We start from the raw sequence: 144179 nt of genomic DNA on the forward strand, positions 1-144179 counted from the left end.
TGGGGAACGAGACACAGGTGGACACAATGAGGGCGGGGCTAGCAATCACACAGAAGGAAACAATCAGGAACAGGTGAGACAATCACAGGGACAGGAAATGCAGGTAAACAGATGACACGAGAGACAGGGACTTCAAAATAAGACACCAAACAAGACACAGAAACTCCGGAGCCGACAGATGATAGGCTAAGGATTGTAATTTGAAGAGGGAGAAAATATACAAACCAGAAAGCACACACATATGTAGCATGTTAGAGTTATAAATAACACGTCCATGTGAGAAACAATAGTTTTATTTAATGACATCACACAGGAGATTGTTGAAGCCCCCCTAGAATAGGCCTAACGACGCCCATGCCTCAACGTCACACACTCAAAAGAAACATAATCGGCTTTATTGTGTGTTGGCACAGATGAATAAAGATGGCTGTGGTGATTAATGTGCACACGGATGCTGACTGGCATGACGGGCATGACTGGCATGGCATATTGTTTGAGTTACAGTTGAGCAAAAGAAAAGGCCTGGAATAATAATTATAACTAGATAACTCCATCAAGGCCAATCAAATCCATTCCAAAATATAACTTAGAGCCTTTTCTTTCCATTTACAGGGGAACATGTGATGCCTATAAATCTGTAGATTTTTCTGTAATCGCACAATTGTAGCCAAGAAAAGAACAAAAATCCTCCTATTTTGTGTGTAATTGTTCTCCAACTGTCTTCATCACTCTGAAACCATACCACACATGTTGAGGATGATTCACTTGAACTTCTGCCACCTAACAAGAGGAACAATATGTAACCTATATGTTGTTATAACTTGAGTAGAGTTCACAAAATTATTTTTGAACCCATGCCGTAATAATATGGGCTGCTCTGACCAAATCAGGCAAAACCAACAATTATTTAAAAAATGATGTCTTCAATACTCTGGGTGTAATGTTAGACCATATCCTGGATGTAAGGTTAGACCATATCCTGGATGTAAGGTTAGACCAGGGGTGGGCAAACTTTTTGACTTGCGGGCCACAATCGGTTCTAAAATTTGACAGAGGGGCTGGGCCAGGAGCATTTGGACACGCAATGTAATTTATTAAACCTGGAGATTGCGTCTGATTTTTATACATTTCAATTGAAGGTGCAAAGTTAAAGAAATCGACATTTACTGGAAAAAGATCAATGGAATCACTTTCAACATTCAAAACATATTACTCAACGAATTAATCAAGCTCAATAATTTCTAATTGTTTTAAACCCCGCAAAATAATGGACAGATTGTCTCAGCTCTCTATATAATGAGGCACAATTGTCCTCAGGTACAAGTGGAAAGAGAAAATATGGCCCTAAAGCTGAAAATTGAAGTTCGATTTTTAAAAATTCTTCATATCTCTTCTGAAAACACACCTTTAATCATGTGGACGAACTGTTTTGGTGTTTGAAATTGGTTTCCCAAAGGTCATAGGTTCACAAAAGCAGTGAAATATCTGAATACAATGCTAGATACATGTAAATAAATGTGGAAAACTAAATTTGTTATTATCGTTTTTTGAGTACAAATTATGTGGTCGGTCACACATTCACCAAAATGATAAAGATGGGACTGAGAAATGACTTCATATTGCAGATAAAGCTTCATGGGGTGTGTGCAAATAAAAAATGACCATTAGATTTATTTTTTTCAAATACATATTTATTGTACATAAATAAATAAAACTACATTATATACATGTTGAGAAATAGAAAACAGAAAACAACTATTGGCACAGACTATTTACAATATGGCTTCACTATAATAACATCATATCATCGTGTCATGGTCCTCCGGGGCACGAGACCTCTTTGCTGGCCAGGCAGGTTGAGCTGCAGGCGCTGGTGAATCCTCTCTGTAAAATACAATACTAGTCAGCACCGCGCACATGTAACGGATACCGTGACGGGACACTTAATGGACACGTAACATTTAGTAAAGACCCTTACCCGGGTCCAAGTGGACCTCTTGTGGCTGCGTGTTCCTCCTCGTGGCTCTGCAGCTTCTCCGAGGCTCCGCGCTGCTCTCCAAAATCACTGCGGCTGTTTCTAAATGAGCCCCATCTGTGTGGTGGGCGGGTCCTTTGTGATTTACTGAGTGTTCATTGGTTGTTTTTTCCGCAAAATGTTGACAGACAAACGGATTGACAAATCATGGTGAAGGGTTTCGTGTGACGAGTACTTTCCGCGCCAACGCACACCGGAAGTAAACAAAGTTGTGATTTGGACAAGTTCGGCGGGCCGGATTAAAAAGCCTAACGGGCCGGATATGGCCCGCGGGCCGTAGTTTGCCCATGTCTGGGTTAGACCATATCCTGGGTGTAAGGTTAGACCTTGTCCTGGTGTAAGGTTAGACCATGTCCTGGTGTAAGGTTAGACCATGTCCTGGGTGTAAGGTTAGACCATGTCCTGGTGTAAGGTTAGACCATGTCCTGGTGTAAGGTTCATCTCACCTCCAAAACTCACTGAAACCACCAAAACAATAGTTTGGACTGATTGCATGTTAGCAATAGAAAGAAAACTGTAAATCGTATATTTAAATAAATAAGAATAACGAATGTCATAATTATCTAGTGATATTCAAAAATGACAATTGAAAAATAAAGATGCATTTGTTTTATTATTTTTCAATACCTTCAAGCTTCAGTGCTTCCTGTTCTTTCTGTTTTACTCTACCATCATCAGTTTCTTTCTATGACTTTTATTTTGACATATTTTGGCATACTATACTATGACCTTTACTTTGACCTATTTTGACATACTATACTATGACTTTAATTTTGACATATTTTGGCATACTATACTATGACTTTAATTTTGACATATTTTGGCATACTATACAATGACTTTAATTTTGACATATTTTGGCATACTATACTATGACTTTAATTTTAACATATTTTGGCATACTATACAATGACTTTAATTTTGATATATTTTGGCATACTATACTATGACCTTTATTTTGGCATACTATCAGTGGCGGGCCGTCAGGGCCAGCAAGGCCTTCTCTGCTGGCCTAAACATCATCAGTATATATATTTTTTTCTAAATATATTTGCCCACAAATATGTATTCAATTATTTCCCAGAGTAAGAGTTATTCTCTTAATTTCATAGCGTTCCTCTTGGTTGCGCTGCTGCCAGCGTCAGGTTGAGATTTGGAGGGCTGGTCTTTATGTTAGATCTTTTATCCAATCATATTCAGCCATTGTGTGTTGCCAGGGGGCTAACATCTGCCCTTAGGCCTTCAGAATCAACATTGCGGGCGCTGGTAGCTTCAAGTGAATGGGAATGACGATGTTGTGTCAACCAATCAGCTTTAGAGTTGGCTCCTGTAGACCTTCTCGAAGGCCCCGGAACCGGCACAGGAGCAGCTAGCAGGCGTAGTGCTGCACGTCTTTTGATTGGATTACCAATATTGAGAGGCGGGTCCTATGGGCAGGTATATGCAGAACCTCAGAACTAGGAAACTGAATTTGATAAACGAAATAATTCGCGTACTACTAAGCTGTTTGTTCAACCCACAATGGCGGAAGGAGGAGAAGACATCGATTTGGTCGAGGTTATAATTATAACGCCATTCTGAACGAACTTTAAGACCGACGCCGACGCTACAAAGCCCGTCACAGGCGGGACAGGGGTTCGTTCGCCACTTTCAAAGTTCCAACTACGAGCGCTACCAATGGCTCAGACTCCGAGAAGCTCTGCATACCGGACTGCTGGGGATGCCTGTTGCAAGTGATCGATTTGGTGTTGGGAGCCACACTGGCTTTGCAAACTTGAGTTGTCTAACCGAGGCAGCAACGAGACACCAAAGTACGGCTCGGCACCTACAAGCATCGGTGCTTTGACAACTTTTGGGGACACGGAGCGGATCTACAGATCAACGAACAAGCGGCAACGGAGCTGCACAATGAACAGGTGAAGAACAACAGGGACATATTGAAAAGACTCATTAATTGTGTCATGTGTTTGGATAAACAGGAACTTTCATCTTCATCATATTTATATCGATGTATTTGTATTTAATACACACACATACATCGATATAAATATACATATACGTGTACGATACGATTATCTGAATTCTCAGTGTAACTGAGGGTTTTACGTTACTTAATAACACAAGAAACACGACAACTTTATCTTTTTCCGTCTGCTCCTTAACAATAAAAGCCCCGCACCGGAACACTGGTGAACTAATATCTTACATTAGGTTGTTCAGCTGTAGTAAGACGGCATTGAAGGCCTAGATAGAAAATGCACGACCCGCCACTGCATACTATACTATGACCTTTACTTTGACATATTTTGGCATACTATACAATGACTTTAATTTTGACATATTTTGGCATACTATACTATGACCTTTATTTTGACATATTTTGGCATACTATACTATGACCTTTATTTTGACATATTTTGGCATACTATGACTTTTATTTTGACATTTAGTAAAGCAACGTAAGGTTTCGCCTCTCCTCTGGCGTGAACGCAGCATGAAGGAGAGCGAACAGACCGCAGTCCGCTGCAAAAAAAAGGACCTTCAAAATAAAAGCACAAGATTTTTTCTCTCTTTTTTAAGAAAAGGCATCATATTTATTTCATGCCGTTGCGGGCCACATAAAATGACGTGGCCATGAGTTTGACACGTATGCTTTAGATATTCAACTGTTTTCAAAAATATATATTTCTCCCTGCTGCACATGGTTTTTAGTCGAAAACTAACTGAACCTGCTTGTGTTGATGAATGCCTCAGCAAGAAAACAAGGGTCAGCAATCATTTGGACCTAAACAATATTTTGCGCCTTAGATTTTTAAATACCCTTAGAAGAACACCCTAATAACTGATGTTGCTCATAGCATAAGAACATTGTTTGAAAACAAAATCCTCAAATATGGATTTCAACTAGTAATATCAAGCAATAATTTGGTTAAAGAAAACTCAGCAGACACTGCCATCTTGTGTTCTTCTCTTTCACTGGGTAGAGTGTTATAATAAACATGTTATTTATATATTTATTTTATGTTATGTTTGACCTTGCATCTAAAAATAAATCCCAAAAAAGTAGGACAATACAAATTCCAGAATAGCCCTTTAAAGCCTTGGTAGGCGGGGAGTGAGGTATTAAATCAACTATGTATTCTAAAGACTTGCACCACTTTCTAACTGCGCTACAGCGCTGCAGTAGAAGGGGGCGGGGCCTCCTGGGCTCCCTGGACCACGTGCTGCAAGGACGACCACCTGAGCCGGTGTGAACATAACTGACCACTTCATAGACTGTTGGTACAACACATTGCATTCTGATCATCACGCAATGCGAGTTCATCACTCGGGACAATACAGAGCAGAATCTACACACCGGAATAATGATCTCATGTAAAGCCACTTAACTGGTACATATGTTGTTTACAAGTCATTTCATGTTCTACCGCTGGGGGGCGCCAACGCCTTTGAGTTAATTTAATGTTCACCGCAGTCGTAATCACAAATTAAATACATCAATCATGAAAATATACGCTGCAGTGTTTGTATATTGTTGGAATAGTATATCATTAGTATTTTGTGTCCGTTTAGAGAAGTTGCTCTGATGTTAGAAGACAATGTATTTGAGAAAAATGTCCCCTTCCTAAAACTGCTACGTAAGCAAATACCACGACACAACCATTCATTATAAAAGAGTATTTAGGAACATTTTAACGTCCTCGCATATTTCCAACTTTAATCATTGAAGTCCATAAATAAAATGTTCTGTTTGTTAGACACACGGCACATAAACCACCGCTATATTAGTTTTTTTTAATGATGCGGATTACCGTTAACAAGAAATAAACTATTTTAAATGCAATTTACATTTAATGGCATAATCGGTGACATGGATCAAGTCCAAGCCACAGTGAGGCCACGAGTTAACATAACATTGTGTTGCCAAATGTTCATTTATTCAGCATCAAGGGTACAACAAAGCAAATATTTATAAAATAATAACAGTGAGTACTAGAAATTATTCTAATTTTGCTTGTCTTATGTTCTAAGGAGTGAAAATGATCACACTAAAAAAGGGAGAAGAAAAAAAAGCACAAAATGTTCAAGACATGAAGGTGAACCCAGCTCAACTTCAGTCGGCATCATTCGGCTCATCAGCGGAACTAATTTATTAAAATACAGTGGTTGAGAATTCCTTCTGACCCCTCTGCATCTCTTAGTTTTGGGCTGGCCGGTGTACATTCAGAAAAACAATACCTTTGGTATTGTGGCATTGGCTAGCACATCTAAATAACCGTGTGCTTGTCCAGTTTCATACTGAAGGTTTGTGTTTCCACATTGTTCCCGGCACCAAGTGCTTTCATTTATTCTTGGCCGGATCGCCGATAACATTAGCATGCAGAATAGTTTCTTCAGTGGTTGAACATATGTCACTGCTCTGGTCTGGAAGCTTCCTGGAGCTGATCACAAAAATCTCTTGACATTTTAAGCACACCAAAATGCAAGTTCACTCCATGGAAACAACATTTCGCTGCAGAACCGTCGAAATACGAGTCATGTGATATCGGCAGTAAAAAAATAATAATGCTGTGCTCTTTCCGTTACACAGATACAAATCGTATTTGTGACTTCGTATTCAAATGTTTCTCCCGAGGAAAGAATGACACATTATTTGTGTATGAAATACAGCATTGTAGAACATTTGAATTTTCCATCCGTCAGTTGAAAAAAGTTGCTTCTGTAGACTATCAAATACAGGGTTCTTACACATGTTGACCAATGGATTTCCATGACTTTTCCATGACTTGAAACCAAATGTCCATGACCAAACTGAAATCTCGGGATAAACATGAAAAATTAAAAAAATGTTGCGTATCGAGAGCGTACGCCGGCTTATATTTTGAGCGTCTTTCTTTAAAAAAAATATTCATTATTTCAAACTCGGCGTAAATGAACTTGTGATTATAACATTTCCATGACTTTTCCAAAACTTTTATGATTTAAGTTTTTTCCATGACTTTTCCTGGCCTGGAAATGACCATTTTAAAATTCCATGACTTTTCCAGGTTTTCCATGACCGTACGAACCCTGCAAATATGATAAACAACACGCTCTGCACTTCATTACAGACACGGCCCATGAAACGCTGCAGAGGGCGTCAGTCAAAGACGTCTCCTTCCGGCGAGGCCAGAAGGCGAGACTCTCCGTGGTGCAAAGTGAAAAAGGATTCTGGCTTCAGTCCTCTCTGTTCCACGGCCTCTCGGAGATGAGCCGGGGGCTCCAGGTAGAACTGGACGGAGGAGAGACGGGAAGAGAGAAGAGTTAACATTGTTGGACGGCGATTTAATGGATTGGGGTTCTGATCATATGGGGCTCTGGAGGTTTACTTTTCTGTGCCTTCATTTCAAAAGAGAGTAAGATAATCCTTTTATTAGTAACGAGTGGGTACGTCGGCTCAAAAGAGTTGTGCTCTGTCTCGTAGAGGCTCTTCACCTCGTCACTTTTTTAAAATCCCCACGGTCACTGAACATATGAAGCATACTGGTTTTGAACTGGCGTGGGAAGAATGAACATTTAAGAGTCAGTCCATTCTTGGTTAACAGCTCTGGTCTCACATTCCTCTTTTTGGAGAACGCCATGTGAAACCACTTCTCACAGATTCCTTCATCACCTCTGACCACCTTTGTGTTGGGAGGCAGATGTTGTGACCGTCTGTGCTCAGCAGCTGTCCACACTGGGCTTCCTTAGAAAATCCTCACCCAACGCGTGTTACATTTTCTATGTCTTCATTGCATAGCTACGAGTGGCGTCACAACTATTTGACTGCATATCGTACCTCATAGGCAAGAGCAAAGGTTCCCCAGTGAATGGCCACAGACTGTTTGGCCTGAAGGTCTTGGTGGATCCGAACCGCCTCTTCTGGATTGACATGCTGCCCCTGCATCATATCCCTGAAACAAATTAGACATTTTTGCCTTTTTAAATGTCTAGTCTACCTTTACAAATGGGCTTAGGCCTTCTATGTTGTATACATTGTCACAAATATGTAACTTAAATAATACTGAGGTCATATTTAGGTGGATATCATGTGGATATGATGTTACCTGGGCAGGTAAGCGCCGATGGGGATTGCTGCGAGGTCGAATGGTCCGAAGCGCTGTCCAATCTCCTGGAAGGAAGTGCAGTAGCCCGTATCGCCAGCAAAGAAAAACCTATGATCGGGACCCAAAATGGACCAGCTGCCCCATAACGACTGAGAGAAGGAGCATACAAGAGAAAGAGTTACGCTGATGGACTTTAAATGCTTTCCATTAAAATAAAACCCTGTGTCTGTTTAGGCGTCATTCGCCTGGACCATCATGGGGATTGATGCAAAACATCACGATAGTGTCGTCCTACCTTGTTATCGTCCAGCGCTGTGCGTTTGCTCCAGTGTTGGGAGGGTGTGCAGACGAAGGTGACATCATCATGACCCGGGACACAGTTCTCCTCCCACCAATCCAGCTCCATCACATTCTCACAGCCCATCTTCACCAGCCAGTCCATCAAACCCAGGGGCACAAACCTGTGGAACGTGGACATTTTATTCAATGTAAAATATCGCTGTTCTCGGGGCGACTGCAGCTCAGTGGTAAGAAAGGTCGTCCTTCAATCAGGGGATCGGTGGTTCGATCCCCGGCTCCGCTAGCTTATGTCGATGTGTCCTTGGGCAAGACACTTAACCCCAAAATTGCTCCCGTAGCGGTGCATACGATGAATGCGAGCGACTGCTGAGGCCTTGGCTCCTCCCATCAGTGTGTGAATGATGTCATGTTGTGTTAAAGCGCTTTGAGTGGTCGGAAGACTAGAAACGCCCAAATGCAGGTCAATTTACCATTTATATTTCTGGCCTACTATACTATAACAACACTTTTAACAGCGTAAGCTTATTAAATTAATATAATTAAGACTGGTTGACAATAGCTCCACCACACTTACCAGCGTAGCTCCCCTCCAAAGCGTGCGTTGAGGCTGGCCACGGAGCCGGCGTCCAGATGGTCATAATGAGAATGACTGATGACGACAGCGTCGATCCTGGGCAGCTGTCGGCGAGAGGATAAACAATGAAACCATGGCAACGATTGCAGCAGCCAAAGAAACAAGAAATACAATTTTAATACCATTATTGAGGACAGATTGTTTTTTAAAAGATTAATTATCATAATGTGAAGGGGGGAAAAAATGAAGTACTACACCTGTTCCACGGTGCAGGGGGGTCCTCTGTACCTTTTGGGCCCCATGAACTGGACCGGTGAGGCTCTCTGACTGAATATTGGGTCAGTCAGAATATTCAGCCCGTCCATTTCAACCAGAACTGTGGCGTGACCCAGCCAGGTGACTCGCAGACCTGGACCAGAGTCAGAGAGGTCTGGGCTCTGGACGAAGTAGGGTTCCATCACTGGGAGCTCAATGTCCAGGGCCTCCACAGGAGGAAGAGGTGGAAGGAAAAAGAAAAGAAGAAAAACAATCACATGTTGATGATGAGGAATACGATGTTTCAGTCTTATGACTTCATCTGATAATCCTCAGTCACCCTCATAACGGACTCACTGTGCATTTGTTTTCAACTTATGTTGGTTTTTTTACCTGTGGTTTTTGATTTGTACTCCCAGTCACAGGGTGAACAACATTACGATTAAAGGGTTAAACACGTTTCTGTTGCTGCGTGAGAGCAGTCTGCAGCCCGTTAAGCTCTTACTGAGCTCAGCGAGGTTTCAACTCGGAGCTATAAATACTGTGTCGGTTTTAAGAGTTGACAAAGGGCAATAATCCTGCTAAGAGGTGGGAAACCCCGAATGTGAACTCCAATACGGATCACTGGAGGGATCATTCAGGTAAAGCCACATGTTGACACAAACTTATTTGACATGGCTTAAAGTAACATTTTAAAAAGTGTGAATGTGTAAGTTTATCACCATATCACACACTATATACACTGCATCAAATTGGGCCAGTTGATATTAAATCATGATCTATCACTGATCCGACACCCTTCTTGGATTACTGGTGATATTACGGAACGCAGACATATTTGTGTCTTTAAAGGTTGACTCGTATAATAACACACCTCTTTACTAGTTGGTACATTGCTGTGATTTTTATCGAACAAAAGGAATCGGAGCAGGGTGGTGTAGGAAGGGAACCGCCATGTGGGCCAGGGGTTGGTCCAGCGGCCATGTTTGTCCCGGCAGGACTTTGTTACTTCCTCCTGGAATCAAAGTAAAGCGGGACATTTTAGCCATTTAGGCTTAAAGAACGTCAGATTAAAACACAAGACACAACAGTTAGAGAACCGGAGAGATGGCAAGTTGAGGTTAAGGGATTGTGGAAATAAAAGCAGACGAGTTGATGTGTGGGTTTCAAGTAGAAGAGGTTTTTCGGGATCAGGGGGGATTGTGGGAAGTGAAGTTTTACCTCCAGTCGGTAGTCCAAGCGGAAGCTCTTGCGGGAGGAGCGAGAGGAGCTGCTCTTCCTCGGGGTCTGAACACCTACTTCTCCTCCCTCGGCAACCCTCAGCATTCCGACATCCTTGAGTAAAACAAACCCATAATAGTTTGTATTCAAGTGAGTTTAGAAACATGCATTTCCTTTCACTAGAAAATCTTATCGCACAAGTTAGAATTGACCACATATTGTTGTGAGTTGATGTGTTGGCCGCTTACCTCCCCCAGGGCATTGCTCTCCTCCAGAGCTGCTCTGCCTGAAGATGATGGCTTCTCCATGGGCTCACCAACACACCTAGCACACACACACACACACACACACACACTTAACATCACAGCTTCTGACTGTTGGCTCACATGTCGTTTCCCATGCCTTCCACCACAAGCAGTCGACGAGGGCATCTTTACATTCATACAGAGCACATTTACCAGCCGAGAGTGAAATCATAGTGGTTTGCAAATGAGAGAAAAACATTGATAATCAGACACACAGTAATATCGATTTCACTGCATTCAAAGGACACTTCTATCAGGGGTGATCTAGTGCTGCCACACAGCACCAAATACGAACACTGTGTCTCAGCATCAACATTGATCTCATATTTTAATATCTTGTTGGCGGGAGGAACTATGAGAGAAGTCGCCTAGAGAGGAAGACGGATACAAACGCACAAAGAGCTGCGTTTACACTTGTGAACTATTGATATGAAGTGATTGTGCCGTGTGACTGTCCTCCTGAGAACATATTGATACGTCATTGCAGGCCCAGTGCAACAAGAACAACTGCTCCGATTAACTTCCTCTTGGGAAATCTCAAACATGGTGGTGCAACATCACACGTTGTCGTTTTCAGTTACATCTCGGGACTGACTGTGTGACTCAAAGAAATGACCACTGTTGTCGGAAAAGTTGCAAAATACGAGCGACTTTTAATTTGATATCTTGGGAGAAGGAACACCGACATTAGCCGAGCACAGACATCGATGACAGACTGCGAAGCCAACAAGTATAATCACAGCCGGTCCTTATCCTGCTATTATCCACAGCAATCACCTTGCAGCACACGCCCTCACTAACTACTATCCACTTGTGAATGATTCCTGCGTGCACTTTTAGAGAACGCACTTATGAGAAGAGGCACTCGAGGGTGGCCTTCTCTGCCATCCCGTACTGATGGAAGATAATTGCAAGATACGGTTCCTCCGTTGCACGATATTGTCGAGAGGCAAACGGATGCTGTGCTAGGAGATGTGAGCCCCACAATGCGCCGGAGGGGGGACTCCACACATTAAAAGCTTCGGCATGCTGATGATGCACTCAGCCTCGTGAATAGACTTTAAATGCACAGAAACAGACTCTCTGGGACAACAATGGCGCTCTGACAACCAAACGCAGATCTATGGAGCCAGCCAGCGTGGCTGATGGGGTCATATGAGCAACACAACGAGCATGCAGTCAGGTTGATATCCGTTAAGTCATCAGACGTGGTTACATCTGAGATATTTGAAGAAAAAACACAGGATGTCGCCAACACCGTTTGTGCAGGACCACAACTTGCTGACTTGCTGATAACCAGTTAGTTTAGGGGTCACTGACACATTCGTATTATTGATATTATCATGATCAAGCACACGTGTGAACATGAATGAGTCTAGCCGTGAACACGTCAGATGAGCAGCCTCAACACACTCAGATATCTTCTGTTCAATAATAATAATAATAATTTTATTTATAGAGCACCTTTAAAAACAATGTTTACAAAGTGCTCCACAGAGTCAAAGCAAAACAAGTGGAATAGCAAGAAACCAATTTTAAATTAAAAAGTATATATTAAAATTAAAATTAAATGAAAATAAATTAATTAATTAAAAACCAAATAAATTAAAAATAAATTAAAAACAAACCATAATGTGTCAAGAGACATCGACACAGACAGGAAACACAGCAGCAGCAACACCTCTACTGTGTTATAACCTCTGCAAAATACGAGAAGGAAGTGGAGTGATGCTCGCTAGAGCAGATCTTAAAGAGAAAACCAGCCCAGCAATATATATCCCTTTGGGGGGACGATGGTGACAGTATGAAACGGATTAAAATGCGGGCCACCATACACTCACGTCGAGCCACACGACCATCGTTAAGGGCGACACACACATGTCATCTGTTACTATTTTCAGCAAACTTACCTGGGAACTTGAACGCAGCAGAATACCACCAGTTGTTTCCTTTAGCGGGGGCACATGCTTTGTTTGCGTTCGCCACATTAACGCCGTTAATGCAAGCCGGGCGACATTATGTAGAGCTGCACGGTTCCCTGCGCGTTAATGTTTCAGTTTGCATTTAGTATAAATGTGTCTTTACGGTCACCAGCGACAGGAAGCTCAAAGACAACAGGAAATGCAGTGGGCGAGGATGTCTTTCAGAGGTGAGTCGGAGAGCTGAAATGCAGGAGGACCGAGAGGATCATTAGTCCGCACCAGCTCGGCTTCTCTGACGTAGGTGCAAAACCCTCTGATCACGTGACCGCCCGAAACTCTCTGCCTCTGACTGCAGACTGTGTTATAAATAACTAAAAATGTCCTTAAAATAAAAACGAAGGGGGCATTACTATATTTAAGACTAAATAAATGTCTTACTTACTAAATAGATCAAAGAAACTAGTGCATGGAAGCTTACTATTACGTCCGTTATATTATAGTATGCTTAATCATTCAGTATAAATAATTACCTGAATAATACATATATTTTTATTATACTCATAATAACACAATTTCCATATCAATTTCGGCAATAATATTTATTTTCCTATAGATTGATGATTTAATGCATGAACATTAAAATGTTTTAAACTAGATTAAACTTCGAACTCTTTTAATAAAATGGAGGCAGTTCAATACTTTTTGACCACCAATCATCATCTTCATTGATCTACCTCAAAAAGAACGGTGCTCACGGTAATAATATTCATATGAAAAACCCATATGTCACATAAATGTGCTTTTTGTTGTTGTTATTGCTACTCTGGCACACATTTCTACTTGTAACACGTGAACGTGTAGACGTCAGTTTACCTTGACTTGCTCCTCCAGATAATGAAGGACACCTGGAGCCAGTTGGACACTCGCGCGCGCACAGACACGGCTTTCAGTAGCTTGTTGTATTTACTAAACTTACACCCACACGCCAGAAACAAATGTAACTGCCTGCACAACACGGAATGCATGTTAGCCGCTTGCATTGGAACATATTTGCTTTGTAGTTTTAGCCAAGACCAGTCGGAGAACACAAAGGAGCCTTTGTGTGCAGCCGAGGAAAAGTTCAGCGTCCGGATAACTGAAGCTTGAACTTCCTGCCAGATGCATTCGAGGACTCTCGGAAATCTCATACTTCACGTCGAGGCTTTAATGAAACTCTTTCCTTAACTCCTTTTACAAGCTAACACATTTCGATGGGTTCCTTTTTATCAGAAAGAAATGCATAAAAGCATCTTTTTACATCTGAAAACGTTTTAAACTGTTTTTGTACATTTATTCTGTAGGTAGTCAATATAATAGGCACCCACATAATGTGTATTTGAGCCTAGGTATATGGTGATGTTTATTTGAGTGTTTGCAGAAACATTTTAAATAAATGTCAACAACTCTTGCGTCGTACTGGCCATACAGCGAGTCTCACACCGTATGGATTATAGTAGTTAGTTAAATCTTCATTACAGCAGATGCAAACGGCATGCCTATAAAACAACTGGTTGCTTTTCTACACCTGTATTCCATTATTTTTTATGACTTAACCCTCATCAAACCCAAATGGTCACAACAGAAGAGACATTTACAGACAACCCTGAAAACATTTAAACTTTATATGGAAAACTGAAAGATCAGTAAATACAAATAAAAACACAAGAAATGAGCTTTTCTTATTCAGAACGTTGATATCTCATCAGGCGTGTTGTGGACACTTTAGGGATACTCAGTGGCATTGGCTGATTGACTTCAGAGTGATGCATGAAAAAGCCTTCAAAACAGGATCACTGTCATCAAGATGACTGGATAGGGTTAATGTTGAAAAACATTTCAGAAAATTACATATATTTTGACATTCTTGACTTACAGCCAGGTGATCCAGCAATGTGTGGGTAGAAAAAACACACCATGAAAGGTGAATAACGTCATTTTCTCAGCCACAAGCAACGCTGACAATACAACACAGTTCTAACATATATTTTTTTCAGTTCAACGGTAAATTGTGGGGGATACTTATGTCTTCTGAGTTTGTGATATTGAGTGACAGTGTAAACGTTTTTTTTTAAAGAACAATATTATAAAATGTCACTTTTTCATTTTTTATCACTGTGTGCATTTTTCCATGTCTCAGTGGTCCTTGTGGTCGACATCCTCCTCCAGTTTCCTGATATCTGCCTTGAGGTGGTTGATGTTTTCTCTGCTGGCTTTTAGTTTGTCTTTCAGCTCTGTAATCTCCTGGCTGGTTCTCTTCTTTGCTGCCTCCATCTTCTCCTTGGTCCTCTGTTCCAGCTCATTGACTGCAAACACACGATCACAGTAACTCAAGCCATGTCAATGCTGCTCCTCTGTACAGATGCATGAACTTTTTTTTTCCCCACCGTATGCAGGGAATGAGGTTAACGTAAAAATAAATTGGGGTATATGTGTCTTGTGTGTGTGTTCGTTGTGTGTGTACATACATTCGGTCTCATGCTTGTATGCACCCAGGGTGAGTTGTCTTGAAGTCGTCAGCAGCTGCTGCATCATGGCCGTAGGATCCTGGAAGATCTGAATCATAACGAAAACCGAGTCAGATCCATCACTCACAGTTCCACACAGCTCTACATTTCATCAAAATACTGATGCGATGTGACCATATCAGAATGAAAATCAAAGCTCTTTGTGTGGAATCTTTGGACATTTAGTAGTAGGTAATAATATTGAACAGTATCTCCGTAAAAGACCATGAATTGATGCAGTATATACAATGTGCTCACAAGCTACAGCAAGCTAACAGACGTACCATTTCATCATAGAATTCAGAGACAACCGTCTTCTTCGGCATTGCACTGGAGTCTGACTGGAACAGCTTCAACAGATGGTACAGAGTCACCTAAGAGACACACGCATTCAAAATAAGCATACTTACAAGGAGGTTCAGTTCCTACTAAATACTTATTATTATGTGTTGAGTATTTAACACAAATAAAATATCAGTTTGGCTCTCACAGGTCTCTCATTGGGGTCAATGAAGAAGATCTTGATGATGATCTCAAACTCTCCCCAACCCGTCTCTGTGATCTCATATGGAGGCTTGGTCACCACTGGAGGGAAGAAAAACGCAGTGATCCACTAAATGATTATATGAAGTACCACTGTATCAATCCCCAACATATTTTCTCTTATTAAATGTCACATTTCCATTTGAATTTAAATAAATAGAATCCACAGGAGGCAACAAAACGGATCCATTCGGATTCCTCGTCCCATACACCTGTTAAGGTGTACTCACCTCTCAGAGGGTTACCATAGCTCTCATGAAGCTTGAACTGGATCTTCTTTACGAAAGCAGACATATCCTGGGAGAACAATATTATGTATTTATGTAAACAATTAAGAAGAAGAACTTTGGTTGGCAGTTGGCAGTATTTTCATATGCTTTGCAGAAGCCTGGATGTGATTTGAAAAGTTCACCTCATTTTTGTAAGGCTTCACATAAACAGACCACTGGTGTGTGTGTCCATCCTCCTCTCTCTTCTTCCCAAAGTAACGGGCAACGTTCCCAAACACAATGGGCTTCACGATGGTTATTCCCTGCAGATTAGAGAGGCAACACATTTAATCATATGAGCGTGTTCCTGTTCAAACGCCCCCAATTATAAAATGATATAAAAACAGGACAGAGAAGCGGTGTGGGCAACTTAACATTAATTATAGCTACCGAGATTATTCACTGATAAGAACATTTCCGTTGCTTAATTATAAAACTATCGCAATAATACAATGAGTATATATTTCCAATAACACAAAACGGCTCCAGTGTCACGTTACCTTAACTCGCCCCCCGGAATCTGGACCAAATTCAGTCATCTTTTTAAACATAGTACGGTCGAAAGAGTGACGTTTATCCCGTAGCACACTCTATATGACTCTTCTTGTTCCACAGCGTGTATCCTCATGGAATAAACCTGCCATTCAAGCATTAAAAGTAGGCTTTATACAGCCAGACTTCTCATTTCAAACAACCAGCCAAACAACAGCCGGAAGTGACGAGTGTAACGTCTTAAAATGCCCGGTAGGATTGAAACATCGACACATTATGGTTCCGGCTGATGGAGGAAGCATCGGAGAAGAGTAGAAAGATGTATTACGTGTTTGTGATAATTTGTATTATAATTTACTCGACGGCTCACACACTCTGCAACCGCCTTATTAGCTCTACCTAAGTATCTTAACGTTGCAAAACAAATGACTATACTGACACCGCGTATACAATGTATATATATACTATATCTTCTCACTTGTTCATGTATACACAGAGTTTTCACAAAATGTTTAATCGTGGAAATTTGGTTTAAAGTCCTGGAAAGGTCCTGGAGATCCATTGGTCAGCATGTGTGTGTGAACCCGTCACAAACAGAACTGACAGCGCTTCCTCGCGTGAGTTTACTAGCCCGACTGTTTGTGGTTTAGCCCCGTCATACGCGTCGTTGTGGGGGCGTGGCTTATCTCCGTTACTTTGCTCAGTGGAAACATATTTTCCGCCATCCGCCACGGAATAATTAACCAATTTTTCTACATTATACTTCTTGTGGAAATGCCACACACGTCGTAACATCTAGCGCCCCGGTTTGAATGACTTCCGCATCCAGCGTCACGAGACCAGCAGCAGCCAATTAGATCCAACAGCGGAGCAGCTCAGCGCTGATTGGCTCTCACAACGCAGCGTTCTGGTTGTGCTGTGACGTCGACAATGACCCGTACATAGGTAAGACTGGTATTTTTATATTTAGTACAAATACATATCAGCATCTACATTATTTATGTTTGCTAGTTTGTTTATGCACCTTCATCAAAAACCTGCAAATACAAAAATTAGGGCGAATGCATTTAAAAAAATGTCATCCTACTCAAAAGATAATTTGCAGACCAAATTGTATTGACATTAGTTGGTTTGAGTACTTTATATAGTTTACCTTTACCTGATGCCCACTGCAGACTAATGAAATGCATTATGTACAAAGGAAAACCACAAAACAAAAACAAATGTATAAATGTTTTATTTATTGTTGTAGGTGCAATGACCACTTAATGGCTTTTGGCTACCATAGGCTTTCCCCAAACAGGGAATGCGTCGTTAGAACAAAACATTGCCGGCGGTCGTACAGGATGATAGCAGCCCCCATTGTAAATAATTTAGAGGGGTCTTTTAATCTGCATTAATAATACAAACTACACTTTTCATGTAGCCCTGCTCTTCACTGGGCAAGTCTGCAAAACTACTCTGCTCAATTACATTATCTCTTACAATGAAAAGGTAGCTGACACTCAGGTAGTCACACCTAGTGAAAATATATTCCACTTTTCCAAGTCAAATCCTGAAAACACAAGAAAATATACTTTCCGGCCTCTTGTGTGAGGTAAAGTCTGTCATGATGCGGCAGAGTCCGCCAGCCCTCAACTGGACCGGACCGTTTGGTCTTCTGTAGCGATGCAGACCTGGAAACACTTACCCCCTGCGCTGTGGAGAGAGGTCAGCACAAGGCAGGACACAGAGACGCCCGGGCATCACGACCGTAAGCCCGATTACACCCGAGACGAGGAAGACAATGAGTGGCACTGTGCCGGGAGTGTGTTGATATCACAAAAGTCCATGTACCTAAAAGACTTAGTGCTACGGCATGAAGAAGCCTTCGGTAGAGAGGTGTCACTCACACATTTAACACAGTTTAAGAAATCCCCTCCATAAAGTGCAAAATGTCATACTTTTTCACGTCGTTTTTGTACAAAAAAACATTTTACAATGCTTTATTACTCTTTTACAGAGTTTACAAAGTTACGTCAGCAAATGGATTAATACTCCTTAATATGTAACACTATATAAATATATATATGGTTAATAAAACAGACAACAGAAGCATCTTTAGGGTTTTCAAAAGTGTTTGGGTGCCTTCACAGTCTGACATATTTTCACCAAAGTTCACAGGGATTCCTGGAGCCATTAGGGCAACTAGATGTCAAACATCTTTACAATCAAACACTTTTGAACAGGTCGTATTTTAGGGGATAGTTATGGATTTGGAATGAGGCGACAGGGGAATAATAAACAAAAAACAATCCACTTGCATGTAAACAAATAACCTCCAATAAAAATCACACGAGAAACTTCGACAATAAAGAGTCGACATAAACGCGTCGTGTTTGCTGACCTGTTAATATCAGTGTTGATCGACAGTATGAATTTGAAATTTCATTTGCTCCATATTCAGCAGCAATATCAAAGCGCCTCAGAAAGCACCGTTGCAGCCACACAAATCCCCCTCCCCCATTTTATCTACGGAAAATGAATCACTGGTCTGTCCGGCCGTAAATATTAAGACATTTAAGCCTAATATATTTTGTAATTAAAAATAACAGCAAAGAAAAAGAAACAGACATGTAAAGTGCTTATTTATCATCATATGAAATACTCCAAACTAAAAGTTCTGTATCCCAGAGTTGCAAATGAGTCCGTTAAAAAAATGAACATGACAGTCGGCCTTGCATATGATGACAAAGTTAATGTTATGGTGCACATCACATATAAACAAATTGCATATGAAAAACCAGTTTCCCTGAATTTGTTTCCGTATGTTGTATTAAATTATTGCATCTATGGTGTGACAGAGTAAAAGTGTTTCACACGGACATACAGAAACAGGTTAGCTGTGGCACAGAAGAGCAACAAAAAAGTCAAAACTCGTCTTTAAATGGCAAATTAGCAAACGGGATGAATTCAAAATATGAATGACCAATTCCATGCAAGATTAAGGCTGCTTGAATTAACATGGATTACCAAATATAAGAATGAATAGATTTCACATTAACAAAACAAAGACAAACAATTTGGATTAGAAGGGTTCTTGGTAAAAGCTATTCAGTGCGTTACAGTATTGTGGATTCTTTTGGCTTAATAGTAAATAAAACTGCCCAAAATTGCTGCATGTACACATTGACCGTAAACTGGTTCAAGGTTGACATCCTTTCATCAATGCACATTGCAAAAGAGTACATTCAATTAAATCTTCTTACCGTATAAAAGTTCGATCCATTTGAATAAAATAACAACCACAAAAAGGCTATTATTTTTTAAACCATAAAGCTTCTCGCTAAAAATAAACAAAAATCTTAACCCACACAAATTCATGATGAAAAACATTGAAATACACATTTAATATAAATGAGTCAAACGTAGAGGAATTCACCAAATGCATCGAGTACCTCAGTAAACATTTTTTATTACAACACCATCTAGTTTTTAATCAAAAGCAGAGAGACATTTACAAACATTCTAACAAAAGAAAGAAATGAGAATGAGGGGTGGGGAGAACACATCAAACATGTACCCTATAAAAACTGATCTCTAAACTGAATGTACACAGTACAATGAGCCAAGGAAAAATAAAAAACAAATAGGATGTAATGTTTGTGTCTTCTAATTAGGGAGTGTGTGGGCCATTTTATTGTTTCTTTGCACCAAAAAAAAAAAAAAAAAAAAAAAAAAAAAAAAACTCATCACACATGTCAAATAAAACATCATAAAAATAAAAGAACTGCTTGGAAAGTTTCTTCTCTTTCATCTTTAGTTACCATGAGTATATATGTTGGGATAACATAGCCTTACACAGGGCGGGCGCCTCCATCCGCTGCTCTTATTCAGGCAGACAAGATGAACACACACACACACACACAGAGAAGAATAGGTGGAGACCAAGAAAGGAGAGGAGACATGAGGAAGAGGTGGTGGTGGTAATCCTGTCCGGTCATGCAGGGTGGGGAGGTGGTGGCGCACTGAAAGTCTTCCCCCTTTTTCTTCCATCCATCCTTGATCCTCGTTAGCTGAAAAGGTGTCAAAACGAAGGGTGGAGTTTGGTTTGGAGGCAGCCCAACAGTGAACACTCCCCCCCCCCCCCCCTCCTCATTACACCTCTAGACTACAGACACAGTGCACACCCGGGCTGGGCTCAACTCACCATCACTTTGAGTCAAAGGGACGGCGTTCTTCCAAATCCACTGACTGGACATGTTACTGTGGCCGGGAGGGGAGGGCGGGCGGCTGTGGTCAGGAAAACTTAAACTGTGGCATCTAAATGCCAAACCAATATCCTGGGAGGACTTCTGTTTCGCTAAATGCTCAGTTGACTGTGGATTGCACCCAGCCCGGGCCCAGACACAAACATTGTCATGCAAACTTGAACAGGAAATATCCAAGTGTATCACACACCCACCCACAGAAATATATTACAATATGCAGTTGAAAATGTGCCTGAATGCACTAAACTGTTATTAAAACCGATTTGAAATAGTTTAAATGAGTGTGAAAAAATGTGTGTACAGATTCTTGAAGCTTTTGACAAACAGGAATTGACATCCATGTAAAAAAAAGAAGTAGTTCATCTTAAGACTTGGGATGGTAAATTTGGAAATTTGTTTGAGGTTATGCTAAATTTCAAATGAGGCATTGACATGAGAAACTGTATTAAAATCATATGGGTGAAGATATTCTGGGTAATCTTCTAAATGGCTAGAGCCATAAAGTGTGCATTTGGCTTTGGATCAGTTCGGCACGATGTAATGTATTTTCTGTTTTGTGTGGTGGGAAAAAAGTTAGAAATGTTTTCCCCCAATAACCAGTTTTTTTCTTTCCTTCTTAAAATATTTGTTTCCTCCACTTTGAAAAGAAATCTACAATCCACTAGATGTTTATAGTTCATTGGTAGTTTTATTTTAATAAATTTACTACAAATTATAAATGCAATCGCTACTTTTACATTGTCCTTACAAACAACTAGTAATGGTCAGCTTTAGGTACAGACTTAAAAACTAAACCACTGTGACATGTTACATAGAAATTCAGCAATATCGGAGGTAAAGACACAAAGGACCAAAAAAGCCAGATAAAAACATTAAACTACGAGGAAGGCACGCATCTGATTCAGATTGCTACAACTGCCCAGTTACACGTTTAAATATATATATATTGTAATCTATTCAACAGGGAAGAGCTGTCATTGTAATGTAGTATTTATGGAATAGTAAACATTGCCAGCAATTAAGCTGCAATATTTGTATTTAGAATTGAGAAAGACAAAGTCCAGCAAACAAGGGGCAGGAATCTGGAGGCAGCTTGTTTATCTTAAACTATGAAAGACAGCAGCAATGAATAATTAGTCAACAATGGGTCCACTAACCCGATGACATTTGTACCCACATTGAAGCACCCCGGAACAGAAGTATTACATTTATCAGATGAAATGACAACAGCTCTGATACAGAAAGTCATTTCAAATGTGTTAAGTATTCTAATTATTGAAATGTGATTAATTAAGCCTTGCTGATGCAAGGTTTTGATTCACAGGCCTCACTTACAGGCATGTCAAATGAGTACAGATGATGTCACACGACTCAGATTCAAATGCATATTGAAACTTGATGTTTTTGCTGTAGAACTGATTTGACATGGTGCATGGCTACAGACAAAAACAGTTAAACCGACAACAATATTGTATACAACACAGTAGTCAAACTCAACGGTACTCCTCGTTACACCATCATTTATAAGGGACTTTAACATCCAGTACAAGTGGGAAGGGGCATAGCTGAACTTTTGTCACTCAAATTACAGATTAGATCAAATATCAGACCAACAAATCATGTCATAATAAAAATATGCTTTGAACCTATGTTCATTATAGAATATTATAGTTTATAGAATATATTAACGTGTGTAGCAGGACCGAGTCAAACCAGGGTCAACCAGTCCACGAACTCAGAACTTCAACTTGTTTATCCGTTAAAAACACAAAACAGCCCAAGATGTGATACTTACTATTTAAATATTCAGATTTTACAGATGACATTTTGACAAGCAAGCTGGTTGATGTGGGCATCACCTGTGCGTCAACTCGATCATAAATTATTCAGAAAGATGTATAGATGGCTTCTGGTCTGAAGAAAAGAAGACTTGCACAACTAAAGCATTCCAATGGCCAAATTAAAGAGGACATTGTAATCGTCTAATTGTATACACATGTAGCCCATCTGTATATTCAGGTATAACTTATAAAACCTCCCTTTCATTTACATGGGCATGAATGCTTATTGACATGTACATACAACTGTTTGACCCTGGTTCAACATGAGCAAACGGTATGCCTGTGTGAAAGGACATCAGGCGTGTGACCCTGGGCACGCATGTACAGACCGAAGAGATCGCAGAAAAAGTCATTTCAGCCCGTTGCAAACAGTGTACATTTCCCCCAATATGAACAGATTAAAGAGCTTTAACGTCTGTGGACACAACAAGTAGCCAGTCTACCATCAGGGTTAAAAGCAGCAATTCGATGTTCCCCTAATGACCGTGCAATAAGATATCAGACAGACCGAGAACCATTTAGTTGAAAATACTAAATTTTCACTCATTTACAAATTACCGATATTTATAAGGCCCTGTGCCCACTGGGGATCTCTTACACAACAGGTAACAACATTATGTGATCATTGTAGTGATTGCTGCTGCAATGCTATTGAAATGCAGCACGCTAAAGGATTTTAGCTGTTGCTACTGAAAATATACGTATGCTAAGATTTAAGTGGAAACAATTTGGGAAAAATACTCTTTACAAGAGTAATGTTTTGTTAAGAGTTTCCCAGTGGACATAAAGTCTTACTTCAGTAAATATTGGTTGGTATATGGACCATTAGGTGTTACATATAAGATCAATCCAGCTTGGGCTGACATAAGGGAGACAGTTGTATTCCCTGCTTTTCAGAATTCAGTAACCCCACAGGCAAAACCACCCCAGTTCATATGTATCAGTGTGAGAGAAATATATGAAATAGTGCATGTTTAAAACATCTGTATGTAGTGTTTGTATTTAAACAGGTCTCAAAAATAGATGTAGTTAAGATCTGAAAATTATTGTAAAATTATACGAAATATTATTTTGGGTGATGCCCAACAGGACAAGGATGCTTCAGGTCCATGTGACCACCTAGACTGCCCTAGAAGGACCGGTTCATAGAAACGCCACAAACATCTGACGTGCTGTGGCAGTGAAGGACATGAGAACGACACAAAAATCGATCAAACCAGATATTTCAACTGCAGTTCCAAGACTTTACACAAGTTATCATGTTTGACACGCGAGTGGCGCACGGAAGCCGAACCCCAAGCTGGACAATTAGCCTCAAAAGACATTTACCACAAACCATTTGAAATATGGTATTGATATTTGTTGTGCACAAGCTGGTGTTATGTATCGTCTACTACAACGCACCCATAACATGACTCAACATCCAAAAAGCCAGCATAAAACATAACGCTATGAGCCAAAAATACTTTCATGATCTCCTGCCAGCCTATGACGAGTTATGGTAAAAATCAACTAAGTGGGAGTCATCTGTACATACAAGTCACATAAAACATATATAAATGTATCCTATGTATCAGTCAATGTCAAATAACAATTAGCAGTCATGAATTTGCTAAATTGACGAAATAAATTATTGTATACCTTCAATATTATTGACATTTTCTTGCAAATAAGATTCAGATTTTCTTTAGTTTAACTGCATAAGGTAACCCGACTAGAGAAAATGTAATAATGGCGACAGCCAAAAAACGTGGGATCTGAAAACGTCTTTCTGGTTCGAGCTTTTAATTTTATATTCAATGTGTACATGTAAATTACTCTTGCCAATCATATCTGTAAGATACTGCAACTAATCATGCATTGATCCTGTATGTAAACCAATTCTGACAATCAGCATATTACAAATAATTTAAATGCAGTCATTGATCAAGCATAATGTTACACAATATGTGTATTAAGGCCATTACGATCTTTGTTTTCAGAACAAAAAGGTATGAATGTTTTTCTCTCGATTCACCCGAACCTCTTAAATTGAGGTACAATGGTTCCAAAGTGAGTAATAATCAGCTACAAAACATTCAATCTGACTAAAATGTCAGGCAATATTACTGACATGCAAATATGGCAAAATGACAGTCAAAATATTCTGTGTCCAAAAATCAGCAGTTATTAACACTGTTTGATAAATGAATGTTCTTCTCATGACAATTATTTATATAAATATATATACTCAACTGAAATGGTCATATGTATACAACATGACTGAATGAAACATTTACAAAGTGTAGATTGATGAAATATCGACAAGTTGAACACTGTCATTTAGTTTGTCTAAAATACAATCCAATTTGAACAGACCACACAAAATGATATCTGTTATTTAGTACTGTAAAAAAATTATTGGGGAATACTTTGACTACTATTACAAGCACACTGACAAACCAAGCCACAATACACTTCAATTCACATATAATGAAATGGCAATTAAGTATTGAATCTTCATATTCAAGGCAGAAAAATCTATATTTATTTTTTGTCTACTGGCCATAGCTGCTGGTAAAAAACAAAATGTTGATACATGAGCCAAACCAATGTTATATTTGCAAAAGCTTATCTCAGGAGAGTCTCTGAACAGTAAAAAGGCAGAACTACTACTAAAAGTACAGAAAAACATGTACAAGCAACAGGGATTTCTAGCAAATGCCCTATCACTGAATTCATTACGATTTTTTCAATTTAAATTTGGCACAGAATATAAAAAGTGACCATTACATTTTGCCAGCCTCAAGGGCAAGAAGACCAAAAGTAACAATACATCCACATAGTCAATTGCCAGTAATTATCAGTGTATTTTCTGATTTGATGCACAGCATTGATACAACTCTTACAAACCCTTTTGTGCAATGTAGCATGGTAAATACAACAAGTGTGTTACACATATTGTCTGAAAGACCAGATACAACTGTGACTTACCGTATACCTACCTGAAACCAACGGATCGCTTACCTCGTCTCTCCTGATCTACCTCTTATATTCATAGAGGGATATTCAAGTGTCATTCTTTACTGTAGATTATTATTTCAAGTTTTTTAAATGTTAAAAAGCCTGTTATGGCCTAGGACTGACTATTTGAGGACAATGGCAACTTTTCCTTCGAAAAACTAAAGGGAAGCCTTTAATCCAATGACGAGGAGGTGCGCACTCAACGCAAACGCATCTTCTGGCTCGATCCAGGTCTAAAAAGTGTTGTGACGAAGAAGACAGAAGAGAGCTTATGACAGAGGTAAATAAAACGGGAAATGTGGTACCCACCTTCCTTCTAGCGGTGTCGGTACTCCCTTTCCCTCTCTCTCTCACGGTCACGGTCGCGGTCCCTCTCGCGATGGCGGTCCCGCTCCCGGCTGCGTTCTCGGTAATAGTCTTCATGCCTGTCACGACTGCGGGACTTGTGTCGTCGGCTCTTTTCTCTGGAGCGACTGTGGTCCCGTTCCCTGGAACGTTCTCGCCTGGCATGGACAAGCATCATTGGACTGTGTACAAGGGGTTCAAAGTTTCAAACACCAAATGCTCCAGGGCCAAATCCCAATTGGAAGAAATTGTTTAGGTACAGTCAGAATTGATACGGCTCAAAATGTAATCTTACCTGGAGGCGGAACCGTAGCTTTTGGACTCAATGCCGTGGAGACAGTCCTGCAGGGAACTGATGAGGACCTTACAGCGGTCATCTGCTGACACTTTGGACTGCTTAATCAGACTGATAGCTGTCACCAAGGTTTCTATAGCACTGCCATAGTCAGCTAAAGAGAACACAGGGTTGCCTTACGTTTTAATAGGCTCTCAGTGGGAGCCTTGTTGGCATTACATGTGTGCACACCGACATTCTGATGCGTGTTACCTGCACTGGCATCAGACACTGCTCTAGATATGGCGCTGGAGGAGATGGCTCTGTTCCTGTTCATGATCTCCTCAAACTCTGCCTCACTGAGAGGGGTCCGTGACGCCTCCATCTCACTATAAATACACACAGAGGTCAATGCATGCGTTAGGTTACAAGACACACTTTCATCTTTGCAAACAATGTAAACAAAAATGTAAGTGTAAATCAGCTACTAAGTTACTATGCAAGTCCAGAATGTTTGCACTTAATAAAACGAGCGACCCTTTGTACAAATTCCATTATATGAATTACTATGTTCAATATTTGTTCCACCGCGCATTCTTACCGGCCTCCAGGACCGAAGTCCCCTCTTTCAAAATGTGGTGGGCGTCCGTATGGGTCGTTTGGTCCAGGGGGGCCTCGGTTGTCATTCGGGGGCATATTGTTGTTGCCAGGTGGGGGGAAGAATGCAGGGTTGACATGGGGTGCTGGTGGCGGTCCACCCGGTGGGGGACCTGGCATGTGTGGAGGTGGAGCCAAAGCCATGGGGGGCCCAATGGGGCCTGGGGGACGTAATGGGAAGGGGCCCGGGGGCGGTGGGCCCTGCTGAGGGGGTGGGGGACCAGGAGGCGGGCCATAACCTGGAGGAGGTGGACCTGGGGGCAGGGGGCCCATCGGAGGCTGGCCAAACTGACCAGGGAATAGAACAGGGGGAGGAAGCCTATCGCCTCGATTTGGAGGACCAGATAGGGGAGGTGGAAGGCCCTGACCAGGAAGTGGAGGTCCTGGTGGACCAGGAGGACCAGGTGGGCCAAGTGGGGGACGTGGAGGACCCTGCATTCCACCTAAGAGAGAACACAAGGGACCAAACCGGAGAGCATGAGACAAAGTAAGAGTTAGTGAACACTTTATGTTGTTTGTCATAGCAGGTAGAGTTCTCCACAACATTGGTACCAAGTGAAAATAAACGTGGTTAAAAAAACAACAGTCTTTTCTGCTTGGAAATATATTCGGCTGGTTTAAAACTCTCATATAAAAAGAAAAAGTGTGTGACAGATAAATCGGCCAAGTTCTAATTTTAATATCCTGTAGGAGCTAGTATTTTACATGATCTTCTTCAAAAACAGGACAATAACACACAAAAACTGCATGCCATAGCTACAGGGAACACCAAATGTCAAAAGGGCATGTAAAAAATAATAATAATACTGCAAAATAAACCAGAGGGCAACAAAAAAGATTATTCACTCAAAGCAAATCGTTTCAAGCAGGCTTTTTAAAACAAACACTCTGCATTCAATGCTCTCCCCTCAACACTTAATTGAGAGGGAGCGTTCCTTTAGTTTGCACTGTTATCCTGGCCTCATGTACAACTATTAGTATTTTGTGGAAACTGTATATTAAGGGAATAAGAGAGTAAGAAATGCAGGTGTTATAATGATATAACTCCCACCAATAAACAGCCGAGGGTTAGGATAAAAAAAGTGATTGATAAATTCAATCAGATCAAGAGGTGCGTCACCTCTGCCACGCCAGTTCCCGTTCCTGCCCCCCGGCGGGAAGGGATTGAAACTCATATCCATCAGAGGGCCATCTTGGTGTCTAATCAGATCTGGTCTCATGCCCGGGCCTAATGGGGAAGAAAGCAAACCAATCACAACTCTACCCTTCATAAACATCCCCATACTAACTGAAGGCCTGTCACAGCTCAGCAGCACGGGGCATCAGCCACTCAGCGGGAAAAAAGAGATGTGGAAAAAAAAAGTGGGATGAGAAGAAAAGACACAGAAATGGGAAAGAGAGAAGAGCCGGCAGCTCTGCCTACTATCTGTGTGAGGCGGCCAAGCCAAGATTAGCAAGGAATTTAAAGTTGGTAGCTTGCCAAGCAAAGCTTTGAGCAAACTGCTTCTTAAGCAACGGTGTTCTAAATTGCCAGAAAGCCAGGAAAGGATTCTTTGTTCAGCTGCAGGTGAAGAGACAACGAAAGAACAAACCAAATGGGGAGGGAAACATGCAAAGACAAAACCCTGTCAAGGGAGATTTAATGGTTAAAAAGATTGCGCACAAGAAACACATACAATAGACTAGTCTGGGTTCTGGTGAACGTCGTAGCAAAGTCTGGACGGTGCTTACAGAGCAGCACTGCCAGACAGAAAGCTGAATTTTACTAAATCTTATGTTGTTTTAATTTCTCACACTATGGTGATTAATTCAATTTTTTTTACAATGCTTTATTGTAAAAAACAATGAAAAACAACTATATATATACAGACAAAAGCCTACAAAAATATGAATTATCTTTTAACAGCACCATGTCTAAATTAGAAATCAATGTACTGATCCATAAATCTCAACAGGTGAGAGCGCACGACCAGGACTAGCAGTCGGTTCAATGAGCTAACTGACTCATGATGCGCAGATACTTTCAATACATCTTTCCATTAATTTGCTTCAAATGGAAATTAGTAGTATTCGTTTCAACGAGAGAATTCAGCTGGTTCTCCCAGAGGATTGATCACAACACGATAATCTTTTCTACCACAAACTTACCGTGTTTGGCATCGCAAGACCAAAGTAACGCGTAACAATACCTTCAGTTTGCCCCTCATTCCTCTTAGTTGTTAATTACTTACAATCACTAACCATCTTATTTTATTTCAGCAGTATTTAAATATAATTTTTCAACTGAGTGAACTGAAACCGACTTTGTCCCAGCCATACCGGCACAAACACTTGTTCCCAAACTAACCCGGGAAATGTGGTGGCGGTCCACCCGGCCCAAGAGGACCAGGAAAGCGGTCTCCACCGGGGCCGGGTGGTCCAGGGAACCTGCCTCTGCCTCGACCCATGGGAAAACCTCCACGAAGACCAGCACCAGGAGGACCAGCTTTACCCTCCCCAGACATTTGCCCTGACTGGGTACCTGAGGAATATAAAGAGACTAAATATTATGTAACTCAGTTTTCTATTTCATATACAGGAGAAAATAATTGTGCACATATAAACACGCTGGGATCAAAAGTCAATGGGCATGATAAGCATACTCCGAACATGAGGTTCATGTATTTTTACAAATATATATATGTTACGTGACATCTTAAAAACAGCAAGGTAACAAGCATGCAAGTAAAATTAATTTTAGGTTTTAAACTAGCTAAGATCCCAAACGTGCATTAATCCTACTTACTCTTACGTGACTGCATCTCGAACTGGCTGAGCGACTGCTTGTTGCACGCGGTGACGATGGGATTCTGACCATGGAGCTCCCTCTTCGACAGCATCTCCATTAATTTTCTCGACGATGCCTCCGATCCCACACACACTAGCGCAAACCTGCAAAATGGGTGCAGAGAATAAAAACAATTAGATTCATGCAAAAAAATAAAACGATGATTTCTATTTTTTCAACTCACTATTTTCAAAATATACCAAGAAGCCTTGGTATATATAATAGGCTACGATTTAGTTTAATCATGATAAAAACAGATGACCTTACCCTTTGGACTGGCCATTGGCTCTGTTTTCAAAGAACTTGATCTCCAGCACATCCGAGATGCCAACCGAACGAATAGCTTCCGTCAGGTCCTCGTCTGTTGTCCACTGCGTACCAGAAGAAGGCATCATCAGTATATTCCTACCGACTTGCTTACTTTGATAATCATTATGTAACGCTTTACAACGTGCAGAAGGATGTTTGGTCAACATTTAGCGTGGCACCAGAATACCTTGTTTACAGGACTGTCATTGTCTTTACTTTAAAGAAAATGGTGCTACTGTTTAATCATGCACTTAAACATTGTCCATTATTTGCCTAAATAGTCTGAACATAATTCTCAGATACCCACCCATGTGAGGTTTCCTATGTACAGGGCAATCCTTTTGCCTGTGTAGGTGTAGACTACGTTGGGTGGGGCACCCTTCCCTCCATCTGAGCCACCCGGTGTTGTCAGCGTGTCCAGGTAGTCGCGGTCTTCTGGAGCATCCCCATTGTTGGCCGATGGGGATATTACATCATCATACAGGTCGATCTGTTCGTGGACCGGGTAGTCAGATTCCTGTTGAGCGTGACGGCAACAGTTCAGTAAATCACAAGTGATACTTTCAGAACACTGAATATAATATAATCCACACGTATAAAATGTAATCCATTTGTTCTTTATGCTGCTAAATACACTCAAAGCCATACATTTGTCTACCTGCTTCCATAGAGAGTTCATTGAATTGTAAAAGTCTGCCGTCTTAGCTAATGTGTTCTGAGCTGTGGCAGCTTCGTGCTCTGCAGAATTGAGGGACGGCGGTTGCCATTCATCTGCATGTACTAGTTACCCTTGCTGCAGTGTCAAAAAAAGTCTATCGGTTTTGTGTGTGTACTGTAAAAACATATATTTGCTGATTTCTTCAGTACGCCCATAACGCATAATAGGGGTATATTTTGTCGTATTGTTTTCTGTGCAATAACTGCCCAATTTGAGAAACGTTTCCCCCCCCTCCAGCTTTATTTCACAAGGCCACTTGCCTTTATCAGTTCAACAAGGCTAGTGGTGTGCGCCTAATAGCGACTATGTACAGCTTTTAGATATAAAAGGAAATATTTTTTCTTACTAATAGCTGGTATTCGTGCATGTGAAGTTTACTGCTCATACAAACACATCTTAAATGATCGGCTTTGTCAAAAGTACTTGTTTATATGTGTACAGAGGAAATCCCTATGGAGCTGGTAGGACCCTCTTATGGCCAAATAGGACCATAAACCTATTTTTAAAAGACATTTTTCTGATTAACTTAACTCACGATAAGCTGAACCTTAGTCAGTAACTCTTTAAAAAGGCACCACATGCTCGTAAGTGCGTCAACAAGTCAAAACCTCCGTAATATTGTCTGTGCATGTTACCAGATATGCAAACAATAATGCACAGTCGACGTCATTGGAGAAGCTGCTGATAGTTTGCTGATGAATGATGCGGTCATGTCATAAGCCGTTTATAGGAAGGCGTAGGTTTAAAATAGCATTTTCTGTGTATAAACAGACGTCCCCACACTATGGGGGAACGATGTTGGTGCAGATAACGTAGCCTATACACCTTTACTATAATTATCAAATTATTTGCGTCACAGATCTGTATATTAGGGGAAATGAGCGTGTGAAAAAAGACAACACCCGACTCTCGACGTTACACGCTAACCTCACATAAGCTAACAGAAGCTAACAATCCATAACGTTACATTTATTAAAACACGTTTCCAATTAATACAAAAAACGTTTCATACACACCCATAATTAGATTATTTAAATGAACTGAAAACACAAAAAGGACTTACAAAATAAACGGAGTAAACATAATTGTCTTGGTAAAACAGCTAACGCGAGCTAGCTCACGAAACTACGTTTGTTGTGCTCGATAACCCGCCACAGGCCTCAGACGGCGAGCGCAGAACAATACACGCGGCTGCGTTTCGCTTTCACACACACACACACACGTTTCAATGTGCACCGTGCAGGGCCATTGCTGCGTGCATCGCGCGCCGTCTAAAACGCCGTAAACAGCCGCAAATGCAACATTTCGAGCAGAATAATATCCTCGAGGATGCGGATTTGCAGCATGGTGAACGGGGGCCTGTGCGCGAGGGAAACTCGTCGGCCCGAGTGAAGCGCACCGTTCTCCGAAAAATACGACAAACAACGGGAAACGTAACTAAACAGTCACATACAACCTTTAGTCGAAGTGTGGTGCATTAATAATTCATTCAATACCTGGTTGAATTCCTCCTCGACGTCGGCGTAGATATCGATGTGATCCACACCGTCCGCCATTTTCCTCTGACCCGTCGCTGTCTCCGCCCGGCGGTGCAGAGCGACGCGGAGCCGCAAAACAATGAGCCAGAGAGGGAACTCTAGCGCCCCTGCTGGTCGTCTTCACTCATTACATCCTGTAGGCCATATACAGTCGAACACGCGCTGGTGTTTATTGTAGAGACACTTTTATCAGGAAAAAAGAAAGAAAAGAGAGGATGAAATATAATTTAATTTCTCGTGTTTTTTAATATGAATAACCACCACACATCATCCTACAAAGCATGTCTTTACGTTGAACTCATTATGACAACATTGCCCGTTTATGTCATGGACTCTGATACATATGAATAACCGCCACACAGCTTTTCTGTATCACGATGATATTTAACAGTTGCAGATACTGTATGATTTTAAACCTTTGCATTATTCCTGGTATTGGTGCAATACGCATATACATTCAACCACTTTATGTTCCACTTTTATATTTCCAGGGAGCACAGAAGTTCAGTTATAAATAATTGGATTACATTATTGAACAAGTAAGGGTGTTTATTGTTAATTGACAGATGTTGTTTTTAATTTATATACTTTTTAAAAAAAATTCTTCAATTTCTTACATTTAATATGTCCTGCTCTGCAATTTAATTGTATTGTATATGTTGTATGCTTGCGACTAACAAATGTCCCCCAGAGGACGCATAAAGTATTTTTCTATCTATCTATCTTTCTATCTTATTGGGATTTAATCCACTTCTTCAATAAATTCAACATCAAAGATTCAATGAGGTCAGACATTAGATCACCTTTATATGACACATGAATGATATACATCTCTTTGTGAGTATAAGTAATCCCTTGACTATCTGTTTCGCCTATATTGTTGTTTCTTTGTGTGCAATTAAATAAATTACTGACAAACAAAACAGAACAGTCAGTGAAAACAAATACGGTACAAAAACCATATGGATCATTTAATTTAGTTGCTCAAATCATGATTTCAGTCAGTCAACATACAACTTGGTCACATGTCAACCATACAATATCCAGAATATTGTCCAGGGAAAATACAAACAAAAATGAGACAAATGAATATAATTACTCAGATAATATCAGGAAGACACAACATTGTAATGATGCACACTCACACACAATATGTATGAGTCTATGACATAAACAGGCAAATGCTCAGGCAATGTTGTCATCATAGTAAGCTCAATGTAAAGACATGCTTTGTAGGATGATTTAGAAATATTATTTAAAAAAGCTACAGGGAAACTCACAGCCCAAAAATACAATGAAATGCTGAAATTCAAAATATGAAACACAAGCAAATACAAAAATACCCTATTCAATTAGATTGACACTGTAAATTTACATGGAAATTATGGAACATTTGTATTCTTATATCTCCAAATGACAATCTTGTTTGTCAGAGTGAGCGCTTCCTTTTTTGTATCTTTCATCATGAATTTATAAAATAATTGTTTAGGCCAAGTAATAAATAGCAGTTAGATAACACTGACGCCCAAGTAGGCATGTTGTGGGATATTATTTTGTACAAGATTTTTTTTAACCATGTAATTCCTTTTTTTAAATCAACAAAAAAAATAACTTATCAAAACAGTTCAAATCCATCATTGTGTAATCCAATTGGATTGTATATCTAAATCCTGTGAGAGTCCTAGTTTCCACAGTGATGTCCAGCCACGCATAAATACATACAGTATGTACAAACACACAGAAAAACACAGCTGATAAAGAAAGAAAGGCAGACTTAAAAAAACAAGGAAAGATATGCCACGAAACAAATATTTTAATGATGCAATCCAAGTAAAAACTTAAGTATAAGATTTATTCTCATTTCATGATTATCTTTATTACATTTTTATCAACTCCACTGCCAGTGCTTTCTTGCCACTGACATCACCCTTTAAGAGAAGATTCATAGAAACAAATATTGCAAACAGCCTTGGAAAACACAACTTTCAGCAGCAACACTGATGTTACACAACAATGTTAACCATATATTACTGCAGCCCTTCTCTCATTCAATGTTTAATAAACATGTATGAGACAGTAATGAAGTACTCAGGCACTCAATACAACGTATTGCATGCTTGCAGCTGCATATATAATAGGCATGTGTGTTTTAAATTCTGTGGTATTTAGGATATACACATTTTCCCCCCTTGACATTGTAGCGTAATTCAGAATTGAACCGCCTGGAAGAGCTTATACAATAATACGAGTCCGCTATAGTTCTCTCCTTTAGGGAGACGTTTATTCACTGATCAAAAGCAAAGTACAAACCACGGGGAGCTCTCCTCAACATGCAAGTTGAAGCCCGAAAACCACACCTCCTTTAGCACATCAAGATTCCATCTTTTATACCCAGATCTCGTCACAGGTGCATATCCCATCCCTCGTACCCCCGGGTGGGGGCTGTCTGTTGGCCGTGCGCCCCTCTTGGTATGTGTAAATACTGATAACAAGTGTGAATGTTGAATACTGTCAGGCGTGTAGCTGCCCTTGAGCTGCAGACACAATATCTCTCTCTCCTCACAGGCAAAGTGCCGTCTCTTCTGATGCTTTGCCGGAACCTAGACATTACGGTCCCTTCAATAAATCAGATTAATATTAACAACATGTTTATGCATCTTGTGACTCATAAGCCGGTTTTATCAATGCACGTCATAGCCACCACCTGCATCGCTTTAGTCCCTTTTCATTTTGAGAAAGCAACTCATGGAAAAGTATCCATGGCAACAACAGCCCATTCACTTGCCAAATGTAATAATTGCCAGGAGTACAAAAACAACATCATAGGTCCATCCTTGGAGAATGAGCAAATGAGCAAAATGTGCAACATGAGTGACAAAAAATCCACTTGAGGTGTCCAAACGCATCTCTTGATTCATTTCAACCTCCTGGGTAAAATAGCAAAGTTGTCCATCATCAGGAGACAAGTGTCGAGAAGGAGAGGCAGGTGAGGAAGAGGGTGGCAGAGAGAGATATAACAGAAGCTCCTCCACAGTCATTGGCGTTCTCCTGTATAGGGAAAAAACAGAAAGTGCAATCGAGCCAAGTATCACAGCAGATACAGAAGCTAGGATTGTATGACCGGGATTGTACATTATTTGGTGCACAGAACCAGTGAAAACGTTGACCATTAGAAGCTGACCTGGGCGTGGTAGGCGTGGCAGGACTCGGGGCGCCGGCGAATCTTCTGGGACCTCATCCTGTCACACTGCACTGAAGCATTATGTGCCGCGGCGTCAAGGAGCAACAACACAAACGGGCTTCTCTTTAATTCTCATCCAATTATCAACACACTGGAAATGACATATTTCGCCAATCAGAATCTGAGTGAGTGGGGCGAGCGTTGGAAATCCAAACACAATTCTAGAGTCCTGTGGTGGGAAGCTGGGAGAGATCCTGGATTCACTGCAACATGAGCAACTCCTGCTGGTCGGTGTGTGTCCCTCCTCTCCAGAGCCACTGGGACTGCGGTACAAAGGGAACTCATTTGGGAGAAAGTTGAAAAGGGTCAGCAAACCGATCATGTCGACCAAACAATAACAACATCCAATTTGGTATGTGAGTGAAGGAGAGATACTTATAACTGATTCATACGAATTAATAACTCAATTGACACACAAAATATCAAAGGATATATTTGACTTCCTCGGGCGCCATGGTGATGGGTGCGTACTGTCTGGAGCAGTCACAGTCCGCCTGCACCACCAACATCAGCAGGTTGCTCTCCGGTATTTGTTGCACCACAAACATCCTGACACACGCAAACACACACAATAGTAAACGTGTCAACATGTGCACACAAAGCGCAGACAAAGAAAACCACCCACATATTGTATTTAGCACTTTGTCAAATGAGAATTTAATGCAAAACTCCAAATATTAATAACACATCATTTGAAGGCTTATTTTAATGTAAAAATACTTGCATTTTTTAAAACTTAGTTGCACCCACTGCGAGGTTTGACCGATCTAGGTAATAAACATTTTGAAATCCAATAATCTCTCTAGCAGTGTTGCTGTTGGCAGTCTCTATACCTCCTTTGGCCTCATGAGGGCGATCACATTCAATTCATAATCACAAACCTGCTGAAATATTACAGTAACCCTAGTGTCTCTCCCCCCTTTCTTTGTGTTCTCTCTATCTCCCTCTCTCTTTATAACACACACACACACACACACACTCTTTCTCTCTCTCTTGCTCTAAGGATGCTTCTCGGTTTTTCTATAACCACATGCACTCAGATCAAATTCGGTTTCTTTCTACTTATTTGCCCCTGCCTGATACTCTTGTATGAACACACACTGCTCTCAGTGTGCAGAGAGGAGCAACACCATAGAAAATGGATTCGTGGAGGACACTTTAATATGGCTGGTCCAGGGGTAAGAGGGGACTGCACTGCAGATGTGTGTGTGTGTGTGTGTGTGTGCATACGTGTGCATGAGAGTGTGCTTACTTCTGGCAGCGTCCACACTTAATAATGCCGTTGGTCTCTTTGACCGACGGCTCATAGACGAAGCTGGGGTACTCGGTGTCACATGGCTGCAGGTTGTCCCCTCTCTTCTTATGCGCTGAGGCTAACGGAGAAATAGATACGGGTCATGTTTCCAGGCCGGATATTAGAATAAGCGTATGTGTGACGTTTTGTTGATGACTGACAGGCTCAGAGGGTGTGACAGGGAAATGCTGGTTGCTGTTGAAATGCTTCACACTTAAGCCATTTATTGCAGGTGAAATGTGGGTTTGAAAACCAGAAAGAACGAAGCCACAACGGCTGGTTCTCATTTTCACGTCTGGTCGTAAACTACGTTTTCTGTCAGTTTTTCTCAGAATCACATTGTTTCAGTGGCACAGTATGCTTCGGCCTTGTTTTGTTGAACTTGCCAGTTGTGCTTGTTCCTACTAAAAGCTACTTACACAATCAGAGACACCACATTAGTATTTAGTTTGAAGTATTCTACAAAAACACTTCACAAAATGCCACGATGGATCTTCCTAAAAATCACTTGAAGACAGATACTCACACATACTGAAAGATGGCTTGGCTGAATGAAGAGATGACGATGATGATGATGATGATGTGGAGTGGGCGGTAGAGTGGATGATTGGCAGGTGGAGTAATGAAAAAGGGAACGTGTGATTGATGGAAAGACAAGAGGAAGATGAGAGGTGAGGGGATCTGAGGATGCCATGTTCCGGAATGACTTTGTTATTAATGGTGCACATCCTTTACAGGAAACACAACAGGTTGGACTGACACAACAAACGTGTGTCATTAGTCTAATGTTTAAAATGATCCCGCAAGAATTTACTTGCAATCGATGTAGAAGTACACAATATATTATATCTAAAGAATCGACTCCATGGTACACATTGCATCTCTGCTCTGAAGGATGTGACCATTTGCAGAATAAACATGATTTATAATCGTGGAGGTACATTTCTTAGCTCAAGTAAAGGGACATTTGTGACATAGATGGAAAGAGTTTAAGTTTCGGAAGCAAACATCTTTTGCTTGTCGAGCTCACCATCAGCGAGATGCTCCGTGTGCCAGAAGCCACAGATATTAAATTCCAGGAGAAACCTTGTGAAGAAGAGAGGAGACAGAGTGGACAGAGGAAGTCAATTAGCTGGCCATCATTATCAACCAAAGAAGATTGCAGTGTTCAAAAACTGGGCCAGGGCCCAAAGTTGTCTCATGGGAATATGAAAATGGGTCCTCAAATTATTCAGCAGTATTTGGAAGCAGTTTTTTGGATAACTTGATGAGCATTACCAAGTCACTACGGTAAAAAACTGAAATGTTTTCAGTCCAGCACATGACCAAATTATTTTGTAATGTTAGCCAAGGAAGAAAAGCGTTTACACGGAAATGAAGATAATGATAATTTACTGAAGTGATACACAATAGCACACTTGAACATTCTGGTTACCCCTAGCAACACTTACATTAGGAAGTTGGAGAGGAACCACTTGAGGACCGAAGCCAAACCATAGAACGGCTGAAGAGAAAAACAGATTATAGTTACTGCAGAATTGACTGGACCCTGATGGTCTTAATTGTGTCCAGAGTGAGTACATTGTGCATACGCTGAGAAGAGGACGGGCGCTGCTGGCAGAGTGCAGGTTCATCTTGCACATGGCCTGGTAGTCGTACAAGGACACCCTGAGAAAACACACACACAGAGGGACACACACACACAGAGGGACACACACACACACACACAGAGACACAAAAGCATGTGGTGTTGGTCTTCATGCATTATTTAATTTACTTACATTGATTCCTTGACGTCCTGCACTATTGCACACGTGTTGTGTCGCTGAGTTTAACCTTTACACAAACCCTGATCCCTAACTTACCTGAGAAATAAAAGAAACTTGAGGCAGAAAAATCATCCTTGGACTATAATGTCTTCCCTTTTGTGTTTGCAGATGCATGCGGTTGTACAAGTATGAGTGCACAGCCACTGAAGTACATGCATGCTCTAAACCAGTTATGTAATATCTTGTGTCAAATTAAACATGACAAAATAATAAAGCTGTATACAAAATAGCACATCGCTCATGAGATTTCAAACGCAAAAGACGGGCAAAAAGTAAGAGGAAAAAAAGACGCTTAAATGGGAGCAACACATTAAAGCAGGAAATCACAGCATGTACAACGATGGGTGAATTAGCTACCCTCTGAGACTATACCATTATATAGCAACACAAACAAAGCTTTTGAGTCTCTATACTGACAGTAAAGATTGCCCTCCAGGCTTTGGGTTGTATATGCAAACTAATGCATGGCTTAGATGCATAAGAACAACAATGCAAACAGGAAAACGTTTACATGCCACTAGACACACCTCCACAGCAACCCCTTCTGTTTGTGATGCAGCATGAGGAGGACATGTAATCCAATGCATGAGCCACATTCAAATGGTGTTACACGGGGGTGCATAACACAGCACTTTGCCTCTTCTTGCCTTATTGATTTGGAGGAGTTTACATTACGTTTAACATGCCGCCGTTCTTGCAGGCCACGTCAGTAACCACCCGACGCTTTGCTAACAGACAGACGGACCAGACAGAGGAGCTGACAGCCGCACAACAATCTCATCAAACAGTCAGGCTGTGACAACCAGCCACTTACCTTTTGAACATGCCCATTCTGAGAAGTGTTGTCATCACTGATCCGTCAACCTCACCAAAAAATCTGCCCGCCTATTAGAAAGGAAAAAGCACTGTCTGACAGAGGGAATTTCAACTCCCTTTGTTGGTATTCATATTCTTCATTTTCACCTCAATGTGAACTGTTAGATCAACTATTCATGTGATATTGTGTGTTGGTTAAAAAGCAGTGTATCTCATCACCCATGATTTAATTGTCACTTCTCCTTCACATCCTTAAGAATAGTTTTATATTTTTTTGAATAACATGGATTTTTTTTATTTATGCAGAAACTTCGATAAGATGATTTCATGTACGTAAGGTAAATGGGATGCTAGAGCCAACAGACGCTTAGCTTAGCATAAAGACTGGAAACAGACAAAATCATCACATTTGAATATCTCCACTGCTGGTTCAGGTATTCAGGCACCATGAATGTGTTCCACTAAAGGTGCTCGTTTTAGCCACTGACCGGCTCACATTGTTACTTGAAGTGTTTCACAATTCACAAAACGAACGACCGTCCAGAGAAATAAAACGGTTTTATTGACCTTTCACTGGGTCTGGTCTTTTCAAGTCGCACTCAGAGAAGTCTTGTGAAATCCCGCTTGTCGAAATCAGCTAAATATTCAGCCATGATGTTGCAAATCTTTTTGATAACACTAAGCGAAAGGTGATAATAAGTTCTGAGCAAAATCCAAGCCTGTCAGGGCCAAAAACAATCACCTTTATTGGATGTATATTGGCGGTGGGCGATTGCCTCGAATGATTACATCACAGCCCATTTAATGGCTGCTGGCTGCAGCGCTCTCGCTCAATACTGGACCAATTTAAAAAACATAAAAATGGGAAAATAGGGTCCTGGATGAAAAAAAACCTTACCCTTTACCAAAAGGTTCAGAGAATGAGAAGTGGGACTCTTAACTGAATCACAAGGAACATTTAAGTGATTGCATTTCTAGGCAACAGGCACAGAATGTTTTGTACATTCTGAGTGTTTCTTTTCTTGTTAGGTAATGACAATTTACAGGCGTAAGAGCACTCTATAATCAAGTCAAGAGAAAGTCTATGAAGCACATTTTCTGTGTGTGTGCGTGCGTGTGTGTGAACTCACATCTTGACGCTGTTTGGAAATTAGGACGAAGCCATTATTATCAATGACGTAGCATGCAATATCCTGAGATGAGAGACAGAGACAGAGAGAGCACTTAGAACTTATGTAGGGAGAGATATGAGACAAACACCAATAACAAAGATAACTAGAATGGGCACTCGGTAGAGCGCATACCTTCGCATATCACAAGATTGGGCATTGAATTATGAACATGTTGGCATTAGTTGCATGCCAATTGGATATAAATTGACCGTGCTATGGTAAAAAGAAGATGTTGACCTTTTCATGACGTTGACCATGACCTTTGACCCGATCGATCCCAAAATCTAATCAAATGTTCCCCGGATAATAACCAATCATCCCACCAAATTTCATGCGATTCGGTTTAATACTGTTTCACTTATGCGAATAACACACTTATGTAATAAATAAATAAATAAATACGGCGATCAAAAAAAAAACTTTACCTTTTTTTTTTGCGCGTAACAAAGTGCAACATAATCAAAGAATTAAAGTTATGTTGGGACTTAAAATGAAAACTATACTTTGAATTTCTTTTGTGGCTCTATACAATAGCGCAATATACAACATATGTTTAACTCACTTGAGAATTCACATTCACTATTCAATTAAATTCAGTTCATTTACACATCGGACCGACAGTATTATTTACTCACAAAGCGGTCACACTGAAGAGGACACACCCCGTCCGTATCAGAGCACTGCAGGACAGACAGAGAGAGAATATATTATATTCACACAATTGTATAATATTATATCATATGTATTATAAAGATAAAAGAATAAAGGTGAAAGCGGCGGGAAGTGTAATATGCATTATTATCGAATGAGTAAAGTCGATAAAAGAGGACATGTTTGTGTGTGCGAGTCAATGATTCACATTTGCTGTCTGTCTTCTCTGCGGAGGTGTGATGCTTGAACATGTGTCGGTGACGCCTGTGTGCGAAGCAACGTGTCGCTGCTGGTGAGAAAGCGTTAATTCATGTGTGACATCTACCTGCGATCGGCTTCTGAGTGTCTGTGTGTGTCATTTGGTTTCACTGGAGTGTGAAGCTGACTGCACAGAGCTCAGCAGGGGCTGAAGATGTTAAGTCTGGCTCAGTGCAAAAAGTACAAAAAAATAGGTCGAGTGGTGTTTTGAAAAATGAGGCGAGGGGGACTTATGCATACTTACATCCGTGTCATTTGGCTGAGAAGACACGAAAAGAGGAACCAAGAGAGAGAGAACATGAAGAAGAGAGAAACATTACTTCAGTTAATGATGTGTAGGCCGATGCACTGACTAGAGACTGTCTCACTCTGATGCGGTTACACCGCTGTTGACAAAGCCAATCATCATCTCAGTGCACCAAAGACTGCACATTTATTTCCAAGAATGCCATTTTTTGTAGATTTAATTACAGTGTTAACAGATTTTTAAGCAGATATGAAATAACTCAATTAACATTTGAATCAACGTTTCAATTAAGGTGGTAAGTGCTTCTTCCATCATCATAAAGAGAGGATTTTGGTATCGGCTATTGCACGTGGAGGTTCTCTATCAGCACCGTATGAAACACTTAGCCTCATCAGTGGAAGGGTCATGAGTCAGAAGGTCAATAGTCGTCCTCGTGACTTCATGGTCACATCTTGTCTCCAGTGTCTGTGTGGATTAGTGTCTGTGGACAATATGTCTTTAGAATCATGGCCCGGCTATATGGAGCGTGTCACAGTGCGAATGAGACAATCTATCATCCTTTTCAATCCTATTACAGAAAAGTGTCAGTCTTTCTCTCTGCTTCCCAGCACTCCTGAAATAAACTGCACTTCATTGAGCCGACTGACAGAAATGATGCTCCTTCCACACGTGAGAGACGTATAGAACACTATTGATTTCAGAGTTTGCCGTTTAGATAACTCGGACCCCATCTTTGTGTAAATGTATCTCCTCTATTAGCAACACTTCTGTGTCTCATCCAGCCTCTTTACCTCCAACATCAGAGCCAGCGTATTGAATGGAGGGCAGCATGTAAGAGGCTGTTCCCGTGTTTGTAAATGTGTCTCATGTGGGAGCTCCAGGAGGAGCGTCGTTTATCACTCTCATTGCCTCAACCTCAATCGATCAGTTTCTAGCCGCGACTGGTGATCCTGCTGTCATCTCACGTACACACACATACACACACACTGAGCGTTGATGTGCCATAAAAGCCTGATTTTTAAAACACTGAATTACATTTTTTTTTAGAAATACACTTTTAGAAGAGCTGCTCCATTTCTGACAATTCTATTCAGATAAAACCATCACATATTAATGATTGCCAAAGTACATTTGCTCTTGCAATTGCATTAATTACAGTACTTACTGTTGTACTTTAATTTCACAGTTAAAAGTTGTAGTGCAGTGATATCGCGCACACTGAATGAGAGTAACGACTCTGGGGTTATAGAGAAGAGAAGACAAGCTGAGTCCCGTTCACGAGATACAGAGCTTGCCAAGATGTGGATGTAAAAAAAAAAAACTCTACATCTTTTCATTCTCATTACCATCACCCCATCGTCTCTCACTGCATCTACACTCCATCTTTACACTTCGGGATTCACCCGCAATATTTTAATGTGATGTAGTTTTGCAAATTTAACCAACGTGAGAAAGGGTTCTCTTTTTGTTCTGTCGTATTTCTACTACTTGTTAATGTCAGAACATTTTCCTCCTAATATTCTAACTCATTCCTAGATGGAAGCTCATGCTACACCACTAATTCATAATTCATCAAATAATACCAAAATATTTCTCTTATTAACACCTAATGATGCAATAGTGTGAAAATCAGAGTTAATCAATATTTTTTTATAGATGCAATTATTATTCGCAATACGTAAACACGATAAATACAATAAAATGAAATGCTTGTAACACCTTTACTGTAACGTAATGCATAGGAAAAATGGACGAATATTCAAAGATTTAATATAATTCAAGAAATGTTTTTATCAAATGTAGAAATATATTTATTTAATGGTGTCCTGTTGATTTATAACTTATATTTATTCATTCCTGTATTTATTTATTTATACATTTATTTCAGCATTTATTTATTTATACATTTATTTAAGCATTTATTTATTTATTCCTATATTTATTCATGCATTTAATTATTTATACTTAAGTCATTTTGAGTCCTCCATAAAAATATACAACGTTTTCTTTTAATTGAACACTGAAATGTGTATTTTGAATGTTTATTTAGAGCACTGACCGTGTCTTAACCCAGTGGGCTAATATGACTCGCTCTTTGGCAGAAGTCTGTTCATGTGGATGGTTGGTAGCCATGTGACCGGTTATTGCACTTCCTCCTAAAAATATGTCATACAGGATGTACTGTGTGTATCTTCACCCCCGAGGGAGCTCAACACGTAAAATAGATAACCTTCAGAAATTCACAGACACAAATAGACACAAACTGCACACACGTGCATGGATGGACTACACGGACAAACACAGTTTGACACACACAAACCCTTATTAAATACAGATGCTTGAGAGGGAATACATGACAGGACGATGATTATGTAACCTATCTGAGAAGAGGGCGGGTTAAGGAGAGCAGCTGAGGCAAGAAGGAGGGAGTATCGGAGATGAAAAGGGAAGGACTGAGAAGAAGCAGAGGACATGAGAATAGAGAATATTGAGAATTTTGGAAGTAGAAGAGAAAGTCAAAGGTGCACACGAGAATGGGTGTTACCTTCAGCATGAAGCACAACTCAAGTGGATAACAAGGCCACTGCAAATAATGATTATACGCTCCTAGTTGATGTCTATGGACATAACAACACACTTGTGCACAGATGGTCACGCACAAGTGTCAACAGGACACGCATTAACATCAACTGACGCACACATGTATGGTAATCTCTTCTTCACACCTCCACAAACACACACGGAAACACGCACTTGGGAGTTGCTGAGCCTAGCCGCGGTAGCTATCCATCATTTAATGGAGCAGTCCTAATGTTCTTTTAACTGCTGTCATTTCCAGCCATGGGAGCAGAGGAAAGGAACGGCCAAGCTATCAAACACCTGCTACAGCAAAGATGATTACGCCAAATTAAGTATATTGTCCCGTTTAAAATGTTTTCAGGAAGGTATGAAAGAACTCAAAGGATACCGAGCTCCTCCACTGAAAGTAGTGCTGATGGAATTCTCCGAGCAGCACAGTTAATCAGCTGAAAGCAATTCTAATAATGACTTTTAAGCTTTCTAAATTATATTTCTGGCAGGGTAAGGCCTCTTTAAATGGTGGTTGTAGTGATATGGAAAACAATCCATGAAGTTATGAATCAAACAAAGCTTGAAAGCTTTAATTACCGACTAATGGAGCAGAAAAACAACCTTTAATCATCACTGACTGCTTGTCATACGGTAATTAATGTTGCCAGAACGGCCAGGTGGGCCAAAGAGATATTCCTGAGCACAGGATGGAGGCCACGGGTTAAACTTTATTTCGGGGGGTGGTGTAATCCCTCAGTAAGTAAAAACAAAAGCATGATTGTTTTGTTTTTATTCCACAAGCACTGTTCAATATAACAGATATAACCATACATAAATAAAAGACTTTTCTCTCTGAGTGCCAGTGTAGTGCTAAAATTAACTTGTTTTATGGTGGGCATTAAACAATAACTATGAATCTCACATGTAAGAAAACTAAACAATGCTCAGTGGTACCTGACATCAATGATTCATGATTTTGTTTTTCAGATGCTGGCATCTATTAAATGCAACTGATTTGAAATGCAAGAAGTTGTGAAAAGCTGACAACGAAGCTAAACGTCAACGTGTTGTTATCGAGGGTTTGATCTCAATAATGTGAAGGAATTGAGGGACATGAGCGGCCTCTGTGCTACCGTGGAGTCACACAAAATAATATACCGTAAGAAAAGAGAATATGTGCATCTTATTGAGCCTGTGTATACTTACCTGTGATGCAATAGCCCAGAATATAGACTCAATCAGATCCAGAGTCATCTGGACACCAATGGCTGCACAGAGAGAGAGAGAGAGAGAGAGAGAAAGGTGAATTAAGTGAGATAAAATATGCCTGTACATAAAATTAAGTTAAATGGATGAGTTGGGAGAGAGAAGGTGCAGGGGGACGAGAAAGGAAAAGTTCAACGACGAAGAGGCAGATTTGGGAGGATAGGAAGAAGGAGAAGGTGGAGAAGTGGCCGTCTCTCAGAAAGGCAACCTGTGCTGATAGTGTCATGGTTACGACTCAGAGGCATGAAGAAAACAATCTACACCACCTGTGGCTACACATCATGATCTTTTGAGTATTATTATCTCAAAGTTGTGTTGGATACCTTTGTACCCATTCTCTGTTCTCAGGTTTTTAGGTCTGTAGGTTTTCAAGATGAACAGCTGAAGTAAAGGTTGACACATTGAGATCTCCAGATTGTTTGTGAGTGAACATTTCACGTTATTTCTCTTCTTCCTTATTGGAAAAAGTTCTAATTTGACAAAATCTCTCAGTAGTTTTTCTCTTGTTTTATTTTGTGGTCAAACTTCCATTTCCATACTTTGAGATACTGTGGAAAAATATGGAAAAAGTCATATTCCTAACACTACAATCCTTTCTCTCTGATATGCATCAGTGATTATAGGTGGTACATTGTGTGATACCAGTTTTAATATTGCAGTATTGCTGCTAGTAGGACGAGTATAAATATATAAATAGTATTATCAACAGCATAGCTGGTCATAGAGACCACTGCCGCGATAACATTTTCAGTTTAAGTAGTAATTTATTTAGAAGTAATACAGCCATTACTTATAGGCTATAGGAGGAAACTTTAATTCCAGCAGTTTTGAAAAGAGAACACTTAATGAGCCGGTTAATGTCCCAGAGTGAGGGACCATATCTTCTCTCTGGGCTCTCGGGCTGGAGGAGTAGAGGAGGACCTGCTGTAGAGATCAGCTCTGCCTTCAGAACTCAACTTATGAAAATCATTTTACAGTCACTGGCCTTCTGAGCCTCAGTGAACTGACTATTCTGAGCGTATGTGTGTGTGTGTGTGTGTGTGTGCACGCATAACACAGCACTCTCAGTCCCAAAACATGAAGCCAAGAGTTAGTGTGCGTTTGTACATGTATCCCACACACACTTATACACACACGCCAGAGGAGTGATTGCTTGTGTCAGCTTTGGGCTGTACGTCCATCAGCATTTTGGTCAGCGTGGCAATGCGGAAATAAACTGTAATTGCATAAGTTCTCAGTGCACACACACACACACACACACACACACTGCAAGGGATGATATGACACTTCATATTAGCATCAAATAATCACCGTCCCCCCCCCCCCCCCCAGCGTGCCTTTTACAGCTACACGGGGGAAAGCCTCCGCGGTGCACACACACACACATGCACACACACCTCGTACATAAACAACCTGTATCTAGCATGCACTAATACCCAACTACACGCATGCACATCATGTACTGTCATCATTCTGTCATCAGAATAATTATTGTCATTGAGTTAGTGGCAAAAAGGCTATATTAAGAGGGATATTAGTCTATTATGGGCTTGTCCTTTTTTGGACTGGTTGCAGAGAGGAAGAGAAGTACTAAGGAACAGACTAAGTTGGAGGAGAAAAAAGAGAGTGGAGAGAGAGAGAGAAAGAAAAAAGAGGGATCATAGTCCTTTTTTGTTTGTTTTGAAGATAGATACATTTGAATACATTAAAGGACCATACCAGTAGGTTACTCATCCCATTGACATGATGCGACATGTTTATTTTATTTAAAATGTATTTTTTTTTAATTAACCTAATCTATCACAAGACTGCAATAGATTTTGCAATTTGTTAGGTTAACAAAATGAAAGAAAACCAACGGCTGCCGTAGAAAAACCACATCATAAATTTAATAATAAGACATTTTATTTGTACAGCGCTCTAAAAGGCACTCAACGGTAAAAACATAAACATTTAATACACTGTGTCGCATTACTTTGAAAACGGCCAGCAAAAATGTAAGATATACAGGACTGTCTCAGAAAATTAGAATATTGTGATAAAGTTCTTTTTTTTCTGTAATGCAAATAAAAAAACAAAAAAGTCATTCTTTTTTCATTATTAATCATCAACTGAAATATTGCAAGCCTTTTTTTAATATTGCTGATTATGGCTTACAGCTTGAAACCCTTGCAGGTGTTTCGAGTTAATTAGACAATTCAGTGTGATTTTTTTAATACTACTAGTATTTTTTTTTTTTTCATATTATATTATTTAGGAGAGGATAATCAGCAATAAATCAGAATAAAGGCTTGCAATATTTCAGTTGATTGTAATGAATCCAGAGAATGCATGTGACATTTTTATTTAATTAAACTCATCACAATATTAAGAACTTCATTAATTATTATAATAATCTGAGAAGCGAACATCATATTCTATAATTTATATTACATTCTGTGGCCTTTCATCTCAGCATATCGGCTGAAAAGTTCAACACAGCTCACTCAATTTTGCTTGTAAAAGGCTATTAGGCAATGAATTATGGATCGCTGAGGGTAAGAATAAACCACGAGCTGTATGTCCTCATGTGGATCAGTCTGGATAATATAAGGAAAAGGCTCTGACTGTGTGTTTCGGTTTGTGACCGTCTGGATGCTCGTTTGGTTTGTGCTTGTGAGACATGGATTCTGTCCAATCTCTTGAAAATCAGCCGTGACGCTGTAATCATTCATGTACAGAGACAGGTGTGTTAGCTGATTGACGAGTTTTTTTATCTGTTCATATCGCTCATGTGACTCCAGGACGGCTGAGCAGTCATTTTACAATAATGATCATTTATTTTATATTTCGGAACAATGTGAAAATTCCAGCAACACATTTTCATATGTGACCGGCCATTTACAGGATGCAAAACCAATGCTCTTTCATTTGTACCAAATCACGACTGACTTTCTAGGTGGTGTTCTCCATAGTGTTCGTGAATGTCTTGGACACATCTCTTCTCCTTAATAGTGATATTGACCGTGACGTTGTGCCCCTGCACCATAATCTCAGATAAAGTGTTGGAAGGCTAAAGGCAGCAGTAATCTGGCTGAGAGGCAAAATCTAATTAAAATCATCCTCTGAGGTTAGTGAGCTTCAGAACAGAAGTGTGTATGTGTGTTTACATTGTAATATATGTTTCTCCCATTATGTGTAAGCAAACATTTCCCAATGTGTGATAAGTTTACATACACATGTGTACACAAGAATATGACCTTGAATGCATGCAATTGAGTGTTTGTGCTCATTAGATAGATAGATATATACTTTATTAATCCCCAAGGGGAAATTTGTCATCACAGTAGCAGCACCAATAAACTAAACACACGAGAATAAAATATAAAATATAAAAAACAGGGATGAGAGATATAGATGTATACAAGTAAAATATAAAATACAAAATGAAGTATATATGTATATAAAATGAAACATATATGTATATATATACACACACACAGACAAATATAATACAATGACTGTGCAAAGTATACAAAGTAAAATATAAAATACAAAATAAAATGTATATATATATACAACATATATGCATACACAATACAATACTAATGACTGCAGTGTAAAAATTAAATGAAATATAAAAATATTAAATATAGACAGAGTGTGCAAAATGCAAAGTGTGTGTATGTGTGTAGTGTAAATGAAAATGAAATGTGTGTGTGTGTGTGTGTGTGTGAAAGCCTCACAGTCTGAGTTTGCAATGAGTGTGAGATGTCAATCACAGTGGAATGTGCCTTCCACAGGAAATAATTTAATGAAAAAAAAAAAAAAAAAAAAAAGTAAGCCACCAAGAGCCAGAGTTAATTGTTTATTACGCTAACGAGATAGCGGGATGAGAGACATAAGAATGGCAACTGTGAACGAAATGTCTGACAAAGAACCGGGGGAACACGGGTAAACAGCCTCCACGCTGTGTTTCTTTTATTGGGTTTCCCGTTGGTCCCCCGTTTGTCCTGTGTGTGTGTGCGTGTGTGTGTATACCTGGGCGTGGCCTTCCCTTCCCCGTTGCCAATTAACCTGCGCCCACGCAACCCATCCACTCATCAAACCCCACAGTGCATCTCGCCCAGTTCTCCCTCCACTCCCCACCATCTCCTCAGTCTTCTCACACTGAACTACGTCTATGGCCAAACTTGTTTGTTTCGACCTTCTCTTTAACCCGTGCTTCCCTCAGCTTCAGTCCCCCTCAGAACCCCTCAGAACCCCCTGTTCTCAGCCTCGCCGACCCAGTCGACCACCAGCCCTCAGGAATTGTTCCTGTCCAGCCCGCATAGGAAGCAGGTCCCCGATCCCCTTTTCCAACTCTGCTTCCCCCTTGTGTCGCCTTCAGGTCAATATGACCCGATTCAATGTTTAACCCTCCTGTTACCTTTATATTTACTAACATATTTTACCCTTGAGGTCAATATGACCCCAGCTATTAAAATCTCCAGAAAATTATTAGAATTAATATTGTTTTCCAAGTTTAAGTGTGAGGTACTTTATGTTTGTTTGTTGACTCCCGAAAGAACACCGACATAAACATTGAATCGGGTCAAATTGACCCGAAGGCGACAGGAGGGTTAAATATTGAATCGGGTCAAAATGACCCGAAGGCAACACAAGGGTTAATAACGATGACTGTGAACTACTCCGCTGTTCTTGCTCTCTCGCACAACCATGACACCTTATTGTTGCCCCATACAATAAATACATGTAGCATTTGATACATTTAAAAAAAAATTTGCATTGGGAAATTAGTGTTACCAAAATGCATTTACAAAAGTCAAATACCTCTTGCAGCTATAACACATCATGTTTAGGAACTAGGGCAGCAAAACTCTTCCACCAATAAACAGAAAGAGGCAGCGAACGGTGACCAGCTTAGTGGCCTTTTGCTAAATGAGGAAGGGAGTGTCAAGTGTCTGACAGACTGTGAAGAGAGAGAGAGAAAGGGATAAGGGTGGTGGAAAAAGGAGGAGAGAAGGAAGGCACAATCTATCTATCTGTCTCACGTCTGTCCGTCCGAGTGTGGGGATGCAGTTCTGTAAACTGGCGCCTGCATTGTGTGCACACATTTTGTACATTGCTTAATGTGTTTGGCTGTGAGTGTGTGTGGTGTGTGTGTGTGTGTGTGTGTGTGTGTGTGTGTGTGTGTAAAGTGCAAAGGTGGCACTGGAGGTCAGCTTGTGTTAAATGACGGTAGAGGAAAGCCGGTGTTGATGGCTCCCTTAGCAAGACCCTGAAGTAGAGGCTAAATATATTGAAACACACAGACACACACACACACACACACACACACACACACACACACACACACACACACACACACACACACACACACACACACACACACACACACACACACACACACACACACTATAGAGCAACAATTAAAAGAGTGTGGGCTGCAGGAAAGACACACAGAGAGATAGGCAATCAATAACGCACGGACGATGTAATCAACGTAACAGATTAATTGATGTGTTGGAGTCAGGTGGGAAGACACAATGATGGAGGGATGAAGTGGGACACAAGGGAGGACAGGAAAATGGTGAGGCATGAGGCAGAGCTGATGAAAGAGGATTAATTGATTTATAATAATGTTATGAGGTGGAAACCCTTTTCATTTCAACCAAACATGGCTAATAATAATAGACCGAGCAAGCTCACATGGTTGTGTGTGAGCGTGCATGAGAGCATGTGTGTGTGTGTGTGTGTGTTTCTCATTCTTTCACGTACATGTGTGTCTATGTATGTGTGTGTTAGAAACAACAAGAGGTGGGAGGTGTTGAGAGGAAAACAAAGAGTTTGTGTGTGTGTGTGTGTGTCTGTGTGTGTGTGTTATAAGGATGTGTAAGAGTTAGCTCTTAATTTAAAATTCACACCTTTTAGAATATAATTCTGTTTTTTTATTCCTGACCAACCCGAGCATCCCCGATGACACATCACTGCAGCGAGATGGAAACAAATGGAGGTCGGGAAAACCGGATCTTCATGGGGTATTAAGTGACTCTTTCATTTCTGATTGTTACAGACACTTTACTTCCATTAAGTGGATGCAATATGGCCTTTGATTATCTTCGTACGACAGGATATGAATGAAGTGTGAGCTTCCATGCAAACCTAATCCTTAAGTGGCTACAAATTGTGTGATTATGTAACCACAGACACATTGTACAGTGCGGATACTGAAGTGAAGTCTTTCAAGCCTCGTCCTTGAAACACAATCTCTTCGCATTGCATTCTGGACCTTTACATCTTCTGATGCTCTTCACATGCTTGAGTGATAAATGTCTGCCCACAACTATGTCGAAGGAAGAACCTTTGTTGGGAAAGCCTTGAAAACTCTCCATTTGTGCCGGTTTTATACAAGCAAAAGGAACAACACCACAATATCTATATTTAATGTAGTTTGGGGCTAGTTTGAGGTCTCAAATGTGTGTGTGTTTTCTTTTTGAAGCCACTGTGGACAATAAGATCACTGTTTATCTGAACACATGTCAACGACTCATCATCTCTCTGTCTCCATTGTCTCTTTTCTTCTTTCTCGCACTCACACATGCACACAGGCGGTGTCGAAAACACACAATGACACAATCTCGTCTCCCTCACAAACACAAAAGCACATAATTATAGTTTTTATCGACAATTGCCAAACAAGGAAGATGAAACAGAGGCAGTTCAGAACATTTGTTGTCCCTTTCTCTTCCTTGTTGTCATCCGTCCCACTCTCTTTCTTTCTACCCTCTTTTTTTTATGTGACCGTTTGACCCCGTAATCCTCAAAGTATCCAAATGTCTCGACATCTGTCATAAACCTCACATTTTAATCTGCATCTTGCCTCACTCTCTCCCTCTGCTGGTCTCTATTACTGTGTAGTTTTACACTAGCGTTAAAGCTACGAAGAAGAACGGTGCGTGAATTAAAATTGCAAACATATGACGAGGGCAAAAGGGGATTCATGCGATGCGTTACATAAAAAGTATATTATTGTATGCCGCGAAGTTAATCACGCACTGTTCCTCCTGCATATCTTAGAATTGGTTTCTCTAATCAGTAGACTCAATTAAGCAATTATAGTCTGATTGACGACGTTGGAAAATGTGCTTCTCAATTGTTTTTATTTTTGACGGAATAATTGTCTCGTATTCTGGGCGGTCACCATCACTATTTGCTGACCTGCAATTAATGAGCAAAAATGTGAACTGACTAGTAATTCAATGAGCTCTATATTGTGTCTCTCTCTCTATCATCTATTTAATATAAGTAGATTAAGACGTAGATAAACGTTTTTGTTGATCAGAACTGGCCTCTGTACATCTTTACTTGTCATGTTGGCAAAGGCTATGTATACAGTCACAAGTCCCTCTTGATGAGGACTTCCTTCATCTGACTAATATCTCCTATCCAACATTATTTTTAAGGAAACTTAAAGACAGAATCGAGTAACCCTTCCACTCAAACACCAAACTTATTGCTGGTGTTTCTCAAAAGAAAAGAGGGTTATGTTCAACTACGCCGGAGGCAATCCCATGATTTTGTGATGGGGAGTGTTCAATACACTGATGTTGCTGGGCAACTAACACGGCTGCAGCCAGGAAAAAGAGGCAAATTCAGGAGTTGATTTCAATGTTTTGAATAGAAATCCTTGAGGTAGGACACACCACAAACACACCTGCCCACAGATTTTCCCACATGCAAAGTCAACTGATACACCAGCACATACATGACCTCACGGACATGTACGATTAGAAAACAATTACAATTTTAAATTACTTTTAGATTTAGAAATGTATGGGAACAGTCAAATACAAACTAGCAGGAAAGTACACACAGCCAAATGGATGTACTTAACTATTACAACAAGCAACCGAATAAACCTGACCTCTGACCTTAAACTAAAGTCTAGTTTAGTCAAGAAAGAGGGACAAGAACATGTGCACACATGCACACGTACGCACACACACACACACACGGACACACACACACCTCTGTTTTGAAGCTCACTAACCTCAGAGGAGTCGCCAGAGACTGCACTGACATCGCGTTACCAAAGCAACAGGCAAAGGCCTGGGATTGGACGAAAGAATGATGACTCAACCTCCCTCCCTCATCGACCTTCTGTCTGTCTTCCTGCCTGTCTGTCCGTCTCTCCCTCTCTCTCTCTCTCTCTCTCTCTCTAGCGGTGTCTCTCATTTTCTCATGCGCAACTTTTTGAACATCAAGGATGCAACCAGAGGGGCATGCACGTGCAGAGCCACATGGTGTTTTTATAATAAAAGAATAGAAAATGGGGCACGTCGTCTCGGACTAACTAACTTTGACACAAAGGACTCACACAAACACACACACACACACTGAATGAGTCTGCAAATTTGAGCGTAATAATTTGACAAGCAAGTAGCGTAATGTTCTGTGTAGTACCAAACAATAAACTATACACTCACAAATGTAAGAGGACCTAAGTGTTAATGTTTTTGTTATGATGAAAGCCATTGACACAGCCAACAGGTGGACAGAGGATCCTGCCACCCCAGTGTAACTGTCCCACAGGTGATGAACAGAAGTGACAGGCTGTTAAATGGGTAGCCTGTTTCTTTAAAATGGAAATACATGCTGTTGACATTGTGTGTGTGTGTGTGTGTTTGGACCTTCCACGGCAGCAGAGCCTACCTTAAGTTAACCTAGTTTTACAGCCTTCTTGAGCAGGCCTGTTGGAGGCACGCTCACTAAATCATTCATAATGGAGAGACGGGGAGAAACATGTTCCTGTGTGTGTGTGTGTGTGTGTGTGAGAGAGAAAAAGAGTGACCAAAAACTGCCATGCTCTTTCCTCTGTTCTGAATGTTTACATGGGAGCTTGCTGCTCATAAGTAACAGGGCTATTTGGTCACACATCAAAAGGAAATTAACATAGCGTCATGTTGGTGTGAAATTCAATTACCTACAAAAAATGTATAATGTGAAAGGGAATTAACTTGCACTGTGTGTGTGTGTGTGTGTGTGTGTGTGTCTTTCACCTCTTTTTCCTTAAACGCACGTATACCATTTCCTAATTGCAAAATCTAAGTATCTACATTTTAAAGAGATAGTTCAACATTCTGGGTTGATATCTCTTCCTGATGCTTCTTTGCAGAATGTTCAATGTGAGTTGGACCGGCACGCTGGCCCCAGATGTGAACTTGTTGTGCTGATGTGCGCTGTCACTTTTCACAGCTGTTGTTCGGCAATAAATAATAATAATGTACTGTAACCCCCACGAAATAGATTTTTTTTTACATTCAGAAAAATAACTATTCCTTTAAGATAAAGGAAAGAAAGATATAGATTTATTTATTTACCTCAGACTTCCCTCTCTCTCGTCTTCTGTTTGGTCTCTCTCATAAGACAGATGGTGCTCGCTCACCTCTCCCTTCTATCTTTTTCACTTGATTCCTCTCTTGTTGCTCGTCACTCTCCAAATAAATCATTTACGTTGTAATCCCTGTACTTTTCTGCTCACTTGTCCTCTTTTTTTCACCCCTTCTCATCCCTCTCTTTTTCCCTCCCCCACTCTCGTCTCCTGTCTGCCCCACACCACTCTGTCTCTCCCTTTTCCTCTCCTCTAGGAAATCCCTCTCTACCATCTGTCTAGCTGTGATGAATCCAGAGCCTTTCAGAACAAATCAACTTGGCCAAATTAATGAGTCTCTCTGCAGGGGATACACTTTGCATGAGTTTGTGTGTGTGTGTGTGTGTGTTAGTGTGTGCACCTAAAATACATCATAATCCGTTGGCTGTAGCACTTAATTTATGCTCCAGTGACTGACAGCATGTTACAGGGAAATACAACAGACAAGGCGGGTTCACACATTGAGTTTCTTAAACTATTACAGACCCCAGATATATAAAGAAACCTCATGTGACGACAGCGATACCATAAATAAAATATATGACTCAAAAGTAAGGCTGTAAATAAGGTGTAACATGGTATTTTATGAATAACTGGTAACTAAAAAGAGCCACACACTAAATATAAGAAATAATGTAGCATTTGTTGTTGCTTTTTTGTGTGGGCACGAATGGCAGTTTTATTACATAGAAACAGCAGAAAAAAATGGATTGTTATAAATTAAGAGATACAGGATGAGTGCAACATAAGGTCAACACTGATGATGCACGTTTACCGAGAAAACATTACCTTTCCAGGAAGATCAAGAGTCTCTTTCAGTGGATGTTTACATCAGCCCATTGAATTCACTTGTAAAGTACATTGCGTGCTCCCGTACCTACTTCAGTTTACCCAGATAGGAGAGAACATTTAGATCTCGCCACTGTTTGAGCGGCAATCAAATAGATTGAATGGAATACTGAGTTTTAGAAAAACATTTAATAGGGCTTTAAATAATAATGAGAATACAAAAGGCTATTTGCAAAAGCCTTTCTGGAAAAAAGGTGTTTCAAAGCATGAGCAGAAACATGATTGATCTCTAATGGAACAACCCACATTGAACAAATTGATCGAAGGGCCATAACATAGTTTGGTCAACATGAGGCTAATTCCTGATAGAAAACATTGATATATGGGAACAAAGACACCGATGACTCATGGGACGGCACCATAGACATATACAATGTGTGTGTGTGTGTGTGTGTGTGTGCCTTGAAGTCACTTTGCTCCACGCAGGAAGTAGTGGTTGTGGCGCTAAAGGTGCCGGGCTAGACCCGTGTGTTAATACGAAGACTCGAGCCAATTCATCTTCACTGACATTCACCCAATAGCACAGTAAATTACAGAGTGAGGGTGGAGGTGTTAAAAGATAGAGAGAGAAAGAGAGCGATAGAGCTGAGGGAGGAGATAGTCGAGAGAGCGAGAGAGAGAGGGGTGAGGACTGCTGCAAAAAGGGGAGAGGCAATACACCTCCATAGAGTTCACACAGCAACTTATAATGAGTGCAACAGAGTTTAATTTTGTATATCATCAATTTCAGCGGCAACGAACAAGGAGCGCCGGGATTTAATCATTCCTCCCGGATAATAAATTAACCAATATTCTTGTGGCTGCACGGGGGAATGAATGTATCTGATAGAGAACTGCTGCGGGGTGGGACGACAATAGCCAGGCAGAAAGGTTAAAAAATACCCTTTCATGCTCCAAACCACTGCCGGTAATCATTTTTCACAACACGTATATCCGTAAAAGTCGCCTTGGCAGGAGGTGCTGGCATTAACAAGGGATCCTCACGCCAGAAGGCCTTTATGCCACATCACTGGGAGGACCAAATGAATCAAGCTTCTTATCTTGTGTTAAACACCTCTTCGCTCTCAATCAGTGAGCTCCGTCTCCAAGGAGCCGCCTGAGGAGCTCGGGCCCGTCTCGGTCTTTACATCGCCACATTGCTCCACGATGGTTTCAACGATTTCATCCCATCCGGACATTATTTCTAGCATTTTGTGCCGTCTACTTGAGCATTTCTGGTGAACGCAACGGTAGACTACGACTGTAGCTCCAGCTCGATCCGAGGTATGAGAGGTGGGACACAGAGTGCAGAGGCGAGGATTGTCAGTGATTTACCCGATTCTATTCAACGCTAAAGGCAGAGGCACATTACCGTACGTGGGGATCAAGAAGGGTTTGGGGCTCAAGAAACCTTTTTTTTCTCCGATGAATGTCCTTTTCAACCATTGGGGATTTCTTTCGGGTTACATCACAGACAGCTGTCATTTCATCTGTTGCAGACTGAAAGGGCAACGGAAATCAAAGTCAAAGTTGAATCAGATCGAATTTTGAGTGGAGCGGAGGGACGTAACATCCCAAGTGCTTCTGTAGGGTTGGCAACGCCCACTCTCTCCATCGGGGAGCCGTGGCTCAATCAGATGCAAATACAATGCTGCTGCCTGGTAAATAGAAAAGCTAGAATCCATATTGTGATTTATTGTTAGTTATCTCGGTACATATCTTTTTTTTATACATGAATGTGTTACATTTCCTGTCTTACACTAATTCAATGATTCTTTATTTGTCCTGATTAATTACAATATGACTCTTGTTTGGTTAAACAAGCTCACAGTGTTTTTGTGCAATACTCAGTATGTATGAGTACATTCAAATTGGTAAGGCACATTATGTAAAGCGTCAGCTTACAAAGCTGATATGTTGTCTTTGTTCCCAAATAATGACTTATTTACAGGTTCAGCAGGAATGGGGCAGCATTGAGTAAAAACTTAAAAATGCTCCGTAGACCTGAGGGGTCGTTCAGATTCGAGTCATACTCGCTGACTTTGTACACATTATTTTTGTTACGAGGTGCTTGATCAAAACGCTAAAGGTCCTGGCTTAAAGCTATTTGTCGATCATGCTTATTTATGTATTACTTATTGGCAGTGTTGGGCAAGTTACTGAAAATTTGTAATTAGTTACAGTTACTTCTTTTAAAAGTAATTTAATTACTTTACCAGTTACTGTATATCAAAAGTAATTAGTTACTAGGGAAAGTAACTGTAAGTTACTTTTATGTCTGCTTTTTTAATGTAATGAACAGTAATGAACAGTCAAACACAATAAACATATTTTTTAGACCTATTTATTGCAATCAACAGGGCAACAGGCCTTCAAATCAAGCAGTAGTACAAAAGTCCCTTTTAATACTTAACTTAATACAAAATAACTGTCTCAGTCATTTAACAGTTTTTTTTTTTTACCACATTAGGCCCAATGAAATAAAAGTGATTGGCCTACAGTATTAACACTAATTAAAAGAGAAAACAAAGGTGCCTTGAGGTGCTGCATATAATTGAATATGTGATTTAACAAAATGTTTTCAAAAACATGCCTCATAAAAGCTAAATATAGATAAGAGATGAGATTCTCAACAAACGTTGAAATGGGCTAACAAGTCTCATCTCTCACCTCTGACCAGTAGCCACAACATTGCTAGCTCTCAAACCAGTTATTGTACCTCAAGAGAAGCTTCTCAAACTTTTGATCTGAGAGCCTATTCAATATCAATATCAATATTATATATCAATATTTGCATAATATTTGCAGTCTATGGATCGCCATATTTTGGGTGATATAAAAAGGCTAATATTTTAATTCAATTTAATATTTTGCTTGGGAATAGGTTGACAATGCTACAATGATATTAATCAAGGCTACAACGTTAGCCGAATAGTTATGTTTCTAATCATTAGGCCTTTGTCTCTCTTGACCAGTTGCCACTTGTGTTTGTCCTCTTGAAAATAAATCTGTAAGCTTGGCACATTTGGCAGCATCCTGCTCCAATGCCTTTCTTTTTTTCAACCTGGCTTTTTCAGCCCCTCCTGCCCTCTTCCTCCCGCCCATCCTCCCTGGGGTCGGGACCGCCCAGCTATCCGTAGCTGAGAAAACTTGTTGGAAAAGACGGCTAAGGACCGAACCAACTCTATTTTGGAGGGGTGAACTTCCTCGCATGGGACACCGGTTGTACCATGCGAGGAAGTTCTCCTCTCCCAAATTGAGTTGGTTGGTTCCATAATGGACTGAACCAACTCTATTATTTGGGAGGGGTGAACTTCCTCCCATGGTACAACCCATGCAGAGGCTGCGGTGTCAGAATGCGGAACGTGTGTAGCCCACTTTAAGAGAAGATGGACTAACCTGACAAATGTCAACAAATTCTCGACCGGCCCAGAAGTGAAGCGGCCAACTCTCCCGATTCTCCCGATTACCCACCCCGGGGCTAAAGTAGGCCTATCTTGTCTTCTTGTCGGCAAGTGTTCATTTTTCACAAAAGAGAGTAACGCGAGTAACGAACTCATTTAAATTTCAGTTATTGTAACTGCGTTAATTGACCAAAAAAAATACTTCGTTACATGCTCGTTACCGCTAAAAGTAGTGGAATTACAGTAATGCGTTACTCCCAACACATATTGGTTGAAAGTGTCACGAGGGGAATGCGATGCCACGCGATACGGTTGGCTGGAGAGAAGACGTATCACTCTGTTGGACTAATTGAAACGACAAACGCACTCTTGGTGCACTCATGGAAATACAGAGGAGAGCTGCGGAGATCCCGCACGGGTTGAATGTCGACCTGAAGCTACTCCTGCAATTCATGTTAGTTAGCGACAGCCGATATGATCTTCTACTCGCAACGCTGGTCATTTCAATCTTTAAAAGTGACTTTCAGCCCAGTATCAAAATTAAAAGCTGCAAACCTCGAGGATTTGAAGAATGCCCTCAGCTAATAAGAAAAAAAGAGGACCGATGACAGATTTGGCGGCTACAGTCGGCTACGATTGTTAGAGACGGAGATTCCATGTATTTTGCCAGCCCGGGTGCCAGACCTCCCAGTCACTCCCACCAATGCGCCCATATTTCTCACATTCACACACTTCTTCTGCATCGAAAGTCTGCACCGTTGAGCCAAATGTTTCACATGCTCATTAAAAGCACAATGTGTGTGTGAGTGTTTGTGTGTCAACTATGATTCAGTCCATGTACGGAAGAAGCCAAGTAATTATATGCTGTGTGCAAACAAACACGCAATCCCCCCCACCAGGACATATCCCCACCCCCCCTCTTACTGGCTCAAAAACGATCACTGGTGTCTTCCAAAGAAAACATTGGTGCTTTCCCACCATGACTTGCACAAACAAGGAATTTGACGAGGTAAAGTGTCTCTCAGTGCTTACACAAAATATACATTTCAACACAGTACAATACAGAACAAACAAAAACAAACAGTTCAGTACAGAACAAACAGTGCAACGGTCTAAGAAGTTTTTGAAAGTGACTTAAAGTATATACAAGAGGAATGGCTATATACAGTAGCTGTGAAACAGTAGTGCCAGAAGAAGTGGAGAGTGCGAGAAGTGCAGGGATAAATATATATGCTACAGTGGGTTATTGTTCAGTAGTGAGACGGCGAGGGGGAAGAAACTGTTTTTGTGTCTCGAGGTTTTGGCGAACAGGGATCTGTAGCGTCTACCAGAGGGGAGGAGTTTAAATAGTCTGTGTCCGGGGTGGGAGGAGTCTGCAGTGATTTTTCCTGCCCGTTTCCTGACTCTGGAGGTGTACAGGTCTTGGATGGTGGGTAGGTTGTTTATGTTCCCGTCTTTTCTCTTCCTCCCTCCTTCCTTTAACCATTTTCAACCAACCTCTTCACCAAGTCTCTCGCTACCTTCCTCCCTCTCTCTATACTTTCTCCTTGTCCTCCCCTCCCTCCAACTCTCGATCCCTTTCACTCTTTTGTATCTTCACTCTGTATTCCACCTCCCTCATCCTCTCTCTGTCACAGTGGGAGAGCTGCAGGCAGACAGAGGCAGCATACACTGTTACTATATTTGAGTAGCAACACACACACACACACACACACACACACACACACACACACACACACACACACACACACACACACACACACACACACACACACACACACACACACACACACACACACACACACACACACACACACACACTCTCCTGCCACATGCACGACTGCACACACATAGGGGAAAGAAGAGGGGGAGGCGGAGGCACAAATGACAGCCTTCAAGTGTAAATGCGCAGATGAACACACACACACACTCTCTCTCTCTCTCTCTCTCTCTCTTTCTCTCTCTCTGACGCGTGCAGAGTGCAGGAATCACAAACATAGCGACACACAGAGGGGCAAGCGCATAACGCCAGCAACCTAACGCTGTTGTGTGTCTCTCTCTCTCTCACACACGCACTCGTCTCTCTTTTTCCACACACACTCACACCTTTCAGACGCACACGGCAGCGCTCAAGCCAGCGAACAGGACGGCGCTGGACATATCATTCGTATAGGGAATAGATCCGAAGAAAAGGATTAACTATATCCATCCCTCTCCCTCTCCAGACCACATCTTCTCGTCTCTCCTTTTGTTTCTCTAAGCCTCTCTTCACCTCCTTTTTTTCCTACACAATCCCTCCTTTTTCACAATTTATTTCTGTGTTGAATGAAAGCTGGGGGGATTGTCTCTATACAGAAATGAGGATTATTCTTGCAGTATTCACTTGACCAGGATCTTGAATGTATGGCTTTTTTTAACTGAAGGAGCAACAGTTTTTCTTTTTGCTATTTTTCAGCCCCTTTAAAATTGTTATTTTTGGGGTATTTTTTGCGATGACGGCTGATTGATGGCAGAAAGCTATAAGGCTGGTGTTGTATAAGATTCGGTCAAAAGGTAAGATGCTTGTGGTGTCAATTCCCTTCTCCTAACTCATACACATGCACCAAATTCATTTCAGCTGCTTCTCGTCTTTTCCGCAACTGGAATTAAAGGTGTCACACAAAGTACTGCAGCCGAGGACAGACACATGGACCGATGTGATGGGGCCAGAGGTTCCTGCTGTGAGGAGCTGGATGCTGAACACGTCAGCCCTTAACCCGTCTCCTGGATACACACAACAAGCACGTTAACCGGAAGGTTTGGGCTTTGGCAAAGCTTTCAGAGGAGGGAAATACGAGAAGGTAAGAGTGTGGGAGTGCTTTTTCTTGAGCTATTTATAATTTACAACCAAACATGAAAGAAGTTTGTATAAAAAGATGCAACAGTAAACCACCCAAGTGAGACACACACACAGGTACAAAATAAATAAATGATACGCTGTAAATACACATGTAATATTTGAAACTAACAAAATAGCAGGTCATAAACAGCACATTTTTTGTTCTAAACATGCAGTATAAGTACAGTACCCAGCATGTATACACTTATAATTCTTCTCATGCCACAAGCAACTTAATTGTAGGACTTGTGGTCGTCGTCCGCTTATAACAAACCACTTGATATATAATCTATTCTTTTGTTTGGCTGATACAGTATACCAGATGTACCCCTCTTCAATGTTTCAAAAGGACATGAGGTACTCAAACATGGCGGCCAATGTATTCCAGTGAAAGCCCAAGTGACTCACAGCGAAAATAGACCAAAAGAAAGTTTGGGTGACTTCCTGCTTCTCTGCCAAAACATGTGCCATAAAGTCTTTACCTGGCTCCGTTTAGCTGAATGAAATATAACTTTACACGTCTCTTCTTTCCATTTATCTGGCCTTAATGTTTATATATTAGCAATCAAAAACAAGTTGAATCAGAAAGTTATTTTGTCATGGTTATGAAAGCCCAAGGTGTCATGTGACCCGCAGGTCAGACTTTGGCCACTATACCGAAATTGCTGCGCATCAGAGTGCGACTGTGATGTCAGTGTAGATCTGTGTTACTACACGAGATGTCCAAGGCCCTATAACTAACCTATCATCTGCCCCTTTTTTCTCTGACCTTCACAGTATATAATCTCAATCGGGCTGAAACCCGACATGGGTTCCATCACCTGGTGGTCTGTTGATCTCAGGAAGCGTGCCACTGTTGTTTTCTTTGTACCTGCTGTAAAACCCTTTGTAGGCGCTAACCTGGTTTTACAACGGTGTGATAGAAGAGGGATAAACGTTCAAGAGCTGCAGTGTGATTATATGATGATGAAGTGGGTGTGTGGCCCTCCACCATGACATCCTCTTTTGTGCCTCTCCATTAGCTGCCAATTAATGGGAATTGTCTTCTGAATGTCCTCAAAGTAAAGAAGACGCAACATAAACCTGCAGAAAACAATAATCACTAACTAAGCTGTAATTTGACATTCCTACTAAATACATGGCTGGCAACTCAGTGACAACGGCAAAACTGCTCATCCAATCATTTCCCACACGTGTGGCAACAGTCGGGGGCATAATATTGATGTGCTTGAATAAATAACAAATCACTTCCATATTCCTAAGTATTGTGTTTTTGTTGAGTAAAACAATGTTTTACTTTACTGCAGCACAGTGTGAATGAGTGTGGTACTATCCTAGAAAGCTGAATATGTAGATGTAGGTACACTAGAGTAATATTTATGAAAAACATTTAATTAGTTTTGTCTTAATTCAAAACTGTAATCACAAGTTTAAAACTGTTTTTGTCAAATAAATCATTGACATGGATAGATCCCTGAAACCAGACTTGAATCAGACACCAGCCAACTGCCAAATCCTAATGTGTGTCAGTACACGTGTGTGTGTGTGTGTGTGGGTGTAAAGAGAGAGGAAAGGTTAGAGTTGAAGTTGAATGATTGGGCTGTGTGTTTACAGCTGTGATGTCACTCATCGGGAGGCCACATACGCACATTCAAACACTTATACTTTCTCTCACGCACGCACACGCAGACACACACACACACACACACACACACACACACACACACACACACACACACACACACACACACACACACACACACACACACGTCCTCTTGAGTGCAGGTGGAATTCAATTTGGTGGCAAATTGGAGAGAATTCCGGCCATATTGATTAAAAACTATTAGTCAAGCCAAGTGGGGCATGTCGAATAATGAAATACTCAAGCTAAAGTGGGCACATCGGGCAAAGACACACACACACACCAGCACACACAGGATTCAAGTAGATGCCTGTTGTAGTACCAACACAACTTTCATGATGCGACACGATGGAAAAGTTGAACAGGAGGAGCTATTATTGATGAGAATTACAACCAACACATTTCTTAAATGATCCTGTTTACATTAACTTACTTCCATCTTGATAGAGATGGATGTTCATAGTGGGGATAATTGCTAGAAATGGATTTGCTAGATCACAAAAAATATATGTAAAGGGTAAAAAAAAAAAAGAGTAAAAAAAAGAAAATCACTGAGCCTTTCTTCAATCTCGCTCGCTCACTATCGACAGTCTCTTCCTGCATTGTAATCACGGAGGACTGAACACAAGCAGCCCGATCTCAGTTGCCGGTCTCTCTTTGTTATCTCAGCCTTTCTCAATTTTTGAGAAAATGAATGCCGGAGGCTCTGCACATCAGAAAGCCTCTGAAACACCCCGTGGAGTGTAAATCTGGCTTACGTGCAGACAGGAAACAGTTAGTGGAAAAAACAGAGTGAAGAAAATAGGAAAGGGAGAAGAGAGGAGAGGAGCAGAGGAGAGGAGGAGGGGAGGAGGTGTTATTTGATTCCACAACCATTGCAGGCCACTTTGGCAACCAAGTATTTACACGTGCGTGTGTGAATGTTTGCGTGAGTGTATTTCGGATGACCCCGTATCCAGGTCAAATTGGTAAAAAAAAACAGCTTTCTAAGAATAGCCCAACAGACAGGCTTACCACCCTCCACAGGTTCAACATGATGGGAACTAATGGGCCAACAGTAACATGTGGCTGCAAGGTGACCTTCTGTAACACCTCCATTACATCATTTATAGGACACTTGCAGCAGTAGGGGTACCACAATGGTGCAGCAGCACAAAAGGAGTACTGCACAATCAGATGTAAATGAGCTATACGCCTGAGATGCGCTGCATTCACCCGTTTCTATCAATGCAGACATTCGACACGACTGAATGATTTTACTTTCTGCTTGTAAAGTAACTCACTGCTTCCCAGGCAAATTGTTTTCCTCTTCAAAATAAATAAAGGATGAAACAAAAACCAAACCATGATTGATTTGAACAACTGCCAACACGCAAAACAGTCCCAAAGCTGAAAAAGTAATTAATTTCACACAGCTTCGAATTGAAGTAGTTTTATTCAATGAACAACGACGACAAAAGGCAAAAATAGCATCTGTCTCAATGTGTGAAGAAAGCTTTGTTTGATGTTCCACAGCGTGTCAGTAAAATGTAAGGAAACCAGCAGAAGGTGTAATATTGCGTGCATGTTTTAAACAAAAAGTCCGCTCCACAGCGCTACTATTTTAGTCTTGAAATAAATTCACTGGAAAAAAAGGAACGCATGAAAGCAGAGAGAGATACATCTTCCCCAAATTCCTTGAGTTTCTTTCAACTCTCATCTGCGCTTTAGAATTCTTCATGTGCTCATTTGAAAAGAACAACACACATTTCCCAGTAGAGTCTGGCTAATGTGACTTTAATCACGTGCAGGAAATCCATCTGCAGAATATCCTCGGTACAAGCCTCTGTTCCTCTGTCGAGGGGAGGAGCGAGCCGGAGAGAGGGAGAGACGGAATGAGAGCGAGGGCGAGGAGAGAGAAGGGGCTGGTGAAGACTCAAAGATGAAGGTCACAAAGAAAGTGGAAAAAGATTGAAAGGCGGAGGGAGAGATGACGGAGATGGAGAAGAGGAAGTGAGGAAGCACAAGCTGCAGAGGGACCAAGACAGAGGGGAGAGCGCTGAGAGATGAGACAGGTGCTTTATATTTAGTTCAGTGTCTCTCAGGTACTGATGACAATAATAACACCACGACGATCACCACAGGGGAGAACATACGCCGTGCCCAGCAGAACACCGGAGAGGAGAATTTTAATGTGCTCCCTGTTTTATCAAACCTCCCCTATACACGCGTGTTATTTCCTGCCTCGCCTATATTTTCTTCTATCCTTTCATCATTGATTCTTTCCTACACCTCCTCTCCTCTCTCCTAACTCCCCCTCTGCTACCATAACCAGCTGTAATAACTCACACTGAGCAGATTGACGGGTGTTACTTTTGGAAGTAACTGCACTTGCTGTCTGTCCGTCTGCTGGACTATTACTGCATCCACCTGACTGCCTATCTTCATCACGTTATCATCCCATCCCCCCCCCCCCCCACACACACACTCTATCCTCCCGTGATAATTTGTGCTTGACATGCTAAGGCGGTACAGGTGCCAATTTACATAATCAACGCTCACACATCCACAGATGTGGACACGCACAAATGCATATTCACCAACTTTATGGCAAAATGAGCCGTGTTGGAGAAGAAAAAAAAGCACGCTTGTGTTTCTGCGTTTCCCCCCACAAACAGCTACCCACTGAACACCTGCCTAATCAGATTAGTGCGATATTTCACACTCTGCTGATTGGGTTTTGATGATACTTTAGGAAAAGACGCATCTCACAGCAGCACACTAGCATTTTCAAAATTACACTGATTGGCCCAGGGAGCGCGAGTCAACAGCGAGCATCAGTCATGTGGCACTGAGGTTCCAGCACGCGTTCTCCCGTGGCAATAATCCCACTCGTCGAACCTATTTTCCCCGTAATGACTCAACGGTGACAAGAAGACTCATCTTCTTCAAAGCATGTGGGATATGTTTCATTACACTGCTGTAATTGGACTGGGTCTTTTTTGTTGTATCTATTTAATAGTCCATCTATCAAACTCATGGTAAATTCACAACCAATCAGCCACACCGTGAGCACAGAAAACAAAAAGGACAACTGCGAACAATATAATAACCAAATAACTAACTATTATACACAATGGGAACACAATTTGTTTCTTTTGCACCAGACTCTTCTGTGACATTTCAGATGAGTGGATAGCAGGCAAAGAGGTTTTTTTGCAGGTACTAAAACTATTTTATTAAATGTGCAGGCAAACAGCGTGATGTGAAGACTATTGCACTGTTGATTTCCTTTGTTAGAAAACTGTCGACCGTTTTTACTATAGATTTGCTGAGGCGGACCAAATGAACAACCTCCGAGATTTCGCAGCAGATTTAATTTATGGATTCATTTGGACTGCATCATCACTAACATATTAGAATCTCAGGATCTAGATGCACTGTCCTTGTGACTTGTCCCTTGTTGTTTACTCAGGATTCAGTGTAGTTGCTGTGTTACCTTTATTTATTCAGTATCAGCAGCACTCTCCCGTCCCCTGCCTTGCCCAAGTGCAGTTTTGGTAGAATCAAACACAGGCGCAATGGCGCTTTGCGTCAGCTTTCCGTTTCATTCTTTCTCTTCCTTTTCACTCCATGTTCCGGTTTTGTTCCGTCTTTACACTACCGTTCAAAAGTTTGGGATCACTTAGAAATGTCTTTATTTTTCAAAGAAAAGCACTGTTTTTTCAATAAAGATAACATTAATCAAAAATACACTCTATACATTGTTAATGTGGTAAATGACTATTCTAGGTGGAAACGTCTGGTTTCTAATGAAATATCTCCAGAGGTGTATAGAGGCCCATTTCCATCAACTATCACACTCTGATCTGATGTGTGTTTGTGTGTTTAGTAATGGAAGATCTGATTAATTAGAAAACCCTTGTGCAATTATGTTAAGCAGTTATGAAACAGTTATGCTGGTGATATAAGCTGTACAACTGGCCTTCCTTTTGAAGAAAGTGAAAAGAACAATTAATACTTCAAATATGAATCATTATTTCTAACCTTGTCAATGTCTTGACTATATGTTCTATGAAATGTTCAATTCATTTGATAAATAAAAGTGAGTTTTCATGGAAGACACAAAATTGTCTGGATGACCCCAAACTTTTGAACGGTAGTGTATGTCTCTGTGTTTCCAAGTTAATGACTTCACCTCTCTCACTTTACCTAGTTATTCACTCCCTCCTCCTCTCTTCCTCCCCTCTCGCTGTCCTCCCCTCTTTGTCCCCCTGAGTGTCAGTCTCTGTGCCAGACAGTAGCAGTAGGGGGTGGTCTGTCTGGGGGGGGGGGGGGCAAACCGATTGTGTAAACTGACAAAGACACACACATCTAGCATTTATGCCGATGACATTCCGAGGGGCTGGGGAGTTTTGTTATGTGACACATAATAAGCATATACATACATACACACAGGAAGGGAGGGAGGAATATAGAATATACTTATTTTAATTTAGCTGAAAGCCTCTGGCAAACATGACAGTGCACAGACACCTGTCCTGCTGCTTTAGCTTCATTGCTGCTGGCGTGTACCTCAGTGTGTGTGTGTGTGTGTGTGTGTGTGTGTGGTGTGTGTGTTGCCATATTGCCGGGCAATGATGCGATAATTTGATGCGATATTGAAGATGTATGGAAAAAAAGGATGATTCAAAGAAATCATTTTCATTCAGGCTGAATCTATTCTCACTCAATGTGCTCTCTCTCTCTCCCTACAGGTGTTTTGTTGTAGCATGGCGGCTTGACGCCCCCAAAGCCCCGCCCCTCAGACAGAGGAAGGCTGCCGAGCTCTGTGTCATGCCCCCCCACATCCACCCCCATGAGGGCATCGGCCTGCTCCCGCCCGCTTCTGCCACGCACCACTTGGCCAGACCTGGTGAGTCAACATAAGCAGATTGAAAAGATGAGAGCGATGAGGAGACCGGTGATGAAGAATAGAGACAAAAAAAGCGCTCTGTTCTTACTCGGCTATCTATTTTATTCCCATCTTTTGTACTTGTTTTTTTTTTACAGCGCTAATGTAATCATGCCCCCCCACACACACACACACACACACACACACACACACACACACACACACACACACACACACACGGTGAGGGCATTAGGCTTGCCGTGGCCACGTGCCAAGTCCTCCAGTGAAATGCCACATTACTGTACGTATTTATACAGCCAGTGGAACCAAACAGCGTGGGGCGAGAATAATGGGGGAGAGACCCGCCGGTTATCTGTCTTTTCCTTCTCTTCCTTTCCATTTTACCTTCTTCTTCTTCCCTTTTTCTTTCCTGTTCCTTCTCCTGTCCTTTCTCCAATCCCCACATGCAAGCGTTCTTGTTTCTCCTCTTTTTATCACACGTCTCACTTCTCTTTTATTTCTCCTTTTCCCACCCGTCTTGTTTTCCACCTTCCCCTCATTATCCGTCCACTCTTGCCCCACATTTTCTTTCTCTTCCCCCGTCTCGTACCGCGGGTATAGTCGGCTCAGTCAAAACAAAAATCCGTCGGAAGCCGGGTGGCATAGCAACAGATACGACAGCTGAGAGTGTGTGTGTGTGTGTTGTGGATTAGACATTATGGATGGATCCTGCTCTCTGAGATATTCCATGCACTTCCTCAGCTAATTGGCAAACATGAAAGCTCATTTCTTCTATAATAACACAAGCGTACACATATGAACACATCAAAACAGGGATCTTTGTCTTCCTGTTGGGGGGGTATTGTTCTTCTAGGTGTCAACGCCCCCACGAACTACCGTGTAACACCGGAGACACTAAACAGGGCAGACCCTCCGCACCCGCACACCTCCATCCCACCACCTCATACACCTCTTCCTTTCTCTCTCCACTTGTCCTCTACCTTCTCTCCATCCTCCCGTCACTCTCTGCATCGAATTCAGATCAATACAACCACATCACCTGTCTCAGTTTCCCCCTCGCTGTGCATTTCATTACGCTTTATCGACATAAATATAGTATAAACAGTATTGCTAAAGCGTTTTAGAATAATCAAAAACCGTCTCTCTTAGTCATCAAAAATGTCGTCAATCCATTTATGTTTTTTGGCATGAATGCCAAAACAGTCTCTCTCTCTCAGTTTAAATAAATATAATTTTTTTGACACAAATCGTGTATAATTAATACTCCCACGCATTGTCACCACAGGTGTTTTCTCTGCCCTTCTCATTTGTTTTTTCCTCTTATGCTGATGAAGTTCATTTAGAAATGTAATTCGACAGGCAGAGAGGACACAAAAGATGCTTTCCATTCAGTATTTTGTTTAGCAAAAATCAACGGTGCGCTTTCATCAGCAGTGACGAAGCAAAAGCTTTCTTTGACAGAAAACAGATCAACAAGCTAGTACTATTTATACTAGAAAAATGTGAATGTTCTTTGTTAAATATTTTAAAAAGGAAGGAAGATGTTGATATGTTGATCTATATCACTAATACATTTTTTTTGGGTCAAAAATTCCCAAATGGTTGAATGAGCTTAAAAGTGACATAACACCACAGAATAAGACAATAAGAACTTCACAATAAAAAGAGAGAAAAAAAGTGCAAAGTAGAGGGCGAGGATATGAAATGAAGTGACAGAAAAAGTGAAATAGAGGAAGCAAGAAAAGAAAAGAAGGTAACGGGGGGGGGGAAGGGAGATGCAAGATCAAAGAAGCGTAGTGAAAAAGAGAAGACAGTGTTGAAAAAGAAAGGATGAAGGAGGAGATGCGAGAGAGGAGAACAGAGCGACACATATGGTGCCTCCAGGCCCCCATGATGCCAGCAGACTGTCCCATCTGAATCACACACACACACACACACACACACACACACAGTGTGACCAGATAAGCTACGCTGTGTGTTTTTGTGTGAATGGGAATGAATTCATGGATGCTTTTATGCAAATATGTGTGTGTGTGTGTGTGTGTGTGAGAGTGTGTTTATGCACCTTGTTGGAGACCCAAACAAAGCCGGCGGATTACCTGACCACATCAACAGAGACAGGGTGGTGGTGGAGGAGGATGTCGCTTTGAATAGAGACCCTAATGCACTGATTAAACATTTGAAGGGGGCCATAATTCGGAGACTTGGGCCGTAGCGTTGGGCCTTCAGCACGGCTCTAATACAGTGCAGTAAATAAGAGAGTACGGCGTAGTGTTAGAAAGAGAGCCGCAGTGGAGTTACACAGTCACGACTAAACCGTGTCAGCCCGCAGCAGCTGGCAGGCCGTTAAATTGTTTGGATGTTTCAGCCGTTTAACATGAACTCTTTAACTCTCTGGTCGGCCCTGATTAGGCACCAACAACCCAAAGTCATCACCGGGTAGTTAGTTGCTGATGGAACTTTCCACCCCTGCTGGGATGTTAGGTTTTGGCATGCAGTGCAGTGTGTGTGTGTGTGTGTGTGTGTGTGTGTGTGTGGGGGGGGGGGTGAAGCTTTGGAGTGGAGCCTGATCCCTTCGTGTTACATGAGACTCAGAGTTAAATAGAAACTGGAATAACAGCTTGTTGGAAAACTATCCAAAGCATCTGGCAAATTCAAGAATGTAATCAAAAGCCATTTTAATGTAATTGAAAGTTAAATGGAAAGTAGGGCGCACCGGTACGTTTATTCCATTGTCAACAAGAAGGTTTCTTGGATTTTACTGAAGTACCACAAGTATTTATTCTGTCCTCTCTGCTTCAATAGTTTATATAGCACCTATCTTCGTAGGAACACATACATGTTATCTTCTATCAGGACACTGTGGCGTTGACCCCTGACCCCCTTAGTGGCAGCTTGTAATAGGAATTAACTGAGTGTGTCGGTGTGGTGATTTAACAGCAGCTTTGCTACCAGCGTTATGTAGGAATTGGAAATTTGCTATGGCCGAGGTGACTTTGAACGAGCTCCAGCTTGACCAGTTTAGTTCTGGTGCAACAGGAATGTGCCAGATAACACACACACACACACACACACACACACACACACACACACACACACACACACACACACACACACACACACACACACACACACACACACACACACACACACACACACACACACGGTACTGGCCCACTTTCAAAGGACATTGGCGGGGGATAAATCTGGGTAATCCTCTGCACTACAAGCAGCACCACTCCAGTTCACCACTCGCCAACCGATACTGATGCAGTATCACACTCTGAGCACGTCCAGTATAGATCCAGTAAGAGACTGATGATAGTGCTGGACTTACCAAGTAATCACAGAAAATGTAAGGTGATAAATCAATGAATGAATCAATCAATCAATCAATCAATCAAACATCTATTCATCTATCTATAGCACATAAAAAAATAAAAAATAACAATATTGTGTGTATGTGTGTGTGCATGCACTTCTGTCTATCCATCCCTTAAGAATGAGTGGGCATACATGATGACTTGTCACACATCCAAAGCAAAATATATTATATTCTAGTCGCACTGATGCGGTGGATGTGACATCGAAAGCCGAGCATCCTTTATTTTCTCTCCAAATTCTGCATATATTCAGCCTTGGACTGCGGCCCAGTTGACAAGGTGTCGCAGTGAAAATATGTAGCTGTGGCTTTGCTGCAACGGCCCCCCAATTATGCTTCAGTGATAATTTGTTTTCCATCACCTCTGTCTCCTTTGTTTGTATCTCTTTATCTCCCCCTCTCTCTGTCTTACCTGTCACTCCCGCTCATTAATAGCCACTATCGCCAAAACAATGTCATCGCATGTCAAACTCTCCCAAGGGCCATGCCTGTGTGTGTGTGTGTGTGTGTGTCTCACAACAAATTGATACAGATCGCATGCATTACCCTGGAAGATCAGCCTCCATTTCACCCACTCACCCCTCCAAGTAAAAATAATGATCCTGTCTTGCCGATGCAGAATTCATCACAGGAGAATTGGATGGGGGAGACAGAGAGAGAGAGAGTAGGTGGGAGAAAAATGGAGGTTGAGTATGTAAACAGAGGGGGGAGAAAGAAATAGACAGAAATAGACAGACATACTGGAAGTAATCCCATCAGGGTTAAGAAATAAACACGATTTTGAAGGACTTGGACAATCTCTCCTCTTCCCTGTTCATCACACTGTCAGCAGGAGTGCAGCCTAAACCCCGACACCCTGTTCCTGCTTATCCTCAACCGCTGCATGTGTGTGTCCGAGTGAGTGTGTGACTTCCTGTGTGTGAGCGATTCAGTGCCAGGGAGTCGGGCAGAACGGTTGTGTGCGTGAGAGAAAAGAGGTCACGTGGGTTAAACGACGGGATTTGATGTGAACCTCAAACTTCTCTCTGCTCTCCGCCATCATCCGTAGCAATTGGTTGCCACGGGAACACACCGTTACCATATCAATGTTTGAAATAATATGGTGATACTGCTGTGTGTGCGTGTGAGTTTGGTGTATTCTTTCATACCTGCGTCAGCCAGTCGTTTAGTGAGATGGTCGACTGCATTGTGTTAAAAGAGATCCAAACACTGCGGCTGGCTATTTTCCATCCGCTCACTAAATGAGCTCTCGGGTTACGGTGGAGATCAGACGTGTAACAGCCTCGGACAAATTACAAGTAACACAGAGAGAGAGGTACTTTAGATGGGCGAATGACTGTAAGGTTCTGTTCTGTGTGTCCTCTGTGTCTCCTCGGTGTCTACTGAGTCTTCTCTGTGTCTCCTCTGTCTCCTTGATTGTGTCATTCCCTGCACCTGGACTCAGCCACTCTCGTCTCGTTAATGTCTCATGTCGTACACCTGTTTCCATGTCGTACACCTGTTTTCCCCCCTATATATTGTGCCACTCTTTCCCTTGTCTTTTGCTGGATTGTTGTCTTTTTTCCGTCGTCCTGTCTTTCGTATCTGATCCTGCCTGCTTCGACCCTGCCTGCCTGCCCTGAACCCCGATTCTCTGCCTGCCCCTTTTTGGACTTTGTTGTGTTTTTTGTGACCCTTTTGGCTTCAGTTAAGTGTATTTTGTTCATCTACATTGAGTCCGCTCGATTCCTCTGCGTTTGAGCTCCTGTACCTCGCTACCTGTGGCGTTAGCCTTGACACATTATCATTTGTAAGATACTTCTCCTCACAGCTGTCTAAAAGTCAGGAAATTGTTAAAATAAAATGTGGATAAAACCATTAAGCACTACTGTTGACTGACATGCATGTTTCTTATGCAACACAACAATTCCCACTTAGCTCACACGAGTTAAATCTAAACTCTTGGACACGGAGGAGCATGTGAAACACGGGCCAGCGAGCCGGTTGCGTAGAGGACAGCTGGTCATTCTAGTAAGAAGATATCAGTCTGTCGCCTGCATGGAAAACAGCTTGGCCCCTGGTAACATGCAACTGTGCTCCGTAACGAAGGTGCCTGTGGGGATGACATCATAGATGGGTTCAGTGTCACCCAGGGACCCCCTGGATATAAACTTACAGACAGCTGAGGCCCCAGAGTTGTTAAGCACTGTTGCCTGGGAGACAGTCAAACACAACCACATGTGCACGTCACATGACTCTTCATATGCCTATATATATTATGAATATGATGGTGACAAATAGTACAAATAACAGTGAACGTTGTTGTAGATTTGTGTATGTATCAGCATAATATGTGACTAAACACAGGCTAACAAACTAAAATGAGCGTGCATACTCCAACAGTTTATTATCCCAATTCAAAGATGACCTCTGACCTGTGGTGTCTGCACCCTTTCACAAATTCACTCACCCACAGACCGTAGAAGGGTGGGATAGTTAACATGCAAGCCAAAAGAAAGGTGGGCTATTTTAAAAGGAAATATCCTCCAACCTGGCAATAAGAGAAACACATCTTCAATAATAGCTCCAATTATAAAGTATTTTATGAATGTGCAATTTGTATAATTTGATAGTAAACAAATTGGGATGTAACAACAATTATTTTTAAGGTCTGTGTGATATGATTTACTGTATCTGATCTGAAATGTAATTCTAAGCCAACTGATGACACGTACTGCTGATCTTGGAGAGTGAATTTCTCACAACTTGTGATAAGTAGTTGGGGGGTGGAGTGAGTCGACTGGGCATTACGGCGCGGAGAGTTGCCTCAGAAGTTTTGCTTCATGCAGAAGATTGTGTTGCATTTTAATGCTGTGTCTCCATTTGCCCAACATGTCAGCATTTCTACGGAACGTTTGGGGATTCTTAGTCTGTTCGGACTGAATTCAACCGAATCACCTAAACGAATGGTACATTGTGTTTGCTAATCGCCTTAAGAGACTAATATCTGAGAAAAAAAACCTTGTGCATATTATGTTAACTGAAAACAACCCCAAACTTTTGAACGGTAGTGAATATGGACTGAACCTCCCTCTCTTCCTCGGACTGGGGCTAAAAGTTTTCCTTCTGCTTTGGCTGCGTGGAGCGCCACGGCAGAAGAGGATCTAGAGCAGCAAAAATAAACCAAAACAACGACGACCTCCTCCACGAGAGCGGCAAAAAAACCACTCACGAATGTTGTTAAGATGGGCTTCAGCACTGAGGGGGTGGGAGGGGGTGAGGGGGAGTCATGATGTACAGTCGGACGGGGAGATAAGGGCGTGTGGCGAGGAAAGAGGGACGGAAGAACGAGAGGACACAAAGAATGCCGCTGCAAAACAAAGCCCGCACGGAACAATGAGAGAGATGAAAGGTGCATGTAGATGAACACAATCTGAAATGTGACATGATATCAGTTTCTCTCGCGGCCGAGCATGCATTCTCTCTCTCTCTCTCTCTGTTGTATAACGGTGTGTATCCCTCTGAGCTACATCGTCCTCACAAATCTCCTGCAGGACTGCACCTTTTCAAACCTGTTGTGGAGACAAACGCACGGCTACTCTGCAGCAGAATCCTCCCAGATTCCTCCTGCGCTGCTGCAGTGCAGGATTGGCCCACTGAAGCGTTTTATGCACGGGACGCGACGGGATACTTCAGAAATCTCTCTTTTCGTCCATCTATAAAGTGGCGTTTATTTCTCTCAGGGATTAGGATTATCCCGCCGGATGGAACAGAGAGGATGATGTAAACAGGAACAGCAGAGAGGTCACGCGCCGATCTCCATCACAAGGCCGTCTTTACTTTCTGAACCTTTTTGGTTCAGATTACAAAATGGGTTCTGGTTGGGGGGGGGGGGGGGGTCATGTTCTACTGTACGAGGGAAAAAAGATGATATTTCTAGATTGTCGTCGGCGTGTGCATTCACAGAACTTTACAGTGTAGTTTCAAGAGGTGTCGATAAATTGTTCTGTCATAAAATGTGGAAACTTTAAAGTATCAAGCAACAAGGATGAGTGAGAACATTATTATCAAATGAATGTCTGCATTTTAATTCTGCACTCAGAAATGTAGTATTTTTTGTTAAAATGTATAATTACATATAATCACCCTGAGGAGTTGATGTGCAAACTAACAACAATTAAAATGAAGTATACAAGCTTTCCAATTATTTGATTTAAAAATGTAAGAGCGATTGTTGAGAATTGGCCACTCATATTTACTTTTGTTGAGAGTTAGTTGAAAAGATTGATGTCTGTACGACAAACATGAGGCTAAAGTCAGCAGCTGGTTAGCTTAGCATAGAGACTGGAAACTGGGGAAAGAGCTAGCCTGACTTGTTCAAGGGGTTAAAGAAAACATAACCCTGTAAACTCGCCAGTTAAAATGTCTTATCTTGTTTTCTGCAACAACAACAACAAATTATAAAACTGCATATGGTGTTAGAGTTGTTCCTGACATCCGCCGTTGCCGTGAGGTTACTAGACCACCAACAGTCTCGCTGTTTTTCCTGCCTCCAGTCTTTATGCTGAGCTATAAGATAACCTAAAATATCAAACAATATCCCTTTAACAATATTATAATTTGCTTCAGAGGTGATACATAATGAATCTTCCCTTCCTGGATGTATTACCCATCCTTTATCTTTAATTAAGTTCATTGTCTTTCCAGTGGTGCACTTTGCTATTTATGACCAGTTTAAAGGAAATGGAACATGATTTTAATGAGACTTATAAAGCATCCTTCTAACTCTCTTCCTCACTGCCCCATTTCAAGCTTCATATTGTATCAGTGGAGAGAAGAAGGTCAAGTTACTCTGGAAGACTGAGATGACTTTGATGATGATTACGCAATCACTTATATCTTCTAATGTTCATCAGGTGCTTTTTTGTTTTGCTTTTTACACATCACAATGTGGAGCATCCGGTAAAGGGATAATTTGCAGAGTTTCATCGCTCTCGGAGATCAGACGGGCGATGTGGCGAGAGGCAATGGAGTGAAGGAGACGAAGGAGAGAGACAACGAGAAAGGAAGCACATCGAGAGAGAAACAGATGGACTAACAGAGAGAGCGAAAACACAACAACACGGAGCGCGGGTGAGACGTGGCGTGACAAAAGCCAAAAGGCACGAAGAGAAATGGATGCTAATAATATGCAGATGATGCAAGTGATGAAATCTGCTTGTGAAGCAGAGTCGTGTCGGGAAGTAAAAGTGATGTGTCTGAGCCTGGAGTTTAGACAGAGTAGCTTTCTTAATATCACGCTTTGTTGGTGCTTTGATCACACCCGCGAGCACAGGCACACACACACACACACACACACACACACACACACACACACACACAGAGATAAAGCATAAGTCGTGCTGATAAGCTATTGGACGGAAACAAAGTCAGCCACTGTAACGAGACACTAAGGGAATACAGAGCAGCGCCAAGAGACTCGAAGGGAACGAGAATGAGAAAGATAAAGAGACGAGAGCGGGCGAGAGAGAATTGATGTGGAGTGGCGAGAGAGAGAGAGAGACAGGCGGATGCAAAGGCGGGCGGACGGAGAAACACATTAATATAAAAAGGAATGAATGAAAAGGCTTCGGCTGATGGATACATACAAAGACGGGAGAGGAGCAAAAAGTGACGGACACGGAACACTTTGAACCGAATGAACGAATAGAAGAGAGAAATAAATATATTATGAGTTTAAATTATGAAATGATTGCAGTCTGCACGAAAACAATCAGTCCAAAATGAAATGAAACACAAGGGATGTCCCTCACATGTGTCACTCAGACTGCAGTGAGACGCACACAAACAAACACACGGTTCTGCAGATGACTGACAGCTGACCATGTGTCTCACGAGAAACAGATAATTATGAATAATTTCCACTTTAAAGCGCTCCGTCTTTAATTTGTGTTTACTCGGTGGTCCCACTTTCTCTGCAGTCGTTTAACCCTCCTGTTACCTTTAGGGTCAATTTGACCCCATTCAATGTTTAATGTCGGTGTTCTTTGGGGTCAATTTGACCCCAGGCTGTTTTTCACTGTCAAACATATAAGAAATATCAACTTTTTTATATATTTAAAGGGCTATTTAGGTAGTCAACAAACAAACATAAAGTACCTCACACTTAAACTTGGGAGACAATATTAATTCTAATAATTTTCTGGAGGTTTTAATTGCTGGGGTCTAATTGACCCCGAGGGTAAAATATGTCAGTAAATATAAAGGTAACAAGAGGGTTAAACATTGAATGGGGTCAAATTGACCTTAAAGGTAACAGGAGGGTTAAAACACATCCTCTCTATTAGTTTCCACACTGAGAATATAAATCACTGTAAAAATCCTAATCATGTTTTGTCTCTCTGCTCCTCTTCCTCCTCCTCAAGTCTTCCTCTGTGTCCTCTCCCTCCTGGCGACGCTGCTGCCGGCCGCCTCCTCCTGCCCTCCTCCCTGTCTCTGCGACTCACACAGTCTGGTGGTGGACTGCAGAGGCCGGGGTCTCTCCTCCCCGCCCCCCCTTCACCTCCTGCCTCCAGGGAGCCGCTCCCTCCTGCTAGCCAACAACAAGCTGGCCTCGCTGGGAGCCTCTGCCCTCGCGAACCTCTCCTCTCTGGAGGTCTGCAGCCCCCTTTTTTATCGTGTGTTTACTGTGGCACGCAGTGTTTTCCGCACTTGACCGTACACACTGAATATCCCTGAGGACAATGAGCGAGGCTCACATTGAGCAAACTGCAGACAACTTGTGTTCTCAATCTGAAAAGTCAAGACCAGCTGACTTTCTCAAAGTGTTGCAGGGCTACTCATCATTAGCATTTTGTGTGCAAAGCAGCCACGTTGGTATTTAAAATGTAGCAGCTAAAAATGATTGATAGTCACTGCAACTGCAAAAAAAAGTCACTTTACGACCACAATGCTGAGTGTCAATCTGCGGTAAAAAAGATGTTCATTGAGACAGTTTGTTGATCTATGGAGATTGTTACACTTAACCTACCATTGAACTTGATGTGAATTACTCTGAATAGGAGCACCGGCTTAACCCTCCTGTTGCCTTAGGGTCAATTTGACCCCATTCAATGTTTAACCCTCCTGTTACCTTTATATTTACTGACATATTTTACCCTCGGGGTCAATTTGACCCCAGCAATTAAAACCTCCAGAAAATTATTAGAATTAATATTGTTTTCCAAGTTTAAGTGTGAGGTACTTTATGTTTGTTTGTTGACTACCTAAATAGCCCTTTAAATATATAAAAAAGTTGATATTTCTTATATGTTTGACACAGTGAAAAACAGCCTGGGGTCAAATTGACCCGAAAGAACACCGACATTAAACATTGAATGGGGTCAAATTGACCCTAAAGGTAACAGGAGGGTTAAGGCACAACATGTGTGAACGGTTTAGGTCATCCTTAACATCTTGGAGCAGATCATCATTTCAGAATCTCACTTTGCATTTATATAAAAAGCATTTTGCAATGTGGTGTTTACAATGTAAATGTAAATGTGTTCTGTTCAATGAATGATGTATTTTTGATGTGTCTGTATTTTAGGAACTGGACCTCTCCAATAACTACCTGGATAATTTACCAGCTGGATTATTCAGAGACATGTCCAACCTGACGAGACTGACTCTGCACAACAACTCACTCACCGCAATGGACAGAGATCTCTTCCAGGTACGACACCACGCGGTCTGTAAGAAACTCACCGACGCCGTATTCTCGCTAACGACCACGAAGGCCATTGTTCTAAATTTTACACAGCCATGCATTGCCTGAGATATACCATAAAATCAGCCAGTGCACCAAAATACTAAAGCCTCTGGCCAGAGAAAGGAGCTGACGCCACTACTGATACACCGGTTCAACTCCTCACTGAGGCTCTGCTGCCTTCGATTAGGAGCGCAGCCAACCGAAGCAGATATACAGCACACGACTGGGATCCCGGCCAGGCGGTACATTTGAAATAAATCGTTAGCTCGACACTTTCATCGACTTTTATTTGAACCAGAGCAGTCTGCAGGATGAGCTTGTGTCAAGACCTCACCTGGGACCCTAAATCAAACAAGATAAGCCAATCGGGCGCTGCGAGCTGCGCCCCTCGGCAACAGTGAAAGAAGTCAATAATACTAATATGGGCTGAGGGGATTTGTGCTGTACAGCGCCGCACTGTATGAGCAAAGATGGCTAAACAGATCACTTGTGTGTTTCCACAGGGTTTGGGGGGTCTTCAGAGTCTGGATCTGTCCCTGAATGGCCTGTCCTCTGTTCCTGTGGGGCCACTGGATGAGCTGCAGAGCCTCAGGTAGACATCAACACTCGCTCTGTCCACTGATTGTTTTTTAAGGGAATTATTTATTAAAAAATCCTTGAGTTATAAATGTAATTAAAAACGGATTAATATGTAAGATGTATGTGGTAGTATATATAAATATATTTTGTTTTTTATCTTGTTGTTTTTTTTTGTTTTTTCTTCTTTATTTTATATTAATTTTCTGATTTATTTTGATTTCAATTTAGGATAGGAATTTATAAGCATTTTTTTTGCTTCTACCTATACCTTTTCAGTCTTTCTCTTTTGTATTTTCTTTTATAGGATAATATTGTATTGTATTTGATTTGATTGACTGAATAAAAATACAAACAAACAAACAAAACAAACAAACCAACTGACACTGTTTAAATCAATGTGGCCTGACAATGTACAGCAAATTTGAACACGGTGTGATTATTATCAATATAGAATTAACAAATTCAAAAGAGTTGAACACTACATTGAGCAGTGACCTGGTATTTAACCTCCTGTTACCTTTACATTTACTAACATATTTTACCCTCGGGGTCAATTTGACCCCAGCAATTAAAACCTCCAGAAAATTATTAGAATTAATATTGTTTCCCAAGTTTAAGTGTGAGGTACTTTATGTGTCTTTGTTGACTACCTAAATAACCCTTTAAATATATTACAAAGTTGATATTTCTTATATGTTTGACACGGTGAAAAACAGCCTGGGGTCAAATTGACCCCAAAAAACACCGACGTTAAACATTAAATGGGGTCAAATTGACCCTAAAGGTAACAGGAGGGTTAAATCAGTGCCACAAGGGTGTATGTATCTTATTTGTTGCAGTAAAAAAATTCCTTTTTATTTATATTGTTTCATAGGTGGCTGTCTCTGGCGGGAAACCGGCTTCGTGGTCTGGAGAGGGCAGCGTTTGAGCCGCTTGCTAACCTACAACACCTGGAACTGGGGCGTAACCCCTGGGAGTGTGACTGCAACCTCCGCGATTTCAAACACTGGATGGAGTGGCTGCTGTACAGAGGTTGGATGTTTGATTTTAGTTTCAGCAGCTTTGAAAGGGTGCATTGAGAATCGGTCAAAAACCAGAGGATTCTGGTCCCCCGCCGATAGCGAGGTGCGTGCTTCTAGCGACGCGATAGAACTGCATCCGTGAGCGAAGGCACATTGTCACGCTCATTACCTTCGCATTGAAAATGCGGAAGGTTATGTTTTGATCGCCGTGTATTTATTTATTTATTTATCTATTTATTTGTACGCGTGTTCCTCGCATAACAAAAAAAGTTTTAAACCGAATCGCATGAAATTTGGTGGGATGATTGGTTATTATCCGGGGACCATTTGATTAGATTTTGGGATCGATCGGGTCAAAGGTCAAGGTCATGGAAAGGTCAAAATCTTCTTTTTACCATAGCGCGGTACATTTTTATCCAATTGGCATGCAACTAATGCCAACATGTTCATAATTCAATGCCCAATCTTGTGATATGCGACGGTATGCGCTCTACCGAATGCCCATTCTAGTTGTGTGTGTTATCCACGTTTCTCTGCAGGCTGTTAATACCTCAGATAAACACAGCTGTTCTCCGCTCTCTCGTCGTGTTTAAAACAAATCGACATTCACCTCAGCGCCTCGGGCCTCAGCCGCCCCGCTAATGAAGCGTCTCTTCGCTGCTCCGGCCTCCTCCTCGCTCCATTCTGCTCTGCCCTGCTTCAGTCAAACGGAGGCCGACGCGCGGCAGATACGGCTAAATGATCGCCGGAGCGGCGAAGACAATCACAAATAGTCCCTGGGTAGTTGAACACGAAAGCAGCTGCTGGAAGGGTATAGGTAATGCACAATATGTGTTCAAGGAAGTAAGACAAAGCAGGGAACAAGCGTGAAACGCTCGCTGACAGCAGCCGGCGTTGACTTCTATCTCCTGCGAACCGCTTCAAGCACACGGGGGCCGGGACATTTGGAGAGCGAGCTGTTTGCAAAGGGGGATTGTTTTATAGCGCGCGGAGATTAAAACATCTGGGTGCCTGAATATCACTTTCCTCATTCCGTCTTCCTCTGATCCTTCGCCTGTATGTCATTGTTGACGTTGCTTTATGTGTCTGAGGTTGCAGATCAACACGCAACCTCGAGACAAAGAATACACGTGAGGACCAAGACAGCATGTGATGATAACAAAATAAATCCCGCCCCCACCCTGTGACTCAGATATTTCTCTGTATCTTCCACACACAGCTCCGGTAAAGCTAGGCATGTCATTCTATGAATTATAGAAGGGCTTAGTTGAGGCTATCTCTAACTTAGTGGAGAGGGCACAGCAAACTGTGTGTGTGTGTGTGTGTGTGAAGTGATGTATGACTCATCTTAGTGTTGGCACAACCACCCAACTCTATCTGTTCTCCTCTCTCAGTTAATTGGTCCTGCTTTACAGGCACGAGGCTTTTATACACGACCCTCTCTTCTGTCTCTGCACCTCTTCCTCTCTCCTCCAGGGGGGAAGGTGGACGCGGTCGAGTGCACGCTACCGAAGGATCTGCGCGGGCGAGACATCCGCGGCGTTCCGGTGGAAATGTTCAACTACTGCCTCCAACTCGAAGATGGGAACGGGGGTGCGGGAGGCGAGGGTTCCCGTTCCGGACAAGGAGGCGTTCCTCCCTGCAGCAGGAACGCCCCGAGTGGGGCAACACCCATCTCTGGCAACGGCAACACTGGTGGGGACTCCGCTTCAAACACGGGAGGAGGAGGAGGAGGAGGAGGAGGAGGAGGAGGGGCCCCGTCGGATTGCGTCCACACCCGTTACCGACCCGTCAGCGTGCGCCGCGCCATCGGCACCGTGGTGATCGCCGGCGTGGTGTGCGGCGTCGTCTGCATCATGATGGTCGCAGCCGCGGCTTACGGCTGCATCTACGCCTCGCTGATGGCCAAGTACCAGAGGGAGCTGAAGAAGAGGCAGCCGCTGATGGGCGACGGAGAGGCGGACGGGGAGGACAGGGAGGAGAAACAGATCTCCTCTGTGGCCTAGAGGAGCGGCGGGGGAGCGTCGACATGTCAAAGGGTGAAGGTCGGAGAGGGGGAACATTTAAAAGGGCTCAGAGGACAGAGATTGAAGAGCTTGTTTAACGCACGCAGACAATTATGGTATCTCCGAATCGGACTCTCAAACTGACGCCTTTCTCCCACTTTTTATCCTCTGTCTATTTTTAACCTCCCTCTCTCTCACACTTCACATACACTACCGTTCAAAAGTTTGGGGTCATCCAGACAATTTCGTGTCTTCCATGAAAACTCACTTTTATTTATCAAATGAATTGAAAATTGAATAGAAAATATAGTCAAGACATTGACAAGGTTAGAAATAATGATTAATATTTGAAGTATTAATTTTGTTCTTCAAACTTCAAGCTCAAAGGAAGGCCAGTTGTATAGCTTATATCACCAGCATAACTGTTTTCAGCTGTGCTAACATAATTGCACAAGGGTTTTCTAATCAGATATTAGTCTTCTAAGGCGATTAGCAAACACAATGTACCATTAGAACACTGGAGTGATAGTTGATGGAAATGGGCCTCTATACACCTCTGGAGATATTTCATTAGAAACCAGACGTTTCCACCTAGAATAGTCATTTACCACATTAACAATGTATAGAGTGTATTTTTGATTAATGTTATCTTTATTGAAAAAACAGTGCTTTTCTTTGAAAAATAAAGACATTTCTAAGTGACCCCAAACTTTTGAACGGTAGTGTACATCTTATCTGTTCTCTGATTTTTTTTACCGCCGTATTTGTTATCAATCGTCCCTCCAACTCCCCTACCAACCATCTACTGCTGCTCTCGGCTGCTGCTGAAATAACCTTTAGATTGGCTGAGAGAAACAAATGTAGTAATCTTTGTAGGATGAAACATCATAAAAGCGGTCACAAGATGTTTGCGGTGTACAGTCAGTATTTGTAAAACTGGATTACATTTTCAGGAATTTGCGGTATGTATGGTGTCAATTGGACCAATATTCATAAGGATGAGAAGAAGTTCTAATATTAGGTTTCGCCCAGCTCTCGTCTTGTTTGTGTCTTTCTCTAAAAAACCAGGACTCCAAACCCAGATCCCTTCACCCTCGTCTGTTCCCTTTCTCCTCCAAGTCCCGAAGAAACAGCCAGTATTGGAGAGCTTGGAGGAAAAAAGAGAAATGTAATGGATAAACACAAAGAGATAACATTTATTTGGTCGATGCCTCTCGAGCGTTTTGTTGCGGGGGAAAACTGGAGAGCACAAACACTCCTGAGTCTCCCTTCAGACTCTTAACAGGAAACCATTGAGATTGACTAAATAATCATTCATGGATGGCTGGACATTTCAAATACATTAGAATACATACGATTACATATTTGGACCAGATCTGTTTCTCTCTTGATCTTTTCCTCCACCAGATGTCACACACTGGAGCTGTGTGTGGGATTCTACATGAATAGGATCGGTTCAGTTCAGGGGAACAAACCCTTTGAACTGGAATTTGACTCTTCCGTCTCTTTCAGTTGTGTTCAGAAGCTCTTGCTTACATGATGCTTGTTAAATGATGATGATCATTTTCTGGACGGATCAAAAGCCAGCGGTCAAGCTCATTTTCTGGTACCTCTTGGACTACGCTTCTAGCTTTGCTGGTATGCACAATTGTTGAAATTAAATGATTGACATTTAAAGGACCACAGACTTTGCTTTAAAACAAATGTTCTTTGTTCGGAGCTCATTTTCAGACTGATTTCACCCCTCAAAGGTGAATGTTTGGCATTATGGCATGGAAGCACTATCTCAGAGAACCCTGTCCCCTGTCAAGGACTACAAACCGTCATCTAAGGACTAAAAACGTCAGACTCCTGCACTTTATTTCTCTAATCAGATCCGGCCTCCCTCCAGTCTCTTTTAAAATTGATGATGTACCCAGAGGGATTATAACGTACAAGGGATGAAACAAAAAGACGCTGCTATTTTTCCCCCATCCTTTTATCCCTCCTTCCACCTTACCATCCAGTGCTATTTATAGAAAGTATTTCACACTTTCTTAAAATAATGTTTCTTTTATCCCTTCTCCCCCGATTGTGGTCCTTATGTTTTTAGCCTCAAAAAGTAAGCAATATCCAATGGCTGCTGTGTCACCATAACATGAAAATGATGTCATCGCCGAAGAGTCTCTCTGTTAAAAACTTAGTAATCATCACATATGTGAGAGGAATCTGTTTGATTGGCACTCCTTGATTCACAAAAAGGTTAGTTTGTTTGCCTTGCATGGTGTTTGCTTCAGTATCCTCATTCATGCACGAAAATATGTAAACACTGATAACCAGTCTCAAGAATCTGGCTTTCATTGCATCTTGCTCCCCTAAAGAAGAACTATCGTCCCCTCTCAATTTATAATTGGCTGGAAAATAAAATATTTATATTGTGTTATCTTATACCTGGGTATGATGCAGATAAATATTATATTAATGGTGTGTTGGCCCAGCGATCCTCAAAATGTTTTTGACGTAAGTATCAATTTCTGTATCAATTCATGGGGTATGTCTTTTGTTGTGTTAACGACTTCTGTTTTGCTTTAGGTTTAAATATCTGTGTGATGTTCATTTGTTGTGTTTATTGATTTTGTGTTGATGTTTGGTAAAGTTTCTACAAGAGGCATAGAAAGAGTTTGGCCATTGAGAGTGAACACATCTCCATAATGAAATTCATCAGGGAGTCCCTTATGAGACCTTATTGTTTGAAGTAAATGTTTTCTACGGGAACTTAATCGCCAACTAATAATATCTACATATGCAACTACTTTAAAATAACATATACAGACTTAGCATCAGGCGGAAGAACATGTGCGTCGACTAGATGTTGGACTACACCATTTTTAGATTGTCTTTTTTAATTTTATTCCTACAACTACCCAACGTGATAAGTAATTCAGTTGAGAAGTTATGACATTGTGATGTGACGACTAACGCAAGTGGAAAAAGCGTCAGCGAAAAGTGATGTTCCTGGTTAAATAGTAAAACTGTCAAGTCAATGAAAGCCTTATAAGATGGGACATCAGATCGGAGAAATCAACATTGAAGACAAACCCCGAGTACCACACCTTCACACCTGCAGCATTTATACACAGTAAAACACGCCTTGCATCAGCAGCGGACCCCAGAGTAGCTGCATAATGAACATGTGTGTTGGAGCTGGTCTGAAGTCAAGATGCACATGAACCTGGACACTTATGTGATCCTGAATTGCAAATACAACTATGGTCACCTCCCTGATGTAAAGAGAAAGAAAAGACGCTCAGGTAAAATTAATTTAGCTGGAGATTTTAATTGATAATCGGCATCTGCAAGAAAATGTATTGAAGGGATTTAAAAGTGTAAATATAGCCATGAATCACAGGCAGTGACTGAAGACAAAGGAAATGGCTAAACTCTGTCTATGGATGTAGATCCATTGTCCTCTCACCCCTGGTCTGCAGGTCGTGTGTTGGTGGCTAAGTATCTTAGCTAGCAGAAACCTGTTCCTATAGCCTGTGTGCGTCAAGAAAAATGAATTATAGTTTGTTACGTAAACCTGCAGCAGCCATGATAACTGAGGGCCTCAAAGACTACAGTGAGCATCTATGGTGTGTTGTGTTAATAACGATGATTGTTATAGTGACGATGACGATATGATGGTGATGATGAAGCATTTCCCGGCCAGTATGCATTGTTTGAATAAAAACACATCACTTAAATCAAATGTTTATCCAGACCTCTGACAAACCGACAAGCTACTTTTTCAATCGTATTATTAGCACAAAATAAAAACCGATATTAAGAAAGAATGGGAAGATAAAAAAAATACCTTTGGCTCAAAGAGAAAGCCTAAAAATATGACGTTAGGTGCAAAGGTGGATTAAATACACAGCGCCAAATGAAAGCATAAATCAGTCAAGCGGCGCCTCAGTATACGAACCATATCTAATTTTCTCTGTCTTTTGTCCTCTAACTCTTCTCACCTTTTTCTATTTCTCGTCTTCTTTCGCCTTCCTTTCGCCTCTCACTTATCTTGTCTCAATTTATCGCCTCTTCCCCCATCATTTTATCGTCTTTTCACCTTCTTTTCTCTCATCGCTGCCCTCTCTATCCTTTGCTCTGTCTGGTCTATTGTCTCTTCCCCCCACCCATCCTTTTCTCACCCATTTGTCTCCTTATTCGCTGCTTCTTCTTCTCCTCCTCCCCCTCCTCCATTTCAGATATCTCTCTCGATCCTGTATTCTTTCCCTGCTCACTCTCTTTTCTTTTTCACCTACTCATTCTTTCTCTCTTTCTTGCCGCCTGTTTCTCTGTCAATATGGAGTGCGTTGTGTTTATTAACATACAGGCTGTCACTGTCTGCCACAGAGATATGCTAATCCACTGCTGAGCCTTCGAGGAGCATAAACACAGTGTTTTTGGAGTCACTGTCGACTGATTTTGGATCAGCCTCTGAAATATAAAATCCTTGGCCTTCATCACCTGCCACCAAATCGCTTGAAAGCAGACACAAAGTGTTCAGAGAAACACTGACACTCAGTGGTGACACATGAAATCACAACCTTGTTAGAAGATGAAGCAACTGCCTTTACACTGATGTGCTATAAGTGTTATTTGGGTTTGAGAAGGGACACACACACACACACACACACACACACTTGTGCACACACACACTCTGTGAGGATGCATCAGGACAGAATACACAGCAACACAAACACCTGAAGACAAAGTTCAGAGACTATAAGACACAATGTTTCTGTGTAAAATAAACACTCGCGCTCAGACTCCCTCTGGACCCATCTGAAACATCTTTAAGCAAAGACACCGCACCTCAGTGGAATTAGGGATGAGGAGCTACTGAAGGAACCACGACCCTCCAAGCCTCCCAGGTACGTGATAAAAAATGATCCTTCAGCGGGCCGATATAATTGGCTCGAGTTAGCAAAGACATATTGTTTGTAAACTGCAGCAGAAAATGTTTTGAGGTTCATTCTTGACCTTATTAAAAAACACATCCTCACCCCAAGTTCTATTTAGTAACTGTTCTGGACCTTTTAATCATATCACACGATCTATATCAGAACATGAGGTTTGTCCACTTGTTATGGACAACATTTTTATCTTTTATTATATTATTTCCATGATAAGACTGGATTGATGATGTATGTGATGAAGATCATACGATGTAATCAAAGGTCTGGAACATCTACTAAATGGACATTTTGGGAAGTTTGAATTCACAGCAAATTCCAATGGAGTACAATAACAGGATGAGTAAATACCAAACTGTGACTAAAACAAGCCACGCTCTGTTTGTTATCTGTGACAACAAAACAACACCATGACCAAAGACCACCCATTACTGAATTCAACAGCCAATGAGGAATCAGCTCATCAAAACCAACACGCTGATTGGAAAGTGACGTTCGAGCAATCCCCATCCAGTTCATCGTCACCCACGGCCAGTTGTACCATGTGACACGGCAAGAAACGACAGACTGAGTGAAGAGAGAAAGAGCTTCGAACGAAGAGGCAGAAGAAGCGTTGAGCGTGAAGGGGCAGGACGCTTTGCAAGAGAAAATGAACGCTCGGAAAGAGAGAAGATGACAGGTGCACGTGTGGCAACGAGGACGCGTTAAAATGTGTGTAAAAGAAGAAAAAAAAGAGAATGTGTAACGAAACCAATATTGTCATCCTACCTCCTGCGATGGCAGTTCTCTTTCCCACCGTTACGGTGACAGCCGTGGTGGCGATGAATATCTTTCCTGCAAGTGGAGCAACACATGCAATGAGCGAGAATTTACAGAACTTCATCAACGCATGCAAATTCCTTCCAAACATGTACACGTGCATGAGTATACGCGTGCACACGAGCTGGAAAAAAAATTCCCCAAAAATATTTATTTTCTCATGTGATGAATAAATCGTTCGTAAATCTGTTTCGTACAAATATGCTAAAATGTGTTTGGAAATGTGTGGGTGACAGATTGAGTTGGACTCAGTAGGTACTATTTAATGAAGTCATGCATTCATCTTCTGCGTGTCTATTCAGAGCCGTCATGCCAGCTGATGCCGACTGTCAGCAAAGCATAATCCAGCCAGATTAACGTTTTAAGTATGAAAGCTGATACACTCATAACAAAGGTAATCTATGCGTGTGTGTGTGTACTATGTGTTTCCCTATGTTTATATTTCCGTTTAGATTTATATTATATAAAATGTCTGAATGACAATCCCACATTCTGGACATTCTGCAATTTGGATGAGAATGTGATTTTTTTGTTGTTGGTATTTTGACTATTGAATATTGTAGCATAATGTAAAACAGTCAAAACACCGTCACATGGTATTCATCAAAGGCAGAAGGCTATCGACTCGGCCGAATGAAAATGTACCAGAAAGCGTATCGACTCCCTGAGAGGAGAGGAGGTTCACATACTTTAATTGCATGCTCATGCCTCAAGGGAAAAAGAGAGAAGGAGGAGAAGAAAGAGACAGAGGAAAAAAAGAGAGAAACAGAGCAACAACAAAAAGCACCTCAGTAAGGACTGAGGATGAACAGAACGAGGATGAATGAAACGAGGAGGCATGCCAAGTATAAGAAAAACGTTTTCCTCTACCCTCCTCCTCCTCTTCCGCATCCCATCGTTTTCTCCCTCCCTCCTCCGCTTCAAGTTCCACCCCCTCTGCACTCAAGGTGGCGCTATAGTCCGCCTCATAGGCCCTGAATATATCTGAACACAACAAACTATATCTAACACCAACCTGAAACATACATAAGACAATTTGTGTCCCTTTGTATTTAATGCCAAGGTTTGAAATGATGGCAGTATTATAACATGTTTCATTATATGTATATATATATATATATATATATATATATATATAAACCTTTAAATAAGACTGAAAATGCTCTCTAGATTCAGGGACATAATAGTCACTGAAATAATAATCAACCTAAAAATAACTCGACACACAACATGCAATTGGAACCTTTGAGTGAGTCAGTAAGTGTATTCTGTCATGAGGAAGGGCATTATCAGCATCAGAAAGGGCATCATACAGCCTCATACTTTAGATAAAATCACATTTAGGTCTGCACTATTCAGTAAAGATAACATTTAAATTCCTGTCCTTTGTTTTGAGTTTTTTAAAGCACTTTAAAAATGCATTTCATTTAGAATAAAATGCAGAGGCAAAGAAGGGTCAAGCTCAAAACCCTCTTTTAAGTGACCTTCATCTAGACTACAGATGGAGATAAGTGTTAGTGTGATGGGGATGGGATGGTGCATATGATGAGTGTAGCTGTGGACTTAGTCACTCTGAAGCTACTGATTATTCTTTAGAAACAGCAAATTCACAGAATATGAACGACAGAATAAACCAAAACAGAATAGCCATCAAGACTAAACACTTCATTTTCGATGAGCTACCTTCTTTCCAAACCCGTGTTGGATACAAACTTCATGAAAATACAACAAAGTAAACACAGAGGAGCAATAGCAGCGTGCCAGCCGGGTACTTGGGGTACGTGAGGGATATTTGGCACACCTGCTGAACCTGGCTGAAAAAATGTGAATTAAAAAAGCACAGAAAGTGTGTCCATGTGTGTGTGTGTACGTGTTTGCTCAGTTAATGTATCTTCTCCAGTACCTCGAGTCTCCTGTCTGGGCGTGTAGTAGAGAAACTGTCCAGCTGGGTACTCGGACGCTCTGCGGTACCACACTGGGAAATGGTCCAATGTGAACATATTCTCCTTGTCTACGGAGGTCAGGAAAGACCTGGGGAGAGATACAAACAAGCTTAACGAAAAACATAGCCTCTGCTGCCTAATTATGATGACAAAAGAAAAGATGGAAGAATGAAAATAAGGGTCGAATGAAGAGAACAGAAAGATGTGCACAAAGTTGAGGAAAGAAACAAAGAGCACGGCATCATTTTGCACAGCTGCACTTTTATTGACCGTCAGATGGTGAACTCTCATCTAAATGAAAACTTTAATTCAGATCTGGAACTACTATGATCTTAGGTTTAACTTATTCAAGATTAGTGTTCAACATTCTGGTCGTGAACACGATTGTATGACTAATTCGATGTGATGATATCAAATGTGCAAAATGGCAGTTTTTCTGACTCACTTGGCAACTCTTTTCTCAATACCAGCGTATCGTTGGAACCGGATCAGGCCGGAACGGGTCCCCAAGAATGCAGTTTCTACCCCCTCCTTCATACTGAGAGGGAGAAAGAGAGTGAGACATAGACACAAAAGAAGGTGGAGCAGATAGAGGGGTACATATTTGTAAGATATTATAACAATAAAGTGAGTGATCATGTAAAAGGTCTGTGCCTTAATTCAAAATGTATGTTGGTGTGCATGAGTGTTAATATTCACCCAGATGTGTTGAGCATGAGCGCGGTCCAGTAGGCTTCCATAGGAGCTGTGACCACAGCATCAAATAAAGTTTGTTGCATCAACTGCACATCACCTGTCGAGAGAAATTGAACAAAAGAGATATTACGAAGAATATTTAGCATTGGATTAGGCCAACTGTTTTGAAGATTACAATCACAGCATATCCCAATGTTATTAAGCCTGAATCTGCAGTTTGTGTACGGACAAATAATTAGATTTTAACTATATTAAGTCACTATTTGGACTATTACAACTTTCATTGATACACTGCACACTTCAAAAATGATTTGATTAATTATTTGGACAATACTCCTGATGTGATTCATTTCTCTAAAGATCAGAAAATAATATGGATGGAGTGTATAGGGAAACTTCATGCTGTGCGAGTGTGTTATTTCCTCTTCTAATTGCTATATAAACAAAGAGTATTGAATAAATTGTAGCTTCAAAGTGTGTTTTATTTTTTTTAAAGCAAAAAGTGATGTGCTGAAATGAAAGTGTTCACTTACACTCCAGATCTGGTTCTTTGCCAGTGAGGTATCGCACCACAGCTTGTAGCTGGGTCAGCTTACGATGGGCGGGGTCAATGTCTGTCTCACAGTACGTCCTACAAGCACACACATGACACACACATGCACTGTAGTCGTACTCTCATGGAGAGTTACAACCACTCAAACTGGTTGGAATCCCATACTATCTATGATCTGCTCGTTATACAGTAGTCACCATTCATTGGCTATGGTCAGGTCTGGAGCCAGTAAGTCATGGAGACCTGAAGTAAAAAAAAAAAAAAAGAAAGAGATGAAGAAAATCAGCACAGAAACAGAGAACCTAGCACAGAGGAGAACGACTTACCCTCCTCAACTGAGACGTTTCCAATGAAGATATACTCTCCATATCCTCTAGTCAGCACTATACCCAGACTGTGAAATACAGAGTTATTTGTTTTTGGGAGAATGAATCACGTTCATGATAACTGTTATTTCCTCCAAAATGCATTTTTTTGCCACAGAACATCAGTATTATTGTTATTTTAATTATTTGATAATGGTAGACAGGTGTCGCTTCGCTGGATATTGCCGATATTTCAAAACCTGACACCTTAAGTAATCCTGTTAAAGCAATCAGACAAACCTGAATGGTGTCTCGTTGATGACGGTATAGAAGTAATCATTCTTCAGGAACATCACTCTCCTCTGTGAGAGACAAAGAGTGCATACAAATAATAATGAAGGCAGAGAGGAAGAAAGACAGCATGTACCGGTACTTAAAATCCACGAGTAAAACGTGTCACCTTTAAAGGGGACAAAACTTAAATAAGACAAGAAAAAAAAGAATCCCTCAAAGATGAAAGAGAGGGCCCTCTTGCCACACACATGCCGATTCACAAAAACAAATGTACTCACTCCTTTATCTAAAGACGCTCTCACATCTAACGCCATCGTCCCGGTTTCTCCTTTAACCATGGCGGTCCTCAGCTGAAGCATAAACATTGCATATTTAGCTTAACTTGTTTAAACTTTTCTGATCGAACAACACAACTCAAGACAGCTGAAACAGGTAATCGAAAAAGACAGAAATGTGTGTGTGAATGTGTGTTGCTCACTTTCTCCTCGGTGTCTTCCCATTCCACCTCTGCCAGATCAACACTGTTATAGTTGGGTTTTGGCTTCAGCACCTTTCCCTCTTTATACTGTCACAAACACACAAACAAACACAACTAAATACTTTAGGAACCCCATCCCATATTATCATGATTACTTGCAAGAATAAAGTTTTTCCGCAGTTCCTCAGCTGCAATAATTCCCATTACAGCAATACGATATTTGTCTGTACCAGAGGTCGCAGGTCAGGGTGAGATAGGATGTAGCCGTTGTTGGTGATGAGGTAAGCGTAACCATGGACACCCAGCTGAAGAGACAGAAAGAGCAACAACACTGATCATTAACATGGAATAATTAACACAATATTATGACTGCAATGTCACAGAACAATCGATCCAGTGTAGATGCAGTATTTCATCCTTGTTTGTGACACATGTATTACACTTTACCTTGTATCTTGGAGCCAATCTCATCAATTCTTTCAAGGCCACATCAGTTCCTACCACTCCCAGCAGAATCCCACGTGACAACTACAGGAGACAATTCAATTCAATTCAGTTTATTTGTATAGCCCATTTTCACAAATTACAAATTTGTCTCAGAGTGCTTTACAATCAGTACACATAGACATCCCTGTCCCAAAACCTCACATCGGATCAGGAAAAACTCCCAAATAACCCTTCAGGGGGAAAAAAGGGAAGAAACCTTCAGGAGAGAACAGAGGAGGATCCCTCTCCAGGATGGAGAGAACAATAGATGTCATGTGACCAGAAGGACAGATTCATGAATGAACACAGCAGGTTCATAAATGCACCATTTCAGTTGACATCTGCTGAGGGTAATTGTATTAATAGTGATTAAAAATGAATACTTACGGTCTCTTTTTTCTTGCTGAACACAGGCATGGCCACAGAGGTCATGAAGAGCAGGCTTTGGGCCTGAGTGTTGAACAGCTGTGGAACATAAATACACAAGAATCTTTTTTTTTTTTTATGATTTACTTTGCCTTGTTTTTGTTAACAAGCTTGATTTATAAGATACATTATGAGAAAACAACTGTACTCTAAGTTTGTGGAGTTCATTTATGTTGCCCAAAGGTAGAAATTAACCCAGGACACAACTATGCTAACGTACAGAGAGAAAGCACGAATTAAATGTTCACTCAATATGCTCCTGTAAAATGAGTAGTAGGCCTACAAAATAAAAAGTTAAAAAGTGAAGACATGTTTTAATGTCAAAGCAGCATTTCTTCCTCCAAATATCAGGTGAACATCTATTTTAAAAAGCCTTGACTGAGCTAGGCTAGCTAACTAGAGGATACGCTAAGCTAATATTATCATGTGACGCATTGGTGGACATTAAAAATACACTAATTCCTTCACACAGGTAGAAACTGTTAGCTGTTTACTGTAAAAGCTAAGCCAAAAATTACAGATACTTTACTGTATTCTATTCATTGTTATGAACAATAGTTTCAAGTTTAGCAAAGTTACATTCAAGCTCTAAGTAGCCTATGATTACCTCTTGTGTCGTTGGTAACTGGAGTTGAAGATGGAGGAAAGACAACAACAAGGATGAAATGGCAATGACCACATATGACACATATGGCACAGATGAAAACAGACACTGAAACAATAGGGGACATATAAACTGAAAAAGGCAGGAAGATGTGGAATAGCTAAAGATGCACTAAATGTATTCTAATTTCTGCTTAAGCAAACTGGCCTGGGCTGGATTTTCTTGCTAAATATTTGTTGGAGCATAATACAATTAAAAAGCAGTTAAAAGTGCAACAACATTTTCTTTTCAACAACCAAGCAACTACACGGAACACCATAGAAACAATGTGACCACCACCACGTTCTGCACAAGCAAATGCTGCGGACATTTCTTAGCAGCAACTTCACATGAGAGACATCCAAAGGGGAGGGACTTCGCCTCTCACTAGAAACTGCATATTGGATCACTACCAACAGTAATAGCACATATACCCTAAATGAGACTGACTTTGTTTTTACATGAGCAAGATAATATTGAAGCAAGATAATATTTTGTGTTGCCTAGCAAGCACACGGCAGAAGCAGACTGACCACACTGTCCATGTAGGCCTCAGTCCAGATGACGTCGTGGTCGTGGTTGATGACCATTGGTCGGCTGAGAACATGGAGGTACTCCATCACGTTTTCCTGGACGTCAGCCAGTGTTGAGACGTGTGTGTAGTAACCTGCAGGAGACACAAATACATGTACACTACCGTTCAAAAGTTTGGGGTCACTTAGAAATGTCTTTATTTTTCAAAGAAAAGCACTGTTTTTTCAATAAAGATAACATGAATCAAAAATACACACTATACATTGTTAATGTGGTAAATGACTATTCTAGGTGGAAACGTCTGGTTTCTAATGAAATATCTCCATAGGCCCATTTCCATCAACTATCACTCCAGTGTTCTAATGGTACATTGTGTTTGCTAATCGCCTTAGAAGACTAATGTCTGATTAGAAAACCCTTGTGCAATTATGTTAGCACAGCTGAAAACAGTTATGCTGGTGATATAAGCTATACAACTGGCCTTCCTTTGAGCTTGAAGTTTGTAGAACAAAATTAATACTTCAAATATTAATCATTATTTCTAACCTTGTCAATGTCTTGACTATATTTTCTATTCAATTTTCAATTCATTTGATGACTAAAAGTGAGTTTTCATGGAAGACACAAAATTGTCTGGATGACCCCAAACTTTTGAACGGTAGTGTACATCCATACATACATTAGTAGGGGTGACTGTGGGTCAGTGGTTAGCAGGTCTGTCTTTAAATCAGGGGGTTGGTGGTTCAGTCCCTCGTCGATGTTACTTAACCCTGAATTGCTTCCTGTAGCTGCGTCTACGGTGTATGAATGTAACACGATTCTAAGTCGCTTTGAATAAAAGCGTTAGCTAAATGACACGCATTGTAATGTAAATAATACATTACTCAGATGGGAAAAAACAGGTTTCCGACATATTAGCAAAGAACATTTTCAAAATATTATTTTATTATTTTATCTTCTGGCTGACATTTAGAACAATAAACCCATTTTCCGATTTAAAAAAACATAGTATTCTAAAAACAATATTACGCTGCTTTAAATGGAGAAGAAAAAAACGCTTGAATCTTCCATCATTACAAAAATGCGCTTTTGGCATTTAAAAAAAGCTTGGCTTAGTCTAAGGTTTATGGCATTTGTACAACCGGGAGACAATGACGTCAATGGACTACCTGCAGCGAAGCTGCTCAGTGACAACAGGCCACTGAAGCACTGCCAGGTATGAATGTGTGCAACCTTTTTCCTCTTTTCAAAGTCAAAAGTCAAAGTCAGTTTTATTTGTCAATTTTCCATATGTGCAAACATACAGAAGATCGAAATTGCGTTTCTCTTCTGTCCAACATAAAGTGAATTGTGCAACATATAGACAACATAGAGTGCAAAAATAGTAAAAAACATGTGAACATATAGACAACATAAAGTGCATAGACAACATAAAGTGCAAAAATAGTAAGAAACATGTAAACATATAGACAACATAAATTGTGCTAGCAGCATTCAGACATGTGAGTCTGAGAGAGGAGAGGACGGAGTGGGAGGATGGGGAGAGAGTTCAGCTTCCTGACCGCCTGGTGGATGAAGCTGTTGGACAGCCTGGCGGTGTGAGCCCGGAGGCTCCGGTATCTCCTCCCAGAGGGCAGGAGGCTGAAGAGACCGTGTGAGGGGTGGCAGGGGTCCCTCACAATCGAGGTCGCTTTGCGGGTGAGGCGGGTGTTGTATATGTCCTGCAGGGATGGGAGGGGGGGGAGTGAGGCACCCATGATCCTTCCAGCTGCCTTCACTATGCGCTGCAGGGCGTTCCTGCTGTGGTCTGTGCAGCTTCCGCCCCACACAGTGATGCAGTTGGTCAGGATGCTCTCGATGGTGCCGCGGTAGAAGGTGCACATGATGGATGGGGGGCTCCCTGCTTTCTTCAGTTTCCGGAGGAAGTAGAGGCGCCTCTGTGCTTTCTTTGCCAGCGATGTAGTGTTGGCTGTCCACGAGAGGTCCTCACTGATTTCCACCCCCAGGAATTTGGTGCTGCTGACCTGCTCAATGTCCGCACCGTTGATGGTCAGTGGTGGGTGATGGGTGTGGCCTTTCCGGAAGTCAACAACGATCTCTTTGGTCTTGCTGTTGTTGAGCAGGAGGTTGTTGGCTCCGCACCACGTGGTCAGAAGGTTGACCTCCCTCCTGTAGAGGGTCTCGTCATCCTTGGTGATGAGACCTATCAATGTTGTGTCATCTGCAAACTTGACCATGTGATTGGTGCTGTAGCTGGTTTTGCAGTCGTGAGTCAGCAAGGTGAAGAACAGGGGACTGAGCACACAGCCCTGAGGGGCCCCTGTGCTGAGTGTGATGCTGCTCGAGGTGTTGTTGCCAACACGTACTGCTTGTGGCCTCTCACTCAGGAAGTCCAGCAGCCAGTTACACAGCGAGGTGTTGAGCCCCAGCTGGTCAAGTTTGCAGATTAGTTGTTGTGGGATGATTGTGTTGAATGCTGAGCTAAAGTCTATGAACAGCATTCTTACATAGGAGTCTTTTGTCCAGGTGGGTGAGGGCTGGGTGGAGAGCAGAGCAGATTGCATCCTCCGTGGACCGTTTGGCCCGGTATGCAAACTGGAAAGGGTCCAGAGTGGGGGGGAGAATGGATTTGATATGCGACATGACTAGTCGTTCAAAGCACTTCATGATTATGGGGATCAGTGCCACTGGACGATAGTCGTTGAAGCAGGACGGAGTGGATTTCTTTGGCACAGGTATGATGGTGGTTACCTTGAAGCATGATGGAACAACAGCTTGTCTCAGAGAAGTATTAAAGACATCCGTGAAGACGTCCTTAAGCTCCTCTGCGCAGTCCTTCAGCACACGACCAGGGATGTTGTCTGGACCTGTTGCCTTGTGGGTGTTGATAGACGAGAGAGTCCTCTTCACGCTGGCAGCAGACAGGCACAGAACCTGATCGTGGGGAGGGGGCGCAGTCTTGTGTGGACGAGTGCTGTTCTGTGCTTCAAACCGGGCAAAGAAGCTGTTGAGGTTGTTTAGCAGAGAGATGTTGCTGTCGCAGTTCTGTGGCGTGGGTTTTTATAACGTCTCCACAAGAGTGTTGTGTGGATGTTATTTAGTAGATCTGCTCACTCAACTAAAACTGAATGTAGGCTCTTGCGGCAGGGTAACAGTAAGCATGTCTATTTATGACAGACATTTTGTTGTTGGCAGAGACAACTGCCAGTGTACGCAACAGAAGGGAGCGCACCTGTTACCTATTACACACAGTCACACGCGCACGCATGATATTTTTTGGCCAGGGTTGTCTTTACAGGGTATCTGTGCTGATAATCAGGTATTTAGTTAGAGATTATTGATGTGCATAAAGCAGGATAAAGTGATTTTTTTTTTAGATCTGAGCTGCTGCATGACCCCATGTAATTCACAAGAGGGCAGCACCTGATACCCAGTCCCATAACATGAAGACGGGCACTGTTTTATTTAAAACTAAGCAATTAATTGCAGTGGTTTTCTTTTTTTCTGAAACTACCAAAACAGTTTGTGTCAGAACCGTAGATTCAACTGAGCAATTAAAGTCACAAAGCAGAGTATTGATCCCCATGTTACCCTTATTGTTGCAGGCAATCCATTTCACATTTTCAGCAAAAGTCATCTCCCGTCCAATCAGATAGGTGAAAACTCGAATCTGGGGAGAAAATTAAGCAAATAGTGAGATGGGATAAACAGCACTTATTTATAACTCCAGGCTGCTTAAAATAAATAGTGTCATTGATTTGTGTTTGTGTGCTGACGATGTATTGCACTGGTGCTTGTCGTTGGGTATTTTATTATTCTTGTGTGCGTGTGTTTGTGTGTCATACACGCCGTTCTGGCCAGTTGAACTCTTCAAAAACACTCTGGAAGTCCTCCATGGCTCCGTCTGTTATCAGCATGATGGCCTGGTTACACAGGCTGCCCTGGCCCAGCGCTGCAGCCTAAACACACACACACACACACACACACACACAATTCACATGATCTTAAAGGCTGTAATACAGGCTTGTGAACTGTGCAGTGCAGATATATAATCTCCCAAGATTGAACTGGGACTTGTGTTGCTATAAAGCTGTGTACTGAGTACCAGCAGTTGCTGTGATTGTTGCAAAGAGGCACACACCTCATTGAGGATCTTGAAAGACTCCTTCATCGCATTTTTCACTCTGCCCTCGCCTTTGACGTGTAGCTCATCAACCAAAAGCTTGAAATGCTGTGAGACAGACAAACAAGATACAAACACAGAAATTGTCACTTAGGCATGTACGTTATCACTTTGGTAAATGCAGGTCAGCGTAGAAAAAAAAAAGGAGAGAGAGATGATGAGGGAGTGAGTAAAAGAGTACAGAGTAAGGATTATCCCCGGCTGACTGGCACACTGGCCAATTATAGCAAAATCCCTAAAACACAGAGAATTAATAAGGATTATTCAAATTTGCACACACACACACACGCATCCATTTTCTTTCTCCAATCACTGATTTAACTGATGGATAAAAATGTGTTCAAAAAATATGCATTGGACAAAGGGACAGTTTGGGAAAACTCATTCAATAGCTGTTTTGGAATGTAGGAACTCTTATATAATACACACAAGTGAGTTGTCCTGTAAATGTGTGTGTAAAAACATGAATTATGCATAAGTCTGTAAGCCAACATCTGTACGCCCATTCTGTTACAGCCTGCCTCTAGGCATTAAACCAATCAAATCTCCTGTTGACAGGTCATGTGACCTACTTAAAATGGTCAGCAGCTTTGTGACCTTACCTGATCTGCGATGATGTCGGGCATACATCCAACAAATAACACACATTCACACAGCGAGAGAACTGGGCAGACTGAGAAGGGGTTAGTTTATGAAAAACAGGAGAACAGATGAGGGGCGGAAAGAAAACCAAGCAGCAGTGAAACAATGGGATATTAATAGTGTTATACGCCTACTTTTGTGAAACATCTCACGAGATGAGATGTAGGGGATTAAAAGGGGAAAAGAACAAAAATGTCATGGCTTTGTGAAGGAAATGATGACGAGGAGATGGAGAATAAAGACAAAGAAGGAAGCAGAAATGAGAGGAAGAAATGTTCTTAAAAACCAACATGAACATGAACTGCATAACAAAAAAAGTTTTTAACCGAATCGCATGAAATTTGGTGGGATGATTGGTTATTATCCGGGGACCATTTGATTAGATTTTGGGATCGATCGGGTCAAAGGTCAAGGTCATGAACAGGTCATGAAAAGGTCAACATCTTCTTGAATCGCATGAAATTTGGTGGGATGATTGGTTATTATCCGGGGACCATTTGATTAGATTTTGGGATCAATCGGGTCAAAGGTCAAGGTCATGGAAAGGTCAAAATATTCTTTTTACCATAGCACGGTCAATTTCTATCCAATTGGCATGCAACTAATGCCAAAATGTTCATAATTCAGTGCCCAATCTTGTGATATGCGAAGGTATGCGCTCTACCGAGTGCCCATTTTAGTTTTATCTGTGATGTGGCGACAGGATAATGTATTTAGAGGATTAGTGAGAAAACAGCCCACGATTACTAGGTTAGGAGAGTTTAAGTGACTCAATTAGCTGTCTAGCTTGTGTCGCCACTATGTGTGTGTGTGTCTGTGTCTGTGTGTGTGTGTGAGTGCGTGACGTTACCTCTCTGTTATCCAGATCAGCTTGTACTAGTGTTCCTTTGAAGCAGGGCTCCACGTAGCGAACATAATCACTGTACTGGAGAGAGAAACGATACCCAACATAAACAGGGATACGCATTATTAACAGTCAACATGATTAACTTTAGGAACAGGTGATAATTAAGTTTGACTACCTTGAAAACAATCCCTCAATCAATCCCTAAATATCACAATATCTCTGAACGACATTACACCTATCTCCTCCCGTCCATCTGTGATTCTGTGACACAGAGACTATTTAACTGTAAAATAATCAGCATTTATGAAAGTAAACATTTTTGAGTTTGATATTATTATTATTGGAATACATTCATATTAATAGTCTTTTTTAATTTCGAGAGTTGTACTGTTTATTTTTCAGATGACATTTAGAAATGGTGTTTATCATCCTGGAAGCTGTGTGTGCATATAAGCGTGTTTTCTTTTCTTTTCTTTTTTACAAATTATCTGCTGATAATATATAATTATTACGACTGGTATATCTCAAGTCAAGTTCAAGGTCAACTTACATGATTACATCATTGGACACTCGCAATCTCTGGTGAGACTGTGCATGTGTGTCTGTGTTTTGTGTGATCGTGTGTGTGTGTGTGTGTACTTACAGCTATGATGTTAACAAAGTCATTTTCCCCCAGTGTGTCGAGGATTGTATTGATGGTGTGTTTGGCTATGGTCAATCTGAGTCCCTTCATGCTGCCACTGGCGTCCACCACAATTACCACGTCTTTAGGAGAAGTGGCGGCCTGGATATACCTGGAAAGAGACAGACAGGCAGTAGAGATGTTACCTTTATTGTAACACAAGGCAAAAAACCCTCAGGGATGAACAGAGACTGTTATTTACAGTAATCTACAGAAGGACAGAGCAGGCAGAGTTTAAGCCTCATCCTTTTATGTTCCGTCAGAGTTCCTGGAACTTGATGTACTGTTACCAAAATGTAATCTCTTCTCGTTTCGAAACCCTTGTTCTACTCGATGGATCTTTTACGGGGAAGATGGTTTGACATGCATGAAGAGCGCAGGTGTGAACAACTGAATGAACGATGGGTGTCAGAGTCCTGGTGTTATGCCCGCCACTTGATTCTAACGGAGCCTTCGTCAATGTAATTAGTAACACCTGTGCTTCTCTTAGCATGACGAACCGGCTGCTGTGAATAAGGCATGTTGGCGACTCTCCGGGTGCTGATGTATAAACACTTCTTTTTAGGATAGAGGTCCGATTGGCTTTCATTGTAGTTCATTTACCGTTTTAATAGTTTAGGGGCTGAGCTTTGGGTCTTTTGGCCCATTGTTGCAGCTCCAGACACCCTTCATTCTTTTATTCTTAGTATCTTAGTATCCAGGCCTCCGGACTCTCATATTTTGGGTTCATTCTTGGCATTATTTAAAAATAAAACCGTTGTGCATTTTTAAACTAACACTCGGGTATGGTGTTATTTCAGAATCAGAATCAGAAACAGTTTTATTGCCAGGAATGTTTACAAAAATTTTTTTTTTTTTTGGTGTAACATTTGGGACATGACAAACAACAAACACAAAACACGACAGAAAGACAACAAATAATGTGAAAGTGTTTGTGTGTGTGTGTGTGTGTTTTTTAAGTTGTAGTGTATGTTACGTGTTTGTTGTTTAAAGTTTAAGTTAAAGCAAATAAAGTGGCAGTGGTGTGTGGAGAGTGCAAGTTAAGTGGTGCATGTGGAGGAGTGGGGAGGAGAGAGGAGGAGGGAGGAGGAGGGAGAGGAGAGGAGAGGAAGAGGAGGAGGAGAGGGAGGGAGGGAAGGAGGAGAGGAGAGAAGGAGTGTGGTGGAAGAAGGGTGACAGTCAGTCAGTCGTGACGGTTCGTCAGCCCGAAATGAGCCGGTGGCGACTGAAAAACTGTGGGTGGTGTGGGTCCTCCCCGTGGTCTTCCCCGAGCGGAGGAGGAACAGGGGAGTCCAGGGGGAGGGGGTCAGGAGGGATCTTCCAGCCGCTTGCTGACCTGGAAGACCTTCTGAACCTGGAGGAAGGCAGAGAAGGCAGAGGAGCGCCGATAACGCCGGCGCCATGATGCGGATGATGCTCTCTTTGGCGTGCCCCAGGGTGCTGATGGGCTGGAGGAGGTGATGGAGGTGGATGTGATGGATGGATGGCAGTATTGTAGAATTGAACCATCATTCTCCCTTGAACCATCATTCTCCTCAGATCCAAGAGCCTCCTGGCTCAGGGGTGATGGGGCCTCTTCCTCTGCTGGGCCTTCCTGGTGATGATGGGCCACTGGGTGCCACTTGAGGTCCTGGTGACAGAGACCGGACAGGAGATGGTGAGTCACACAGGGCGAGAGGAGGCTCCTGGGGCTGCATTCCTCATCTCCACTGTCTTTAGGGTCTTTGAGCTCCAGGGTGGGCCTTGTTCAGCTCTCTCACTGGAGTCACCAGGTGTTCTCACCCCACCCAGTGTGGAGAGCCCAATGAGGTCAATACCTGTGGTCATTGTAGGAGCTTGACGGACTGACTGGTGGAGGTGTCTTTGTGTGACTGGAGGGAGGTGAGGGAAGGGAGGGAGGCAGAACAGGGAAAGAACAACCTGCAGGGGTGGTGGCCCTGGGCCTCAGCCGCTTCCCTGCACGCTGTTTTGTTGCTTCCTCAGGAAGTCTGTGATCCGCCCCCAGGTGCAGTCTGTGCAGGTGGAGAGAGCTACGAGCAGAGGGACGACGGATGATTGAGCTTTGTCCTGCTGCAGGTCCGGCACAGGGGAAGGGATGCGGGAGGATGGTGGGGAGTCCAGATGCTGGAGAGGGGGTAGAAAGGCCATGTTGACTGTGTCTGGAGGAGACTGTTGGGCTCTGTGGCGGGTGACAGGACCAGTCAGAGTGGGTGTGATGGTCTTGAGGTGTGAGGACCAGCGGGTGACCGGACAGGTGGAGGTCAGGTGACAGAGGCAGGCCTGTAGTCATTGGTGTTTCTGTGATCTTGGGGTTGGGGGGATGATGATGAGTCCTGTGATCTTGGGCTGGAAGCGGTGGATGTTCAGGGAGGTTGGGGAAGCAGGGGTGAAGTGACGGCGAATCAGGGGTCAGCAGCAGGAGAGTCAGGGTGGGGGAGAGGGCCTGTCGGCCGGGCCCGCTTTGGTTGGGTTTAAACTTTTTGGCCCTTTGCTCTCCAGGATGAGGAGAGGAGATGACTCCAGAGGTGAGGTGGAGGGTGGGAGGAGATGGAGAGGGATGGGCTGATGGGGTGGATGGCTGGGTGGGCTTGTTGATTGGGGGGGGCTGGGCTGGGTCATTGCTCTGTGTTGTGAGAACTGGGGAATTTGGGCAGAGGAATTCATTGAGCCGGGGCCACCAGATTTGATGTGTTCATGTGATTTGAGATTTGGGCTTGCAGCTGTGATCTGCCCTACAGTTCTCTGCAGAAGTTCTCAGGCTGCTGCCTTAGAGCATCAGACAGAGTGTAGTTCTGTTGCAGACCTCTGCGCCTGTCATCTGTTCTGATCACCTGCTTGGTGCTTCTGTAGCTTCCTGTCCTGGGCCTGTCCTGCTAGTCTTCGTTCTGCCTGGTCCCTGTGAACCCCTTCCTCATAGTTGTTACTGGTCTGCCCTGCTGTTGTCGTAAGTATCTGTCACTGCAGTCCTGGACATCTGGGAGTTTGTAGCCATCCAGGCTGTTGTCAGTCTGTTTACACAGTCCTGAAGTGTGTAGTCAGTCCGTACTCAGTATATGTTGCTGGTCACAGTTGAGCCAAATGTTTTCCTGTCGTGGCCGTAATAGTCAGCCTTACAGTTTCTTCCCCCTCGCCGTCTCACGACTCAACAGCTAACTCACTGTAGCATATATATATTTATATTTTATATATTTATCCCTGCACTTCTCGCACTCTCGCACTTGTATATACTTTCTTAAGTCACTTTCTTAAACTTCCTAGACCGTTGCACTGTTTTGCACTGTTTGTTTTGCACTGCACTGTTCTGTTTTGTTTTGTATTGTGTTGTAATGTACACTACTGTTCAAAAGTTTGGGGTCATCCAGACAATTTTGTGTCTTCCATGAAAACTCCCTTTTATTTATCAAATAAATAGAAAATTGAATAGAAAATATAGTCAAGACATTGACAAGGTTAGAAATAATGATTAATATTTGAAGTATTAATTTTGTTCTACAAACTTCAAGCTCAAAGGAAGGCCAGTTGTATAGCTTATATCACCAGCATAACTGTTTTCAGCTGTGCTAACATAATTGCACAAGGGTTTTCGAATCAGATATGAGTCTTCTAAGGCGATTATCAAACACAATGTACCATCAGAACACTGGAGTGATCGTTGATGGAAATGGGCCTCTATACACCTATGGAGATATTTCATTAGAAACCAGACGTTTCCACCTAGAATAGTCATTTACCACATTAACAATGTATAGTGTGTATTTTTGATTAATGTTATCTTTATTGAAAAAACAGTGCTTTTCTTTGAAAAATAAAGACATTTCTAAGTGACCCCAAACTTTTGAACGGTAGTGTATATTTTGTGTAAGCACACTGAGAGTCACTTTACCAAGTCAAATTCCTTGTCTGTGCAAACTTACTTGGCCAATAAAACTGATTCTGATTCTGATTCTTAGACGCTTATGACGGTTAATAGTGTGTCAGGGCCTCCCCTGGGGTTTGAGCGCAGTTGTTATGGTTCTTCTGCCATTCATCAGAGAGCTCCAAACGTTCAAGAGGCATCAATAAGGAAATAGTAACAGAAATAAATCTTTACCAGTTTCTTTTTCTGCAATCAAAGGTGACAACACCATTTTCATCTGGAATCCACTGGATCCCTGGAGACAGAGAGAAAAATGGAGATTTAACAAAAGGCAGACGCTCACAACTGCGGCTCGGCTTCCTGGTCGGGTTGACGGATGGACAAATGAATGCAAGGATGGATAATGATAGAGTGTCAAATAATGAGGGATGAGGTAGCAGATGAGTAAAACAAGCAGTGCTAATTATTCACACGCACACACAGGAGAGAATAAACCAGCAGCCATATTGAAGCGGCGTCATCACGTTTGACAGACGGCCTCCTGCATTGTATTCTGTTCGGCGTGTGTGAGCCGAACATTCATCTGCAGCCCTGTTCATGTCGTCTTACCACTGTGACGAGGAAAGAGAAACGTGCAACCGGAAGACACTTTGGGAAGCATGTGCATGTACCTGGGTACAACCTGAAGAAGCCTGCAGCGCTGCCAAAGTACTGCCAGGTCAGAGTCGGATCTTTCTGGAAGTTATCAATGAACACGTCATTCAGAGCCTCAGACAAATAGGCTCCATTCAGAATATCTGGATCTACAGAGAGAGAGAGAGAGAGAGAAAATGATGTAGTGCAAGTTCCTTGCGTATGTATGTGTGTGTGTGCGTGTGTGTGTGTGTGTGTTCACACTTCTGTACCTCTGTTGTAAACATTAGTCGGGACTTGTATGTTACTCAGTTGTGTGTTGACTGGCAGCTTATTGAAGTGTTCATTCTTCTCCAGAGCGAATTCTCCTCCCAGCGACAGCGGATTCCCATCCTCATCCACCTTGTTGACCAGCATGGAGTTAAAGTATTCAAACTAGAGAGAAGAGTAAAGGATGAGATTATAGATTATTGTACGATGGAATATTGAAGGTGTGTGCAAAGATTCTACATGAGTATATTTATTTGTCTGTGTGGTCGGTGGGTAAAAACCTCAGGTGACGTCTTTTGTTAAACACAAACAAATATGTTCCAAAAGCAGAACATATTGAATATAGTTATTGCTATGATGGTAATGGTACAGTACTGTAGACACAACCAAGTAGGGGTACCAATAGAGAATAGTACATATTGGGTATATATCAGTGGTTAAATAATTACCTTCGCATTGAAAATGCAGAAGGTAATATTTTGATCGCCGTGTATTTATATGCGTGCGTGTTATTCGCATAAGTAAAAAAGTATTAAACCGAATCGCATGAAATTTGGTGGGATGATTGGTTATTATCCGGGGACCATTTGATTCGATTTTGGGATTGCTCGGGTCAAAGGTCAAGGTCATGAAAAGGTCAAAATCTTCTTGAATCGCATGAAATTTGGTGGGATGATTGGTTATTATCCGTTGACCATTTGATTCGATTTTGGGATCAATCGGGTCAAAGGTCATGAAAAGGTCAAAATCTTCTTTTTACCATAGAAGATTTTTACCAATCAATTGTTATCCATAGAAGATTTTTACCAATCAATTGTTATCCAATTGGCATGCAAATAATGCCAAAATGTTCATAATTCAATGCCCAATCTTGTGATATGCGAAGGTATGCGCTCTACTGAGTGCCCATTCTAGTTGTCTTGTTTGACTTTGTACATATTGTATATCATTGTACATCAAAGTATAGGCTCAAACTTATCGTCACATACCATGAGTGTTTCATTGTACTCGTGGTAAAGGTCAGCATCCTCTGCTGCTTCGGCCAACCTCTGTGATGAAATACACTCGGTTAAGGATACACCCGGAGCAAACAAGTCAGAGTAAGCACGCACATCCAAACCGGAGAGGGCAGGTGCTGAGCCGTAAGTGGGCCGATTATGAAATAAACAAATAATTCACTCGCACACTGCAGCGCACCAATGTCCACGGATTTGTGTACATCTCGGTGAGGTTTCAGGCTCCACTGCTCGTCATCAGTTGGAGTAGACGAACAAATAAGTGATGTATAACCATACACGCATGCATAGTGTGATCGTTCCACATTCATAAAGTAGCACATTTAATAGTGTAAGTTATACTGCAGAAAACAAAATAGTACATTTTTTTTTTATTAAAGAGGGAGACCCTGAATAGAGTGTCTCCCCCACCATGAAGCTTGCAGGCTGTAATCAAGTCCGGGGACATAAAGAGCCTCAACAAAGGAGACACAACTATCCAGTCCAAGCTTTTACAAACTAAACCCACAACATTGTCTTTTATTTAAACAAGCAAAATGACTACCCTTGAGCGTGTTTGTGCTTTTAGAGAATCCATCAGTATTACCTTTACAGATTTCATCTTCCTCCCAAGCATCTCCTCCATCTCCTCAGCGAATTTCTTTACGAGCTCCCGTCCGTCCACCTCCTCGATCTTCACCGCTGCCTCCACATCCTTGTATTTCTTTTCAAAAACAGACACAGTTGGCTCATTAATAGCAGTGTGGATAATTTACAGAGAATCATGTGAGAGAAAGCGTCACGTGAGCTCAAAAAAGAGAGAGAAAAAGGAGGATAATATATTGCTTCCATTTGACTGATGCATTATTATTATAGTTAAGGGTCTCATACCTTATCTTGGTAAACAGACAATAGAAAACAATATAAAACTAGAACGGGCACTCGGTAGAGCGCATACCTTCGCATATCACAAGATTGGGCATTGAATTATGAACATGTTGGCATTAGTTGCATGCCAATTGGATAGAAATGGACCGTGCTATGGTAAAAAGAAGATTTTGACCTTTTCATGACCTTGACCTTGACCTTTGACCCAATTGATCCCAAAATCTAATCAAATGGTTCCCGGATAATAACCAATCATCCCACCAAATTTCATGTGATTCGGTTTAATACTTTTTTAGTTATGCTAGTAACACGCATACAAATAAATAAATAAATACATAAATAAATAAATAAATAAATACATAAATAAATAAATTAATAAATACATAAATAAATAAATAAATACACGGCGATCAAAACATAACCTTCCGCATTTTCAATGCGAAGGTAACAACAGAGACAGACAGAGACACAGATGATCATGGAAGTGAGTCTGGTATTATATAATTAATTCACACGCACACATGCACACCACAGTTGCATAACAGATGATCTGACTTCATCCCCAGACCACGTCTCTAATCTGCAATATGACAGAGTGATGGCACGAGAAACCCCTCCACCGCACGCTATGTTGTCGTGTATTATTCCGGCTGCTGGTGGCTGGTGGGTTTGTTAAAGCAGTTACATAAATGTAATCTAATGGACTTTGTGCTGTTGTTGCCTGTGGACTGGAAGGTTAATTTCCGGCACTGATGATAAAAGCGTCAGCCGTGATGAACGATGACGTATTTACAGTATAATGTGTTTTTGGGTAGATGGACGTTAGATTTGCTTTCTATTACGGGAAGATAATTACCCTTCCTGAACAATGTGATGTAGGTTATCTACATTTGTTGAGACAATAGGCTTGTTAATGGGAAATATCCAGTTAACACAGTACAGGTGAAGTGGGTAAATGGGAAAGGTCAGGGTTCTTACACATTTTGACCAATGGATTTCCATGACCTTTCCATAACTTTTCCATGACTTTAAACCAAATTTCCACGACCAAACTGAAATCTCGGTATAAACATGAACAATTTAGAGAATTTTGTCTTTAAAAAATGAGAATTCCAAAGCATACAGTTTACCTTAAATGAAACAAATGAATGAGACAATAGTGTGATTAAAAGAATAAACATTTCTATTCATGTTTATTCCTTTAAACACAAATGATTATTCTTTATGTGCAAATCCATCTGTTTATATTAATTATTTCAAACTCGGTGTAAATGAACATGTGAATATACCAACATTTCCCTGACTTTTCCAAAACTTTTATGATTTAAGTTTTTTTCCATGACTTTTCCAGGCCTGAAAATGACCATTTTAAAATTCCATGACTTTTCCAGGTTTTCCATGACCGTACGAACCCTGAAGGTGTTTTTGGCGAGCGGGTTACAACTTTTGGTTGCCTGTTGACTTCTGACAACTTAGACTAGAGGGCAAAGTAAATGCCCTATTTGTCATTCAAAGTAAGCTTTTCACTATTTCCACTGTTACGGATGATGCTTTTCATTTTCCATGACAGGGGAGAAACAGCCAGAATCAATTAGACAGATAAGGGATAGATAAGAATGAGATAAGGGATGATAAAGAGCTCTCATATAACCTTCTGCAAATAACCAATAAACCGCTTTCCAACACCATTAATCTCCAACAATTTCTGTATCATGTTTGAATATAAACCGAAACACTCAGTTTACTCAGGCAAGAAGGCAGAGTCACTAAATGTTCCACAGATAACGAGAAAGCCATCGATTGGACAGAGGTGTGTGATTAATGGCTTCTTGTTGCCAAGCATAAACTAATGCCCGAGGCGCTTTTTACACATCACTGACTAAATAAAAGGATGAAGTGTGCAACTAGGAGACATGCACCTACATTATATACACACATACTGCTATTACTGATACAACAGTATTGCTAATTGCAGCCTCTACTTCTACGCCATCACTTCACTGCTACTGTCTCTGGGGATCAACTGAGTCAGTCCTTTAAATCTTCTCTTTAACCCTCCTGTTACCTTTAGGGTCAATTTGACCCCATTCAATGTTTAACGTCAGTGTTCTTTGGGGTCAATTTGACCCCAGGCTGTTTTTCACTGTGTCAAACATATAAGAAATATCAACTTTTTTATATATTTAAAGGGCTATTTAGGTAGTCAACAAACAAACATAAAGTACCTCACACTTAAACTTGGAAAACAATATTAATTCTAATAATTTTCTGGAGGTTTTAATTGCTGGTGTCAAATTGACCCCGAGGGTAAAATATGTTAGTAAATGTTAAGGTAACAGGGGAGGTAAACAGTTTTTTAGTTGCTGCCCTTTACCCTTTTACCATGACCCATGGAACGTTACTGTTGTTGTTGTGTTGATGATGTGATGAGCCTAGCTTCCTGTCTTCTGACCTTCTCTTCTGGCCTTTTCTCTTTCTTCTTTTTTTCTTCTAATAATTTTCTAATTTTTTTTCATTGGTGGTGTTGAAAATATGTAAAAAATATTAGTAAAAATTAGGTTAAACAAACAGGATAGTTGCTGTTTCATAGTTTGTACCTTTACCAGTTTACCATGACCATGTATTGTATTTGTGTTGTATTTATCCATGATGAGCTCTGCCTTCATCTGACCTTCATCTGACCTAGCCTCCTCAATTCTTCTAATAATTTTCTGGAGGTTTTAATTGCTGGGGTCAAATTGACCCCGAGGGTAAAATATGTCAGTAAATATAAAGGTAACAGGAGGGTTAAACATTGAATGGGGTCAAATTGACCCTAAAGTAACAGGAGGGTTAAAATAGTTTCTATCAACTGAACATTGATTTTATCCGAGGTTAATCCAGTCTTTAACACAAGCGCAAACAACATACTACTGCTGTGTTTTGGGGGGTGGGATTTGAGTAAGTTGAAGTTGGTTATTTGTGTAGCTAAACAGGGGGATCATGTGTTGTGCTGAACAGAAACATGCGTGGTGTTGAAACACAAATAAAGACTCATATATGCTGTGTAGAGGGAGCTGGTCAGCAGTAGCATGCATCACACTGTGTCTGTGTGTGTGGCAGATGGTGAGTGGGCCTGCTAGGTATTCTACAGGGTGGCCTGCTGAGTAAGACCGTACATCCTAATTACTAAAGACACACACACACACACACACACACACACACACACACACACACACACACACACACGCACGCAAGCACAAGCTCTTTCCTCTCCAGTCTCTAAGGTAAGTCACACACATATGAACAGTCAAAGTCAACTCAGTTTAAAGAGCTACAGTATATCAGCATGACATTTAATGTACGCTAATGGTTTTCAACATCGTGGGAGTTTATTTCTGTGCTTCTGAACTTAGTGTGTCATGACATTGGTCTCTGGGCCATATGCAGATGTTGTACAGCAAATATATGCCAGTCGGTTGTGCTTCCATTGGACGGTGGAGCAGAGGGGAGGGGGAGGAGCTACAGACCCCATCCATCTCAATCTGATCTGATGATGTCATCTGCTTCATATCCGACGGTCTCTATTTACCATAAAGTGCATTCATGTCTCTGAATTTAAGTTCTTGTCAGATACCACATGGTAAATAAGCAACCTCCTCTTTACATTTCTCTGGTATGGCCATATAGTGTGTGTGTGTGTGTGTGTGTTTTTAAATGTGTGTGATCTCTTACCTTCTGTAGCAATTTAGCTCCAGAGTATCTGGCGGACAGGGCAGTAATCTCTTTGCCAAAGGACACAGCCCACTGCTGCACCCTGGACACAGAGAACCAAAGATCAGTGACAGATGATCAACACTGTTATCAATATCTATGAAAACAATGCAATAACCAAAAGGGCATGGCAGGTTTATTTGCAGATTAATTCATGTGGCCGTACTGTTCAATCAGTCAAAGGGACTCTTCACATCATGGCGGCCCAAAAGAGTTTACAAAGTAAATACACGTGTTTATTACCGACAAAATTATGACTTATGAATTATGACTTTCCGTATTTTGGATTTGTAAAATGCATGACAATAAACTGAAGAAAAGCACTGAGTAAATGTCACAATTGACTCTATTAGCAACAACTCATTGCGTTTTAACTCTGAAACCCAAATCACATTTGAATTAATGTTACTGCTTGAAGCAGGAGAGTACTTCCTTCGAGTGTAAAAAAAAATAGACAAAGAGATAAGGCTGGTTCCTAAATCACCCTCTTTACGAACCCTTTCACGTGTATCTCGCCTGAAAAATAAGCCTCATAAAACAAGGTCCAAAGTGACCCTGAAGGTATGCAGACAATTCTAAAAAGAGCTTTAATTCCCCAATAACAGATTAAAACAGATTACCGTGAAGGTGACAGTACAAGCTGACACTCCCCCAGGTCAAGAGGTTACTCTGCGCTCTATAACATGCAGTCTTTCTACAAATCCTTCACGTGAATGCAGCCACGGCGAGTTAATCGAGGTTAGAGCGTAGACAGGATGTGACAGATGGCTCAACCTATGGGGAGCCGGCCGGCCCGCTGCTGGTTGGGACGCAGGGTCGCCACATCGATAACCCGCCAGCCGCGGCGCTCAAGATATCGTTGTGACTTGTTGATGTGATTTATAGCTGTCGCTGTTTTACAGTAGATGAACTGTTTGTTGCGTGTCTAAGACTGAAGGCTGTTAAAGAGCAATGCCGTGAGCTAGAATACCACTGAGGCTAATCAAGGTCAGATGTCTATATTTAATTTAATTTTACACTGCAGTCATTAGTATTATATTTGTGTATGCATATATGTTGTGTTTATATATATATATTTTATTTTGTATTTTATATTTTACTTTGTATACTTTGCACAGTCATTGTATTATATTTGTTTCAATTTATATACATATATATACTTCATTTTGTATTTTATATTTTACTTGTATACATCTATATCTTTCATCCCTGTTTTTTATATTTTATATTTACATTTTATTCTCGTGTGTTTAGTTTATTGGTGCTGCTACTGTGACGACAAATTTCCCCTTGGGGATTAATAAAGTATATATCTATCTATCTATCTATCTATCTATGAAGACAGAGCTTTAGGCTCATCATGGACCAAATACAACACAGTAAGTAACGTTCCAAGGTCATGGTAAACTGGTAAAGGCAGCAACTATGAAACTTGTTTAACGTAGAAAGAAAATGATAAAATCTCAACTGCGGGCATTTATGAGGTTATTTCGGGAGTTTCACAATAAAAAATGTGTTGCTCATCTCCTAAATGTTTTTTTTTAATGTGTCATTGCTAGTGATGTCTTTCTGACGGTTATCTGTGGAGCGATGTTCCCTCAGAGGCTAAACTTGACCTCTTGGGCCTAAAATGCTCGGGTCATGTCCCGCTAACTTCCAGAGCCAGTTCCGCTGAGAGTGGACAATCAATCTGTGCTTTTATGGCTTTCAGCGCAATTAACAAAATGCTGTGTATTTCTGAGTTTCTCTGAGTCTCTCAACCACTTCCACTTTAACACACAGTTAATAGGCTATTGTGGACTGACAGCACTGTATCGATCTGTTAGTGTTTTTAGTCAGCAGAAGGTTTGAAAGAAGGGAGAAGAGCTTCGTCTGCAGCGTTTCGTTCCCCAAAGAAAGAAACGAGGCGGAGAAACTGACTACAAACTGAACACTGGTGTGAAAATAAAACACATTGGGCAAAACGGCTTGTTTAGAAGCGATCTTTGTGTTTGGGAATGTAAATATGTTTTCACGAGCAGTGAGGGGATATAAAAAAATTTGAAGGGAGATGCAAATAAATCAAAATCAAAAGAATTGTATGAATGACAAGTCTTTGTCGCATGTCACTGTTATGCAAAAAATATGTTGTCAATTAAAGATATGAATGAAAAAACACACATATTTAATGCAATGTCACATGCAGCCCTCCATACTGTAAGCTCTGACTGCACAATGGATCAATAGAGATGAAAACTGGAAAGAGTTTACAGGCATGTGAGGGTGTCTTTAAAGGTACGGTGGGTATTGAGTCATGTATTTTAGATTTATTTTTTTACAAATTTGAAATTCCCTTTACGTCCAAACAGCAATCAACAAATAATTTGACGATTATTATTTGTGCTGCTGGCTAATTTCATTTGAAAATAATTGGCAACAGTGAGCTGGGTTTGTAGATAGATAGATGATAGATAGATAGATATATACTTTATTAATCCCCAAGGGGAAATTTGTCGTCACAGTAGCAGCACCAATAAACTAAACAAAAAATAAAAAAAAAAAAATGAAAAAACAGGATGAAATATATACAAAAATAAATAAAAATATATATATATATATATATATATATATATATATATATAATAAATATACATACACAATACTAAATTAAATATAAAATATAAATATAATATAAAAAATAAAAGTGTGTGTATGTGTGTAGTGTAGGTTTGTCATCTTCAACATGCTTGGCTGTAGCTGACTAGAGGGTGTAGGAAAGTTTGGCAGTTAGCTCCACCCCCATGTCACAGGTGCCCATATGGCCCATATGTATCTGTGTGGAGTCATCAGCCAAAATAGAAAGGACAACGTTACACGTAGACTCGGCACAGTAGTGTGTCCACGGGGGGAAATGAACTGGTACAATTGTTGATTTAATGTCTCAATAAAGAAAACGGTTTGCGGCCATCTTATTGGACGAGTGAAGTCAGTCACGTCAAGATCCTTGGAATAGATGTCATGCAAATGTGCGAGATCAAATATTTGGATGAATAAATTAAGTTTTATGCAGTGAAAAGTGATTGTGTTGAAAATGAAATATACACGTGCAAATGTGTCTCTCATAAAACCTGCACAATCTATGTATGGATGATCTATGTCAATGTAAATGCTCTCTCTCTCGCTCTCTCTTTCTCTCTCTCTCCGAACGTGAGAAACGGAGTGTGAGGGTTATTCTCGTGCAACTGTACTCACGTTTCTGGTGAGAGCTTCATCTGGCCCTCGACCACCAGGCACAGCGAGCTGGAGAGGATAATCCACAGCAGCGGCATCAGCCTCCCTCTGTGCGGCCCACTTCTGTCCCATTTGCTGGCATTCCCGGCATTCCCCCAGATCCAGCGAGTCATCCCTGCAGCTGCCACGATCAGTCCAACAAGTGTTGCACGCTGGCTCCAAGAGAAAAGATATTAAATGAGTGAAGTCGCAGCCTATTAAACCAAAATTAAGAAGTTTAAAAGCTCTAAACAGCTGAGCAGAACTGGGTGGTTGATACTTATCTGTGGGTGTGTCCCCATGAGCAGCCAATATATGTGATATCTTGTTAATATGAAATATTGACTATATTATTGACTATAATGTGGTAATCATATTGTACCACAAAGACAAAGACAAATTTAGAAATAACAGGGAAAATCAAATTCTCAACTTGCTCATACTTAAAAAGAATAACACGATTTGTCAACTTGCCTGGTAAAGTAATCGTTTCCCAAATAAAAAGATAAAATCCACAATTTTCTCAAACACATTCCCGCATAGGAAATGTTACTTCCTGTATTCTTGTTGATCTTAGTTTGTACTCTAGGTTGAAATGCACTTATTGTAAGTCGCTTTGGATAAAAGCGTCTGCTAAATGACATGTAATGTAATGTAAGAGTTAAAATCTTGAACCTCTCCAGATACGTGAAGAGAGGCAGACCTTGCAACTAAGCAGCCTAAAATCATCGGAGAATGTGTGAGGCCTGTTCAGGAAAAGCAAAGGATCCAGAAAGCTCACATGAGACATGCAGCCACAGAACGCATGTCATCCTTAAAGCAGTCACAGGTTTAAGGCTCAATCTGGCTTCGAAGAAACACACTGAGAAACACACGCGCCAGAGTCTGTGAGCAGAAAGATTTGAGAGCTGCTTTTACCGTGAGCCAAAAGATTAAAAACAAGCCCGCTAATTTATAAAGGAGCACAAGCTGGAGCCAAAAAGTGGGTTAAAATCAATCAATATAGACGGAATGTCACTGAAGATTACTCACGATGTTATGTGGTCACAGCTTTAAAACCATCGCCTTTGAGACATGTGGGTCTGGAGAGAAAGTTCAAATATGACGGATAAAAAGTGTCCGATTGAAGATTTGGTGTCAGCTCAGCTGGTTACCACAGCAACAACAACAATAGAGTCTAGGAAGCTCCTGTCTCCAGTGTCAAAGGTCACGTCTGCGCACCAGGAGTCACAAAGGAGCCCCGCCATGTTCTTACAACTCCCTCTCCACACCTTGCAATCCTATTTCTCGCGCTCGCATCATCCGCCGCTCTCCTCCATGCTCCCTCTCGTCGGTCTAAAGGATGCTGGGGGGGGGGGGGGAGGGATGAAAAACTTGGGTCGTCCCGGTAAACTTTTGGTCTTAAATCCTTGTTATCGGAAAGCGAGGTGTTCCCAAACAGGAATCGCACACATATTCCCAAAAATCAGGTGTTTCTGCCGTCCTTTCCTGAAGGAATCCTTCCTGCCGACAGAAACCACGCAGCACAGGGACACGGACTCTACGAGTGAGATGGAGGGAATGATAGATGGAGGGATAGTGGGACTTCCTCTCTCTCTCCAGCGTATCTCTTCCTGCTCTGCGGGACCAGTTTATACCATAATCCAGGCAGGATTAAACCCCTCCTCCCTCCATCCCTCTCACACACGCACACACACACACATTAAAACAAACACTATCTCCCTCTCCTGCCCTTATCTTTACTCCAACGCTCTTTGACCTACTGTCATTCTAGTCCTGCTTTTCTATCCCTCTATTTCCCCCTTAATCTTACTCAACATGCATCTCCATCCTTCTTCTCCATTTATCTCGTACTTCTGTTTTATTGAGAAAGAGAATGGATGGAAGAAAAGGTGGCAGTGGTAAGAATGAACTGAGGTCATCTGTCAGGAGGGGAGAAAGAAAGAAAGAAGAGAAGTGGGGAAAGGAGAGTAAAAGAAAAGGCAAAAAAAGAATGGAGAAATGGGAGAAAATGGGAATATATCAGGAAGAAGAGAGGAAGAGGAGAGTCCTGGTGGGACGGTTGTAGTTGCATCAAGAAGGGAGTCTCAATGTGTGGTGGAAGATGCACTTGACTGCTTCAATCTTATAACATACACACATGAGACACCTAGTGGACTCTCACGGTACCACATGTGACGTTGAAATGACGTGGAGAGCTCAAATGGGTTGTCTGCTACTGGGACCATTAAGCAACATTTAACACAATACCAGGGACACACAGTCCAAATCACACACACACAAATAAACTCACAAACAAATACATAAACACTGGCATATATGTATACACACGCGTAAATACTTTTGCATATATGAACAATGAATCAAAATGCAGTAAAACAATCTGGCACATACACACTCATGTAGAAAGGGTCCGATTAATAACATGAATAGTGAAGACACTGACTGAAATGTAGTGTCAGGAACACACACACACACACACACACACACACACACACACACACACACACACACACACACACACACACACACACACACACACACACACACACACACACACACACACACACACACACACACACAACTTATATACAGTATAACAGCTGTTGGAATCCTCCTCCCCCACTGACCCAGATCACTGTGGGGATGAGTCCCCCCCACCTACCTCTAACGTAGATGAATTTTCCTATCAGCAGAAGAGTTTAATAACTAAAGCAACATTCAAAGACTTGGGTTTAAATCAGTTAGAATTTCCCCGAGCCTGGTCCAGTTGCTGCTTTAGAAAAATCGTTCCTCATAAACCGAACACTTGTCAACCGAACACTCAAAATCATAATAAATACCAAAACTGAGGCGGTGAAATTATTATTCTATTGTATTTCCTTTCATTCATCTATCAAGTCCAGTTCAGTCTTTGGTTTTCCACAATACCAGGCTTTTCTTTTACGATATTTTCTTTTACACTTATGATTTTTCCCTATTAATACTTTTTACGGTGCAATAGCCTTTTTAGTTTTTAGACTTATTTTTTCATTTACTTCTTTTTCAACACATCTCGATATGAATACATAAACTGTGATCCTCAAACACCATCAATCACGACTGTTGGAGAGAAGAACAAAGACAAACCCCTCACCTGTGCCCCTGCTAGTTATGACGCCAACTTGTCTTGTCTGATGGTCGGAGACTGGAAGAAAATGCCGTGAAGAATGATTCCTAAAATTCAGTTTGAACTCAGGACAACTCTTTAGCGTAGGAACAAAGCCTAAAAGACATAAAATGACATAAACCATGTAAACACATTTCTCTATGTTTTCTTCACCTTTTGTACTTCCAAAGTAAAAACAGTTAATGCAGAGGACATCCTCCATTTGGTTTGGACTCCCTGAAAAAACTGAAGACCCCGCCTCTCTGGAGAGACACACACACACACACACACACACACACATCATTGATTAGTTTAAGCCAGGCTAATAGTCAGCCCTTAGTTTTAGCTCCATCAGCAAAGCCAGTGGTCTGGAACTTGTGTGTGTGTGTGTGTGTGTCTTTCCTGATGTTTTCCTAATAATTGAATTGAACTTTACTTCTCAGTTTTTGTGCTGTCGCTGATTCTGCTTTTGGGGTTTTAATCATCTGCTTCTTTAAATTCTGATGTTAATTACCGTGTGTGGTTGGTTGGGGAGAGGAAGCAGGAAGGAAGGGAAAGGCAGACAAATTCCTCTGGTGTAAGAAGAACAAGTGGGCAGCGTTTCCTATCAGTGTTTGGGTTCCCAGCTATTATTTGTGAGCCATCAACAGCCCTGAAAACAACAACAGTCAGCACTAATGGACTGAAGCCTTTGTCAAGCGAAGATATTGAAAATAGAGCAGCCTTACGTCTCTTCTAAATAATTATACTCTATGCCTGTATGCCAAGGGGAGAGTGGCTGACGGGTCATTATCCCGGGTCTATGGTTGCCATGGGAGACCAACTGATGACTTCATCTGAAGATGAATCAGTCCATCAGGCCGTCAATGAAACACTTATACATGTCTTATTTCTTGTCAGTTTATTTAATCAGAGTGAATTAGTGTCATTGTTGACTGAATAAAACATAGCGATGATTGTTTTAGGTGGGTGCTATTTCACACGGAAACGGTTTAAATTTCCACTTTCCTTTGAGCCGTCTCAACCAAAAAGCTGAGGTTAAACGTAAGTAAGAGTTGAGAGAACAATCTCCATAAGGTCTCCACCACAAAATGCATTTAGTAGCTGCTCCATCTGCTTATGATTTGATCAAAAGCTCTTTCAGTCAAATCCAGTTTGATGTATCACAACTTTCCTTTATTGGCCTGCACTGTGTGCTCGGCTAGGCACGACAAACACAGGGTGCAAATTTATATTGGGGTAAAAAAATGATGTTGTATAAAGTCTATTAGAGTTAATTGGGCATGGTCTCTCATTAATGCTGGTTGTGTCATAACCATTTGATTAATCACTGCAGACATTATGTCTCACTATTGATTGTGGCCATAGAAGGCAACTATGCGACATTAAAGAAATATTGATTGTACCGTTATTGTGATACGCATTACTCAAGGCTGGATCAATCTTGATGATAATTAGAATAATAATAATCAGAATACCAGTCAGCCATGCAGATCCATTGACACAACACAAAAGACAATAAGCAACCACAAAGGAATTTTGAGAACATTTAATATCCAATTAAAATATATTACAGTTTTTGTAAGAGTAAAACATTCCCGACAAATTATAAAAAATGTGACATGTTTTTGTTGGCATTCCAATGCCTTAAAATATTCTAAATGACAAATGATTAAAAGAAAATTACTTTATGGATGAATTAAAGAAACAAAACAGCATCTGACAAATAACTTGAGATATGTCATATAAGAATGAATTTGTACTTCTATGTTAGCTGTACAAATGTAATTTGCTGGTTATTTTTTATTTTGACAATACATTTTGCTTAAGTACAAAAATAGGAAAAAAAATATTCTGTTTCTATTCTCGAAATGTATTCATTTTCTTTTGTTGCTGTTGCTTTTGTGTACTCTGGTAGCTACTGTATAGTCTGGTTATATACCAGTTTAGGACAGGAGCTAAACACGAACTGAAAACCATAACCCCAATCAAATTTGTAAAAATGTATAGACTTTAACTTCTCTGTGAGGAACTGAGTGACAGTTTGCAGTGCATGAATCAGTCCGTCTCTCTTAATTTCTTTCATACTTGCTTTGAACAGGCCTGTGAACTCAAAACAATTATTATCTGATATATCTAAATACCTTCTCTGCTGCTTTTTATGGCTTTAAATCCATTTAACCCATTGTTTATTCAACTGGATTTACCATCAATAGGCAAAGTGTTTGAGTTGTACAGGGGTGTGGCGGAGGGGGGGGGGACTATGCAAGATATTGTTTAGCGGAGGAAATGTTCAAGAACTGTGGAATGATGCAAAATCACAACAACTCCAGTGATATTTCAGAGTTAAAAGATTCCCAATGTTTTTTTCTGTGGCGATGAAATGCCCTGTGTTAAAATGAAATAAAACATCCCGACTGGATTGTCTACTCTTTAAACCTCTGCCACTAAGTAAGAACACACCTCTGAACTAGCGCTGTGAGGTAGGGCGAGTGAACAAGCGCCTGTCCTTTCCTTGTTACTTCAAGTTCGATGGATAGCACGCCATTTCTAAGTCTTCATTAGCTGTCGCTAGAATAGCAATACAGATATTCATCCCAGCTCGTGTGCTAGAATTCATCAAAATGACAATGATGGCATCATTTTAATAACTTAAAATAATGCGGATAGTACTATAATATATCTTAATGTTTTCATTCAGAAAGTAAACAAGTAGGAACTTAATTTAAAAATAATTGTAAATTAAAATCCAACAAATTCTGTTGACATTGAAAAATACTTACTTCTCCAAATGTACAGAAAACAAAACATGTTTAACATGTTTTACATTTAATTTCAGAAGTGAAGCCAGTTTCAAGTCAGTTTGAGCTTATCCTTCAGCACTAGTTTTTAGCCTGGGAAGACGTGTTTATTTAGAGTGCAGAAGGCCGTCTGTGACAGGGTAACTACACATTGCACAAAATAACAACAAATTAAAATAAGATTCTGCTACATTTCGTGAAGAAAATAGTGCTGGGAACTACTGATTTCAAACACCTTGGAAAACAGAGAGTTTGCACTATAGGCTACATTTCACGACTGTAGAATTATGCCATATTAATGTCAACAATTAGTGGTTGTTTTTTCAGAGGAGTAACAGGATAAAAAGATATTTTTTGTTGTTGTTTAAAAAAAAATGTTAATACTTTTTGCTAATTTCTTTGTTGTTTTTGCAACTAGAGAAACTTGGCTCTAAGAGAACAGAGTCAGGTTTGACTGGCGAAACACTGCAGAGGAGATACAGTAGACGAGCGTTGTTATTGGATCCGGATGAGGAAGTGCTACAGCCATGTTCGATGTAGAAGAGTGAGCCCCACAGCTCTGGAGAGGGAGGATATGTATAGACAGAAGGTGTGAAGAGTCATCAGTACTTGCTGCTGGAGCCATTAGTAAAGCGGCTGACGTAGGCTTCATAGATGGTGTCCAGGAATGAGCCGTCAGTCTGAAACACACAAGCAGGGTCATCACACTGCGAGTCAGTGTGCATTCTCACATCTACTCTGCCTTTCCATCATCAACAAATGGACACGGTGAAATGACGTGTCAGTGTGGGATTCTGTGTTTACATGGATCATGTGCAGCAGTGTGGCTTGAAGCTGGCTTCTGGACAGGACTCTCATCTCCTCCTGCAGCCGCGGCCCGGACAGGTTTGAGGGGGCGGGGCAGCCCTCCAGGGCCGCCGCTGACAACCCGACGCTGGACTTGGCCTGAGTGAACACACTGGGAGAGAGGAGCATGTTGGGGGCCACAGTGGCTGGTATCTGCTGGGGGGAGATGACCTGCATGGACAGGGATACTTATTAGTACTCCTTAACAAAAATCATTCTTAGCAATATAAAAATAAGAATGTAAACAAATGGCTGACAAGTAAAAGTCAAAACACGACCACTACTCCATAGCGATACGCATCATGAATAATGTCGGCTACTATGAGCACACAAACCCTTTATTTTACAGATCCTGTGTTATAAAATTGAATGATTTGGTTTATTATAAAATAATGCAGACAATGTAGAGAGCTAAAGCAAAGTCACTGCCAGACTGTGTACAAAGTTTATTTTCAATACATGAGTGTAAATATGATTTGAGAGATGTTTGTAAGTTCACGGTACAAAAGGCTAAAAAAGGGATTTAAAGAAGATGTATTTCTGTTGTTGAGTCCAATTATGGAATAATGTTGAAATGGATGTAAGAATGGTGAACTCCTTTTTGGTTTTCAAGGGAATTATTTATAAAACAATTCTTGAGAGTTATAAATGTAAATAAAAACGTATTAATATGGAAGATGTATGTGGTAGTATATATAAATATATTTTGTATTTTATTTTGTTTATTGTTGTTTTATTTTCTTTATTTTATATTAATTTTCTGATTTATTTTGATTTCAATTTAGGATAGGAATTTATAAGCATTTTTTTGCTTCTACCTATACCTTTTCAGTCTTTCTCTTTTGTATATTATATAGGATAATATTGTATTGTATTTGATTTGATTGACTGAATAAAAAATACAAACACAACTCAAAACAATAGTGCTTACCTGAAACTGCAGCGCAGCCTTCTGACCAGCGGGGGCTGTGGTCTGGTTTGACACCGGTCCGACAACCGAGCCTACACCTCGACTTTGAGCGGGCCCTAAGAATCGAGGGGCCAGTCCGGGACAGAGTCGAGGGGCATCGTGGGATGCCAGGCCTTGCTCTTGCTGAACCAGCTGGAGCTTATGCAGTAGCTCATGAGACGACACCACACCGGGCATCTGGGAAGACGGACCTGGTATGATGAGAAGATTAGAATAATTCTAGCTAACGCAGATTAAACAAAAGGCACCGTGGCAGAAAGATAGGTACATAGTCAAATATCTCTAGGTAGGCCTGGTGCAATAATTGCCTGAATACATGAATGGCTAACCTGCATAGTTTTGTTATAAATTAGAAAAAGTCAATCAAGCACATTTGAGAGTAAATATTATTATCAATCAAACACCCAAACACTAGCAAGCAGACATCTTCAAGGCCCCAAGCTTATTCAGAAAACAGACTTACAGTATCATCTGTGAATAAACAATGGCAGAAATATGGAGTAGACTTTGGCTACAATGGCTTGCAGAGAAGATTGAATGTGCCTCTACAGATTATCTTGTATTTAACAGGATTGCCACCGAGAAACACATGTGGAGTCTCTGCAGCTCGAGTGAGTTTATACACACAACAGAAACCACAAAGTGTGTGTTTGAATTATTTTAAGGAAACTGTCATACCTTGTAAAGGCTGAAGGACTCGGTCAGTGGTTCCCTGAGATGGCGGCAAACCTGGTGGGACAGAGGAAATATCAATGAAAATGTCCTTAAATATTCATCTACTACTTAATATATATATATTTACATATATTATATGAACTTATTATATACAATGTGAAACATGTATGTGGTATATTTATTCAGCACATGGTCACACTGCTTGTTCACCGCAGAATGAGCGGATAAAAGATGCCCCACCTGTTGCCTGTCTGGTTAAAGCTGACTGACTGGTGTGCAGTGCCTCCGTTTGAAGTTTAGAGAGGCTGAAAAACAGCTGCTGGCTTTGTTGTGCTTGAAGGTGTGAACATGACACAGAATCCACCATGACGGGCTGAGAGGAGAGATGGGGGACCTGCAGAGGAGGAGGAGGAGGAGGAGGAGGCAGGGTTTGGAATAGTCTCTTGATTGGGTCAGCCTGGAGCTGTTGCTGGAGCTGTAGTTGTTGCTGTAGCTGATGATGATGATGAAGGTGGTGCTGCTGCTGCTGCTGCTGATGATGATGATGATGGTACATATGGTGATGGTGGTGGTGGTGCTCCAGCGGCACACCGTTGTCACACAGCCTGTTCTCGGGGGACTCGGACACCGTCTGGAGCACACCTCCGACCACGCCGACTCCTCTCTGTCCATGCATGAGTTTCTGGATGGCCGGGCAGAGCTGAGGCTGGTTCTGCTGCTGAGGCTGGTTCTGCAGCTGAGGCTGGTTCTGCTGCTGAGGCTGGTTCTGCAGCTGAGGCTGGTTCTGCAGCTGAGGCTGGTTCTGCTGCTGAGGCTGGTTCTGCAGCTGCTGATGGGCGGGAGTGGGACTCGGCAGCAAGCCCACACCAGCATTTCCAGCATGTGCGCTGACCGTCTGTCCACCAATCAGAGCCCGGAGGCCTCCATCTGAACACCCAACCGTGGCGTCGTCGCCTCCCTCGGAGGTCAAACTTCTGCTAGAGTTCACCGCGTCGTCGTATTTCAGTGAACGGGCTACAGGTGGGCGCGCGACTCGCCCAGCTGACGGGCCCGTCTCGGGAGCAGCCAGAGGAGAGACTGGGTCGGGTTTGGATGAGTGCTGGTGTTGAGGTTGAGAGCCAAAAAGAGTGGCCAGAGACAGAGACTTGGGCTTCGCACTTGCACTCTCCTGGATGAGACAAAGGGAGAGAAGGATCAGAGAGGGAGGGCGAGCTGGAAGCGAGGAGGGAACCACTGCAACCAACTGTGGAGCGGTTATTTCTGAAGTATTTTTTAACAAATCAGGCAGACTACTTGATTTCTTCTGCACTAGTTTTTAGCCTGGGAAGACGTGTTTATTTAGAGTGCAGAAGGCCATCTGTGACAGGGTAACAACACATTGCCCAAAAAAACTTCTGCTATTGGTTGTGAGAATCATTTTGACTTGTGCTTTAGCAGATACGTTTCTTCGCTTCTCTGTGGACTCGATAGCCTCTCTAGCAACCCTAGAATGAGCGAGAAAGTGGATGAGGATGTTCACCTGTGTGTTCGGTTTAACAGGTATTGGTTTGACGAGGTTGGGGTTTCCATGAGGAACAGCGCTGCCACCTATCTCCTTCGGCTCCGACGCAGACTTCATGTAGAGAGACGTACGGAAAAGGGGGGAAATCAGAGAGAGACAAGGCAAGAGAGACTGGTTAGAGGAAGTGACATGTGCCGCCTATTGGTCAGTATAAGGTAATGTAAACCAGTGGTTCTCAAATGGGGGTCCGCGTACCCCTGGGGGTACGTGAAGGCACTCCAGGGGGTACGTGAGATTTAAAAAAAATCTATTTAAAATTAGCATCCATTCAAAAATCCTTTAAAAATAGTTATTTAATAAATATTCAATAAAACACAAGTGTAAGTTCATAAACTGAATTGTATATTAAGTAGGCAATTTAATTTAATTATCCTAAAAACCCAGTCTCCCCCATATCAGGATGGTTTGACCCAACATGACCCGTCTATCACTGCCGGCTTTTAAACTCAAATAATGAAGTCGTGGTTGAGGCGTAGCAGCAATGCTGCTGAAAACACGGAGGGACAAGTGCCAAAGAAGGCCAAACCAGAGCCGGCAAAATCCCGTCAGTTTTCAGACGACTATGTTTTAATGGGATTTACGTCCACGCAGCGCCGCCGCTCCCATAACGCTCGCTACGCGCTGCGCGTAGGGCACCAAGTCCTGAGGGGGCACCACAAAATAGAACAAGAGATATATTTAATCGCTCAGCACCCCTCGTTAACACTTCTCGGATCGCATCGCTCTGCCGTGATGCGCGCCGACACATCCGCGCACACAGGTGAGCACACTCTCACTAGCACCCCCCCCCCCTCCCCCCGCAGCATCTGCACGGACGCAGCGGCCCCAATGACGGGCAGCGCGAGAGGACTCATAGCGCGCATTAAAAAAGGAAACCCCGACATGAAGTGGACTCACTGTGTCACACAGGGAAGCGTTGGCGTGCAAGAAAATGAGCCCTGTGTTACATGACGTTTTGAACGACAGCGTCAAAGTGATCAACTTCATAAAGTTAAGGCCACGCAACGCACGCCTGTTTCGCCGCCTCTGTGAAAACATGGAAGCTGAACACACAACACTGCTGCTGCACACAGAAGTACGCTGGCTCTCTCGAGGGAGAATACTCAACCGGCTGTTAACATGTATGACAAGGTGGGTGACTTCCTGAAGAAAGCAGAGCTGTGGCGAAGGTCCTCTGCAGAGGGAGATTCCACCTGCTTTTCTCTCTCGTGAGGATGTGGACAGAGCTCCAGTCAAGTCGGTCATCGTGGGACATTTGACCAACGTGATTAAAGATTTTCATTCCTACTTTCCTGACATGGAGGGTAAATCTGTACAGCTGGATTGGGTGAGAAACCCATTTCTCTTGTCTGAAGCAAACAGAAGCAAGCTACCTGTCACTTATCAGGAAAAAGTCCTGGAAGTGTCATCTGACCGTGGCCTCCAGATGAAGTTTGCCACATCCACACTCACACAGTTTTGGGTGTGTGTGAAGCAGGAGCACCCTGACCTGGGACAGAAAGCTTTGGAGCAGCTACTGCCCTTTCCCTCCACATATGTATGTGAGGCCTCCTTCTCTGCAATGACTGTGATCAAAATAAAGCAAAGAAACAGACTGTGCCTGGAGAAGCGCTTCATCACAGCAGTGGCCTCCCTGCCACCAAGACTGACAAAGATCCTCAGTGAAGCACAAGCTCAAGTTTCTCATTAAAATGTAAATGCTAAAGCATTCAGTTTAATGCAATGTTCATTGTTGACAGTTTAATAAATCCGACACTGATGGCACAGTGCTCTGTATTACTACTTTTTTTTTTACCAAAGATTATTTGCGCTGGTTAGGGGGTACTTGGCTGAAAAAAGTATTTCACAGAGGGTACATCACTGAAAAAAGGTTGAGAACCACTGATGTAAACAATCAGATAAAATGTGTGTCAAATCATTCCTGACCAAAATAAATTCCTGGCAAAACATTTGTATTTATTTTTGTTCAGGGAGCAGATTATCGGGTTTTATCCTACCTTGTCGTACTCTGTGCGTGCTTTGGTCAACATCTGGATGATGTCCACTGCCTTCGCTTCACTTCCTCCACCTCCCCCTACTCCAACTATTTCTCCTCCTCCTCCTCTTCCTCCTGGGGACAACCATCCACCCTGCGACAGAGCCAGGGCCTGCTCCTGCTGGGTCAGACTAAACACACAAGTCCATGTGAGAATACATACAGATCCATACAAGACAAGAAGTAAAGTAGAGTACATTTGTCAAGATGAGATAAGCGTTTTTTTTACTTTACACCTAATATATGTTTGAATATGTAAAAAAAAAAAAAATCGCTCCCCCTGGGGGGCTCAGCTCATTCAAGCTTACTACAGTTGTCATGTGTTGGCTCTGCGGCCCAGACGCAGATCCATTAGTAAACCCACACAGTCGCTGTCGTGTGCCGACCGAGATATGAAACAAACGCTCAGCCACGGATCGTAACTCACTCGTCACCGTTTAGTGGAGCGAATCCCATTTTGTGTTTATTTCTCTAAGTGCCGTATACGTGTACTTTGCGGTTACATAAGCACTTACATCTTCATCCTCTGAGCAATGCGTTGGCAGTCCTCCTTGTCATAGAACCAAATGCCATGGATAACCACTGGAGGGGTGGGGGGGGTGAGGAAGAGAGGGACCAAGAGAAGCAAAGAGAGAAAGAAGTGAGCTTTTGAACATGAACAAACATGTAACAACAGGGTCTGGGGCAATGTCCCAGTGAACGCTAAAGATAAAGCAAAGCGTCGAAATAATGAAACCGACGGCTGAATTATGAGACGCAGCAGCCAGGAAGGTCAGCGGAGAACTGGTGAGTTTTCAGAGCTGCGAAACGCTTACAACCAAATGAACGCACAGACACTGGCGTCCTGCTGCGATGACATCAGAGCAGGACCGACAGACGAGTACACCGTTTATTATTAGCCCCGTTGGGTCTCAACCAGGGTTTAAAATGAGTCATCTCCCAAAAGGTTACAGAAGCCAACAGAGCCATAACACACAGAAACATGGGCCCCTGGAGTCTCCTGAACTACCTAAACATGGTCAGCAAGGGAGGAAAAAGGCAACGCTGAAACCCATTTGCCATAAGACTAGGCATTACATTACACTCGGACTAATTCGACTATTTTCATTTGCACTGGCTCCAAAAGTATATCGCAAGAGGCAGCTGTAAATATATTGAATTTCTGTCAGTGTGGTGAGATTCAAAATGTTAAACAGGAATAAAATGTTGTCCCAAAACATAAAAGGTTTAAAACAACACCCAGATCCCAGAGTTTAGGATTTTATTCATAAACAGCCTGATAAGTAAATTAGAAAAAAGGAATACAAATCTGAGCAAGTATTCAACGCCAGCTTTTAGTGCTGAACAGTGATATTTATTCAGGGTGGCAAACATTTCTGTCTGTACCAACAAAATATTGGCGTTTCGTACCGAACCCTAAACCTCAACACGCTTACTTTCTGAAGTGAATCTCAAGAGAAAATAATCCTAACAAGGGAAAGTGGCCACAGAGACAGAGAAGTAGTCTGCTGGTGGACAAAGTTACCCCCGCAGTCCGGTCAAAAAGACAACCAATTCCCATACAGACAGACGTGCACACAAATATACACAGACGAGGCTACAAAAAACGTTGGACAAGCCACTGAGGTCAGTATGGAGGGAGGGAGATACACACACACACACACTTCAGTTGAGCCTGGGAAAATCAGCCCAGTACAAAATAAGTAACTGCAGTGGGAGTCTGGTGGAGCCAGAGCCGCTTAGTGCTCACTGGGGATGAGACGGTTTGAGAGACACAAAGTCAGAGAGCTGGAGAATTGAGAAACAAAACAAAAAAATTAAAGACCAGACGTTTGTGAAATAGGAAGAAGTGAGGTGTGTTAGAGGGTGGATTATCATCATCATCATCATCGTGTCCACCAAGAGACACACATCTAGTTCTGGGAGCTATTTAACGGTCGGGAAAGTGAATTGATGGGAGGAAACAGAGCTCGATACACCAAGACCGTCTCTGTGTCCAGTGCGCTGCCTTGCCTCGCCCCACAGAGAGAAAGAGAGAAGATAACTAGAACGGGCACTCGGTAGAGCGCATACCTTCGCATATCACAAGATAGGGCATTGAATTATGAACATTTGGGCATTAGTTGCATGCCAATTGGATAAAAATTGACCGCGCTATGGTAAAAAGAAGATGTTGACCTTTTCATGACCTTGACCTTTGACCCGATCGATCCCAAAATCTAAACAAATGGTCCCCGGATAATAACCAATCATCCCACCAAATTGCGATTCGGTTTAAAACTTTTTGTGTTATGCGAGGAACACGCATACAAATAAATAAATAAATACACGGCGATCAAAACAGAACCTTCCGCATTTTCAATGCGAAGGAAATGAGAGGACAGGAAGCTAAAGATAAACACGGTCAAAGATTCGTACACATTTTTTAGCTACGTGCAAAAAGTCTAAACATCAAATACATTGAAAACCCCTCTGAGCAAGAGAGAGGGAGAGAGCGTGAGAGCGTGAGAGCGAGAGAGTGGGAGGAGGACTACAACCAGGAGCACCAACAAAGAAGTGGCCGTGGCAACGACGTTACACTCTCAGGGTGAAAGTTAGCGCGATAGAAGGAGAGAGAGAGAAAGGGCTCCGGTCGAACGGGAGAGGCAGGGAGAGGCGGGGGGGACATCTGCATTGAACTAGTGAAGCAGAGACGCCGACAAAGAGAACTGGACAGCGAACGCCACTCAGCGGTCACACGGGCAGATCGCCCCAACGGGACGTGACGATGCCGAAGATGACGGCATCCCGTTACCTTTTGAACGAGGGGTCTCGGGAACGTCGGCAACCGTCACTCTGCTGACGTTCACGAGCGACCCAGGACGTCAGCCGCGTGGTCCTTTTCAAACCCTCTGACTACGACAGACGGACAGTGATCCCCGCTGTCAGCTGTAGACCGTCACTAACTCTTCCAGTGGGACTTGGATAGATCAAAAGGACATTTTCTATCTTAGTGGGACTTTGTTTTACATTATTTTCAAGGTCTGGGGAGCAGTGAGTCATTGCTGTCTCAATATACTCTTCTTTTTTGATTGGCTTTTAAATGAAGACATTTTTGGTGAAATCTGATTTAAATGTTTTACTTCAACACGTACAACAAAGGTGCATTTTTTTGTTGCTGTAATCCAAACTGCACTACTGGGACTCCTCACAACGTGCTTTTGTTTGGTTTAGACTTAGTTTAGTTAGAAGATGGACGAGGTGTACTTTTACTGCAGTATGTGATCAGCTTTGTGGTATCTGCACATCAGTCATGAGGAACAGTGTTGAGATTTTTTTTAACAATATTTAGTTTGCCGGAGTTTTGTAAGAGGTAGGTGTTCTTACAGGAATGCACATCTACGCTTGGAATTATCGTTGTCCGAGAATAACCATCACGTCCTTTGTGTGTAAGAACGGGATTCATGACTTTGGAGGAGGAATAAATATTGCGATTGGCAGCTATCGAAACTCATCCAAGTAGACATTACCACCCTTGTTACAACTTCCTGTTGAGGCTTAACGGCTGCTTTGCAGGTACATTTAAAAATTGTTCTTCAACCGCTGTGACAGTATGTGCACGACCCGATCCGGATGAAGAGGCATTTACACAGTGCCACTCTGCCTTTACTTCGGAAAGGAAGTGTCACATCACCGTTGGCATCACTTTCATTGACAGTTCGGGAGACTCAGAAGAGGCAACGACCACCAGACTGAGAGAGTCCTGCGAGACCAGAGGAGCCATGCTGAGGGGCCTGTTTCAGAGGAAACCGAAACATGAGAGACTGGAGGAAGAGCCTGAGGTCAGATTCAAAGGCTTGCTGGTGTCAGAGAGAGACCTGGGATATACATACGTCCAGCCTGGAGGTAAGACTGTCCCTACACCTGATGTCAGGGTTCTTACAGGGTTTTGACCAATGGATTTCCAGGACTTTTCCGTGACTTTAAACCAAATTTCCATGACCAAACTGAAATCTCGGTATAAACATGAAAACTGTAGAAAAGTTTGCGTATTGAGAGCTATCGCCGGCTTATATTTTGAGCATCTTTCTCTAAAAAAATAAAATTAATTATTTCAAACTCGGCGTAAATGAACACGTGATTATAACACATTTCCATGACTTTTCCAAAAATGTTATGATTTAAGTTTTTTCCATGACTTTTCCAGGCCTGGAAATGACCATTTTAAAATTCCATGACTTTTCCAGGTTTTCCATGACCGTACGAACCCTGTGATGCACAGAACGCCATTGGAATGTTTGGTGGCGCGCCACCGCTGTTGTCCGAGGCCACGGTACATTTTCAGATATTTTCTCGATTAAACAATAATCAGTTGGTCTATAAAATCTGAAAATGGTGTCACACACTGGTGGAATCACACTATTTTTAAAAAGGCCATGAAGGAGTCTTCATATCTGTTTTACAAATGGTCCACAACAGAAAATGTATTTTGTTTAATGTCCCGTAGGCCACAGGAAAGCAGCCAATCTTCAAAGCCGAGAAGCTGGAGCTGGGTAATGTTTGGCAGTTATGCTTACAGGTTACTTCAACAATTACGTGATTATCAAAATAGCTGTGTTCATTTCAGGGTTCTTACACATTTTGACCAATGGATTTCCAGGACTTTTCCAGGACTTTAAACCAAATTTCCATGACCAAACTGAAACCTCGGTATTAACATGAACATTTTTTTAAATTGTGCGTATTGAGAGCGTACGCCGGCTTATATTCTGAGTGTCTTTCTTTAAAAAACATATTAATTATTTCAAACTCGCCGTAAAGGAACATGTGATTATAACAAATTTCCATGACTTTTCCAAAACTTTTATGATGTAAGTTTTTTTCATGACTTTTCCAGGCCTGGAAATGACCATTTTAAAATTCCATGACTTTTCCAGGTTTTCCATGACCGTACGAACCCTGTCATTTATTATTATTCCACCAAGAGATTCAGCTTTTAAATTAATCAACACATGTCTACACCTGTGGGCTCTGCTTCATTATGATTAGGTATAACAGGAGTAGAACTAAATTAAAATCGCCGTGAGTGTCTCCCTCAACTTTTATGCAGTATTATCCCAAATCTGCACGAGTGGGTCACTGGCAGAGGAAGACATCAATGTCCTCCACAAAAACTATGAGTCAAACTGAGAATACCTGAAGTGTTGGACACATGATCAAGATTCAAGAGTTTCAATTGAAATAGACATTAAAAGAAGTTGTTAGTTACCAGTCAAAGTATCTATTTGGGCCGACAATCAAGACAGCAACACAACCAGGATTAGAGGGTCAACTAACGCCATATGCCCTGCAGATAATGGGCCGACTGAAACACTGCTTGGGATAGTAGGTGCCTATAGGAATGTCAAAAGCTTTCAATCAGTCCGCCTATATTTGCCAGAGGAATCTTGACTTGCTCAGACTAAAGTCAGGGTTCTTACACATTTTGACCAATGGATTTCCAGGACTTTTCCATGACTTTAAACCAAATTTCCATGACCAAACTGAAATCTCGGTATAAACATGAAAACTGTCGAAAAGTTTGCATATTGAGAGCTATCGCCGGCTTATATTTTGAGCGTCTTTCTTTTAAAAAATTATAATTATTTTCAAACATGTGATTTTAACACATTTCCATGACTTTTCCAAAACTTTTATGATTTAAGTTTTTTTCCATGACGTTTCCAGGCCTGGAAATGACCATTTTAAAATGCCACGACTTTTCCAGGTTTTCCATGACCGTACGAACCCTGTAAAGTTCTCTTCCCTTAATCGTGGCCTGTTCTCTGGTATATCTTCATTCTCCACGGTTTATTTTTAACACGGGGTGCCACTTTGTGCCAACTGCCATTCCAGGAAGTAACGGCAGCACTGAGAGCCACATGTTTATCTAGTGATAAGATTACACGACCCTTGCTCGCAGAGGTCATGACACGGTGGGACTTGTAACATTACATGACATTCTGATGTCTATTAGGGCATCTGCGGTGCCGTTTGCATGTGTTTTTAGCTTAATCTGGCTAAGCCTAGTCACGTATCTGCATGCTAAAAAAAATGATTTCGGGTCCAACAATAATCGTAACTCAAAGCAACTATGGTCCTAGAAATCAGCTTGATGACAACCGGTCTGTATCTCGCCTGAAGTGCTTGCTTTCTTATCCGTCTCATAGTGTAATCGTCTGGAGCCCCTGGCCATTAGGTTTGCCATGTGCTCAACCACTCTTAAAATCACAACCCCTGTCCATATTTACTCTTTATCAGAGGTAATAGTTATCAATTGAGCTGAGATTAATAGTTTTATACATTTTAAATTCCTTTCCTTCTCTGAAATATGAGAGTTAGCTGTTAACTTTCCATTTAGTTGCGTTTACCGATGCTCTGACCACATCTAGAGACAAGTATTATCAAAGGTCGTTATTATTATCACAGGTCATTATCACAGGTCATCTTTAATGTGTCCCAACTGCATTCAACCTGCTGAAAAAAGGTATTAGGAGAACACAGATAAAGGTTTGTCATACACATTATTACACTTGGCTGTCAGGATGTTTAATAACGGCAGTCTTGCAAACGCGTCAGTAAGACTAATGAAATACTAAAGTAAGGGGATCAAGGCAGACGTGAGGAATCCACTGGTATCCAAACACAGCATTCCACCTGCCTGATGGAGTGGGAGAACATGACGGAGAGGGAGGGAGGTCTGTGTGTTTCAGTGATTCCTGAGTGAGTGTGTGTTTGTATTATCAGTGACTGTTGTGGTGTATCTAATCTCTGCTGGCTGGCTTTGTAGTGCCGTCAGGCTCTTGTCCAAAAGGCACACGTGCGTATGTGTGTGTGTGTGTGTAGATGTAAGTCTCAGAGGGAGGCAGGCTGACAGAATTGGAGACACAACAATCCCTCTGCTCCTTATATGGAACTAGCGGTTCCAACTAAAACGAGCAGCACGCTCCACACTTGGTTCACTCTATCAAATTGCTAATCTTCATCCTCGTAGCTATATATGCACCTGTGGGTTTTACGTAGGATGGGATCACATTGTCTACAGGTCTTAAAAGTCAGAGTTATGGTCTTGTGTGTATTTTCAGAAGAAAGACACAAACAAATATGTTCTGGTCACCCTGTCTATCTCTTGTTTTTTCTCATTTCCTACTCGTCTTCGTCTCCATTTCTCAAGAGTTTGTCACAATGTGTCTGGCTGCTTGTGAAACAGAGCAAAGTATATTCAAGCTATTGAGTCTATGTGGCTAGCCCCCTTGCATTTAGTGATCCATGTCTGTACAGTTTGTGACGGTCTGTCTAACTCTAGTTTTACTGACCCCTCTAAAACCAAAAGTACATTTTAATAAACATGTCATTTCTACAACCTAATTTATTTAAGGTTCAAACTGTAAGCAAAGATATATCACTCTGGCTCAGATAATTATGATTTACTGCAATGAATATCACACTAAAACAAATGGCAATTGGTATAAAACTACATTTAATGTGCCTGTGCATATACTGGACTCAACAGGTGTTGAGATGAAGGTATCAATCATGAAAATGCAGACATCAGAAGTGTGTGTGTGTGTGTGTGTGTGTGTGTGTGTGTGTGAGTGAGTGAGTGAGTGTGTGTGTGTGTGTCTTTCTCCTTACATCGTGCATTGCGGTAAAGCAGGAAGGGGTGCTTGAGCTGGAAGTCCAAGTCTTTGGTGATTGGCTCCGTCAGGTTCTCCATGCTGAGTCTGTTCATGATGGTGAAACCGTGCCTGGGAGATGCCAGTCTGAAATACAAAGAGGACCCAGCAAAGAAATGGTGAAAAAAGATTGAATAACCCAATATATACAAAAGTGAGTCAATCACAACGTAAAACAAAAGGCACTTAAGCTATGTCATTTCCTACAATATTTCCTATGATATATTAGACCTAAACCGTTTTGGTAATTGATCAAATGTTAATGAAGCTGAAAAATCCAATACTGAATTCAGCATTTTAACAGTTAGGCTTAGTTGATAAGGCATACCAATAAGAACTTGAAAGGAATTCCAGATAAATATACAATAAGAGTTGTACTTTAAGTAAGTTTGGCATAGCTGTTGACATAAAGACGTCAGGGTCCAACATGAACTCCATTACCTTGTGTAGATGAAAAGGGTGCCTTCCACCTCTGTCTTCTCCTAAAAAACATACAATAAAAAAGTGATACAACTGGCAAAACTAAACCACGTCACTGGGGACAAGCAACATCCTATATTGACAAATAAAAAGAAACCCTCACAAAAAAGTATATACACGACTAAGCAGCTGAATTTAAAATGATAGTCTTCGAAGAACTTCTGCGCGGCTCGGAGACAACAGTTATCCATAAATACAATCTGTGGCACACAATTAAAGGCGATCAAATAATACAGGACTACAGTTTACAATTGTTGAGAGAAAAGATCTCCTTTGACCCTCAACACCAACAGTTGGTGTAACTTAAGTTGGGGCAAATCTGTGTCTGACAAAGCGCGCCTATCGGGGACGAAGCTAAGCTACGTTAGCATAGTAAGTGAAGTTAACGCTTACCCACTCATTTGCCCTGTTGTTGTAAGTATACAGGGCAACTTGACTGGCCACGTCCACAATGTCGTTGATGTATGGGTCCTGTCGCTGCAGAGCAGCCAGGCTGATGTCCAGTCCTTTCGCGGCGAGACAGCTGCTGCTACCTGCAGAAGTCGCTGTCATTGTTCCCTATGGAGAAGTTAGCTCGCTACCTAGCTTCAGCGGCTAACGAGTCACAGCGAGACGAGATAAAAAGACAAACCGACAGCCGGGTTAACAAGTCAACTAAATTTTTAACTGCGTTATCGTTCGTTTAGTAACTTAAGGTCTGTACATTTTAAATTGTAAAGAGTTTACGAGTGCTGACTGCCTTGAGTGAGTTTGTCAACGGCCATGTTTTTAGCCAGAGAGATTGTAAACAACCAGACATGAGTAGTTGCGCAGCAGGGTTGAGATTTCAGCCATATCAGTCAAATGTGGAAAAGTCGATTTTCAGTTTTACTTTTTGCTCAAGCAATTAATGCTAATCCAAATGTACCATGATGTGTCATGTAGATGCACTTACATTTGAGATAACTTTACACTCATTAAATGAATACTTATATCAGGTAAATTTATTCCATTGTCACTGGGTTGGTTGTGGAGTATTTATTTATTTATTGCAGCTCTATTTACGTATTAACGATAATTGTATGGGCTACATTTATCTGTGTTAGTAGAAGCCTATATATGGTTTTGGACGCTGTGCATGTGGTAGACACACAACGCTGTTGGGTCTCTTAGTATTTTAAGTAAATATATCGTGTTTGAATTCTGTTTGAATGTGATTTCCCTATCACTTCTCCCATTACAAGTAAGCAGCTGATGTTTCTCTGTTGTCTTCCACTCCTGTATATCTGGCTTCTGGGTAACTGATGCTGACTTATGTCTCCCAATCCTCAGTTACATTTTCCTTAAAATGCACTAGGGGGCATTAAAGGGATGGATAAAACACAGCCATTCCTGCTCGGGCTGTTAACTGCATGGGCTTGAATTGATTTGAAAGTCCAGACGTGTGTGTATGTGTGTGTGTGTGTGTGTGTGTGTGTGTGTGTGTGTGTGTGTGTGTGTGTGTGTGTGTGTGTGTGTGTGTGTGTGTGTGTGTGTGTGTGTTTCTAAGTATCCCCCAAGCGTTTTCTCTCAATGACAGAGGACATCCTATGAAAAAGCAGTTACACCATCCTACAAAAATGCCAAAAAGAAAGAAACAAACAGCATGTTTTTATTTGTGATGAGGTTCTGCAAATGATTTTACAGTTATTGGTCAATGGGTGATAAAGGTATGTGCACATAAGTAAATGGTGCATTTTTTTAGTAAACAATTAATGAGCTCAGTAAAATACACTTTGAGCAAAGTTTACAGTGGTGCAGGCTACATTTTCTCCCCCGGCAGTGGTTTCAACTTTTTCTGGTTTATATATGGTTGATATATATTTCAAGTACCAGCTCTAGGGTTTTGGAAATTATTAGTCGAGGACAGAACTGTAACTGATGCAGGAGCATAACTAAATTCCTGAAATTAATATCAGCCATACCTATATCACACATTAAATGATGAATCCCCTGACTGTGAATCTCCATATTCAGTTCAATATATTCTGTTGCAAGGGTACTCGAGTGGAAATAAGCAAATCAAGTGGATACACATTAAAACCCTTGATTCTGTTTTATAGCTGAAGATTTCTCATACACTCATTCAGTCAATGTGTTTACGACCACTGTTACAGACATACATGAGCATCAATAAATGACCAAGAATTAGCAATATAGAGCCTTTCAAATGGGCACTGCTCCTATCCTCTGCTGTCTACTGTGATAGCTGTTTCTGTCATTTGATTTATATTGTCACAGAAATGTACACCAGCTGGTGTGCATTCATCAACAGCTATGTCAGAGTGTCCTTGAGGAAAGAAACAATGACCAACTGCTCACTTTATGCAGCACTGGATGAAAACATCTGTTTTAAGAACATCAAATAATGTATCGTCAAAATGTGAATGAAACACGTCCAGGTCGGGATGACACATCTGCCTCGCCATTAATTTGAATATATAGCTGCTTTGGCATGCACCTGTTTGTCTTTTGCAAGTGTGTCTTTTTGGACACTCAGGGTGAGTGTGTGGTGTTGTGTGTGTCCTCCCCTCCTGTTTACCTTAGGGTCAATTTGACCCCAATATTATTTTTGTTTTCGGTTTTTTCAATTTGACTGTTTTTTTTCACTGTGTCAAACATGAAATACCAACTTTTAATATATTTAAAGGGCTATTTAGGTAGTCAACAAACAAACATAAAGTACCTCACTTAAACTTGAAAAAATATTAATACTAATAAATTTTCTGAGGTTTTTATTAAATAAATTGACCCTAAGGGTAAAATAAAAATAAAATATAAATATAAGGTAAGGGGGAAGTTAGTATAGACATCTATTACTCAGGGTGGTATCTATCTCTTAGTCACGGGTGCATGTTGGTCAATGATGAGGCTAATGACTTCTACATCTGCAGATCTTCGCCATTCATTGAAGATTGCGTACTTGACTCTGATTGGTGGGGATAGGCCAGGGGATGCTTGTGATTGGCTCACAGGCAGAATGGTTGATGAGCTATAGCCAAAGGACAGCGTGTTAAAATCCACCAAGGGAAGGATATGCATTGTTCCCACCCGTCTTATTTCCACTCATTCTACTGCTGGAATATTTTTGGAACAGGTCAATTTCTTAGATTATGTGAACATTTTAAAGAAATTAAAAAAAGTCTCAAACCTGAATCTCACGTTGCACAGCTGTCAGTTGTCATGAGGGGATTTCCCTTTGACTGACCATCAGATTGTTGGTTTCCCACATGAAATACCAGCGTTTGAGTGTGTTTCCCTGTCCAGAGATTCCCAGAGACCAACCAAGCTTCAGACTCAAACACGCTCACACACATACAAAGGGGGTCGGGAACTACAAATATAGAACAGTCGCAAATAGAATAGATATTCCATGTGCAGGCTGGATTACAGAGCACATTTGTGGATGTGAGTCTGTGTGTTTGTGTGTCCCCTGGGGACAAGTGTCTGTTCCCACGACCTGCCCTCCATCCGTTCTTCCTTCCCTCAGTCCGTTCTTCCGCCTTTGCTTCCATTCACTGGCCAGTATAATCAAACAGAGGCATGAAATCAACTGAATGAATCAACTTTGGCATGAAAGGAAATGAAAGGGAGGGTCAGACCACCATTATCAAAATCAATGTCCGTCTGTCGCACTGTCGTCCCAGGGCTGATCGGTCAGAAGTCTGCTAGGAACTAAATACATTTTCTCAAGGATGGAATTTGAGCAACATTTTTTGCTTGAGGATTTATATTCTCTGCTGCTTTATACTTCCTCTGGAACTCATTTAATGGAGACATATCCTACTTTTTTACTCCAGTTAATTCATCTGACAGCCATATATTTACAAGCTACCAGTGGTTCCCGATCTGTAAGGCTTTATATTCGTGGCCCATTACAAAACAGCAGTGTCTAGATGGGGCACTGTGTCGTGTTTGTATAGAGTCGCTATGATATATTAGCACTCACTGCCCTGCGAAACTTCCCAAATAGTCCCAGCATAAGACCCAAAGAGGTAAAAGTGTCCAATATCTCACCAAAAAAGATGATTGTTAAAGAGTCCAAAAAATGAAGTCTGTTGCAGAACTTTGTCATCTCCCAACAGATGTTAAATAGTTAAAACTAGTTCTGCATTGACCAGCTTTAACAGTAGAACGCATCAACTCACCAATCTAACGATGTATTATATGACATGCCCGACACAAGAGCACAATTACTTACTCATGGATTCTTTTCCAAAAATGCAGTTTGTGCAACAAACAATTGCAGGGAATGTTTCCATTCATTCATCAGTGCAGGTATTCAACAATCCCTCCACAGTATGTTAACATCACAACTGCACCACAAAGCACTGTATGTTGTTCAGAAATAGACAATGCATCTCTCAAACGACATCAATAGAACCATTTATGCTGTCTCCCTGTCTTTACTATGTCTGCAGTGACACATGTAGACAAAAAGCTTTATTCTATTACAGGACGGTGGGTGGTAATTTTGTGCTCTGGCACTGAACAAATGAATACAGGCTGGGTTGAGTCATCAGATTCACCTCCTGATTATAGCCCGCAGTGAGATTGACATCAGGCCTGCACATTGTGAAGTTCGTATTCAGTGTCAAATACAATCACATGATGGCCATGTACCATAATTAGAATCTTAAAATGCTGCTCAGCAGCTTCAACACATCCTGATTTATTTAGCCCCATTATTCAGTTTTGTGAAGTATTGCCATTTACACGTCCGACATCTAAAACTCATCCTTTAATATAAAGCATTGTGAGAATATAGCCAGTAAAGGACAGGAGCTGCATTTCAAAATAAGATCAAGATAAGATCAAGAGCGTTCTGAAGACTGACTAAATTATGGGAAAATAATATTCTTTCTTATCTTTTACATCAAGCTGCATAATAGCTTTTTGGAGAACAGCTCCATTTAAGTATAGCAACATGCTATTTGTGCGAGCAGCTTTATCCACAAGCCTGAGCTATATAGAGCCAGGCGGACTCAGTGTCTTCAAAGCTTGGTCCAGAGCTATTTAGGTAAGAGCTGATGTTGTTGACTTTGTTTGACATTTGACTCCCAAAATGAGCTCTATTTCATTGTTGTGTTCCCCCAAGAAAATGGTCCCATGTCTCCAGAAAATGACTTTGTGTGCCCGAGGGGGAAATTTGTTCCCGGTCATTGAGAATGATGTCGAAACGAACTTCACCGTCCCGAGGGTGAAAAGAAGAAACATAATTGAATTCTTAAAATAATTGTATTATCCTCAAGATAAAAAACTTTCTCGTTCAGTTTTTGTGCACTGAACTTCCTGAACCCATCTTCTTCATGATATTTGAGTCTGTATACACGGCATCCAAATAACTGAAAAACAGCTTCCTTGTGGTTTCTCTCTGTTTAAGGGAGCCATGGTATGACAAAATCAGAGCTTGAGTCATAAAAGAGTTGAAAAACCAGATCTTTAGTGTGTGTAAACACGGCCTTGGCCAAAGAAAAGAACGGGGCTGAAGCAGTCCAGATGTGTTGGGACTATGGGCAAATCAGGTACAACATCTCACATCTCGGTTTCCTCCTGCATGCTGACATGACTCTCTTTCTCTCTCTCTCTCTCTCTCTCTCTCTCTCTCTCTCTCTCACACACACACACACACACACAAATACACACGCACACTTCATCAACATCATCATCATCTTTGTCTTTATCATCACCATCATCATCATCTGGATACCAGCCGCCGGTTGTTCACTGCCTACAGTTTCCCTCCCTCCTTATTTCTCTCATGAGACACACACACACACACACGCGCGCACATACACATCTGGAAACAGTCAACGCGTCTACATGCACGGGGAGGGGGGCTGCCTTTCTCTCTCTCTCTCTCTCTCTCTCTCTCTCTCTCTCTCTCTCTCTCTCTCTCTCTGTATCACTGCAGAGCTGAGCTGCAGAGGCAGTAGAGGCAGAGAGAAGACAGAGCTCCAACTCCCGATCAGTGAGACACAGACAGACAGACAGGCGGGCAGACAGACAGGCACACAGACTGACAGACAGAAACACTGCCGGACCATCATGGACTGGATCAGGACAGAGAAACCGGTCTCCGGATGAGACAGGACCGCCTGGCTTCTGTTCTTTGGCGGAACTCTTTTATAGATTCGTGGAATAACCGACAACCTACTGGGAGATTTAACCCCGTGCTACCCGTGATGGAATATTTACACTCTTCTCATTTTCTAAATTGTCTCCTCTTCTCTTCCTCCTCCTCCTCGTCCTCGTCCTCCTCCTTCTCCACCACCTCCACCTCCTCTTCTTCATCCTCTCACAATTTGACAAGCTGCTGAAGATGCGCACGAATGCGTCTTTTGCGCACTTCCATTGCGACCGTCACTGACAGCGCCCGCGCTTGGTAACCTTTTGAAACCTTTTTTTTTTTTAAGTCAACGGGGGAGAGGAAAGAAAGAAAGAAAGAAAGAGAGAGGGGGAGAGAGGGAGAGAGAGGTGTGAATTGAATTGAACGCGGTGTCTCATGTTTCTCGCCTAGGGCCCGGATGTACCGAGAGATGCACCGGTGCGTTTTCCCAACCGGTTCCGCCGAAAGCTCCTTCTTTTTTCTCGCCTTCACCTCCATCATGGGGATTAGGTAATATTCACTCCATCCGAAGACACCCTCCCCACAAACAGAAATAACGGAATACCCAAGACTGTCCGTGTCAGACAGTTCCTTCTTCTTTTTCCCCTTTTTAATTTCTTTATTTTTTGGGGGGCTGTTTTTCCCTCCGCCTCTCCAGCTGTGATTGCCCTCTCTCTCTCTACCATTCACCTATAGGGATAACGCCGGACTATATTTATGGTAAATGAAAGCAAAAACATGTACATCCCGGAGGACACCCTTGAGAACCATCAAGGTATGTGGTGTCTTTTATATTTAAAACTGGCAAACATCTTCCAAGTGTGCATAGGAGAGGGGAGGGAGTGAGAAAAGAAGGGGGGGGGGGGAATGGTGATGGGATGGGATGGGGAAAGAGGAGGTGGAGAGAGGGGGGGGGGGGGTGGAGGGGAACAGGAGAGGGGTGTTCGCTCTCTCCATGTTTTCAACAGATGGACAGAAGTTCTCTTTCCTCCACTTTCCCGCTGTGTGCGGTGTGTTCATCAGGTCTTTCCCCCGCTGTGAGCAGTTTGCGCAGCAAGTGAACTTAACGCTCATGCAACAGGGCTGCAGGTAGCCGCGGACAGACACGAGGCCTTCTTCTCGCTTGGTTTAGTCCACACTTGTTGGTGTGACAGGCCTGTCCGTGAGGAGACTGTGGCATAATGGGTGGGCAGGGGCCATATTTAGCCAACAGGCAGTCGAAGGCGGGGAACGTTATTGTTTCGGGCACGTTTTTGAGATCTGCCAGATTGTGCATCCCCAGGGCTCTCCGTTTTGGGAATACACCAAACGGCACATACAGCTCTACATGTTGTTGGCCATATGTCAGAAATGAACACACACACTCGTCGCTAAGGAGCTGTAAATTAAGCAGCGCCCACCGACACGCGCACTCAATCACCACCGATCGATCGTCCCTTCTTCAATAATCAATAGTCGCATTTGTCACGTTTCAATCCAAGTTTGCATCAAGTCCGCAGGACTCCCGGACGGCAGCGCGCGCGAGAAAATCGCCTCGAGATGACAGGTGGCAGTGGGAGGGCCTGCAGGACTTATGTGTCTGCTCTGAATTGGGTTGCTGGTGTGTTCTTCTGGGGGAAGGCAGCGCAGGACAGTCGGTTGATTCGCACGAGACACGACTGAAGTTCAGCACGACGACTTTTTTCAGTGTTTAACAAGCAACACATGTGAAGCGAGTGAGTCGAAATCCAGAGCTGGGGTTTGTTTGGCGGTGAGGAAAGGGTCTGTTTGCATTGCGCAGTATTACGCGTCGCTCCTTCCACCCACGTTGCAGAGAGCAAAGCCCAGCAACGTATTGGTTTATGGCGGGCCGGACCTGGTAATTGAGCAATGGGGCTTATTTATCAGATCACCAATATCGTCGTCATGAACATCATCGTTGTCGTCGTCGTCGCCTTGGTCGACCACTTCCATCACAACCACATACCTCTCTGCCTTGGCGACAGGTTCCATAGCAACAGGGGATGAGGAGACGGGATGGCGGTGTATGCGTGTATGTGTGTGTGTGTGTGTGTGTGTGTGTGTGCGTGTGCGTCTGCATCTGTGTCGCAGCGAGGCACATTCACCAACAGTTTGTTCCGAGGAGCAACTCATCATCGCTTGAATTTTACCTGCAGAAGATATGCAGATGCAATGATAGGCAGATTAAACACAATGGCATCATCGTGAAGGGCACAGGTGTGTGTGTGTGTGTGTGTGTGTGTGTGTAACAGATCACATTCACCTTGATTGCCATGATGTCATCTTAATCTATTATTGTTAT

At 41.7% G+C, this 144179-nt stretch overlaps 7 protein-coding genes across 24 annotated transcripts in view; 2 read left to right on the forward strand and 5 right to left on the reverse strand.

Moving 5' to 3' along the window:
• Positions 1–5951: 5951 nt before the first annotated feature.
• On the reverse strand, positions 5952–13803 carry napepld (N-acyl phosphatidylethanolamine phospholipase D). 2 transcript variants are annotated; one of them, XM_056425231.1, is made up of 11 exons: positions 13572–13803; positions 12687–12938; positions 10720–10795; positions 10472–10585; positions 10125–10265; positions 9253–9477; positions 8996–9099; positions 8417–8582; positions 8122–8270; positions 7854–7968; positions 5952–7307 (listed from the first exon to the last, which is right to left on the reverse strand). In XM_056425231.1, the coding sequence occupies exons 3-11, from the start codon at positions 10777–10779 to the stop codon at positions 7176–7178; spliced, it is 1206 nt and encodes a 401-aa protein (XP_056281206.1). In that variant the 5' UTR covers positions 10780–10795; positions 12687–12938; positions 13572–13803; the 3' UTR covers positions 5952–7175. The 2 variants fall into 2 exon arrangements, with proteins under 2 accessions (XP_056281206.1, XP_056281204.1); XM_056425229.1 differs by lacking the exon at positions 12687–12938.
• Positions 13804–14339: 536 nt separating this feature from the next.
• yeats4 (YEATS domain containing 4) lies at positions 14340–17259 on the reverse strand. 2 transcript variants are annotated; one of them, XM_056424973.1, is made up of 7 exons: positions 17024–17259; positions 16197–16316; positions 16015–16081; positions 15732–15826; positions 15526–15615; positions 15203–15290; positions 14340–15040 (listed from the first exon to the last, which is right to left on the reverse strand). In XM_056424973.1, exons 1-7 carry the CDS (start codon positions 17105–17107, stop codon positions 14871–14873), a joined length of 714 nt encoding a protein of 237 aa, XP_056280948.1. In that variant the 5' UTR covers positions 17108–17259; the 3' UTR covers positions 14340–14870. The 2 variants fall into 2 exon arrangements, with proteins under 2 accessions (XP_056280948.1, XP_056280949.1); XM_056424974.1 differs by lacking the exon at positions 17024–17259 and adding an exon at positions 16554–16765.
• A 506-nt stretch (positions 17260–17765) lies between these two features.
• On the reverse strand, positions 17766–32336 carry cpsf6 (cleavage and polyadenylation specific factor 6). 7 transcript variants are annotated; one of them, XM_056424741.1, is made up of 11 exons: positions 32266–32336; positions 30359–30568; positions 30010–30113; positions 29707–29846; positions 29263–29436; positions 28036–28143; positions 26860–27358; positions 26532–26647; positions 26280–26433; positions 25949–26166; positions 17766–20600 (listed from the first exon to the last, which is right to left on the reverse strand). In XM_056424741.1, the coding sequence occupies exons 1-10, from the start codon at positions 32323–32325 to the stop codon at positions 25956–25958; spliced, it is 1776 nt and encodes a 591-aa protein (XP_056280716.1). In that variant the 5' UTR covers positions 32326–32336; the 3' UTR covers positions 17766–20600; positions 25949–25955. The 7 variants fall into 7 exon arrangements, with proteins under 7 accessions (XP_056280716.1, XP_056280713.1, XP_056280718.1 ...); XM_056424738.1 differs by having other exon boundaries at positions 29263–29454; XM_056424743.1 differs by having other exon boundaries at positions 25949–26142; positions 29701–29846.
• Positions 32337–34563: 2227 nt separating this feature from the next.
• Positions 34564–116745, reverse strand: cacna2d4a (calcium channel, voltage-dependent, alpha 2/delta subunit 4a). 3 transcript variants are annotated; one of them, XM_056424334.1, is made up of 41 exons: positions 116573–116745; positions 115523–115713; positions 112253–112334; positions 108258–108374; positions 107645–107704; positions 106658–106820; positions 106424–106555; positions 105987–106047; positions 101858–102008; positions 101218–101292; positions 99684–99773; positions 99388–99501; positions 99134–99212; positions 95542–95675; positions 94973–94990; positions 94327–94404; positions 93901–93981; positions 93684–93758; positions 93454–93540; positions 93254–93325; positions 92982–93043; positions 92703–92770; positions 92574–92619; positions 92357–92454; positions 91827–91920; positions 91573–91665; positions 91088–91215; positions 89134–89199; positions 45593–45654; positions 41813–41827; positions 41295–41339; positions 40618–40680; positions 39486–39556; positions 38435–38510; positions 38294–38346; positions 37873–37928; positions 37369–37389; positions 36801–36921; positions 35979–36097; positions 35489–35568; positions 34564–35355 (listed from the first exon to the last, which is right to left on the reverse strand). In XM_056424334.1, the coding sequence occupies exons 2-41, from the start codon at positions 115672–115674 to the stop codon at positions 35263–35265; spliced, it is 3351 nt and encodes a 1116-aa protein (XP_056280309.1). In that variant the 5' UTR covers positions 115675–115713; positions 116573–116745; the 3' UTR covers positions 34564–35262. The 3 variants fall into 3 exon arrangements, 1 of the variants encoding a protein (XP_056280309.1); XR_008832968.1 differs by lacking the exons at positions 34564–35355; positions 35489–35568; positions 35979–36097 and having other exon boundaries at positions 36911–36921; positions 38424–38510; XR_008832969.1 differs by lacking the exons at positions 34564–35355; positions 35489–35568; positions 35979–36097; positions 37369–37389 and having other exon boundaries at positions 36892–36921; positions 38424–38510.
• lrtm2a (leucine-rich repeats and transmembrane domains 2a) lies at positions 59352–86023 on the forward strand. 4 transcript variants are annotated; one of them, XM_056424337.1, is made up of 9 exons: positions 59352–60729; positions 61752–61849; positions 61948–62136; positions 68553–68710; positions 78497–78726; positions 79660–79785; positions 80325–80413; positions 81275–81432; positions 82899–86023. In XM_056424337.1, the coding sequence occupies exons 4-9, from the start codon at positions 68632–68634 to the stop codon at positions 83426–83428; spliced, it is 1212 nt and encodes a 403-aa protein (XP_056280312.1). In that variant the 5' UTR covers positions 59352–60729; positions 61752–61849; positions 61948–62136; positions 68553–68631; the 3' UTR covers positions 83429–86023. The 4 variants fall into 4 exon arrangements, with proteins under 4 accessions (XP_056280312.1, XP_056280310.1, XP_056280314.1 ...); XM_056424335.1 differs by having other exon boundaries at positions 59352–60725; XM_056424339.1 differs by lacking the exon at positions 61752–61849 and having other exon boundaries at positions 59352–60725; positions 61914–62136.
• A 3477-nt stretch (positions 116746–120222) lies between the features above and the next one.
• On the reverse strand, positions 120223–136696 carry dcp1b (decapping mRNA 1B). The gene is made up of 11 exons (XM_056425340.1): positions 136144–136696; positions 135712–135752; positions 135230–135357; positions 128092–128158; positions 127539–127707; positions 125500–125592; positions 124221–125148; positions 123984–124034; positions 123267–123496; positions 122294–122506; positions 120223–122169 (listed from the first exon to the last, which is right to left on the reverse strand). Exons 1-11 carry the CDS (start codon positions 136300–136302, stop codon positions 122092–122094), a joined length of 2157 nt encoding a protein of 718 aa, XP_056281315.1. The 5' UTR covers positions 136303–136696; the 3' UTR covers positions 120223–122091.
• cacna1c (calcium channel, voltage-dependent, L type, alpha 1C subunit) overlaps positions 130170–144179 on the forward strand; it is a 191959-nt gene continuing 177949 nt past the window's right edge. For 4 of the 5 annotated variants that reach the window (XM_056425335.1, XM_056425338.1, XM_056425339.1 and 1 more), the window contains exon 1: positions 130170–131461. In XM_056425335.1, coding sequence (XP_056281310.1) covers positions 131338–131461 — 124 coding nt within the window. In that variant the 5' untranslated portion in view covers positions 130170–131337. The remainder of the gene's footprint in view (positions 131462–144179) is intronic. The other variant, XM_056425336.1, reaches the window with a different exon arrangement.

This window comes from Pseudoliparis swirei, chromosome 10 (genome assembly GCF_029220125.1).
Source record: "Pseudoliparis swirei isolate HS2019 ecotype Mariana Trench chromosome 10, NWPU_hadal_v1, whole genome shotgun sequence".
Lineage (NCBI taxonomy): Eukaryota > Metazoa > Chordata > Actinopteri > Perciformes > Liparidae > Pseudoliparis > Pseudoliparis swirei.

Coding starts and splice junctions, on each gene's coding strand:
- napepld (XM_056425229.1), bottom strand. CDS start 13,738: ATGCAAGCGGCTAACATGCATTCCGTGTTGTGCAGGCAGTTACATTTG. Junction 8,583..8,995: donor TTTGGAGGGGAGCTACGCTG/GTAAGTGTGGTG, acceptor CACGTTCCACAG/GTTTGTGCCCCTGGGTTTGA. Junction 7,969..8,121: donor ATCGGCGCTTACCTGCCCAG/GTAACATCATAT, acceptor AATTTGTTTCAG/GGATATGATGCAGGGGCAGC.
- yeats4 (XM_056424973.1), bottom strand. CDS start 17,107: ATGGATCTCCAGGACCTTTCCAGGACTTTAAACCAAATTTCCACGATT. Junction 15,827..16,014: donor CTATGGTAACCCTCTGAGAG/GTGAGTACACCT, acceptor TCTTCCCTCCAG/TGGTGACCAAGCCTCCATAT. Junction 15,041..15,202: donor ATACAAGCATGAGACCGAAT/GTATGTACACAC, acceptor GTGTGTTTGCAG/TCAATGAGCTGGAACAGAGG.
- cpsf6 (XM_056424736.1), bottom strand. CDS start 32,325: ATGGCGGACGGTGTGGATCACATCGATATCTACGCCGACGTCGAGGAG. Junction 30,569..32,265: donor TCGAGGAGGAATTCAACCAG/GTATTGAATGAA, acceptor CACGCTCAACAG/GAATCTGACTACCCGGTCCA. Junction 27,359..28,035: donor CGGGAACTGGCGTGGCAGAG/GTGACGCACCTC, acceptor GTTCTCTCTTAG/GTGGAATGCAGGGTCCTCCA.
- lrtm2a (XM_056424337.1), top strand. CDS start 68,632: ATGCCCCCCCACATCCACCCCCATGAGGGCATCGGCCTGCTCCCGCCC. Junction 68,711..78,496: donor GCACCACTTGGCCAGACCTG/GTGAGTCAACAT, acceptor CTCCTCCTCAAG/TCTTCCTCTGTGTCCTCTCC. Junction 78,727..79,659: donor CGAACCTCTCCTCTCTGGAG/GTCTGCAGCCCC, acceptor TCTGTATTTTAG/GAACTGGACCTCTCCAATAA.
- cacna2d4a (XM_056424334.1), bottom strand. CDS start 115,674: ATGACTCGCTGGATCTGGGGGAATGCCGGGAATGCCAGCAAATGGGAC. Junction 37,390..37,872: donor CACGGAGCATCTCGCTGATG/GTGAGCTCGACA, acceptor CTCTTCATTCAG/CCAAGCCATCTTTCAGTATG. Junction 36,922..37,368: donor CAAGCCATCTTTCAGTATGT/GTGAGTATCTGT, acceptor TTTCTCCGTTAG/CCTCAGCGCATAAGAAGAGA.
- dcp1b (XM_056425340.1), bottom strand. CDS start 136,302: ATGACAGCGACTTCTGCAGGTAGCAGCAGCTGTCTCGCCGCGAAAGGA. Junction 135,358..135,711: donor ACCCTTTTCATCTACACAAG/GTAATGGAGTTC, acceptor TTTGTATTTCAG/ACTGGCATCTCCCAGGCACG. Junction 124,035..124,220: donor TTTAACCAGACAGGCAACAG/GTGGGGCATCTT, acceptor CTGTCCCACCAG/GTTTGCCGCCATCTCAGGGA.